General features: G+C 37.3%; 1 protein-coding gene and 3 long non-coding RNA genes across 7 annotated transcripts; 2 read left to right on the forward strand and 2 right to left on the reverse strand.

The window, feature by feature from the left end:
* Positions 1 to 5,208: 5,208 nt before the first annotated feature.
* LOC138149840 (uncharacterized) lies at positions 5,209 to 6,235 on the reverse strand. Its single transcript, XR_011165432.1, has 2 exons — positions 5,920 to 6,235; positions 5,209 to 5,886 (listed from the first exon to the last, which is right to left on the reverse strand). It is a non-coding gene; the product is annotated as an uncharacterized lncRNA (long non-coding RNA).
* Positions 6,236 to 23,363: 17,128 nt separating this feature from the next.
* GYG2 (glycogenin 2) lies at positions 23,364 to 81,660 on the reverse strand. Of its 4 annotated transcripts, none has more exons than XM_069072856.1 (11): positions 81,565 to 81,660; positions 81,045 to 81,233; positions 63,122 to 63,263; positions 58,831 to 59,005; positions 54,232 to 54,394; positions 53,188 to 53,314; positions 49,023 to 49,245; positions 45,967 to 46,113; positions 28,976 to 29,083; positions 28,545 to 28,652; positions 23,364 to 25,327 (listed from the first exon to the last, which is right to left on the reverse strand). In XM_069072856.1, the coding sequence occupies exons 2-11, from the start codon at positions 81,049 to 81,051 to the stop codon at positions 25,166 to 25,168; spliced, it is 1,362 nt and encodes a 453-aa protein (XP_068928957.1). In that variant the 5' UTR covers positions 81,052 to 81,233; positions 81,565 to 81,660; the 3' UTR covers positions 23,364 to 25,165. The 4 variants fall into 4 exon arrangements, with proteins under 4 accessions (XP_068928957.1, XP_068928958.1, XP_068928955.1 ...); XM_069072857.1 differs by having other exon boundaries at positions 28,545 to 28,649; positions 81,460 to 81,585; XM_069072854.1 differs by having other exon boundaries at positions 81,460 to 81,585.
* A 9,444-nt stretch (positions 81,661 to 91,104) lies between these two features.
* LOC138149841 (uncharacterized) lies at positions 91,105 to 97,380 on the forward strand. The gene is made up of 3 exons (XR_011165433.1): positions 91,105 to 91,379; positions 93,234 to 93,344; positions 96,965 to 97,380. It is a non-coding gene; the product is annotated as an uncharacterized lncRNA (long non-coding RNA).
* Positions 97,381 to 103,606: 6,226 nt separating this feature from the next.
* On the forward strand, positions 103,607 to 106,981 carry LOC138149843 (uncharacterized). Its single transcript, XR_011165434.1, has 3 exons — positions 103,607 to 103,769; positions 105,921 to 106,071; positions 106,837 to 106,981. It is a non-coding gene; the product is annotated as an uncharacterized lncRNA (long non-coding RNA).
* The last annotated feature ends 19,807 nt before the right edge of the window (positions 106,982 to 126,788 follow it).

The raw sequence follows: 126,788 nt of genomic DNA on the forward strand, positions 1-126,788 counted from the left end.
CTTTCTTTCTTTCTTTCTTTCTTTCTTTCTTTCTTTCTTTCTTTCTTGTTTTGTGGTTCAAGTCTTCATGTACAAAATGACTAATATGGAAATGTCCTACATAATCACACATGTATAAACTATATTGAATTGCTTACTGTCATGGGAAGAGGCAAGGGAGGGGGAACAGAGTTTAAAACTAAAAACTTTGAGGGAAATGTTTTAAAAAACTGTTTTTGACATGTAATTGGGTAAAAATAAAAAATATGAAAAAGGCGCTATTTCAGCAGAAGGTTCCTCATTCATTTGCACAATATGTTTGGACAATGGATGAACAAGAAAATGTGGAAGGTCAGCTGTTTTGTGCCTTAAGTCATATTTCATATGTAATTTATTCTAATGGATAGGTAATTGGGCTCATAAACCATAGTAAATGCACATAGCTATTTACTTACTCAGGTACTGATTCAGTTGTTTGGGGATTTTTTTGTTCCTTCTACTTCAAGAATACCTTGTTTTATTGTGTTTCACTTTAGTGCACTTTGCATATTTAATTTTTTTAAACAAATTGAAGGTTTCTGGGAACTCTGCATTTAGCAAGTCTATTAATGCCATTTTTAAACATCAAGGGCTCACATCATATCTCAGTGTCACATTTTGGTAATTCTCACAATATTTTAAACTTTTTCATTATTATTATATCTGTTATGGAGATCTGTGATCAGTGGCCTTTGATGTTACTATTGTAATTTTTGGGGAGGTGCCAAAAACCATGATTGTGCCTACAAGATGACAAACTAAGTAAGAGAACTGGTCACCCTATGACTATGCAAGTAAGTGCACATGCCCAAAGGTTCATTGTAGAAATGTCACAATTTAAACCAGAGCCAGAAAAATCAGGAGACATCCTCTTCCCGAAGTGCTTCCATATCTTTTTCTAACAATGTTGAAATACTACTTTCCTTCTTACCTTGAGGAAAGTTCTTCTTTGCCCAGTTAATATAACCCCAGGCTTTCATGAGTGGCCCATGATCCACAAAAGGTTAAAAATCCTTCATCTAAAGCTTTTACAACTGTTAACTATTCCCATCCTCTGGGTAATCTGTCTTTCCTTCTCTTCAGACACAGCACATTCTTCTGGTTTTTCTATTTCTTTAGCTACTTTCTTTTAATGATCCCTTATCTTTTCAGTGCCAATGTATGAGAGTTCCCCAAGTGATTGCCCTTGATACTTTTGTCTCTGCCTTTTCTGCTTGCTATCCCCATTGAAATATGGAACAGAGGAGAGAAGATGTGTCCTGCATTTAAGATAAAATCAGAATAGTCCTGACAGTGGTATATTAAAATATTGATCTAATACATGAACTACAAAAGTGGGTTAGCTGGTAAGAAAAAGGAAACTGACACAAGATGGAATTTGATTGATTATGTACAAGTATGGCAGAGAAATACCTAGGGTTCTAAGTAAATAGTCATAATAATAACTAACATTTGAATAACACTTACAGATTCACAAAACACTATGCAGTTATTATCTCAAGTAATCTTTACAATTCTATGAGGCAGGGGCTATTTTTATCCCCATTTTGCAAATGAGAAAATAGAAACCCAGAAAAGTTAGATGATTCTTCAGCAGTGAATATCACTGCTAATATTTGAGGTGGGATTTGAATGTTGATTTTGCAAGACTACAATCCAAAACACCATATGTAATACTAAGGCAATGAGAAAAATTATTAGCAACCAATCACTAAGATATGGGGGGAGGAAATACAGGGTTTGGTTTTATTCTCCTATTTCCTCATTTAGAGACTAGGTCAAAGCAGCCTCTAAAGGACAAGGCTGATGATGAAATTGGGTTAATATTCTCCTCAACCTTAGGTGGGATCCCATCAATTTGGGAAGTTTAGTTAGGATTAAGGGGTAAAGAGAATCTAATATCCAAAAATTCTGGCCCATTTTTCAACTACATAAGTGGTCTTGGTGAAGGATAGATCTTTTTGTATAGATTGCTGGAGGTGGAATATCTGGGTGTGGAGATATCTCATTAGACTAAACATACCTCTTGGTCTGTTGCTAAAAATGACTAGGGAAAAAGGAAAAGAACTTATATGTTTTTAAATGTTTACAGTAGCTCTCTTTTTGGTGGAAAAGAACTAGAAATTACAGGGATGCCCATCAATTGGGGGATGGCTGAATAATTTTTTTGGATATGATTCTGATGGGATACTACTGTACTATAAGAAATAAAGAGCTCAGGGCAGCCAGGTGGTGCAGTGAGTAAGAGCCCCGGTCCCAGAGTCGGGAGACCTGGGATCGATTCCGGACTCAGATACTTAAGACCCACACAAAATAACTGGCCGTGTAGCCTTGAACAAGTTACTTAACCCCAATTGCTTAAGAAAAAAAAAGAAATAAAGAGCTCACTGATTTTAGAAAAAACATGGAAAGACTTGCATGAATTAATGAAGAAATGAGCAGGACCAAGAGAACATTGTATACAGTAATAGCAATATTCTTTTAAGAATGACTTTGAATTAATAAATCATTTTATCTAGCATAAATTCCCAAATTAGCTAAAAGAACATATGAAGAAAGATGCATCCACAGAAAAAACTGATAGAAATATATATATAGAGAGAGAATAATTTTTACATATGTGTATGTACACATATCTGTGTCTAATGGTAGCCATCTCTAGGGTGCAAAGGGGGAGGGAAGAAATGAAAAAAAAGGAAATTGACATGATTTTGTTATATATTTGAAAAGATTAGCAAGTTTTACATAGTAAAATTACGGTTTCATATACCATCTCTCTTTATTGTGCTATGTTGTGGAAATGCTTCTTTTATTTCATAATTTTTAAAGAAAATTTAAAAAAGAATAAAATTAGCCCACCTCTCATTATAATATTTGTTCTCTCATTAATTGTTAACTGATGAGAGTTGATTTTTACCTGTTCAGAACACCCATTCTCCAAAGGTTTTTAAACATTCATCTGACCCCAAGATTCTCAATCAATTAAATATTTGCTAGTCATAATTAATAAGTTAATTATTAATTACCCAGAAATTATGTCTCTTGGACTTTTGAGTACTTAGCAAAGTATCTGGCACCTAATAGTTGTTTAATAATGCTTATTCCCTTCCCTTAATCAATACTTGTTTTCTACCTTCCTTTCCTTCCTTATTAAAATGTAGCAGTAGACATTGCTGGCATTTAACACATCTTGATCTGACCCACAGTCTGTTTGGTAAATGAACAAAATCATAAGACATAGAAAACAAAGGTCATAAGGGTGTGGGGCAAAGCCCTTTTCACACATGATTCTTTTACTTTTGCATATAAATGAAGCTTATTGCAGAGTCATTCAAAAGCAGGGGAAAGTATCCTATCTAGGTTTCCAAGATTCATAACTGGAAAAATCCTTCAAAGCAAAGGTTAAACCCAAGGGTGTTAGTGCCCTCCTTTCTAAAGGCTTGGTCTGAGAATCTCCTGTTTTGGCAGATAGGAAATAACTGAGCCCAGACACTGAAAAAACAAAACATGAGAGCTTTCTGCTGGTCTTAGGGTAGGATTGCTTAAAGAAGATACTAGAGCCAAGAGTTTTAACTGAGTCAGAAAGTTGAGGCAGCCAAAAGCACAATGAAACCACGTGTACAGAAATAGTTTCTGGAATTGTTCAGCAGATGCAGAAAGTTTTGTTAATAGAAGCAGCATAAGTGTAGAAGAAAGGCAACATTTTGTTTTCTCTGCAGAAGCAGAGGCTGTAACTCCATACTGGTGCCTAGACCATACATGTTCTTTACATGTGTGCTTCCTCACCTGTGTTCTTTATACGTGCTCATTCCTCTTGCTGATAATGCAAAAGTGTGTGCATATAGTAAATGTTTAACAACTACTTTAAAAAATGCAAGACATTTAAATTTGATCTCTATTATTAATATCATATACATCACTTTTTAAGGCTAGACAAACAATAAACAATAAATTAAGCTCTTGATTGAAGCCTTTGCTGATTTTTGAGGTGAAAATGATCAGCTTCCAATTGCTCCAATCTAATTTTGAAGGAGTTAGTCTCTTCAATGACTTTTTGAAATTCCTTTTCCATCTGGAAAATTTGGCTTTTTAAAGCATTCTTCTCCTCATTGGCTCTTTGGGCCTCTTTTGCCATTTGAGTTAGTCTATTTTTAAGGTGTTATTTTCTTCAGTGTATTTTTGGGTCTCCTTTAGAGGGCTGTTGACTCACTTTTCATGATTTTCTTTATCATTCTCATTTCTCTTCCCAATTTTTCCTCCACTTCTCTTACTTGATTGTCAAAATCCTTCTTGAGTTCTTCCATGGCCTGTAATGAATTCATATTTTTCTTGGAGGCTTTTGATGCAGGGCTACTGACTTAGATGTCTTCCTCTCACTCCATGCCTTGATCCTTTATGTCCTCCAAAAAGGATTCTATGGTTTGTTTGTGCTTCCTCAGCTTGCTCATATTGGCAGCCAATTGCTTGACTTTTCAGCTCTTGGCCATCATAGAACTCTGCTTCCAGAATGGAGAGAGCTATGTCCCAAATCCCTGGGGGTTTTGCAGCTGCTGAAGCTATTATATGGGTGCCATCCTTACAGCCCCTACATGCTCTGGCTTATTGGTCATACACCCCACGACCACCACCCAAGGCCACAATATAGATCCAAGCAAGAGTGCTTAGCCTCTGAATGGTCACTTGGTCCCCCTACAGTTTGCAGGACAGGAGCTCTAGAAGCAGCCACACGGAAGTGGCTGTAGCCACTACACTCTCACTCCAGGGGTAGCAGCCAGACCACACTCTTCTATCCTTCCCTGGACCAACCAAGTTCCACATTGACCTTTTACTTTGTCTTTGGCATTTGTGGATTGAGAAGTCTGGAAACCACTACAGCTGCTGGTGATTTACTGTCATGAAGTCTGCTCTAGCTGCCACTCATAGGGGCTGCTCTGGGGCTAAAACCCCCAAAGCCAACTCAGGCAGACTACTATTGGCTCCCAACATGCTTCAATGGACCCTTCCTTCCTGCCTGCTGAGCTTCCTTCAGCAGGAGATTTGTTTCTCTCTGTCACATTGTGGGTTCTATTGCTCTAAAGTTTATTTAGAGTCATTTTTTACATATATTGGAGGAGGTGGGAGCAGGAGCTGCCTGTTTCTACTCTGCCATCTTGGCTCTGCCCTTGTAATGTAATGCCAAAAGAAGGCAACTTCCCAGGTTCAAAATACCAGCATAGGTGCTCTCTATTTTATTCAGTAACAAACCCAGAACAGAGAAGATAAAAACATGACATCATTCAAAATACAGTATTTACTAAGTGTGATTAAATAATCTCCAAGTACTACCCCACCCCAGGACCTTCCAATCATTCAATCAATTACAAAGTCTCTGTTCCAAATACTTCTCCACCCCTAGGCTATACCTTAATTAAGTCCACCACAAAGCCCCTCTTCTCAAATGGAGATTAGTTTCCAAACATAAGTAAAATACATTCATTTGCTCAACCATAGAACACAAAAAGGTCAAAAGTTCCCCACCCCTGGATCACAATTGAATCTACCCCAGAGTTACATCAAGTTTAAACACAGCACTTAATACCCAAATGGAGGTCTTTTCTTCATCTTGACACGAGGCAAGTTCTCAGCAATCTTAGTTCCTGGAGAGACAAGGCTTAGCAAGGCCATAAGATACATTGCCAGTCCCTTCATGAATTTATCCTCTGTCTGTAGAACAGTCCTAGAACCCCTGAACACATTAGCAAAGCCCTCTCCCAGGATTTCTGTACACATACAACAAGAAAATCCTTCTTCAGGGCTTCTGAACCAACAGAAAGGCTCCCAGACCCCTGCAACAACAGTACTGTCCCTCACCAGTGGACAGTATTCATTCTGTCTGCAGGACAGTCTCCAGACCCCTGCAACAACAGTACTGTCCCTCACCAGTGGACAGTATTCACTCTCTGTCTGCAGGACAGTCTCAGGCCTTCTTAACCAAATGCCAGGTTCCAGGACTTCTTCAACAGGACAGTCTTTCACCAGTGGACAAATCTGGCAAAATAACATCAAAACAGACAGACAAAGTACCAGCAAAACAGCCATGTCTCCTCAGTCCTTGGCAGCTCAGGGGGCAGGTCTCAAAAGTCCAGGGCAATTCAAAGCAGCCACCAGCAATCCTCTTAGTCTCTCTCTCTCTCCACGAGGTGCTGCTTCCAAAAAAAGATCTTCTGCCTCTCTCCAGTGTCTCTCCAAATCTAGGTCACCAGCTCCTCCCAATTCAGGACTTTCTTTTCACATCAAGAAGCCCATCCCACAGGTGGGATTAACAAACTCTGGGTTTTAACACAATCAATTTGAAAACCAAGCCAATACAGGGGAATCTTTAATTGCCATTACTATCACAGCCCTCTGAGGTGAAAATTATCACACTAAAATTTAATAATTGCCAGACTCTAGCATACCTCTGAAAGGGGAAGAAAGTAAGCTCAAGGTTTATGGGAAATGTTTTGTTGCTATTTTTCTCACTATTCCCTTTCATTGATTGCCTTTGCTTTGAGCTAAATATATGTTATAAAGAGTAATTACATAGGTAGGGCCTTGTGAACTCTAGTTTTTGAGGTGTGAGCTCTTGGAGAACCTGAGATCTAGGTAACCAACCACATCTGGTTATTTGAGGGAAGTGTTTCCAGACATTTAAGATCATCCTCTCAATGTAGTCGACATTGCTCAGACTCAGGTGGACAATGAAAGGAAGTATACAACATACAGGGGAGCATAGAATAAAAAGGTGAACCAATATGATAAACCATTGATTAGACACCTATGTTATTCCAAGCAGCACTAATCAGCTTGCTATGATTCCACTGGGGTTGTGATTATAAGTTCTGTATATTAGTCCCTCCAGCTGTGAACAGTGAACTATAAGTTCACTTTAATCATAAGAAGCTAACGAGATGGCCTCTACCCTTATTTTTCCTTATTACATTGACCAAGACCAGTGTAACAGAGGAGACCCAAAGACATGGACAGTCCCCAAGTTATTTTTGTTGTTCCTCTATGCCTCATCATACCTCTATTGCCCAACGTGGGGAGATGGCCATGAACATTTGGCCAATAAATGATCCTGTTCATCAGCCTGTGGCCTGGCTCTCTACCAGCCCATTGATTGATCTAGATGTTTTGATATTTGTTTATCAGCCCAGCCATGAGTCTACTCACTGGCTCAGTAGGACCTCCTGAAAAGATAAGATAGGTCTGTCAAGGTCTGCTCACCTACTCCTTTGTCAACCAATGGGATTCTGAATTTTTTGTGGATGCTTCTAGAGGGTCAAGGGCAAGGTCTATCAACTGATGCAACTCTGCATTTTTAGTTTGCTTTGTCTAGGTATAAAACCATAAGACCTATAGGGGCCTACAGGAAGGGAGCATCTCAGATTGGGAGGAAGATCTGAGGTCTGCTTCATTAGAAGTGGGGCATGGACCCTTTAATAAAGTGCCATTGGTTCAGAGATCTGCCTCAGTTTCTTTTATTGTAGACTGGAAAATTTTGAAACCCACACCAAACAGTTGGAAAAGTAAGAGGAAAGTGAGATAGTTTGTTTTGTTTTGTTTTTTGAAAGGAGAGAGAGGCCAAATAATAATGGAAGAGGGACTTGGGAATTCAGCTTTCAAATCCCATGAATGCCTGCAATCGTATAAAAATTGGCAGCAAACACATTATGTTAAACTTAAATTATGTATTTCAGCTTACCTCAGTTTTGCATTTTACTATTTTTTTTTCTTCTTGACTCTCAAACTTTCTATTTTTCTATTCTTTAGAACAACTGGGCATAATTTCTACTTTTTGTGGGTTACTCATAGCAATTTGTGACTAAGTCAATATAAAACTCCCAGGGCTATGCTTAAAGTTCACAAAATATCTATAAAGTAATGCTGGAATTAAAGTCAATTATGATATTTTCAAATGTTATTTTTAATGCTTAATACTTAAAAAGGCCAAGCAATTTGGACTATAATTCCTTCATATAACTTGGACAGAAATTCCTTCATATTCTTCAAGTAGTATTCTCATAAATCAGCAGGTTTTTCAAATCAATTATGATGATTATAGAATAAGAGAAAGCAAATTTTAAAAAGAAAAAAAAATTACCCAATTCCAAGCTTCAAATAACAGCTTTGTGGGGGAGTAGGCGGGGGGCGGGGGGGAGGCTGAGTCAAGATGGCGGAGTAGAAACAGGACTTCCGTGTGGCACCGGCTCTCACTACCTCCAATCCATGTAAAAGGGGACTCTGAACAAACTCTGGAGGTACAGAAGCCACAAAATGATGCCGATAAGCTAACCTCCTGCCGAGGAAAGCCTGGCAGGCCAGCAGGAATCGGCCAACACAGCGCTCTGGGAGCCGAGTCCAGCCCCACACCAAGGTTTTAGCCCCAAGGCTGGCCTGATCAACCAACAGCTGGAGGGAATCCAGATCACCAGTAGCTCTGGTGGTCCAAAATTATCAACACATAGATGCTAAGGGCAAAGTGAGAGATCAGTGCAGTGTGGACTTTGGGACACAGTAGTTGAGAGTTCATTGGCATTTGCCCCTGGGATGAGAAGCTGCCGAGGGCTGCAGGGCAGCTGTAGCCACATGGCAGTTTCAGCTCCTGGCTTGCAGAGTGTAGGGGTCCAAGCCCCCAGTCTGAGGGGTAATCACCCTTGCTTTAACTTGCTTGGACCTGGATTGCAGGCTAGGGTGGAGGTCCAGGGGTGCATGAGCAGTCTGCCAGAGCATGTGGAGTCTTCAGAGAGAGCACCCAACTAATACCTCCAGCAGCTGAGAAAACCCCAGCATTTGGTATGAAGCTCCCCTATCTGGTAGCAGAGTCCTACTGTGTCAAAAAGCCCAAAAGTCAAGTAATTGAGTGGCAACATGACCAGGCAAAGGAAGCAAAGAAAACAGAAAAATCCAACATTAAATTCCTATTTTAAGGGCAAAAAGGATCAAAGCATGGAACAGGAGGAAGACAGTGAAGTCAGAACTCCTGCACCAAAAGCTTCAAAGGAAAATATGAGCTGGTTACAGGCCATAGAGGACTTTAAGAAGCAGATAAGAGAAGTGGAGGAAAAATTGGGAAGAAAAATGAGAATGATGCAACAAAATTATGAAATGAGAATCAACAGCCTGACTGAGGAAAATAACACCTTAAAAAATAGACCAACTCAAATGGCAAAAGAGGCTCAAAAAGACAATGAGGAGAAGAATGCCTTAAAAAGCTGAATTTGCCAAATGGAAAAAGAATCTCAAATGCTCACTGAGGAGAATCATTCCTTCAAAATGAGATTAGAGCAAATGGAAGCTAATGACTTTATGGGAAATCAAAATGCTGATAAACAGATCCAAACAAATGAAAGAATAGAAGGCAATGTGAAATATCTCATTGGAAAAACCACTGACCTGGATAATAAATGCAGGAGAGATAATTTAAAAGTTATTGGACTACTTGAAAGCCATGATCAAAGAAAGAACCTAGAAATCATTCTCCAAGAAATTCTCAAGGAAAACTACCCTGATATTTTAGGACCAGAGGGCAAAATAGAGATTGAAAGAATCCACCTATCACCCCCTGAAAAACATCCCCAAAAGAAAACTTCTAGGAATTTTTTAGCCAGATTCTGAAATTCCCAGATCAAGGTGAGAATATTAAAAGTATCCAGGAAGAAACAATTTGAATATTGTAGAAACACAATCAGGATGATTCAGGATCTGGCAGCTTCTACACTGAGGGATCGAAGGGCTTGGAATATGATATTCCAGAGGGCAAAGGAGCTGGGATTAAAAGCAAGAATCACCGACCCAGCAAAACTGAGTTTCATGTTTCAGGGGAAAATATGGTCATTCAGTGGAATAGAGGACTTTCTAGCATTCTTGATGAAAAAAACCAGAGTTGAATAGAAAATTTGACATTCAGATGCAAGAAGTAAGAGAAGCATGAGAAGGTAAACAGGGAAAAGAAATCATAAGGAACTTATCAAAGTTGAACTATTTACATTCCTATGTGGAAAAATGATAATTGTAACTGATGAAACTTTTCTCACTATGAAAACACTTGAAAGGAATAGAAATATATGTATGTGTGTGTGTGTGTATCGGAGGTTATATGGGTATATGAATACATATGTGAATGTGTGTATATATATTTACAGAACAGGCACACCGAAGCAACTTAGGGCGGTGGGGTGGGGGTGGGGAGCCGAGTTAAGAGATATGAGGGATGTGGGGGGATGGAAAGGTGGGATGAGATTAACTTTGAAGTCTTCTTTCTGGAATTTTAAGTCAGATTATTAACATTGCCCCTTTCAATTCAAAGCATTCCCTTCTTCATTCACTTGATCCAGGGATTTAATTATTTACTTGCATTTAGTAGGAAAAACACTGTGAAAAAGATATGCAACATCAGTTTAAAGCATTTTATGTAAAAGGGATAGATAGTCTGGTGGGGTGGAGGTGGGGATGTGGGGGATGGAAAGGTGGGCTGAGATTAATTTTGAATTTTAAATTAATTTTGAATAGAAATCATTTTCCAGGAAGAAGGACTAAAGACGCTGACAAAACAAACTTGGAGGAATGGAAAGAAGTTTCTTTAAAAAGGAAAGAATTATTCATTCTCCATACAAAGATAAATTCTGAAGGGGATAGAAGCTATCACAACTGAGAACAGTACTGGTTGGGGAAAATCAACAACTCTCAAATTGATGTTAATGATGAGCAAAGGGAAATGACTGTTCAAAGAAGCTTCTCTTTCACTCAACAGATGACAGAGAGAAAAAGAGAGAGAGAAAGGAAAGAATGAGGAAGAAGAGAAAAACATGATGATGATGACGATGACCCAAATTTGTGATCATGAAGAAAAGGTTGCATGATATTTATCATAGGGAATCTCTCTAGAAAGATGCCCGTAATTCTAGTACATTCTGAGATTTCTGAGATAGGGTGGGAGGGGAAGGATAAGGATAAAATTCAGAACTCAGAATCTTGTGAAAATGAATACTGAACACTAAGATTTTTTAAAGAAAATTCTTAAAAAACGCTTTTAGGTCAGAAGTGTCTGTGATTAGGCTAGTCCTTAGAAAAAAGATTCACTGTATTCTCAGAATTTTCTTCCATCATGGTAGCACTTGACAGTGCTTATACCCCACTGATATAAAACAGGGGAACCACCATGTTACAATGAAGTATCAGCGTGATTTCTGTGACAAATGCATTCATACTGTACTAATAAAATTAATGGAGGCTTGTCTGTCTGTGGCTGGTTCTTAATTTTTGCCTTCAGTTTCCTTTTTAATTACCAAAACCTACTCTTTCCTTCTTACCATCCCCCTCCTAGATAAGAAGATTTGTTGGCCATGTTCAAAAAAATTCTATTCCCTTTTGTACCTCAAATTCATAAAAATTTTGGTGAGGAGTTAGGTAGCATGCCTCTTCTCAGGTCACTAGAAATGTCTGGAAATGAATGTGTTGAATAGAGTTTTTTTTAAGACTTACAGAATTGTATAATGTTCCCTCTTCATGACTTATTGCTTATGGAATCAATCAGAGATTAAGTTCTGAAACATTCTTTCACACACATGTGTTGTACAGTAATTGAGAGGAACATATATACCTACACACACATGAATGTGTAATATATACATAAAATATACATACACACAAGTATTTGATTGTTTTACTGCCTTGGAGACTGCCAAACCCAGAATCCGTCCATGAACCATTGAAACTCTAAACACTTTTCACTGTACCGTGAATTTACACATATTTGATGCAGAAATCAAATGAAATTTGAAATTTTAATTAAATTTTGAGGTTTACTTAAGTATGTACAAAGGTAGTTAAATATAGCAATGAACAGAATAATCAATTTCATATGAAATATACATATAATGACATAAAAACAATAATAGAATAGTAATAGAAAAAATAATAATAAATATTAAACCATTGCCAAAACATAATGATTTTCACCCCAATTTCCCATGCAGTCACATTATGTCCACATTAGGAAGCCCGTCTTCTTCATAAGGGGTGATACACCCCCAGGTGGGGACGGTCAGGTGAGAGGGAGAGGCTCCTCAGGAATTGGGACAGCTTAGCTGAAAACGTTGGGAAGTGGAAGAACCTTCTTCTCTTTCTGCCAGGGTTCTCAGCGCTGTCTTTCCTCGAGTCCGCAGGCTTGCCGGGCCCCGTCTCAGGATGAGCAGCTGTGGGACATGTGGAGAGCTTGAGGTCATCGTCCAGACTGCACAGGTGGGTGGGCCGGAAGGGCCCCCGGGTCAGACGCCGGCTCTCCATGTCTGTTCTCAGGCACAGGTCTCAGCTAGCGCTCTCCTCGGCCTCCACCGCCTCTCCTCCAACCTTGGCACCAACTAACTGTCCCACGGCCGCACAAGAGCCTTTGTTGAGTAGCCCGTTCCGCTGCGCGGGATTGGCTGGAACGGGCGCCCCGAGACACCTGAGGCCGGTGGGGTGGGGGTGGGGAGCCGCGTGGGGAGATATGGAGGGTGTAGGGGGATGGAAAGGTGGGCTGTGATTAATTTTGAAGGCTTCTTTCTGCAGTTTGATGTCAGATTACTAACATTGCCCCTTTCAATTGCAAACGTTCCCTTCCTCATTCACTTGATCCTGGGATTTCATTATTTACTTGTATTTAGTAGCTAAAACACTGTGAAATGGATATGCAATATCAGTTTAAAGCATTTTCTGTTAAAGGGAGAGATACCATGGACTTTGGTTTCTTCCATTGATTCTCCTGTAATATTGGAAAAGCAGATGCAGCATCCTTGTTTTCCATGCTAAGGCATAGAAAGATACAGCCTTCATTTAAAGATATGTAATAGATAGAAATCATTTTCCAGGAAGAAGAACTAAAGAGGCTGACAAAACAAACTTATAGGAATGCAAAGAACTTTCTTTACAAAGGAAAGAAAGTCATTCCCAATAGAAAGCTAACTTCTGAAGGGGATAGAAGCTATCACAACTGACAACAATACTGGTTGGGAAAATAAACAACTCTCAAATTGATGTTAAGGTCGAGCAAAGGGAAATGACTGTTCAAAGAAGCTTCTCTTTCATTCACCAGATGACACAGAGACAAAAAGATGCCCGTAATTCTTGTACATTTTAAGATTTCATCACATAATGGGAAGGACATTGGAGGATTGTGATTACAGAGATGGTGTCTCTCTTTTCAAATCTAGGTGTGGAAGTTTGGCCAAATCACATATTTTCTCTGGGTCTCTGTTTTATTATCTGTGGGACAATTAGATCATGTCTGGGTTCTTTCTGAATCCTCTTAATCTGTGATTCTAAAATATGTTTATGTAGGTATTATAGTTTCTTTAAAAAGAGAAATACGACACAAGCCACTCTATTTCTTACATGAGATTGTTTAGTGGATGATTGATGGAATTGACAGAAAATTATAAAGTTGTGAACTTGGATCCTAAGGAACTGAATTAAAATCTAGCCTCAGTAACTTACTAGATATATCATTATGGGCAAATTTTTTCAGCTTCAGTTTCCTCATGTGTAAGTAGAGGATGAGAATAGTACCTACCAACAGATTTCTTATGAGAATCAAATGAATATGTGAAAAACAGTATGCAAACCTTAAGTAAAAAGGCTGGATATCATCTCAAAAGAATAAAATACATATTTCCAGAGATGAATGAAACAGTAGAACGGCAATGTGAATGCCACCTTCTCTACTAGAGCTAATATGGGTGTGTTGCCATCACAAGGATCCCACTGTCTTCACTATTTATTGCTCAACAAAGCTTGATTGCACTCCCACCCACCAATGACCTTCTTTATATGGCATTGAACTCTCAAGTTTTTTACAATCTAGCCTCCATCCAGGCACTTGAAGCAGTTGTCCATGCAAAATCCTATCACTTGATTTCCCTTCCTTAATAGAGCCACACCCTGGTCTCTTACATAATTTGGGGGCTGTGCCCATTACTGGACTCTGTCCTCTGGAGGTAATGCTACTGAGTAACAGCCTTATGTAGTGATCCATTTTAATTTCAGGGGGTCAGAATGAGTTCCACAGGATCAACAGCATGGTTATGTTATGAATTGCATCAAAGATCTAACTTCATTATCTTTCTCTTTAAAGATTCCCACCTTCCCAAATTCTTTATTACTATGAAAGGCACCATCCTTGTTCTAGTCACATAGGTTGGTAACCTCTGTGTTCCTACCTGCCTCCATTTTCCCACACTCTACCCTTCCAATTTGGGGTAAATCATATTATGGCTCCCTGCCCTCTCCAATCTCCCCCCCCCCAATCTTTTTCTTCTAATTCTGTCTATTCTAAACATCTAGACTATCAAAATGACTACTTTTTCTCTCACTAACTTGTCTTTGCCCTCTCTACGAATAAAGTATCAACAAATCTGCCAAAGTGATTTTTCTTAAAGTGCAGGTCTTATTATGTCATTCTTGTACTCAGTGAACTACAGTGGTTCCCTATTCAAATGCACCTTATGGTCATGCCACAGCTTCTGCAGTAGCATGCCCTCCACTTTAGAGTCCACTCCATCCCAGATTATGTCATTTTTGGTATCCAAGGCTAATTAGCAATAATTTTCACATAATACTTTAATATTGAAAGTAATGATTATGAAATAACCAATAGTTAAGAGTGGGAAAATGCAGGATTTTTTCCCTTCCTCTTTCCTCATTTGGAGATTAGGTCAAAGCTGTGTTTGTCTGAAAGGCCTGGCTGCTGATGAGATGAAATCTTGGGCTTTGGGCCTTAGCCAGATGGGAAAGCTCAGATGTGATCAAAAGATAAAGAGATTCTAGTTTAGGGGTATTCTGGCCCATTGTTTTCTAGTCAGATATGCTTGAGTAAAAGATAACCCCCTTTGTCTAGATTGCCCTAGATGGTGGTCTGCTTAGAGATAAGTTCCTTTGTCCAAGACTGAGGGAACAAAATCCAGTCTCCCACACCCTCATTAGAATAAGACCACCTCTCATTATAATATTCATTCTTTCATTAATCCTTCAACCCTTAGAATTGGGTGTGGTGGTGAGTGTCTGAGCCCGGGATTCAATCTCCAGGTCGTCCCAACACTGGAGCCGATGCTCTTACTCGCTGAGCCACCTGGCCGCCCCTAAGCAATTGGGGTTAAGTAACTTGCTCAAGGTTACACAGCCAGGTGTTTTTGGGTGGGTGCTGAGTGTCTGAGCCTGGGATTCGATCTCCAGGTCTTCTCAACACTGGAGCCGGTGCTCTTACTTGCTGTGCTACCTGGCCGCCCCTGTTTTTAGTATTCTTGAAAGAGATCCCAAAAGGAAAACTCCTAGGAATATTGTAGCCAAATTCCAGAGGTCCCACGTGAGGGGAAAATAATGCAAGCAGCCAAAAAGAAACAATTCCAGGATTGTGAAAATGGAACCCAAATAACTCAAGACCTAGCAGCTTTAATTAAGGGATCAAAGGGCTGGGAATAGGTTACTCTGGAGATCAGAGGACCTAGGATGAAAACCAAGAATCACCTACACAGCAAAACTGAGCCTAATACTTCAGGGGGAATAATTGTGTTCATTGAAATAGAGGACTTTCTCATAGAGGATTCTTGCTGAAAAGACCAATGCTGAATAGAACATTTCCCTTTCAAAAACAACACTCAGGATGAAAAGGTAAACACGAAAGACAAAACATAAGCAACTTCTTAAAATGCAACTGTTTATATTCCTACACAGAAAGATCATACTTGTGACTCATGAGGCTTTTCTAAGTATTAGGGTAGCTGGAGGAAAATGGTATGAGAGACAAAGAGACAAACAGAAAGACAGACAGACAGACACGTAGATAGATAGATAGATAGATAGATAGATAGATAGATAGATAGATAGATAGATAGATAGATAGATAGATAGATAGATAGATAGATGATAGATGATAGATAAATAGTGAGACAGACAGATAGATAGACAGATGGGAAAGAATGAGTTCAATATGAAGTTATGGTGTGTAAAAATAAATTTAAGGGTTGAGAGAGGAATACATTGGTAGGAGAAAGGGAGGGTGAATGGGGTAAAATTTCTCAGGAAAAAGAGGCCAGAAAAACAGTTTCACAATTTAGGGAATGTGGGGAGAGCTGAGAGGGAATGAGTGAACCTTACTCTCATCAGATTTGATTTAAGGAGGGAATAATATACACACTCAACTGGGTAACTTACCCTACAGGAGAGTAAGGTGGGAAGGAAATAAAAGGGGGAAAGACAGAAGGGAGAGCAGATTGGAAGAGGGAGTAATGCAAAGCCAACACTTTTTTTCAACAGGGACAGGGTCAAAGGAGAAAATTCAATTAAGTGTGGGGTGGGATAGGATGGAAGGAAATATAATTTTTCACCACATGGCTATTATGGAAGTGTTTTGCATAACTACATGTGTATAACCTATACTGAATTGCTTGCCTTCTCAATGAGGGTGGGTGGGGAGGGAAAAAGGGAAAGAATTTGGAACTCAACGTTTTAAAGCAAATGTAAAATATTTTTAAATGGCACTGGGAAGTGAGAAATAGAGGAAATGGAATAGAGAAATCTATCTTGCCCTTCAGGAAAATAAGGGGGAAGAGGATAAGGGTGTGGGGGGGGCATGATAGATGGGAGGGCAGATTGGAGTAAGGGGTAATCAGAATGCACTCAATTTTAGGGTGGGAGGGGAGGAATAGGGATAAAATTCAGACCTCAGAATCTTGTGAAAATGAATACTGAACACTCAGATTTATTAAAGAAAATTTTTTAAAATTCCTATTAGGTCAGAAGTGTCTGTGATTAGGCTAGTCCTTAGAAAGAAGATTCACTGTATTCTCGAATTTTCTTCCATCATGGTAGCACTTGACAGTGCTTATACCCCAATGATATAAAACAGGGGAACCACCATGTTACAATGAAGTATCAGCGTGATTTCTGTGACAAATGCATTCATACTGTACTAATAAAATTAATGGAGGCTTGTCTGTGGCTAGTTCTTAATTTTTTCCTTCAGTTTCCTTTTTAATTACCAAAACCTGCTCTTTTCTTCTTACCTTCCCCCTCCTAGATAAGAAGATTTGTTGGCCATGTTCAAAAAAATTCTATTCCCTTTTGTACCTCAAATTCATAAAAATTTTGGTGAGGAGTTAGGTAGCATGCCTCTTCTCAGGTCACTAGAAATGTCTGGTAATGAATGTGTTGAATAGAGTTTTTTTTAAGACTTACAGAATTGTATAATGTTCCCTCTTCATGACTTATTGCTTATGGAATCAATCAGAGATTAAGTTCTGAAACATTCTTTCACACACATGGGTTGTATAGAAATTGAGAGAAACCTATATACCTACACACACATGAATGTGTAATATATACATAAAATATACATACACACAAGTATTTGATTGTTTTACTGCCTTGGAGACTGCCAAACCCAGAATCCATCCATGAACCATTGAAACTCTAAACACTTTTCAGTGTACCATGAATTTACACATATTTGATGCAGAAATCAAATGAAATTTGAAATTTTAATTAATTTGAATAATTTAATGTCCCACAGATAATAAGACATAACAATTTTGTTCAATGAAATAGAGGACTTTCTAATAGAGGATTCTTGCTGAAGAGACCCAAGCTGAATAGAACATTTCACTTTCTGTGTAAATGCAAATGTTCTTAGATTCTTAGAAATAAGAAAGGGCAAAAATTCTCCAAATTTTGTCATCTCAGATTTTGAGTGTGGAAATACTTCAAAGACTCCTTAAGTACATGCAATCCTGTAAAATGCTATGACCTTAGAAGACTGACTTTCACCTAGAATTTGAATTACCTTTTATCACCATTCAATTGATGTTAGTAGTAGGCACAAGTAATAAAATAAATTATCTACATAGTTATAAGTTAATTCAATTATAATTTCTATTTTTTAATATTTTTTAGTTTAATAATTTCAAATTAGAATCTAGAGAGTAGAATTTTGAAATTAAAATTTTTTTCAGCATTTGATTTAAAATTTTCATGTTACAAGTTTAAAAGTTTAGAGCCCTTAGTAGATATTGTGATCAGAGACAAATTCCCAGAAATAATGCTATATGAAATGCAAATGTAGCAGGGAGTGAAGGGGTATAGGAAGCAGAGAAGAACTGGGCAATTTGAGACCTATTTTCAAGTATTTGCCCTTCCTAGTGGGTTAAACAGAGCATGTTCAGATATTCCCTGACTTATTTGGAATACAACATTCAAAATTTTTGAAATGTGTTTCCAGCCATGCATGACTAATGAATTGGTATTTAATGATAAGTTTTTAAAAACTCTTCTAATTGGCTGCAGAACTAAAAAGAACTTTTATATGGCTTGAGAAGGTGAATAGATGACCCAGTGCTGAACCTGGAATCAGGAAGGCTCAAGTTCAAATCTGCGTCTGACACTTTTTAGTTGGGTCACTCTAGGCAAGTCATTCATCTCTATTTGCTTCACTTACTGCACAGAGTTGTTGGTATACATAAGATAATACTTATAAGGTATTCAGCATAGCTCCTGGCATATTGTAGGTACTTAAAATAAATGCTTATTTCCTTTTCCTTAAGGAGCTGCCAAACCATAACTGAGTGTATACACAGAAGTGATGACATGCTGATCACTCACTCTCTTTTCCTTCTTGGAAATGATTAAAGCAAATACTGCTATGAGCTTACATGTCATTGGATCAGTCTCTTACCTGGCTACCATGTGTCTGTGAACACATGATGTCTCTATTTCTCTTGTATTTAATTTTTTTCTTTGCTGTGGATGCATCTAGGTGGCCTGGTGAGTTCAGGAGATAGAGAGGAACCATTAGAGATTCCACTGACCACTGTAGTTGGTAGAAGAGTCCACTGGATCCATGAGCAATAGCCAGAGGAATCAGGTAATCGAGCATCAATCTTGAGATGGACATGCCCTATAGTAGGTCTTGTGGGCATTTTAAGGTCTAGAGAGATTGCAGAGTAACCTAGCCCAAAAGTCATCACATCTAGCAAAAGCTGGCATTTACCCTTTCTCTGGAACCTCACCAGAAAGAGGGTAGGGGGAAGGGCCAGAACGGCCTCCAGAGCCGCAGCAGATGATGAGAGGATGTGCCTGCAGATGTATATGAAAAAAAGCCACCTGAGATAGCAACAGTTTCAGGGACTGTGTCCCTACATAACAAAGACAGGTGTCATCCCTTTGCTCCACACGCACCTCGCCAATACTGTACTTGAATTCTGAGCCCACTATGTCCAGGGACTTTTTGTATGCAAGGGGAGAGTGGACTCGTAGTTTGGGGGGATTGTTTTGCAAACATTTGTTCTTGCTGCACTTTTCAGTAAATCCATTTTCTAAACCCAAATGCAATTCTAATTGATAATGGGCAGCCCACCAGTGAAAGCTAATGAGCAGGACCCAGCATCTTAGATGTAGCAATTGCCCTATGAGGATCTGACCTGTCAATGCAAATGGAAATTGAAAAGAATAGCTCTAAGCAATGCTATACAAGAATGCAATCAGCAGGGGCGGCCAGGTAGCACAGCAAGTAAGAGCACCGGCTCCAGCGTGGGGATGACCTGGGGATCGAATCCCAGGCTCAGACACTTAGCACCCACCCAGAAACACCTGGCCGTGTAACCTTGAGCAAGTTACTTAACCCCAATTGCTTTTAAAAAAAGAATGCAATCAGCACTTAAAGAAGAAAACTTCTGCCTTCTCCTCTTCTATCTTCCAGGCTCTAAAAGTGAACACTTCAAAAATTCAGTCCTTATCTTTCTTCTCTTCTACCTCTCTACACTGTTACATGGAGAACCATCTAAACTTATGGATGGTTCTCCGTCCTTTACACCAATGACTCATAAACCTGCATCTTCCATTCTGACCACACAAATTTTATATCTCCACTTACTGAATATCTACATTTAAATGTCCTGCCATGACCTCAAATCCAACACCTTTATAAATTAAACTGTGTCACCCCAAAATGGATGTCCAATTCTATCAGTGCTGTCTTGATTCTCCCTATTACATAGTCCCCTAATTTCAAACATTTCTTTAAATATATGTATTGTTCCCTAAATATAGGGAACTAAGGTGAGGAAGTCACAATCACCAAGCATGGTCATTCTGTCATTCTGTCTTCAGTTTTCTTGCATTCTTGCATACATCCATCCATTCCTCCATCCATCTATCCATCCATCCACCCATCCATCCAACCATCCCTTCCTTCTACTGCTACTACTTAAGGTAAGGTCCTCCTTTACTTCATTCCAAACTGGTTTCCTTGTCTTCAGGTTCACCACATTCTAGTTCATTCTTTATACAAACACTGTATTAATCTTCCTAAAATACTTCTTATGTGATGTCTGAATGTGCTTAAAGGAGCCTGGAGTTCATAAAGCTGTTTGTTTAAAAATTACACACATATGTGTGTGATGTGTGTACATGTATACGCATGTACACACATACGTGTATATAAATATATAACTATTTCAATGTAATTTGTTTCTTATATGATCCTATGTATTTTATTTAAATATTATTCAGATAAAGGGGATCCATAGGCTTTACAGTTCACCAAAGGGATCTATGACACACACAAAAATCTGAATGATCCCAAGATCCATGCAAACAAGGAGACACCATGTAGTTGGTTTGAGGGCTACACACACACACACACACACACATGCATACACACATGCACACACACAATACATACATACACAAATACATAAACAGACAAAATAGGATAGTGATGATAATAGTGACAAATGAATTAAACAGAAGTCAACTTCTATCAAGTTAAGAACCCCTAGTCTAGTGCATTATCTCTATGCTCCTTTGCCTGCTAATCAAAGATCTCTATAATCTAGCCCCAATCATTTCCACCTCCCTCTCATATCCTAAAGGAATCCCTTGCTTCAATCATGCCTCCCTATTCATTCTTGCTCTAAAAATTACTACTGTAATATTGTCTCCATACCTTTGTATATATTGTTCCCCTTGATTGAAATGTCATTCTTTTTCTACCTATATGGAATTTCTCATATTTTGAGTCCTAGCTAAAGTCCTTAACATCTGTAAAGATTAATTATTTTATCTCCTCAGAACTTGATAGAATTTACTGTTTAATAATTTACCACTATCCTATTTTGTGTATGAATGTATGTGTGTATGTGGCCCCAAACCAGATTCATGGGGTGATGTCTCCTTGACCTACATGGGTCCTAGGATCATTAAAATTTTTTTTTCCTTTTTAAAGGTTAGAGAAACTATACACCCCAGAAACTCATGCATTTGTTATAGGACTAGCGCTACATACGTATACACATATATGTGCATATATGTGTGTATATGTGCCTTCCCAATCAACTTGTCTGCAACTTGAGTGCAGCCCTATATCCCCCACAATACCAGGATTTCAGATAGGCAAGTTGACCTTTCCTTTGAAATAAGCCAGAATACTTTAATAAAAGGTTTAATTATTGCCTCTATACAGAGGACACCCAGATCTGTATCCAGTTTTATTTTCACTCCAGAGTTCCAGCTCCTCATCTGTAATTGGATAACCAATAGGAATGTCAAACAAGATATGATCATCTTCCCCTTACTTCCTTCTACAAACTTCCCTATTTTTCTTGAGAACATACCAATGATCATACAGATTTGCAATTCCAGAATCATCTAAACTATTCTCTGTCTCTCTCTGTCTCTGTCTCTCTCTCTCTCTGTCTCTGTCTCTCTCTCTATCTCTTTCTCTCTCTCTGTCTCTGTCTCTCTCTCTCTCTCTCAGACACACACACACACACACACACACATACACACTCAGTGGACAAATCTTACTGATTCGAACTCCACGACACTTTTCATAACTGTGCCCTTCATCACACTCATTTGACCATCACCCTAGATTTTTAACTCAACCTCCTCTCTTCTAGATTATAATAGCCTCATATTTAAACCCTTGCTTTAAGTCTTTGTCCTCTACAATTTATCTTCCCCACAGTCACCACAAGAATCTCCCTAAAGCACAAGTCTGAGAACAACAAATGAGATAACATACATAAAAGTGCAAACATTAAAGTTCTATTTCAGTTAGCTTTATTCCTCCCCTGTTCAAGAATGCCAATAGCGGTGCTCTGTTTCCTCCATTACAAACTCTCCAGGATGGTATTTAAATCCCTCCATAATCTAGCCGAACCTTCCAGACTCATTCCATATGACTATCCTTAGTATGTTCTGTGTTTCAGTCACACCAGGCTACTGCCTCTTCCACAAACTTGATGTTGCATCTCTTGCCTCCATGCCTCTCTATGCAAGCCCCCATGTCTGAAAAACACTGCTTCCTTGTCTCTGTCACTTTTTAGAATGTCTAGTTTCAGTAAATTCTCAGTTCACATTCCACCTGCTGTGGGAAAACTTTTTTGGAAAAAAAAAATCTTTTCTTAGGAAAACTCTCCCCACCTTGTTATCACTCCACTCTCAAATTATTATGTATACACCTTAGCCAATAGAATGTAAAATCCTTAAGTGCAGATACTTCACTTTAATTTACCTTTGAATACTGAGTACTCAGTATATACAAGGCAATTAATAATTGCTCATTAGAGTGGTTTCCATAAAATAGGCAAGTAACAATTTATGTAGAGTTATTAGAAACTGCTCAGAGAGTTAAGTACTCAAAGTAAAAAGTAATGAGAGAAGGAAGAGCCAGGATAATTAAGAGTGACTGGCCTTCTTTCTGAAACTTCCCCACCTACTTTTTCTCTTTCCCATCCAGGAAAGGATAAGAAAGGAATAAGATAATATAAGCCATAAATAATAATCAAAGGAATAGGCTAAGATAAACAAAGGCAGCATACTGGATTACTGTCAGGATACTATAAAAGGTGGAGTAAAGATGGATACCTTCACAAACAGTGGTGGAATATCTTGCTCCTTTGGAGGAAAATGGTCATACATGTATGGTGGGCTAATTAACCTTAGAAGAGCAAAATCCTATCTTAAAATCCACCATGATAGAATGGATTTAGTAACATTATCCATTGAATCATATTTTTGTGATGTGATACATGCACAACTTCCACACAACATAGATTTCCTTATATCACTGAAATTCTATGGAATATGTACTGTCCCCAACACCAGAGTAATTCATATATCAGGGTCCTTCTGAACTTCCTTGTGTCTATACAGAGCCATTCAAAAGTATGCGTAAACATAAACATTTGAAAAACATCATTGGAAAGTTTTCTCAGGTAGTTGTCATTTGAAAAAAAAAAGCACTTTCAGATATTTATTTCTAGAAGCAGTTATGAAAAATCCATTTAATATATGTTTGTTTTTTTTTTTTATTTGGAGAACTTGAAAATACGTAATAAAACTGCTTCCCTTTAAACATAAGACATCATCCTGTGTTCCCAGGACACACATGCAAAGTACAAACTAGCAGATTACACAATGCTTAAATGGGAACAGTTCAAACGAGATGAAAAATCCTAATGCTAATAGAGAGCACAGCAAGACTGACCCGCACAGTTTAATTTGTACCAGAGGACAATTTAGCTGTCTCTGTTGACACACATTCCCAAAGACAAAAGAAGCTGAAAACAAAGCTAGTTCACTTCACACTTTTTTGTGTTCCACCTCATTTGTTAGATGTAAACCTATTACCATCCACTGTCCAATGTCATAGCACACAATATTTGCATTCCTTTCTCAGACAATTAGTACTGGTAGACTTCCAATATTAGGTCACCAGCTCTATATTCAACAACTCATGCTTTTTTAATACTAATTTTAAATAGACTTTCACTAATTGATATGCCTATAGACAGTCGTGAGCAAAAATGAAGTTTCTAAAGCCTACTTTCCTGGATAAGCTGATTTCCTAACAGAAAAAAGCCATTTCAAAGTTCATTTGGATCTCCCTGACCCAGAACAAAACAACCTTAGGGAGATCTGAAATGTTTTCAAATATATTCATTCAATGAAAACACCACAGGATACAGTGAACTTCCCAATCCCTCCAAAATATATGGCAAATTAGTCATTCATTTTTCAGTAGACTGATGATAAATAAGCCACTAAAAATCTCAAAAGTTAATTTTCCCTTTCTTTTCAATAGGGTGAATTCCCTGGTTACTATGATGAATATGCCTGGTCAGTAACAGTGGTCATAAGAAATGTAACAACATCCATTGTAGGTTCATAAAATACAGATTCTTTTGAGAACTTCTCATGGAATTGAGCAATCAGTCTCATAAAACTGAGAATTCCTTTGAATCTATTGAAAGAGTTTGTAGAGCACCATTATTAAATAAGTTAGTTAAAACTGAGGTAGTGAGTCATATATATATATATTGATAAGGGAAGGAGGGGAGAGAGACAATTTAACAGAGACTATAAATTTACTTTTCTTTAAGCAAAAGATATTTCAGGTATTGCCACAATGAGCTGGTCCATGGAAAACTGAAATAGACTGAGTTCTTCAGAAACACTATGCCAATTTCTCTGCATAACCCTAAAGAGACTCTTTTATCAGTCAGGTAAATCTCTCTCTATGTGATGTGTTCAAAATTTGAGGTCCTGGCAGAGACATAAAAAAAGTCCATGAAATCTTAAAACTGAAAGTGAAATAAAAAAGGTGAGTTACTGAAATTGAACTTAACCATATAGGAATAGATCCATCAATCTTTCTCAGATCATCAACTGCATCTCCTAGCATTATTAAAGAAAGAAGGGGCGCAAGGCTTGATGCATGATTTTCAACTACACTAAACATCTATATTTTTGCCCCTTAATAGGTCTATATTTTAGGTATCCTTCCTGTTATAATACATACTTTTACCAAAAAGTCTATGTTTATTCTGAATCATTTTGCTGGCAAGATAAAGTGAGGTACAGATCTAATAGTGAAAACTAGGAGTTATTTATCTTGGGTCAGCTAGGCATTTCAAGCTGGACTTAAATTTTCTGTACTACTTGTATTTAGGCACTCAAGTTGGCTGAAAATAAATAGAGGCACGTCATTGAAAAGGCCTTCCCCGTTAATAAGGTCTGGAAGAGACATTTCACAGAAGCATAACATGATGACAATGATAATTCCACCAGAATACAGGCATAGCTGACAATCCTACTGTAAAAATCTATCCAATTTTTCCTGAATACGAGCAAAAGCATCTTTTCCCATGTAGTCCACACGCCCTTCTTCCCACTTCCTCCTTTCATCTTCTGCACTGGGTTCCTTGACTTTCTGTTGAATGGAAAGCTCTGTTACAGAAAAGGCCAAATCAACCTAAAAGAAATAAGATGACAAAAATCAGCATTTTCTTCTGTTGATCACAACAAAGAATTGTACTCTTGAAGCATACTTATGGAGAAAGTCTTCTTGCAGGATCATATTTGTTGACTGGATTTCTTAAAGACCACTAAATTATACATTTGCCAACTTCTCTTAAGCATTTTAGTGATTTACACAGAGATAATTTTTTTCTAGAATAATTTTTTTTAGAATAGCATTTGACTTACTCTATACGATAGAGTATTAACTATACAAAAACTATACACAGAGATACATATACATATGTTGCAACTTTAAACTCATAGGAAATAACCTCAGACTTTATTGAAAAGTTTTTTTTATGTGTCCATATAAATATAAAATCCTATTATATACTCTTAGATTGCTTAATGGTAAAAATTGAATCATACTGACTCTCTTATTCTAATAATGTTGCCACTTCTTCATCAAGTTGTATGGGGGGGGGCATAGAAAAGGAAGGAGAAATACATATCTATGTCTAGCATAGGTCCTGTTGACGAAATTATTGTCCGATGACTTAAGAGTATATATACATAACGTGTAACTTAATTCCTTGGAAACTGTACATATATTCAGTTTCTTCTCTGCTTGATGCCTGTGATACCTTCATACGAATATGATATTGTTTAGAAATCTTGGTGCCTTTTATGCCTCTGCCTCTATAACTGAAAATGCTTTAGTTACAATGGAGGTGTTCAAATTCTGAAGGTCAGGGATCTTCACCACTTGTCAACTGCTGAAAAATGCAAAGTATAATTCCTGTTTTGGAGATTGTAAAAGGTCTTCCCTGATTAAAATCACCTGCAACTTCATTAAAATTAGCATATGTGCATTTAAGATGTATTTCCATGTTCCCTGATATTACTAGATTCCACAATAAACCAATACCAACTGTCACTCAACTGAATTAAATAAAGTAGGATTATTCAATCAATATTTATTAAATATCTACTAAGAGATGGGCAACAAGGCACTGGAAGAACAAAGATCAAAATAAAATGGTTCCTGCCCTCAAAGAGCTTATGCTCTACCTACCTGATTTATTAAACTACAAAATACTAACACACACACACACACACACACATACTGACAAAGATCATTTTTCAGGTCAATAACAAATGCACTGAGGATGAGAAAAGCAATATCCTTCACTTATCAAGCCCATAACTTTAAATCAAATGATGGAAATTATGCTACTAGTAATGGCTACTGATAGCTATTTCCATAGCCCTGGTATTCATAGAATCACAGATTCAGATCTAGAAAAGAACTGAAGGCATAAGAAAAATGAGAAAGCCCCAGGAGCTTAAGTGCTTGCCTAACATTACAGAGGTGATCAGTGGCAAAACCAGGATTAGAACTTTTGGAACTTGAATCTAGAACATTTTCACTTTACCATACTGCATTCCCATTACTAAGTAAAACTTCTACACCCAAAGGTTTTCATTCCTTCAGATTAGAATAATAGAACCTCACAAAAAAATCTAGAACATTTTCACTTTACCACACTGCATTCCCATTAACTAAGTAAAACTCTTACATGCCCAAAGGTTGTTCTTACTCCAGATTAGAAAGAGTGAGTTTCAAGAGGAAGAAAACCAAAAGTGACAGTAGAGGGTCAGAGAGACTAATTTGATATTCAATATATTGGCAAAGCAAATACTAATCCCTCATTTCCCAAAATAAATACAAGGGCTTGAAATATATTAATGGAACTCATAAAATTCTATTCTAAGAGTCCTAGGGAATTTGGGTGAAAAATAAAAGAAAAATTAAGACTTTCCTTACCAAAAAAACTACATCTAAGGAATATTTTTTTTAAACTTAAATGATTTTATACTTAATATTTTAGGGAGCAAATGTCTCCTTAGAATTAACCTTATCCTGGGTTCTTAACTTCATCTAGAGCACCCTGGGACCTGTGGAATGCAGTTTTGGAAGTACTAGATTGGAAATATCTTTCACAGAAGAAGTTGCTATTAAAAGATCATCTAAAGCTGCTAGGTGGCACACTGAATAGAGCACTGGCCCTGTAGTCAGGAGGACCTAAGTTCAAATCCGATCTCAGACACTTGACACACTTACTAGCTGTGTGACTTTGGGCAAGTCAGCCCCAACTGCCCTCCAAAAAGCAAAAAATAAAATAAATTAAATTTTTAAAAAATGGGGCAGCTAGGTGGCACAGTGGGTAAAGTCTGGCCCCGGAGTTAGGAGGACCCAAGTTCAGTGCTGGCCTCAGACACTTAACACCCATATAAAAAAACTAGCCTTGTAACGTTGGGCAAGTTACTTAACCCCAATTGCCTTCCAAAAGGCAAAAAATAAATTAAAAAAAAAGACCACCCTAGATTATTCTTTATAAGAAGTTCTACATCAAATTTACTTTAATCTCAACTATGAGCTCAGCTCCCAGTCTGCACTTTCTTTGTTCTTCTTCATTTAACCAAGTACCTGAGTCTATTAGAACCCCACAAAAAGAATTCTAAAAACATGGTCACCGTTCTCTGAGTAGGAACACGATTCTCAAGAATTCTTCCTTCAGAAAAAAAATATAAAATAACATACATTTCATTTGACTCTTAAAGAAGCATTCCTTTCTCTTTACCAATCTACATCTCTTCATGTCTGAAAAGCATTAGATGGGGTGGCTAGGTAGTACAGTGAATAGAGCACTGGCCCTGGAGTCAAGAGGACCTGAATTCAAATTTGGACTCAGACACTTAACACAAATACTAGCTGTGTGACCTTGGGCAAGTCACTTAACCCCAATTACCCTCCCAAAAAAAGGCAAAAAAAAATTAAAAGCATTATACTAATTTAAAATCAGCTAAATGTCCATTATTAGAAACTGAATTAATTTGAATATTTATAATATTAGAAGATACATACTGTCCCCTCCAAATAGTAATAAACCCAACCCCTGATTTTTCTTTATTTAATAAACTTTTACCACATTATTTTTAAAGTGAACATAATTATCACATGCTGAATTTTTTATATATTCAATAATTAGTCCATGCAAAAAAATCAATTACCTGAAGGGAAATCTTTACTGGGGACAGTAATCTGCTATTAAAGGGCAGACAGGCATGCTCTCAATTTAATGATGTAAGAAGAAAAAAATAACATCAGTGGTACTGATTCATCAGGTATATTAGACAAGGTGGGACATAAAGGTTGCATATATCACCTCCAAACTCTGTAGAGGAACAGGGTCACTGGTAAACTGTGCAGATGGTTCATTATTTGGCTCCAGGAAACACTCAGGAGAATTGGGCTCCTCTTTATGGACTGGCTGCTAAGAATATAACCATTTTTCCATTAGTTAACAATTTGATCTAGGATGACTAGGCATTATGCAAAACTGCAAAACTTATCAACCTACAACAATTAAGTTGGAGGTCTGTTCTGATTTTTATTTTGTCTTAGAAAAGATCAAACAAACCATATTCATCCCCTTTACCCCCTACAAAAACAAAACCTATTAAAAGGTAGATTGGCATGCTTTCATTGTAATATCAAATTTTAAAATAATGTTAATTAGTTGACCAAACATAACAATGTAGAGTTGTTTCATCAAGTGTATTAAATCAGATAGGACATAAAGGCTGAAAATATCACCTCCAAACTGTGTAGGGGAACAGGGTCACTGGTGAACTCTGCAAGTGGTTCATTATTTGGTTCCAGGAAATGCTGAGGAGAATTGAGTTCCTCTTTATGGACTGGCTGCTAAGAATATAACCATTTTTGCATTAGTTAACAATTTGCTCTTAGGTTACTAGGCACTACCAAAAACTGTAAAACACTGACCCACAGGAAATCAAGTTGGAGATCTGTTCTGATTATTATTTTTGTCTTAGAAAAGACTAAATAAAACAGCCCCATCATCTCTAACCAACCCTGAAGAAAAATCCCTCAAAACTGTTATTGAAAGGTAGATGAACAAACTTTCATTTTAGTGAGGTAAGATTAAAAATTAACTCTAATTATGAACAAACATAACATTGTAGAACTGATCATTGAGTTCATCGAGATGGGACACAAAGATTACGTACAAAACTTCCAAAGTATATAGAGGAACAAGACTACTGGTAAACTGAACAGGTTTATTATTTGGCTCCAGGAAACACTCAGGGGAATTGAGTTCCCCTTTATGGACTATTAGCTAAGAATATAGCCATTTTTTTCCATTAGTTAACAATTTGTGCACTAGTCCTGGAGTCAAGAGGACTCTAGTTCAAACCCAGCCTCAGGCACTTACTAGCTATGTTACCCTGGGCAAGTCACCTAATCTCACTTAATCCTGATTGTCTCAGAAAAAAAAGTTAAAAAAGAAAACAATTTGTTCTTGGGAGACTGGATCTTATTGAAAATTGTAAAACTTATGAGTCTAAAGAAAATTATGGGAAGATGGCAGAGTGGGTCAGAAAATTCCAAGCTCTCAAGATTTTCCCCTACAAAAGAGGTAAAATAGCACCTTACAGCAAACAAAGTGTGGATAAAAATAAATAAGAATAGTGGCATGACTGGGGGTCCTCCTGGGACAATTTGAGAAGATTAGAAGAATGGATGGAGATGAAGGGATGGAGATTTGGTCCCAGTGAAGAGTAAACACCTCCAGGCTAGGGTCTGCTTTAACAACAAGTGGCAAGCCCTGGGGTTAGTTGGTTTAAGAGGTTGCCTTGGCTCCAGCCACAGGAACTTTTACCCCCAGGATAGTGAGGGGAGTTGGGCATCTGAGCTCAGGAGGATCAAGGGACCCAGCTGTGCCACAAAGAGGAGTGGGGGTGATAAGGAAAGAACACATGCCTAGTGAGCACAGAAGCAGTGGGGCAGAAAGCCCCTGGCTCTGGGCACTTAAAGGAGGCTGGAGGTTTGGCTTTGTTTCCAGGGTTGAAAGGAAAACAGAAGATCTGGGGCAAGAAGCAACATCCCCCATAGCCCAGGGCTAGAGGTTATTACAAAAATTAAGCTATTACCACAAAAGATACACAGGCAAAGGAGAAAGAATCCAACTGTAGAGAGCTATTATGGGAAAAGAGAAGACCAGGGCTCATCCTCAGAGGATGATACTGAAGTAAAGACCCCCTCCCCAAAGAGTAATGTCAAATGGTCACCTGCCAAAAAAGAATTCAGAAAGGATCTTAAAAGAGATTTTAAAAATCAAATGACAGACATGGAAGAAAAACTAAAAATATTTTTAAAAAGAATAAGAATAATAAAAAACAAGAAGATTATGGCAAGAAAGCTAACCAATTAGAAAAGGAAATCCAAAATCTTAAGGAAGAAAATTACATCTCGAAAATTAGAATTGGGCAAGCCAGCAAAATTATAAGAGATAAAGAAATAATTAAACAGAACATGAATAATGAAAAAATAGAAGAGAAAGTGAAACATCTTATAAGAAAAATGACAGAACCAGAGAATAGATAAAAAAGAGAAAACATAAAAATAATCAGACTAAGTGAAAGCTATGACCAAAAAGATAATCTTCATACAATAAGACAAGAAATAATTAAAGAAAATTGTTCTGAAGCACTAGAACAAGGGAGGAAAGTAGAAATAGGAAAAAATCCATCAGTGACCACTTAAAAGAGATCTTATGAGGAAAACTCATAGGAATATTATAGTCAAATTCTGAAACTCCAGTTCAAGGATAAAATATGAAAAGCAATAAGAATAAAACAATTTAACTATGATGGCACCACAATAAGAATCACACAAGACCTAGTAGTAGAGACATTAGAGGACCGTGGGTCTTGAAGCACTATATATGAAAGAGCAAAAGAACTGGAGCTCCAGTCAAAAATATGATGCCCATCAAAGTTAAGCATAATCCTGAATGGAAAAAAAGGACTTTTGATCACCTGTCAGACTTTCAAGACTTTGTAAAAAAAAAACACAACTTAATAGAAGATTTGACATACAAGAGTCAAGAGAAACATAAGGTACATACCAAAAATTGACTAAAAGGGATTGGATAAGGACAAACTGTTTGCTATATATACATACATATATATATATATATATACATATATATACACACACAAAACATATGTCTAAGATTCTTATTAATAATTAGGTAGCTCATAAGAAAGGTTGGGATAAACCTGAGTATGATATAAATTCAAAAAGTAAAACCATTTGGGAACAGCTAAAAATAGTAATTATTTTATACAAATATATAAAAATATTATTTTATACAAATACTAGATCTAGATCTAGTATAAGAGGAAGAATTGATGCACAGGAATTAGATGGGGGAGGAGGGCTGCTAGTTCTGGTAATCTACTTTCATCAGAAATGGGTTTAAGAGGGAACAATACATATATATTTAGATGAGTATAAAAGTCTTCTAAATTCAGAAGAAATAAAATGGTAAGGGGATAGGGAGTGGGGAGAGGACAAGAGAGCGATCTCTAGAGGAAAAGGTAAGGGAATAGGTTATAGCAGGACATAGAAGGGTGTTTAGATTTATGAGAATGAAAGAATAGGGGAGGGATCTTTGGAGGGGGGTAGACAATTAATAGGAAGGCAAAATAGTGGGCAAAAGTAAAGTAGAAGAGGCAAGAGGGATTGGAAATGAAATATGCACTAACATAAAAACAAAGATCAGGAGTGGAAATTGGAAAAGTCTATGTCTATAGATGCAAGTATATATGTATATATCTCTAGCTGTAGAGAAATATATCTGCACTTAATTCTAACCTTCTAGGGTGAGGGGGAGAGGGGAAAAGAAGAAAGTAAAAAAGTGCACAGCAGAGAACAAAAGAAAACTTACAAAGAAGCAAAGAAAAGATGGACAGCTCTCTGTGCAGTATTTATCATACAGGCTCTCTTGAAAAGAAAATTTTTTGTTACATATTTTTAATCGCCTCTTATGTTCTGTTATACACATGATATGGTTTTTTTCTTTCTTATTTTGTATTTAAGTTCCAATATATGTTTATGATATGTTTTTGTTTCTTTTCTATTCTGCATTTGTGTCCTGCTGTTTGAGTCTAAAATAAAATTTAAAAAATAAATGCAGCCTATAAAAATCAAGATATGGGTCTGTTCTAATTGTTTTTTGATTGCAGAAAAAAAATACTAAAAAAACCTGTCCCAACTGCACCCCACCAAAAAAATTCTCCTTCATCTTGCTACTTGTATTTTCCACAATCTCAGAATTTGGTTCAAAGATCTAGATCCTGAAAGATTTGTTTATTTAATGTGCCAATAAGATGAGTCTCTATGCTCCTACCGGACTTTTTTTTCCGTGTATTATCATAAGACTCTTATCAAAGACAAGGATTTTTAGTAAAGCAAATTTACTTAAAATCTGGGGTTCGAACAAGGTTCAAATGGAAAATAAATTGCTCATCACCAAGCTCTCATTTTCTTAATTAAGTTCAACCTAATCCCTTCATCCCCAAACATTTTTTTGGATTATCAGAATCTGAATAAGACAACAGTAAGAGAATTGTCATTGGATCTCCTTCCAGCCATAGTACTGTGCATAGATTAAGAGTTAGTCGGATCTTGGGAGGGTCATTTAATTAAGATCTTTTCTTTTACAGATGAAGAAACTAAAATCCATAGAGAACAAGTGACTTCTCCAAGGTAACAAAGGTAGTAAGAGGCAAACACAGGTTTTCACTTCTTCCAACTTTAAATCTCACGCTCCTTACACTGTGCCATGCTTCCTTTTTCTCTAGCTTTTTCTTAAAGCACAAGAAAACAAAGAAATAGCAAATTCAAGTCAACAAGACTCGATTAATTTCCTGCTATGCCAAAGGATTATGACAGGAGTTGGGGGTTAAAAAAAGAAGAAAACTGAAACCTTAGTGGTCTCAGGAATTTTATATTCTATGCTAACAAGCAGAGAAAAGAAGCATGGAAAATGCAATTGTTCTTGGTAAATTAGCAAAACTAGACTATCAGCCTTAAATAATCTAGAACTAATTACCCCGTAATTAGTATGTAACTTATTAAAATGTCTAGGAATGCCAATAATCAAATTATCAATCAATTAATCATATATCTGACACCTACTTTGTACCCATCACTGATGAAAGAAGTACAAAGAATTCAACAGTCTCTACCTACAAGGAACTTCCATTAGAACGAATTCTAATGGAAATGCATTTACCAATCAAAACAAAACAAATAGAAATTCACAGTAAATGCCAAATAGAAAAAGGGTTTTGTTTTTTTTTCCTGACAGTTCAGAGCAGTGACTCATAGGCATTGCTTTGTTTGGGGAAGAAAAGAGACTAAGCTTTCATTAAGGACCTATTGTTATGCTAAGCATTTTACAAATATCACCTCACTTGATCCTTACAATATTTATCCCCATTCTACCAATAAGGAAACTGAAGCTGAGATCATGTGACTTCCCTACATTAATATAGCTGATAAGTGTCTGAGGCCAAATTTGAACTCAGTTCTAGCACCCTATTCAGCTCCATCCTGCCATTAGGAAGCAATAAGCTGGGGTAGCTAGATGGTACCGTGAATAGAGTACTGACCTAGGAGTCAGGAGGACCTGAGTTTAAATCTGGCCTCAGATACTAGCTATGTGACTCTGGACAAATCACTTAACTCTGTTTGTCTCAGTTTCCTCATCTGTAAAGAGTGCTGGAGAAGGAACTGGCAAACCACACCAATATATTTGCCAAGAACACACCAGATGGGGTCACAGAGGATTAGGCATGACTGAAAAGTGACTAAACAACAAAAATATGCTTGGCATTGGAGATCCAAATACAAAAATAGGAAATAATCCATCCTTTTAAATCATGTATACATACTTTATCAAATGTACATAAGTAGAATGATGAAAAAGAGATGATCCCTAATGTGCCCAACAGGTTCCAGCTACAGTTAAAATGAGAAATCAAGTATAGAGTCTAGAAAAAGTTAGTATACTTTGCTTGCTTTCTACTCATTTTGTTTTTCATGGATATTGGTGTTTGTGGAGGAATTCTATGAGGGCACTTTGTAAAAGATAGATTAGTGTTTATATGATTTCAGTTTAAGCCTGATTCTCAAAGTGATGAACAGTCCAGGAAAAATAAAAAAAATCCAGGTATTAGAGAGATAGGTTATAGAAAGTTTTTCAGAGAGAACAAACATAGGTAGCCCACTACAATTAATCTTTCACTCTTGTTTCACTCCTGCTTCAGAGTTAAAAGACCAAAAGGTTATTTAGTCCAACCACGGGTGGGAAATCTGCAGCCTTGAGGCCACATGAGGCCCTCTGACTGAATCCATACCATACCTGAGGACCTAGGAGGCCACATGTTCCAAGGCTGCAAGTTCCCCTCCCCTGGGACTCCAACCCCTCACTTCATGGGGGAGGAAATTAGGGCTCAGGGGGCCAAATGATCTGCCTAAGGTCAAAAAACTAGTAAGTTGTGGCCTTGGGTTCTGAAAACAGGTCTAATTCATTTTTAGAATACTTATTTATGGATATGATATGGAAGCAAGCTAGTGTTATCATAGGGGATGATGGAACTTCTGACTAGTATAATTATTTTTTTCTGTGATACAAATTTTCCAACTTCTTTAAAAAATTGTATATGATTCAGGTTTTTATTTATTTACACATTATTATAAATGAAATTAATAGTAGATAAGACATTTAGTATAAAAATGCCATTTTTGTTTTATTAAAATTAATAACTTTCTAAAATTCTTGGTTTACATAAGGTCACAAATTTTTTCTAAAGTACATTCTCACTGATGCCAAAACTCCATTAAGAAGTTTTTTCTTCCTCTACTGACCAATCTTTCTGGCCCAAAGCCACAGACTGTTTCCACTGAGAGAAACAGTGATTGCCCACCAGGGCAAATAGCTCATTAAGGAGGGTATGTTAGGTTCTGTTTTTCATTAATTCCTTGTTAAAAAAAAACTCCAAATATGGATTGTTTTCCCTTTGTATCACATTATCTTGAATATTAACATGGCGATTCTTTCTACTTTGCTTTTATCCTATACAGACCTAACAATGCCATTCTCTTCCTTTTCCAATTGACTCTTTTTGAAAGCTTATGATTTTCACAGACATAGCAATAGGGAGATTTGCACATTCAATCCATAATTCCTCTTGTTTTGTTTGATTTTTCTGTACATATTAAATCTTATTTTACACAAATATACTGAGATAATATTTATATGATTCAATCATAGAGTTATAATAGAACAGTTTAATTTAAGTACCTCAGTTATATAAATGGAATGTTTCACATTGAACAGCTGCTTCAACATGGCAGGAATAAAATATCTTTCAGGATGGTTTTTAATAAGAACAGAAACTCAAGACAATACTAAGAAGTGGATTAAATGTTGGCATATGTCAGCAAGACTAAAAGTTCAATACAAAAAGATCAGAAACTACAGATGAAAAATTGTTAAAATTGTATATGCCATGCCAACACATCTCCTCTCCCCCCTTCTTTCTAGCTCTTCTGTTGTTTAGTCTTCCTCCGTTAAAATGTAAACTACGTGAAGGTAAGGGCTGCCTTGATGGCTCCCTCAAATCTGTATCAATAATACTTATCAGAGTCCCAGGTACTGTCTTAGTGCTTAGGAGATGCTTTATCATTCATTTCATTGTCATTCAGATGTACCCGCTATTACTTTATCATGCACTGTATTCATAAATTCATTCTTCTTAACCCTCACTTTTCTCTCCCCAAGCTTAAACTTACATCTTGTATTTTTGAATAATGCTTCCAAACATTGATCCTACTGCTACTCATTCAAGGTGAAAATTATAACAATAAGCAACTTGGCATATAACAGTAATGAATTTGAGATCTGACAGATGTCTTTGAACATCTAGAAGATCTGAAACAGTTACTTGGAAAAGATCTTTTTAAAGTCCTATATTACAATTGACAATAGAGATTTATAGGGGCAGCTAGGTGGCACAGTGAGTAGAGCACTGGCCCTGGAGTCAGGAGGACCTGAGTTCAAATGCGGCCTCAAACACCTAACACAAAAACTAGCCGCGTGACTTTGGGCAAATCACTTAACCACAATTGCCCCTCCAAAAAAACAGAGAGAGAGAGGGAGGGAAGGAGGAAGGGAGGGAGGGAGGGAGAGAGGAAAAGACAGAGAGAGAGAAAAAGAGAGAGAGAGAGATTAATGACATAGAAAACTTCTCCAAAATAAAAATTCATTATTTACATTTACTGAATAACTAATATTCATAATGCAGATTTGCTGCTGTTCAGCTGTTTCAGTCACGTCTGACTCTCCATGAGCCCCATCTGGGGTTTTCTTGGCAAAGATACTAGAGTGGTTTGCTATTTCTTTCTCCAGTTCATTTTACAGATAAGGAAATTGAGGCAGACTTAAGCGACTTGCCCAAGGTCACACAGTTAGTAAGTATCTGAGGACAGATGTGAACTCAGAAGCTGAATCTTCCTGACTTCAGGCCCAACATTCAAAGCCCTGTGCCACCTAGCTGCCATATTATGCTGAAGGAAAACACAAAATTATAAACATATGATTGTCTTGCTTGTCAAAGATTTTATGACCTAGATGGGGATGCTATAAATAATGTGCATTTGTTATCATATACACAGCATGTTACTTAGAAACTAGGGTTAAAGCTAGGACCTGTGATTTCATTGTTATATTGAAATCCCCTCAAAGAACTTTCTCTACTGATATAAGTTATCACCTTATCAGCAACTTGTAGTCTTAAACCTATAGTCTTGCCTAAAGTCCTAATAGATTAAGTAACTTGAGCAGCATCACAGCTTTTATGTTCCAGAGGTGGGAATAAAACTCAGGTTTTCTCGCATTCAAGGTCAGTTTTCTAGGTTGCTCAGTGGACAAAGTAATGAACCTGGAGTCAAGAAGAACTGAGTTCAAATCTGACCCCAGTCATTTACTAGCTGTGTGACCTTGAAAATGTCACTTAACCTCTGTCTGCCTCGGTTTCTTCATCTTAAAATAAGGCTAATAACACCCCTCAGAGTAGTTATAAAGCTAAAATGAGATAATATTTGTAAAGTACTTTGCAAGCTATTGTTCCTTCTTTCCAAAAAACAAATTAACACATTTTAATTACTTGTTAATTTTTTAAAAATACATGTTACCAAGTAGTTTTGTTCAGATTGGGATTATGGGTAATTAATACATAAAATTGCATTTTATTTCTATGTCAAGTTTAACAAAACCCTGTCAACAAGGAGGCCAAATTCAATCAACACTGTCAAATAGTTAAAGGTATACTCAAGGTGTGAAGTATTGCTTAATAACAATTATATTCATGGTTATAAGAAGGTGAGCCATAAATTTTTAAATTGGTCTTTTCTGCAACAGACAGGACTTCTGTCTTTAGGTAATCTATGTAATACAGAGATAACATTAAGACAAGAATGTGAAATAATTCAATTTTATAATTCCACAGTATTTGGGTATTATTTACATACATATAGAAACAAATGATGTTAATTTAAGCTTTTTTAGACTAATATAAAACCATGGAACATCAATACTTGCACCACTGCCTAAAGTCCTGATCACTATATCTCAAGAAAGATACAGTGCCATGTGACCTTGGGCAAGTCACTTAACCCCAACTGCTCTCCAAAAAGCATTAAAAAAAGAAAGATACAGTGGCGGGGCTAGGTGGCACAGTGAATAGAGCACTGGCCCTGGAGTAAGAAGGACCTGAGTTCAATTCCGGCCTCAGGCATTTCACACACACACACACACACACACACACACACACACACACACACTAGCTGTGTGACCTTGGGCAAGTCAATTAACCCCAATTGCCCTCCAAAAAGCAAAAAAAAAAAAGATACAGTGAAGTTGGAAAAGGATTAAATAGGAACTAAAGAACTTGCATTATGAAAACAGACTTAAAAAAAAGGACTATTAAGTTGACACAAAGACTACAAAGGTATATGACCTCTATCTTATATCATGTAAGACTGACCAGGGCCTTTTTCATCATATTCTGGAATTGGAACAGTAACCCCCTTTAAAGCCTAAAAGAAATCAATGTAAGACAAATAATACAGAAATACAAGGCTTAAACTGGCACTCCTGATGGACAGTAAGTTGGTTGCAGAGCTGAATAGGAGGGACAAATAGCCCTGATACATCCTTTGAACATCAATATTTTCCTAGTGATGTTATGTGGCTATGGATCATGGAAAACTATAGAATTAAAATTGTGGGTGAGGGTGTTCAGATTTATGGGAATGGGAGGGTACGGGAGGGATCCTTGGACAGGGGTGGCAAATTAAAGGAGGCCAAGGTAGTGGGTAAAAGTGAAGTAGAAGAGTAAGGAGGGATAGGAAATAAGAGATATGCATATACACAAAAAAGATCAGGAGTAGAATTGGTTTGGGGAAGTATGTGTTTATATATGTATGTATAGGTGCATGTGTATATCTATAGCTATGGTGAAACATATGTAAGCTTCATTATAGCTTCCTGGGAGGTGGGGAGGGTGTGTGTGTATATTTATAAATATATATATATATATGTATGTATATATATTTATAGCTATAGAGAAACATCTAACCTTTATTGTGGTCTTCTGGGGAGAGGTTGGAGGGGAGGGGAAAAAAGAACAAAGTAAAAAAAGTGCACAGCAGAGAGCAAAAGAAAACTCACAGGGAAGCAAAAAAAAAAGATGGACAATTTTTAACATGAGTATTATTTATCATATAGGTTTTTTTCCAATAGTTGATAAACATTTATTAAGTATTTATAATATGCCATGCATTGTGCTTACCTCTAGGGATAGAAATAAGAAAAAAAGAAAGACAATTCCAGTCCCCAATGGGCTTACAATCTAATGGGGAGAAACGACACAAAAAAAAGGAAGCTGAAAAGCAAGGCATTCCCACACAAGGGCATGGTAGAGACGGTTCTACATTCACATTCACAGAGCCAGAGTTTAGTGATGAGGTGGGCTGCCAAAGTTGCTGAGATCTTATAGGATATGCCTACCCCTCTTTGTGTTGATTAACAACTTAAAGCAGTAAAACACAGTATAAAGATTGTGTCGTGTACAGTAACAATGTTGACAGTCTAATGTTTAAGATGAACCTAAAGTTCTTCATTTTTACCCTGTTCTTAAGAGTTGAGACTTTCTTTTATAAAGGTAATAACAATTTGGGAATATTCTATAGCACTTCTTGAGTGGAATTCTTTTGAAATTATTCTGGTATGAAAAATAATGTAAATAATAATAAACTTTATATAAAGTGGCAAATCTAAAATTTAAATAATTGTATTTTGGGACAATTTAGAAATTCACAGGAACAGAAGTATTTCACTGCCGTAAAACTTCTTATTTTACCCCATATAAATATGCATCGTTTTGCCAGCTTATGCTGAAAATATTATTTCTTCAAATATAAGCATTTGAACTTATAATCATTTTAGTGGTTTTACCAACAATAATTATAATAATAACGACTATTATTTTGTTGTTATTCTTCCCATCACACATTCGATAGAGTTCACCTAGAAATGGTTCTGGGACCAGTTGATACACTATTATCACCGTCTTATGTTAAAATTTCAGTAGCCCATTACACAGATGGATAAAATAATTTTTTTTTTTACAATTAAAGAGAACTAATATCTTGAAATGAAAATTTATTGTTACATATTTTGAATCCTCTTTTATGTTCTGCTATGCACAAGCTATGCTTTTATTTCTTTCTAACTTTGTATTTAAGCTCCAATATTTAAATTTATGACATGTTTTTGTTTTTTTTTTCTCTATTCTCTATTTGTATTCTGGTGTTTGAGTCTAAAATAAAATTTTGGAGAAAAAAAATTGTGGGTGATGAAAAAATCAGTACATATGTATATAAGTGGTGTCTACAGGTTGTAATTTAATACTAATGATTACTCACAAAATATAATAAGTAAAGCTATCACAGGTAAAGGTGATCTGGTTATACACCTAGAGCAAAGACGGATGTTGCCCAAGTGCTGCATGTATATTCACTAAATGCCAAAAGACCTAAAGTGTGGGAGAGAAGAGGCATTAGTCTGTGCTGACCTGTGAAACCTAGACAGTACACCCTAGTCATGCCAGGAAATTGAATTGTGTCCATTTGAATTGTCTTAGGACGATTCTGAAGATCATCTGGCAAGATAAAGGCCTTTATCTTTACCTTGACTGGACTCTGAAGTCCTTTCTCTAGTTGGACTGCCAAGTATTCAATCTCTACTGCAAAGAGTGCACTGGCCATGCTGTTCAAATGCCAAACATACATTTGCCTAAAAGACTGTCTTACCAAGAACTCACACAAGGCAAGCGCTCACACAGAGGTCAGCTGAAGTGATACAAGGACATTTTCAAGGTCTCTCTAAAGAACTTTGGAATGGATTCTGTGACATGGGAGACACTGGCACAGGACCACCCAGTATGGCATACCTGCATCAAAGAAGGCTCTGTGTTCTATAAACAAAGCAGAATTGCTGTAGCTCAAAAGAAATGCAAGGGGGCGGCCAGGTGCACAGTGAGTAAGAGCACCAGCTCCAGTGTTGAGAAGACGTGGAGATCAATTCCCAGGCTCAGACACTTAGCACCCACCCAGAAACACCTCGCCGTGTAACCTTGAGCAAGTTACTTAACCCCAATTGCTTAGGGGCAGCCAGGTGGCTCAGCGAGTAAGAGCACCGGCTCCAGAGTTGGGATGACCTGGATCAAATCCGGGCTCAGATACTCAGCACCACACCCAGAAATAACTGGCCATGTGACCTTGAGCAAGTTACTTAACCCCGATTGCTTAAAAAAAAAAAAAAGAAATACAAGATGCACAAATTTAGAGAAATCTCCAATCCAAATGTTCATTGGACTATTTGCGCCCAACCTATCATAGTCCTCCAAGCGCATATTGATCTGATCAACCTAGAGCCTTCCAAATTCATACTGGTCTGATCAACCACAGCTGGACACACTGTACTTTGACCCCAACTTGGTGATGTCATTTTGATCCTCTTAGAGTGCAAAGGACAGCAACTAAAAGATCTAAAGACCTCAGTAAGTACATCGGGTAAAGATTCTATTGGAGGATTTTTGAAATGCTTACAAAGCACAAAAAAATGAGATATGGGTAGATTATGTCATATCATTGGAAGTATAATGCACTATGATGAAATCAAAGACCTATTCAAGTAACTAAGTAACACACTGAAATACTGCTTTTCACAGTGGATAATAAGCTTAAGGAATTCATCAATGCAAGTGATGATATATACATAATTATTTTTGAAAAAACTTCTTAGAGCATATATACATATATGTCTGTATATACACGTATACACATACACACACATATATAATCTGTGTCTGTGTTTGTGTAGGTATGTATGTATATGGAATTCCCTCTGCCAATACAGAATGGTACCTGTTCTGTAACAAAATCTTAGAGAGTTGCCTAGGACACTCAGAGGCTAAGTGAGTTTCCCGTGGTCAGTGGTCCCAAAACCAGTCTATGACAGATGTAGGGCTTAAATCCAGGTATTCCTGACTCCAAAGCCACCTCCCCATCGTTATCTCTTGCTACTTCTGAAGAGTTGGCATAAGCCAAGTAAATAGGTTCACTAAGTTCATTTTTAAATATTAATTACAAATTCATAATGTGTTATTTTGGGAAAGTAGAAGGCATCCCCAGCTTTGGGAGGTTGGCATACAGGAGGATAAATACGCCTTCCCATAATGCCCCTCTGTACCATTGCCTGAGACAGACTACTGGACTTTGATCAAGAAAGGAAACTGTTATCTTTTTAAATCAATTTAGAAAGAAAATAATCTAGAAAAATCCACTTATTATATCATATAACTGTCAAAAGAAAAAGAATGGAAAACATCAGGAGATTAAAAATCAATAAAGGTGAGTTTTAGTTCTTATCTTTTTACTCTATGAGTTTGACTAACTCACTAGATATCTAGGAACCTTCATTCTAAATCTGTAAAATGAAAGGGCTGAATCAGAGGACCTATGAAGTCATTTTCCAGCTCAGAAATTTTATGATCCTGTCAGTGATCAGCAGGTGGCAGTCAAGCAACATGAAAAATGACTATCCAAATAGAATGAAAAATATCAAGCGCATCTTGAAAACCAAAGACCATCAAGTATTGTACTTTCCTGGGTCTGTATGTCGTTCATCTATATAATCTCTTCATACTCTCTCATGCTGTACAATTCTTAAACATGTCTTCTCCTTCCTCTGATTCTTTTAATACATGATAGGTGCTGGGGAATCACTCAGACTGGCCATTGATTACATCTTACTCTTGATACATGACCAACCCACATCTTTTAAGAGTTTATTAGTCTCTGATGATGTAATTTACACTATGTCTCACATACAAGTCATCATTGTTAATAATATGCTAACTTACTAACTTACATTACTCATTCAATTCTCTTTTGGTCATTGGGTCAACTGAAACTGTGATTCTTCTGATATTATGGTGGTTTGTGATTCACAACTATAAAGGTTTATCAAGAGAAACTTCAATTTACGACCATAGAGTTTTTTGGCAATGGGCAGTATGGGATCATTTAAAATTCTGTACAGTTTCCTCAATGGTATCTAATACATTGTTCTCCTGTTCAATTCTGGACTCAGCTCATTATCTGTCCAAACAATCTGCCTAAGCTGTATACACTGATGCACACTATTATAGATTTATCACCACACTACAATAGATTTATCATCCAAATGTACATAATAATCTGGCCAACAAGTGTTTTTCATCCACTTTATTTTATTATGTAGATGACCAGGATGGTCAAGTGTTAATAGTATAGATTAAAACTGCAGGTATTGGAGAAATGGTTTAGAGAAAAACACTTGAGAAAGTCATTATGTGTGCTAAAAATTGGCAGTAAATATTGATTTTTTAAAAAACAGAATCAATGAGTCTAGTCTCCAACTGTAGAATGGCATATGGTTTTATATGTAATTCAACAGCAAACTGATAAGTGAGTTACCTATTAACTGGGGTAAATAGCAACCAATACAGGTTTGAAACTTCTCTGAAATTTAGTCTTAGAGAGATGCCTATAGAACTGAGAGGCTGTGATTGTCTGAGGGCCCCATAACCAGCATATGTCAGAGTGCGGCTTGAATCTGGATATCCCTAGATCCAAAGTCAGCTTTCTATTTACTACAGTTGAGATTAAGGGTTAAAGTCACAAAGTGCTGTATTTCATGTTAACACCTCAATTCTGACCTTCAAAATTACATGGGGAATTTTATTTACTTTGCATATGCTGATGTGAGCTCAGCAACTCAGGAAATCCTGATTCATGAAATTAAGAATATCTTTATTTCATACATCATTGTGAAGTGTCATGTTTTCAGAAGACTCAAAATTGCAGGTGACCCAAGGAATAAAAGAAAAATGAGAGTACAATGACATGTTTGAGGGTATGATCAATAACCACATAATATAATGTATAACCTTTGTCAAATTTCTTGCCTTCTCAATGGGGGGAGGGAGCAAGAGAACTTGGAACTCAAAATTTGGAAAAAATAATGTTAAAATGGTTTTACATGTAATTGGGAAAAATATTAAAAAAGAAAAAACCTATATATTATAAGAAGACATGGATAGGACAGGTCACAATTTGTACCAGTTTCTCAAGTAATTACATAGATGACATCACGGGGCAACTGAAATTTAAGTGATACATTGAAAGTGACATAAATGATACGTGATATTAAAGGTAAGTGATGCTTTACGTGACTATTTAGATCCTTCAATGTACATTAATAGCAATAGCAATCAACTTAAAATCTTAAATCAAACATCTTCAGAGTGACATCAAGAGCTATATCAGATATAAACAAAGCATCACCAGTATTACTATGTCCAAATTCATCCTTACACAGAAAAGTAAAAGGCCTGTCAGGAAGATAAAAAGCTGAGCAATTCTTTTGAACACGTTTATTTAAAATCAGGAATCTATTATAAAATCATAGAAAACTATTCCATTTGGAGAAACAGAGTGAGTGAATCAAAATTTTTTCAAATATTTTGCCCAGCAACCTGATGCCTTATTTTTATTTTTGTTGGCAGACATAATTCATTAGGTACAACAACGGTAATCATGACTTTAGATGTCTACACAATCATTTAAAGTGTTCTCTAGACTTCTCTTGTGAATGTGCAAAGTTAACTAATAATAATATTAGTAAAAATAGCATTTAAATAACACTTTAAGGTTTACCAAGTGCTTTACAAATATCTCATTCTATCCTCACAATTACCTTGGGAGGTAGGTGCTATTATTATCCTCATTGGAAGCCAGGCACTTTGCTAAGTGCTTTATAAATAACATTTCACAACAACCCTGGAGGTAGGTGCTGCCATTTTACAATTGAGGTAACTGAGGCAGTTAAGTGACTTGTCCAGGGTCACGCAACTAGTAAGTTTCTAAGGCTGGATTTGAATTCAAATCTTCCAAACTCCAGTCCAGTGTTCTGTTCATTGCGATACCTACCTGCCTCGAACTAAAGGCACAGAGGTAGCATAGTATAATGAATAGAGAGATAGTCTTTTAGACAGGAAGATCTGGATTCATGTCCCACCTCTGACACATACTGACTATGTAACTCCAAGTAAATCATTTAACCTCTCAGTGCTACAAGAAACATTCCAAAACAATAGGTTTCAGAGAAAATGCTGACCTATACTGATAGAAGAATGTCTCATTGGGAACTTCAGATGAACTCATAGGTACAAGCATAATAAATGAATGGATAGATAAAAACAAAAAAGACAAATAAATAGATGAAAAAATAAATCAATGAATTAACCAATGAATGAATGATGACTCAATGGGTAAATAGATAGATGAACAGATAAATAAATGAACGAATAAAGAAAAATAGATAAAAATAAATCAATGAATTAACCAAAGAATGAATGAATAATGACTGAATGGGTAAATAGAAAAGTGAACAGAGAAATAAATGAATAAAGAGAAAAATAGATAAATGATAAAAAAAATCAATGAATTAATGAATGGATAAATAATGACTGGGTAAAGAGATAAATGAACAAATAAATGATTGAATGGATAGGTAGACGAATGAACAGAAACCTTCCAGTATACAATGCAAAATAGAGGCTCTATGGCTTTGAGCAAAGAGAAAGCTAGACCTGGAGTCAAGATTTCAGTTAATTTTTTGTTCTAGAGCCTATAAATCTTAAAAAAAATTATTACTGTAGTTTTTCAAAAATGCAAATAACTGCAGCAATAGTGAATTATAACAATGTTTTGAATCGAAGAAAGTATCAATTCCTGGGCAATTGGGTTGAAGTTCAGCCTATAAAGAGTCCACAGAAAGTCAAGATGTGGATGAACCAGGCACACACAACAGCTGCTATGAACCAAGTCAAAACAAAGTGGTATTCCCTGACACTTTCTGAATCTAAGCAGTGTGAGGATATGGGCTTTCCAGAAGTGGTGCACGCAAGAATGTTATTAGGTAAGAAAAAGCATTCTGGGCAGCAAACATTAGCTTCTCCCAAGGCATTCTTACATGCGCTGGGGTAGAAGCTTTTATTGGTTCTGTTTCCACCCTACTGCATAAACTAAGCTTTACTTACATCTTTCTTGATCACTTCTTCTGGACTCAAAATAGGATGAGTTATTTCCGGTGTCTGTTCCGGAAATTTCTGAACAGGGAAATATTGGCTATTATCTTGGTTTGAATTTGAACTTTCCCATGGTTCACCAGCACCATGAAGAGAACTCTAAAATAAAATAAAACAAGAAAAATTAGACAATGAAATGTCTCATTTTTACACCATAATCATTTAATTATATTTTGTATATTGCTTCCTACCTGTACTTGCTAATTCAGTGCATTTTATAATTTGTATTACATTTCCACAACTATGCATTTATTGATCAAAAGCACTTGATAAATATCACCTTTTTTTTCTTTTTCCTAGGAGAAGGGAATGAGCATTTATTAAGCACCTGTTATATACTGGGAACTGTGCTTAAGGCCTTAAAAATATCATCTCATTTAATCATCACAACCACCCCAGGAGGTAGGTGTTGTTATAAATATTCTCATTCTACAGTAGAGGAAGCTGAAGAAGACAGGTTAAGTGACTTGCCCAAGGTCACACAGCAAGTGTTTAGAGCTGCCTTTGAACTCAGATCTTCCTGATTAGTGGACATCTAGGTGGCACAGTGAATGGAGTACCACACCTGGAAGCAGAAGGACTCATCTTCCCAAGTTCAAATCTAGCCTCAGACACTTCCTAGCTGTGCAACCTGGGGCAAGTTACTTAACCCTTCTTGCCTCATCAACAGAATCACTCTACACAATAAAAGCAAGTGCTTGGTGTTTGCCTTACAAATTCATAGGTCATATTCTGCAATTGTTTAAATAGGCAACCTGATACAAGATGTTATTATAACAATTTTAGCAGTGCCTATCAGATATTAAACCAAGGAAGTAGCTGTAAAAGTCTTTCACATTTGAGAAGAATCTAGAAATTTTCTAGGATAAATAAGTCTCTCCTACTCTGATTGCTATGTTTGATATCCTTCATTACTGCTTATATTAAAGCAAAGCACCAATAATCCCAATTTATAATTTTAAGAAATTACTATGTTAAGACTATTTTCTAGGCAATAAATAGATTTCTAGATTTGAAGAAGGGAGATCTGAGTTTGAATCCTGACTCAAACATTTATGAGATATGTGACCCTACAATGAGGGGGTGGCCATTCCTTCTAGCTCTAAATTGATGATACTATAATTCTAATTACTAAATACTGTAATTCTACCAGTCCCCAGGAAAGTGGAAAGGTATGTATACATACAAACACATATAAATATAACTCCTCCAAGGGAAAGGCTGATATATAAGTATATGTATATACACATACATATACACGCATGCATATATTCACACATTAGTGTATGTGTATACATATAAATACCTTTCCTTTATATGTGCGTATATAAATATTACTTTACATATACATATATAATAGTTTATATGCACAAAGACACATAAGAGTTAACTACATCTGTATAGGACATGAAAAAATAGATGCATGTACAACACTTCTGTATTTCCACAGTCATAGAGTTTCATGATATCTTAAGATTCTTTCTTCCTTCAAAGGAATGACTATGAACTGTTCTGTTATAATTTTCTTAACCCCAGGCACCCTATATCAGATCCCAATCTAAGGACTGGAGAGATTTAAGTCAACTATGGAAATAAACACTGATTTCTTAGTACTAGAAACTAACGGTAAATTTAATTAGGACTTTTGGCTGACTGTTGTAGGCAGCTTAAAGTAATAACAACTTTTTAAAATACTGCGTAACTGTACTGCCTTGGGCCACTGATTCATTAATACTGTACCATGTTATAACACCACTGAACTTGCAAGATTGGTGAAATTTGTTTCAGAGTAAAATGTTTACATATATATGTATATGCATATATATATCTTATATATGCAATGTTTTGCAAGGCAAATTTCTTCATTGCAAATAGAATGTAGACCGGGCATGCATGATTCTACGATTTTCTTAAGTGTACGAGAGGAATCATTAAGAAAAATTATAAGTATAATTATTTTTCATAATAATGACAACTTATATTTGTATACGCTCTTGATTTTTACAAAAGCATTTCCTCCAAATTACTCTGTAAGGTAGGTAGTCTAACAATTATTGTGTTTACTTCATATTTGATAAAAAAAGGAGATTCACAGAATTGAAGTGACTTGCCCCAACACCAGACAAGTACTAAATTGAGATAGGAACCCAGATCTTCCAGATTCTAAGACCAGTGTTCTTTCCATTATTCCATGCTGCCTTCTATAAGGCAGATTTATCTAAAGATAAGAATTCACCTCTTTTGAAATGCATTTAATATTCTAGTCTTTACACAGAAAAGTAAAAACAAATCTACCCTACATGTCAATCAAAAAAGTAAAGGATTCTTCTGAAGCACTTCCTGGTTACTATTTCAATTTTGATTTGAAATGGGGGAGGGGGGCGGGAATATCTATTCATACAGAATTGTAATCAACAATGTATTCTAACCACTTTCATATCAGTGGCTCTTTTGGTGATGAAGGTCCATATTATAAAATATTAACTGCTAACTTAAATAACCTATTCTTCAGCATTAGAAATCATTCCAGCATCTCACTCTCTTAAATATTATCTTCTTTTTCTTGTCATTGAATTCTATGCAATCAGTAATTTTAAAAAAAATAATAATTTGCATCACTAGCATTCTACTGCTCAAAAACAGACTTCATGCTACAGTGCAGAAAACGAATTTGGTTTTCAACAAGTGATCCTACTGCTGGAGAAGCATGGTTATTGAATGGAAAGATGAGTAGCCTTAGAGGCAGAAGACTTGAGTTTTAATCTCAGGTGTGTGAATCTCAGCAAGAAACTTAATGGCTCTCACTCTCTATTTCCTCAACTATATATAACATGTGGATAAGGATGCCTTTTTCCTAGCAATTTTATAGCACTATTATAAGGATTAAATCAGATTACATATGTCAAAGTGCTAGACCAGAGTCAGATTCATTAAAATTCAATGTGATCGACAATTTCATTTTCAAAAAATGAGGCTGATGGTAGATAGAATCACCACAGTTTACTTACTCTTTGTTCTTGAGATTCAAGTTCTGCTACATGCTGGAGTTTATCGAAAAAAGGCACAATGCTCTCATCGTATATTTTCCACCAAAGATCAAGAAATGAGACATGATGCTGAGATCCTGAAGGTAAACTCTCCGAAATCACTGAGCCAGTCTGACGGTTATATTTGTAATGCCAAGGCTTTGATGGCCCCAAAAAATGGACGACTTTTGCATCCGAGCCAAATCTTGGAAAACAACAATAATCTATTTTTTTACTTGAGTGATGACATATCCAAGTAATTTATTCAACAATTGCAAGGTTCTTAAAAAGTGAAAGGGAACTGGGAGATACTTTCAATGCCTCGTTAATTGAAAATCACTTCACTTTTTATGAAAAATCACTTCCACTCCTATTTAAAATCAATTCACCAACTTAGATTAAAACTATTTTTCTTATCAATATGTCAAGGAACACTGATTCATCAATGTGAGACTTTCAGACCTTAAAAACTCCATCCACTGGGATAAATCAAAAACCATTTAAAACACAGAGACTTAGAAGTTTTCAGAGGGGCAGAAAGGTTAAATAAATCGACTGCAATCATGCAGTGTATATATATTACTGTCAGAGGCTGAGCCTGTTTCCAAGTCTTATTAATTTTAAGTTCAGCATTCTATTCCCTATGTCATACTCCCTTTCATTCTCAGTGAAACAGGCCTCATGCTTTAAATACCATGCATATATTTTTCATATAAATAAAAAGGCAGTTGGGTTTCATGTTTCTATATAGCCATGTTGAAAACTGCTAGGCTTGGAGTCAGAGAATATAAGTTTTAATTCTAGCCACACCACTAAATAACTATAAAATCTTGGCCAAGTCACTTAACTTCTCTGGGCCTCAATTTCTTCATTTGTCAAGTCTCTTCTAGATTTAAAATAATGATTCTACCTTTTTGAGAATCCATGTGGTATAGCTGCTTTGAAATCAAAGATACTGCATTCAAATTCTGTCTCTGATGCTTACCATGTGTTTGACCTCAAGCAAATCACTTAATTTTCCTGGACTTGAAATATTCTCACCTGTCAAGTGAGCAGGCTGGATTAGATGGTCTTCAAGGTCCCTTACAGACCTACATTTATGATTCTATGATCCAATTTCTTATAGTCACAAAATATTTAGTTTCAAATACAAACTAGAACTTATTCTTTCCATTTAAACTTTCCTCTCCTCTTAACTACCTTATTTAGGTTAAAAGAAACAAAGATGTATTAAATGCCTACTATGTGCCAGCCATTGTGCTAAGAGCTTTACAAGTATCAATTCATTTGTTCCTTACAACAACCATAGAAAGTAGATGCTATTACTACCCTCGCTTTATGTAAGAGTCAGACATAAGTTGAATGACTTGTCTAGTGGCACATCACTGCCTTTTGTTGGAGATATCACCAACCCTATAACCACCTAATTTCACAACTAAGCTGTCCTCCTTAACTCTTCACCCCACCCCTCCCTTACTGTTATGATGTCAAATAATTTGCCAAGTGTTACCAATTCCACATGCTGAGCATCTCTCCCACTGGTCCCATTCTCTTTACTCACATCACAACTTTCTAGTCTAGGCCTTCATCACTTCTCACCTGGACTAAGTTTCCCTGTATCCAGTCTCTCCCTTCTCCAAACAACCCTCCATCCAGTCGCCAAAGTGATGCTCCCAATGTGCAGATTTTGCCTGTGTGACTCCCCTGCTTCATACCCTACAGTGCTCTTCTGTCTGCCATTTAAAAGCCTTCATAGTCTGGCTGCAGACTGTCTTTCCAAAGTAGTTATCTTTTATTCTTCTGTATCTGCTCTTTGTTCCAGCAAAATCGGCCCACTTAGTGTTCCTGATAGATGACATCCCATTTAACAATTCTTAATATTATACTTTCATTTATATCAGGACGTATGTTTAGCAAAATGATGTGAACACATAGGATAACCTTGAGAGTTGCTAATAAACCCAATTTGCTGAGCAGGTTGATCCACTTCGTTAACTAATTCTAAAGGTTTTTGTTTTGTTTTGTTTTGACTTCATCTGGAGATATTTCATTCCCTAGACTGCTCACATGAGCGTGTACTGAACTAAACCTTTATCACATAATTATCCCCAAAGTTCCTACAACAAACAATGAGGAACATGATATAATGGAAAGAACTCTGGATTTAGAGACAGAGAGACATGACTTACAATACTAGCTTTGCTATTTTCTACCTCTGCGACCTTAAGCAAAATGATTTCTCTCTGTGCCTCAGTTTCCACTTCTGTAAAATAAAGAGAATGAACTAGAAAACATTTAAGGTCTTTTTCAGCTCTATATCCTATAACAAAGAATAGATAATAAGTAATGGCAGTAATTAGGAATTCCAGCACTTAGGGCAAATTCAACCAAATCTAGGATTGTAGGATAGAAGCATGAATGATTGGGGTCAAGAGAGTGCAGGGAAAGGGAGGTTAAAGTACACCGAAGACAAGGAAACTAAGGAACACATAGGAATGTTCAAAGTGGGTACTGATCGAGGTGGAGAAGACGACTGTGAGCTATGTACTGAATTAGCACTTAGCATTTAGCACACAGGAGACACTCAATAAATCGAGCTGACTGACTGATCCAGGTTTCCACAAATGACAGCAGCAAAGATCCATAACAAGATGGATCAGAATTTGAAGGGGGAAAGTATTGATCAGTGACAGTGAAATGGGGAAGATATGAACGTAGCACTGGGAACAAGGAGTCTATGTCAGCTCTACTTTCTGGTCTTGCTGTAGGCCAGGGGGTGCAAGAAAAGGCGCAGTCAACCCTGATGAGGGACAGAGATCATGCTGCACTTTAGTAAGCGCCAGAATACAAAAGGAATCTTAAAGGACAGCTACAGGATCATAGATTTAGAACTGAGAGGGACCTTGATGTTCATCTTAGGCCTATCCCTGGGTTTTTCCTGTTGCTCACAAATATGAAATTACATGCTCAAGATCACACAGAATTCACACTTAGGTTTTCTGACTCTAAATCCTGAGATCTTTCCACTGTACCATAACAGAGTAAAACACTTGGATAATACAGTGTAGGGGTTCTAAAATGTGGCCGCATGAAGTTATTGTAAAATATGTTTGAGTAACTATAGTTCAACATAATTATTTTAGTCTGAGAAGAGGCCCATAGGTTTCAGAAGACTGGCAAAGGAGAAAGAAAGAAAGAAAGAAAGGAAAGAAAGAAAGAAAGAAAGAAAGAAAGAAAGAAAGAAAGAAAGAAAGAAAGAAAGAAAGAAAGAAAGAAAGAAAGAAAGAAAGAAAGAAAGAAAGAAAGAAAGAAAAGAAAGGAAGGAAGCAAGGAAGGAAGGAAGGAAGAAAAGGAAGGAAGGAAGAAAAGGAAGGAAGGAAGGAAGAAAGAAAGAAAGAAAGAAAGAAAGAAAGAAAGAAAGAAAGAAAGAAAGAAAGAAAGAAAGAAAGAAAGAAAGAAAGAAAGAAAGAAAGAAAGAAAGGCCCTAGTATAGTATAAGGAGAAGGCAATAAAATGGAGGCTAGTAATTGCAGAAGGGCTATGGTTGAGTTTACTACAGAAGAGGATAGGTGGGGAAGGTGATAAGATGGCCAACATAGCAAGATGTGAACAGCCTTCATTACTTATGGCACCAAGTGATCCCACACTGATGCAAGATATCCAGCATGGCATGGCTCCCAGACAATGGGAGTGGTTCATATGGGAATAGAATTAATGTGATCCCTCCTAAATAGGAGGGAAGGCAACCCAGAAAAAGGGTATGGCACATTCAGGGGACCCTGAGGAAGTGGCAAACCAGGTACCTCAAAGAAGTAAATCATTTAGGGAGACAGCTGGTGCTGGGAGGGAAGGGTAGGTTGGCCAGGGAACCAGAATTAAGCCCCAATTATGGAGGGTGATCATACTTTCTGAGATGCTGGCATCTATATCCTAGTACCAATTACCCACATGTTAGCATTAGAGCTGCTCATGATTATTACTTGTAAGTCATAAATGCTGACCCATGAATAAAGCAAACAGACACTTGAAATCTATGAGTCTTTAGCTAATATGAATACAGTTTGCATTTATATTTCCAAGTCAGGCTGAGAGAAAAAGCTACTAGATTAAAGAATAGAAAAAAAAACTCAATAGCAATTCAACTTACTTATTGAAAGCAGGTTTATATGTATAGATGGTGCTACTGCTCAAGTTATAGAGAAATGGCAAATGTTTGTGAATATCTGAAGTTGCCCAGTTACTGAAGAAACTATTCAATAATCCTTGGTCAGCCCCTAAATAATTAAAAGAGAAAAACATAAAAGAGAAATGCATAAACATAACATGTAGAGATTAAGAAAATAAATACAAATGCATATTCATGATGAAGGACACTAGGAATTACTGACTTCTCTGCTTTCTGTATAATATTGTTTCATGCTGTTCCCTCTGAAAAATTTGCAACAAGTTTCTCTCACAGACAGAATCAGAAAACCAAAACAACACGACCCATTAAAATACTAGAGCAAAAGAAACTGGGTCTCATGGTACAAGAGAACAATAAGATTAATTCACATAACTACTGTCAGCTAAAACCTTATATTTATCTTCCTGGAAGTCTTGCTAATTCAAACTAAAATGTTAAGTACGTTAATTCTTTCCTAAAATTATCATCAGCACATCTTCTGATGAGAGCAAGATTTGTCAGGCTTACTTCCCATGGTGTCACTTTCAGTTTCTAATATCCTTACCTCTCTATTAAGGTAATTTCTATTTTCTAGACCGATTTTCCTCTATTATTAGGATTTAAAACAACCATGTTACTATGTTCTGCTTTAATTACCATTAGACTTTCCTTTCACTTTAACTCTGCATAGAAATAGAATAGTGGCTTAGAGTTCTAAGTCTGCCACTGAGTATCTGTGTGACCTTAGACAAGTCATTTAATCTCTCTGAGCCTGCGTTTCCTTTTCTGTAAAAGAAAGGGACTGAAAGATTTTTTTCTAGTTTTCAACAATCTATCTTCTATTTTGTCCACTTGGCTAAATATCACTTCAATGGTTCTTTATAGTTATGTCAATTTTATCCTACCTAGCCTTGCCTACTGAGTTGATTAAAAATAGAAGGTGGGGGAAAAAAAAAAAAAAGATAAAATCCAAGTGGGAATGTGCATAATTGCTAGGCAAGCAACTCTTTCCTCTCCAAGATTTACCATCAAAACTTCCATGTTCTACTGCATGCTGCATCAGAAGGCTATGGGTTTCTAGAGAAGGTCGGAAAACAAATACTCCACTGTTGAAACAATCTGGCCACCCAGAGTCCGGGGCTGCAGAGAGCTCTTCACGGTCAAATAGCTCATCAATATTGCACAGCACCTAGAGAAACAGAAGCCAGCTGAAAAATTGCATCAATATGTCTCAGGGGTCTGGCAAACAACTAACAAATGAAACGGACACTTAGGGATAGAAAAAGACAGGCACTTTTTGTTTTTGTTTTGTCTTAATGTGTCGTTTTAAATTCAGTCAGAACTGAGTGAAGTTTTCTGTATTTCTAAAGAAAAGAAAATGCTCCAGTAACTCTGCCCTTGAAATTAAAGTGATTTTTTGATGTTCTCAAGGTACTACTTTTAAATGTTTACCTGCCCTACTCTAACACAGGTGACAAGTGAAACAAAGGTAACATACGAACACAGTAAAGACCAAAGAACATGTTTAATATGCTACCTCTGAGAGTCTTATGGCAGCAGTTTCCTCAGTGACTTTTCTTTTTTTTTAATTTTTTAATGTTTTTTTTTCCTCAGTGCCTTTCTAAATGGTGTTCTAGTTGGAAAAAAAGGAAGAAAAAGTATTGAATAGTCTTTTGTTCCTGCTCCCTCGCTTATTTGCCATTTCATTCAGATACCTTTTCAAAGATACATTACAGAATAAACTAGAACCAAATAAACTATCAGCACTAATTCCACCTCAGAACATAGACTCTCTGTTGAAATTTGATCACTAACTTGAAGACTGGGTTTTCTATTTAAATCAACTCCTTGATAGTAGAAGTTTCCAAGGCTGTTGCCAGCTACCCCAAAAATCAGATGGGTAATAACTGGTTAGACATGGCAGTCATATCTGTATATATAGTAATAACACAAATATATGTAGCCCTTTAGTATTCAAAAGGTTCTTTATATACATTATTATATTTGATCCTAATAGCCCTGTGAGGGTGGAAATAGAAGTAGTATTATCCTAATTTTACAGAGAAAACCCAGGTCTCATCACGTTCAGTAGCATATCCATGGCCACATGACTGGTAAGCGTAAACATTAGGATTCAAATGTGAGTCCCCTCCAAAGTGTAGTGCATTCTACTATATAAAGATTTCTGTACTGTACTTGTTGGCCACACACACTTTGGTACTTGATTTTATTCTAATAATCCAGGGGTTCTTAATGTAGGGTTCATGAAATGTATTTTTAAAAACTTTATAAAATGTATAGCAGTTCTTTTCTGGAAGCAAAGAACTGGAAATTAAGGGGAATGCCCATCAATTGGGGAATGGCTGAATAAATCATGGTATCTGTGACAGAATACTATTGTGCTATAAGAAATGATAAGCAGGAGGCTCTCAGAAAAAGCTAGAAAGACTTGATTTGATGCAAAGTGAAACGTACTATGTACAAAGTAACTGCAATATTGCAAGATGATCAAGTTTTAACGACACAGCTATTTTCAGCAATGCAATGATCCAAGACAATTCTAAGGACTTAGGATGAAAAATGCTATCCATTCCCAGAGAAAAAAATGATAGTGTCTGAATACAGATTAAAGCATATGTTTTTTACTTTATTTTTGTGGCTGGGATTTTTTTTTTTGGTCAATGTTTTCTTTCACAGCATGACTATTATGGAAATGTTTTTCATGACTACACATGTATAACCTGTATCAAATTTCTTGCCTTCTCAATGAGGGGAGTCTGGAAGGAAAGGGGGAGAATTTGCAGCTCAAACTTTAAAAAACAAATGTTAAAAATTGCTTCTTCATGTTAAGTGGGGAAAAGTGAAATACTAAATAAAATTTTTAAAAATTCTAACTGTACTTCAATATAATTCCTTTCCTTTGCAATCCTATGTATGGTGTTTTAAAATTAAAAAAAAAAAAACATTATTCTGAGAAGGGACTCAGAGGCTTCACAGGACTGTCAAAGGGCTCTATGAGACACAAAATGGTAAAGAACTACTGTTCTAATTGTTTTATGTTATATACATTAAATATTTAGGTTGAAAACTTTGAGGTAAGAGACTATGTTTCATATTTCTTCTGTAACATGCAAAGCAATATCTAAGGATGCTGAAAAGCTCAATAAATACATGTATGTTGACTAGCTGATGTGTAAGAATGTTGCATTCTCAAGGAAATGAGAGCAGCTCAGCACAAATGAGAAACTTCTTGTGATGTGAATATATAGTTTTAAAAGGTCAGTACAAATCTTCCCACTCTAGTCCGCTATCCCCTTCTATTTTATGAGTGAGTTTATATCATTCACACTCAGTTATATTTACTAATCCTCTTGTACTTTTTCCCTTATTTTGCTCCCACCTCTTCCTTTACAATTACAGAGGTAATAAAAGATGGGATGTTTGCCCAATATCTATGCTCTTAAAAGTGAAACAACATTGCTTTTTTTCCCTCTAATGCATCTTTTACCTTACCTTTATGCTATCCCAATGCCAGATTTTATCGATCTTCCTTTCCTTTTAAACTACCTTCATATTCTTCCCACAAACATTCGTCTTTTATTGTGCTTATGACTATGCCTTTACCTATCCTGTCCTCCATCTTAGACCCCATTCTACCCATCTTCCTTTGTCCCCATCTATTTCCTTTTTGAGCTTTATGTTTTCTAAACCAAAACTTCTATGTGTCTGTATGTATTTGAGATTGTGTTCAATTTTTCTCTATCTAATTCGATTCATGAGATATTTTCCCCCTCACCTCTTTCTCCAAAATGATATATTCTTCATCTTGTGCATTTCTACTATGTAATAGTTATTTTCCTCTCCTCTTCCTCCTTTCTCCCCCAGTATAGTCCTCTGTACAAGACCATTAAAACAGAATAAAAGTACCTACCAAATCATTATAATTTTCTCTATCACCCTTAAAGGTATTAAGATTCTGATAAGATATTTGTTTTGATCCCCCATTAACATGTAAACAATTTATCTTCATATATTTCCTTTCAAATGAATAAATGTTTGCATCTCTGTTTCTCTTGGAATCTGAATTTCCTTTTCAAAATTTCTATTTAATTCTAGTCTTTTTATCAAGAATGTGTGTAAATAATCTTTAATTCTTTATAATTTAATTTTTACATTATAATTTAATTCTTTAATTTAAAATTTTAATTTATAATCTATAATTAAATTTGTTAAATTACAATTGTTTAAAGGTCCATTTTTCCCCATAACATTGTGGATTTTTTGACTGAATCTGTAAGTTATCTTTCATTGTAAAATTTTTATCTTTTCCCTTTTTGATGATTGTGTCCCAAGCTCTCGCCTTCTTTAAAGTTGTAGCTGCTAAGTCTTCTATGATGCTTATTATGGCTCATTGGTACTTGAACTATTAACTTTTTGGTGCTTACAGTATTTATTTTCTTTGACCTGAATGAAAACTTGGGATTTTGGCCATGACATGCCAGAGTCTTCATTCTGGGGTATCTCTGGGGGGATAACAAGTGGATTCTTTATAATTTCACTTTACCCTCTGGTTCTAAGAGAGCTGAGTTTTTATGAATAAGTTCTTGAAATGTGATATCCAAGCTTTTTTCTGATCATAGTTTTCGGAGAGTTTGATAATACTAATATTTTCTTTCATCTTGTTTTCCAGGCCAGTTGTTTTTAATATTAAATTTCTTACATTTCCTTCTGGGGTTTTTTTTTTTTTTTTTGCTAATAGCATTTTCTGTTTTGGTCATTATAACTTTTATTTCTTGAGGACAGTTTTCAATCATCAGTTCTCAAATGTCAATTTTCCCTGAAATTTGTCCATCCCTGGGTTTTAATTTCTCTATCTCTTGTGTACTTTCTTCCAAATAATTCTTCAGTTCTTGTGATCCTGAGATTTTGTTTCTCCAAGGCTTTATCTAGACTTGTAGGATCACAATCCTCCTGAGAGTCTACACCCTTTACATATCGCAAATGATAGTATTATCTCATACTTTTCTTTCATTTGCTCATCTTATCTACCTCAGGATCTAGGTTAGAGAGATAGAACTCTGGTCAGTCTTCACAACTGAATAGCTTGTGCAGTACTTACCTCATCTGAAAGATAGAGTAGCCCCCTACAAGGGACTCCAAGATTCCTCTGGTGCTGGGTTATCCCTGGGGAAACCCTCTTGTCACAGAGTTCTGGGAACTTCCTTTGCTGTAGGCTTTGCCTGGACTTCTATCACCCTACTTCTGTGTTCAGGGGCTATACCTGTGCTGCATTTTCCTAGGCCACTAATATCTCACTGAACCCTCCCAGAATGCCCAGAAACTTTCCAATTGGACTTTTGCAATCATAAACTTTAGGGAAAACTTGGGCTAAGTGTGGGCAGGGGATGTGCTAATGGACCCATCCAGAACACCCTGATTTTGCTCTGGATTTGCTGGATTCCTGTAGCCACAGTTTCTGGAAAAGAATCAAGCAGGGTTGAGGCATTTCTTGATTTGGGGGCTTGGGCAGGGATTCCTGGAGTGCTATTTCCCTACAACCATTATAAGGGTTTTTTTAGCTTTATAACATAATAACTGATCTTCACCATATCCTATTATACTCACCAATGTATCAGCATCCATAAAAACACATTTGCTATAATGAATAAGAGTCCAACAGTGAAGTTTGGTGAATGTTACACCAAGTTCTGGTCTCTTCAGCAAAGCCAAGTGGATATAGTCATCACTGTCTTCCAAATTCACTTCAATTACTTCATCAAAAACTTTGTAGAGAACATCCCTAAGGAAGGAAAAAACAACATATACATATACATATGTATACGCATATATGTGTGTGTGTCTGTGTGTACATGTATATATACAAGTGTGTCTATATATGTATGTATATATACATGCATGTGTGTATATACACACATATATACATACTCATTCCAATATTTTATCAGGAATGCTTAGAAATAATCTTTAATTCATTAAATGATAATTTAATTAACTTATAATATATAATTTAGTTCTTTAAATTATAAGTGTTTAAAGGTCCATTTTTCCCCTATAACATTATATTTCTTTTTGCTGGATTTGGAAGTTATTCTTGGTTGTAAACTTTTTTCTCTTCTCTAAGAACATATCCCAAATTCTCACCTTTAAAGCTGCAGCTGCTAGTCTTATGTGATATCCATCTATCTATCTAATCTATCTATCCACACACATGTGCATGTATACATACAAACATATATCTACACATACACATACATAAATTTATATATAATATCAAAGCAAAGAGTGAACATTTTAAAACAGTACAACATTCCTCTTTAAGAGACTGGCCTATTGTACTATTAAATCATAGATCACTGAATAAATTTATGTTTAGAAGCTAAAGTGTAGCAAGCAAAATAAATATATTGGCATATGGTATGCTACAACATAAACTGCTCTCAAAATTTCCAAGTACTATTTCCCTGGAGAAAGCTTTAAAAAGATAGAAATATTCATCCTGCTGGATACAAAGAAAGGAATAGAGTGATGTAGTGAAATTCACATACAGGAAAAAAATCAGATTTCTGTGCCACACATCATATTTATGCAGTAGAGTACAATTTCTCTACAGTAAAGAAACCTCAAGTTCAACCTAGAAAAAAATTCCCTTATATGACTGCTTTGTTCTATCCAAATAATTTTCAACTGCATCCAAATATGTCTTTCCTTTATTGTCCCCATTCTTTTCTTTACATTATTCCCTCTTTTGTGGAATGCCCTACTTCTGCCAGACCCCAGAGAAACACCACAACCATAATTCAAAATCCAGATCAAATTGGACCCCAATTCCTCAACACTGTGAAATAATGTAACTATTCTCCTCATTTCCCAGAAGAAGAAACTGAGGCTGCTTTATCATTATATAGGTAGTAAACAATAGAGATGGGATCCTAATAAAGTTCTTCTGTGCCAAAGTAATGGACCTTATGCACTATGCCTCTGTATGTGTATGTGTAAGGTCCTTGAGGGCAGGCACTGAATTTCTTCTTTACCCCTTCCTTGATCTAAATAATGTTTTCTACATAAGATGTCCTCAAATCAGTACTTAATTATTGGTTCATAGAAACATATACCTATTTGCAAATGGCTAAAAACTGGTCATGACCAAAGATGAAAAATCAATCACAGCCAAAGCTCTAATGAGGGTGGGCCACCAGAGTTTTGCCAAACAAGCACTGGAGTTTCCAGGACAAACAAATTTAAAATAATCATTTGAAAGTACTGCGTACTTTGTTCCCAAGGTACTTTTTGATTCTTATGCAAATTAAACTGTGGGGACAACAGATAGACATGAAGCAAGACTCCAAAAGCACGCCTATGAAATGTCAGTGAAAAGCAACCATTTCCATCTACCTGGATTCTCATGCAAGTTTTCCCAAATGAGGATCAAATGAGAGAATTTATGTGAAGCACATTGCTAACCCTAAGAGATACCTAAATAAATAGCAAAGCAGTATATGATGCATGCCAAACCAGTGATACAGAAGGGGAGAGTTTGTATCCATTTGGAATGGTTAAAGCAGATTTCACTTAGGGGGCCATCGAAGGGAATAACAACCCTTGTGGACATTCTATCTATGCACCACCAACACCAATGCCAACCAACGGCGAACGGAGCATAAGACAGCCCCATGAACAGCAGCACTTTCCCAGACATCACTTCTGCTTCCACTCTAGTCCTTACACCCATTGGCCAGGACAGCAACACTGGTAGAGGTGTGGATGCTGAAGCCTCTACCTCCAAACAACCACTGCCACTGAAAACCTAGAAAAGACAGGTCTCAGCACCAAAGTCCCTGACGCTAACAAATGGTTCAATATCAGAAATCCATGCTTTTATTAATGGAAATGACAGCAAAGTACAGACATTACTATCCACTTGGGTTCTTTCCATCTGACTTGCAGTCACAACCTTCTATGTGTGCTGTCTTCTTCCATGATAAAGTGAGCTCTTTGAGAGTGGGGGTATGCTGTTTTGTTTTGTCTTTTAATTTAAATCCCCAGAGCATAGCACAGTACTCTGCACATAATGAACGCTTAATAAATGCTTTTTTTTATTCATTAACTAATTCACTAATTTTTCTTTGTTACAAGGGAAGTTTAATGAAAGGGTGGCTAATTGCAAAAACACTGTAATGAAGAACTAACAGGCATTTCTGGTAAACCACACTTAGCCATTCGGTGAGTATTATATTATCAACATGAGCATAAACAGAAATAATAAAAGAAACACCATAGCATATCTACCTATAAACAGGCACATCTGTACACTTAGCACATGCCATATTCTAAAATATTCAAATGCAAACCAGGAATCTATACCCATAGACTAACATACAGAATAGAACCACTTTACAAAATGATATATATTTTGATATGGCACGAATAAGTTCAAGCGCCCTGAAATAATGATGTATCGGTCTTTTACCCTGTACTGAGCCTAAAATACTCAGCTCACCAAGTATTGATCAAGCATCTGCTAAATGCAAGGCACTTTCTAGGCAGCAGGGATGCAAAGAACAACATATAATAGTCTATCCTTTCAAGGAACTTACATTCTGTTGGGAATGCGGGGGATAGGGAAATGAATATCAGCACTAGTCCTGTCCAAATATTATGTGTATAGAACATAGACAGACAGATAGATAGTGTGTGTATCTGTGTACATATATGTATATATGCATACATACACACACATATACACACAGACACATAGATATAGAAATAAATACTGGACTGACTAGAGGATGAAGGTACAGTCCTAGAGTCAGGAAGACCTCAGTTCAAGTTCTGCCTCTTCCACATACTAACTCTGCGACCTTAGTCAAGTTATATAACCTCTTAAAGCCCTCAGCAACTCTGAAAAAGTATGTGTAAAGGGAATGTAAATTTGTAAGATCTTCCCTGCCCCTAGGCTAAAGTGCACCTGGAGCCTGGGGTGGGAGGCTTGTTTTTCAGTAGATACTTTGTGATTGGCCAGTGAGTCAATAAGGTTGTTACATTCTCTGAGTCAGGAGAAGGCTATATAAGCCCTGATGTGTAGCTTTGTTTTGGGGCTCACTTTGAGAAGTGTTTTGTGGTTTGATCAGATGAAACTCTGGGAAGCTGTTGTTAAGAGTCCCCCGGCTTTGAAAAACCCAGATGTTGATTTGGTATGGATGTAATGGTTGGACAGTTTGGAAACTGTCTACTTGATCTGTTTCTCTGTCTTGATGATTCTGTCTGTATATTCTGAAGTTCAGCGTGCTGACCTTTTTCCCCTGAAGGAGGTAAAGGATACATATTTGACTGATTAAAGTAAGCTTGTTAACCCATTTTGAGTTGCTTTTCTTTATCAAAGCAGATCCAAGAACCCGTGTTGGCAAGGACCCTGGGGATGCTGGGGTGCTTGCTGCTACAGTATAGATAAGTTGCATAGATGGAGTAAGTATATACCCTGGGAATTCTTCAAATGAATTAAATAAGTAAATCACATATCCAGACTAGCTAGCTAGCTGGAATCACACACATACACATAGAGATCTGTGTAATACGTAATCTACAGGCATACGTACATATATATACATATCTAGATTCTCTCTCCAAATATGCACATTATATATACATACTTATATAATAGCTACAAATTATTAATAGTTCATTGTCAACATATGAATTTATATAAATTTTACTGTCTAATTTTCTAGATTTTCTATAAATGCCTTTTTTTTCGAAAAGTAAAGTTTGTCTAGAGATAGTAAGCAAAGTTGAGATATTTATATAAGCTTAGATCCATAATATGAAAAGGAATTAGAACATTAGTTCAAAATTAAACAAAAATGTCCAAATACATACAACTGGCTTTTATGCAACTCACCTTAACAGACCGGAGACCTGGGATGTAATCAGTATCACCAGTTTTCTTGTTAACCTGTGATTTTTCAAGGACTGTCCAAGAACGAGAGCTCCCTGGCAGTAAACATCATTGGTAGCAAGTGTCACAAATGCCTGATCTGTAACTAAAGATTTAGAAGAAAATTCACTTTTCTTTTCAACTGACAGAATGGCAGACGCATTGCAACCACTCTTTCTCTCAAACTTTCGTGCTTGGCACATAGACCATAACATAAAGGCATGACTTCATGTATGTGGGTATATATCTATTCAGGAAGGATCAGGTGTCACAGTGGATAGAGACCTGGACTTTGAGTTAGGGTGACCTAAGCTCAAATCTGGCCTTAGACACTTACTAGCTGTGTGACCCTGGGCAAGTCACTTAACCTTTGTCTGTTTCTTCAACTTTAAAATGAAGATCATAATAGCACCTACCTCTCAGAATTGTTGTGAGGATCTAAAACGATACCTACTAAAAACATTTAACAAAGTTCCTAGTACATGGTAGGCATTATATAAATGCTTATTTCCTCCTTCTGTCATCATACAAATGCAACCACAATTCCCACCCCATCCACCAACTCAGGAGCTTATTTAATGAGTTGCTGGTTTCCTTCCTTTTCCTTTCACCTGCTCCCTACATGCATACATGTGAACACACACATGTACACACACACAAATTTGCATGAGTACATGGACACATATAGGGGAGATGGTCTTTGATCAATCCTAAAAACACTAATCTAATCACAAGGTGTTTAACTATAAGATATGGCTATTCCAAGTGTTAACTTTATGAAGTATAAGCAAGTTATTTAACTCAATTAAAAAGAAAACACGGGCCACTTTCTGAAAATGATTGGTCATACCTCTGAGTAAATTTACAAAACAGTTGAGTCAAAAATGAGTTGGCTTCTACTAGTCTATTACAAAAGAAGCTATATGAAAGAGACAACCACACTTATAACAGAGGGTGGAAAGAGGGGAAATTGCCTCTGTTCTCACTGAGCACAAAGGCTAGAGCCACGGCTACTAGCAGTAGCAAATACCACATTCATCAGGTCAAGAGAGTTGGAAGCATAGTTTCAGGAATAGATGCACACCTTCCAGAAGGACAAGTATGTAGAGAAGAAGTGACCTGAAACAAAAGGTTGCTTTAAAAAGTGTGACCTCTGGCAGCAGAGAAGACAGCTGACTATGAATTCAACTGAGAAATAACCCTGACAATCCAGAGTGGAATTCTAGAGACCCTGAGAACCTAACTCAGAAACTGACTGCCCAAGGGTAGATCATCATAAGGACTACATCAGGAAATAATGAAGTACCTTGAGGCCCTACAGCCCAATGCATGAGCTTCCTTAGCCACTGAGTTTCTTGAATGCATGCCTCACTATCATAATACTCAACTCTTCTATGGATGCTTTTGCATATTTGTAGGCAAGTGTTACTTGGTTTTGTGGTGGAAATGTGTTTTAGTCTATCTCTTAAGTATGCTGTCTTCGTAAATGCTTCTACTTTAAGCTAATTGTGTCTTCTAGCTGACTCTCAAGGACAATTGCATGGTGGATATACATTACTGTTAGTTTTAGAAGTTCAGTTAGGTCAAGATGGTGGAGTAGAAACAGGACTTCGGCACAGCTCCAGCTCCCACCTCCTCCAATCCATGTAAAAAATTACTCTAGACAAACTTTAGAGCTACAGAACCCACAAAATGACACAGAGAATCTAACCTCCCACTGAGAAAAGCCCAGCAGGCCATCAGGAAGCAGCCAGAGCTGCGGAAGCTGAGCCCAACCCTACTCAAGCCTGAGGTTTTAGCCTCAGGGCAGGCCTGACCAGCCGCTGGCTGGAGGGACTTCAGATCAGCAGCAGCTGTGGTGGTTTTCAGAATTATCAACACATAGATGCAAAGGATAAAGTGATAGGTCAGTGCAGTGTGGACTTTGGGACCTGGGAATTCAGAGTGCAATCTGGCCTTTGCCCCCTAGGTGAGAAGCGGGCCATGTAGCCACTGCCTCATGGTGGCTTTAGAGTTCTTGGTCTGCAGATTATAGGGGGCCCAAATGACCATCTGAGGGGAAACTGTTCTTGCTTTAACCTGCTTGGATCTGGATTGCTGTCTAGGGTGGAGGTCCTGGGGTGCGTGAGCAGTCTGCCAAAGGGTGTGGAGGTTTCAGAGAGGGCACCCAACTACTACCTCCAGTAGCTGTGAAAACCTCAGCATTATGCATAAAGCTCCCATTTCTAGTAGCAGAGTTCTACAGTGGCAAAAGGCTCAAAAGTCAAGTAATTGAGTGGAAACATGAGCAAGCAAAGGAAGCAAAGTAAACAGAGCAATCCAACTTTACATTCCTATTTTGGGGACAAAAAGTATTAAAGCATGGAACAGGAGGAAGACAATGAAGTCAGAATTCCTGCACCAAAAGCTTCCAAGAAAAATACGAGCTGGTTACAGGCCATAGAGGGCCTTAAAAAGGATTTTGAAAATGAAATAAGAGAAGTGGAGGAAAAATTGGGAAGAGAAATGAGAACAAGGCAAGAAAATAATGAAATGAGAGTCAACAACCTGACTGAAGAAAATAACTCCTTAAAAAATAGATTAACTCAGATGGCAAAAGAGGGTCAAAAAGGCAATGAGGAGAAGAATGCCTTAAAAAGCCAAATTCGCCAGACAGAATCTCAAAAGCTCACTGAAGAAAATCATTCCTTCAAAATTAGATTGGAGAAAATGGAAGCTAGTGACTTTATGAGAAATCAAGATACTATTAAAGAGATCCAAACAAATGAAAAAAGAGAAGGCAATGTGAAATATCTCATTGGGAAAACCACTGACCTGGAAAATAGATCCAGGAGAGATAATTTAAAAATCAATGGACTACCTGGAAGCCATGATCAAAAAAAGAACCTAGAAATCATCCTTCAAGAAATTCTCAAGGAAAATTGCCCCGATGTTTTAGAAAAAGAGGGCAAAATAGAGGTTCAAAGAATCCACCAATCACCTCCTGAAAAAGATCCCAAAAAGAAAACTCCTAGGAATATTATAGCCAGGCTCTGGAATTACAAGATCAAGGAGAAAATATTACAAGCAGCCAGGAAGAAACAATTTGAATATTGTGGAAACACAATCAGGATAACTCAGGACCTGACAGCTTCTACACTGAGGGATTGAAGGGCTTGGAATATGATATTCTGGAAGTCAAAGGAGCTGGGATTAAAACCAAGAATCACATCCCTAGCAAAACTGAGTATCATGTTCCAGGGGAAAATGTGGTCATTCAGTGGAATCAAGGACTTTCAAGCAATCTTGATGAAAAAAACAGAGTTGAATATAAAATTTTACATTTAGATACCAGAAGCAAGAGAAGCTTGAGAAGGTAGACAGGGAAAAGCAATCATAAGGAACTTATCAAAGTTGAACTACTTATATTCCTACATGGAAAAACGATAATTGTAACTTATGAAACTTTTCTCCGTATGAGAATAGTTGAAGGGAATATAAATGTTTATATCTGTGTGTGTTTGTGTGTATATATGTATGTATGTGTATGTATATGTGTATACATACATATATATCTATATAGGAGGGTATATGGGCATATGAATATATGTGAGTGTGTGTGTATATATATATATATATATATATATTTACAGGTATGCATAGACAGAGGGTACAAGACCAATTTAATAGGAAGAAATGATACTTAAAAGGTGAAATTAAGAGGTGAGAGAGGAATATAATGAGAGGAGAAGGGGAGATGCACAATGGGGTAAATTATCTCATAGAGAAGAGGCAAGGGAAAATTATTGCAACGGAGGGGAAGAACAGGAAGGCAAAAGGGAATGAGTCAACTTTATTCTCATTGAATTTGGCTTAGGGAGGGGATGACATACACTCTAAATAGGGTATCTCACCCTACAAGAGAGTAGAGGAGAAGGGGAAGAGAGGGGTGATAATGGAAGGGAAAACAGGCTGGGAGGGAAGGAAGTTGGAAGCACCCACTTTTGAAAAGGGACAGGATCAAACTAGAGAATAGAACAAGTGGGGGGGTTGGATAGGAGGGAGGGAAATATAGTCAGTCTTTCACAATATATTCACTATGGAAATGTTTTGCATAGCTACACATGTACAACCTATATTGAAATGCTTATCTTCCCAGTGAGAGTGGGATGACAAGGGAGGAAGGGAAAGAATCTGGAAATCAAAGTTTTAAAATCAAATGTTTAAAAATATATATACATATTATTATTATTTTGCATGTAACTGAGAAATGAGATATACAGGCACTGGGTCATAGAAATCCATAGTGCCCTACTGGAAAGTCAAGGGGGAATGGGGAGAGATATGGGAGGGAGCAGATTGGGGGAGGGGATATTCAGTGGGAATGCTATTTTGGGGTGGTGGATAAGGAAGATTGGGGAGAAAATTTGCAACTCAGAATCTTGTGGAAATGAATGATGTAAAAGCTAAAAAACTTTTAAAAAGAGAAAAAAAAGAAGTTCAGTTAGAAGGGGGGTATTTTTATTTTATTTAATATTCCAAAATTTCCTAAAGTATCTCTTTTGACTAAGAGGTAATTTCTAGTTAATCGTTCCCAATATTGGGTTTTTTTCCTTTTCATCTTTTTTATTTCATAAGATTGTTGAAAACACACACACCCAAAAAAGACGGGTCACATCTAGGTCACACTGACAGTTGAGGCAATTATTTTGGAATATCAAGCAAAAGTGAAGCTATTTAGATGAGGCCCAGAGACCTCTATGGGATCAAAATGCTTTGCCATATAAAACTATTTTCATAATAATGATGATTTTAAACTTTGTCATTTTAACAATACAACTTTTAGCTAGCTTTATTCTCTTCATATAATAGGCAGAGTCTGTATATCATAGTGGCTAGAGTCAGTATGAAGACAGGAAAGCCTGGGTTCAAGTCCACTTGACCCTGGGAAAGACACCTAACTTTTCAGAGCTCCAGACAATTCTCTAAATCTAAATTGCAGAGAAGTGCCTGACTTACATTAGTAAAGGGAGATTTCTCATCTGGGAGAGTTTTCTATACCAATGAAATTTTAAGTCTAGAGACTATGCCTATGTAATAGTCAGGGACCATTCCTGGCACATGTTTTGTGAATACCATAAATTTAAGTGATTTGTCAAGTTGTGGCAGAAACCACAAATGTTAGTAGAGAGAGATAAAAGATTTTCATATCAAGCTTCTTATGGCAATCTAGACCTAATAATTTCAAGTGTTTGTTTATTAAAGAATATGCATGCTAAATGTCTTTTTTCAGTGATTTGTAATATGTATTTTATCACTAGCAAAGTTTTTGTATAACATACTCTAGTAAATGTTTTGATTTATTTTTTAAGCAGAAGGATGTGCATTTCTTGCCAAGATAACTGTGTCTAGGCACAGTCTAGTCATAATCAAAATCCCTACCTGCTTCAAAGATCTGATTAACAGAACACTTCAATTGTAAGAGTGAAGGTGGAGAGGGAGGTGATAGTGTTTCATTAAGAGAATGGCTCTCTCTCACCATAACTTCTCACTAGGGATACAAGAAATAGTTTGTTATCTGACCCAGTTTACAGCACAACAACGAAGTTCACATACATACCACTATTTTGCACTTCTATAGCAACTTTCAAACAAGTTTGTCTCTCAGGCCCCTGAGAGCTTGGTTGCCAAGATAAAGACAATAGTTCTATGAGGAAAAGAGACACACTGAGAAATCCTGAGCCTTGCCCAAGGCCTCTGCATTGTCTTGAGAAATTGGAATTCCTAGCATGAAGCCCTGTGCCCAGACCACACAGTATCTTAGGTTCCCACAAAGCAGACTACAGTAATTCCTGAGGTTTGTAAGCCTCCAATAGCACCGAAAATCATATAAGTACTAAATTAAATCATGAAAATGAAAACTTTAGAGCTCGATTTCACATAATAGTTTCTTTGTTACTAACATTCCAAAGGGAAAAAATATATAATAGGCCCTCTAAATACTCTCCATACTCTCCCTCAACTGACCCTGAGCACTGTTAGGCCAAGGATGAATATTCCACTTTTTTTCATAGTAATAATGCTGGAGGCAAGGGATATTATTTGTTTGGTTGTTATTTTTTGGTTGCTTGTTTTAATTTTTTTTAGGTTTCAACTTTCACTTTTACAAGATTTTGAATTGCAGAGTTTTTATCCTTCCCTCCCTCCCCTCCCCCTTCCCCAAAACAGTATGCAATCTGATATAGGCTAACATGTACAGTCAAATTAAACATATTCCCACATTAGTCATGTTGTGAAAGAAGAAACAGAACAAAAGGGAAAAACCATGAGAAAGAGAAAAAAGAGAAAATAGTGTGTGCTTTGATCTGCATTCAGACTCCACAGTTCTTTCTCTGGATGCTGATAGCATATTCTATTCTGAGTCTTTTAGAATTGTCTTACATAATTATATTGTTGAGAAGAGCTAAGTCTATCAGAATTGGTCATCTAACAGCATTGCTGCTAACTGTGTACAATGTTCTCCTGGTTTTGTTCACTTCACTCAGCTTTCCAGGTTTTTCTTAAATCTGCCCGATCATCATTTCTTATAGAATAATAGTATTCTATTACATTCACATACCACCACCTGTTCAGTCATTCCCTAATTGATGGGCATGCCCTAAATTTCCAATTCTTTGCTACCACAAAAAGAGCTGCTATAAATATTTTTGTACATATGGGTCACAAGGAAAGTACTTGTTAACTTTCAGGTGATATGCTTGAGTTAAAAAAAAAAAAAGCACAATTCACATTTATCTAGTGCCTAAGATTTACAAAGTACTTTCCTCACAACAACCTTGTAAGGAAGTTATAAGTATTATTAGCCCCATTTTGCAGATGGGAGAATTGAAGCTTCAAGATTTTAAGTGATTTGCCCATGAATGCATATCTAAAAAGCGTCTGAGCCTTGATTCAAAACCAGCTTTCCCGAATTAAAGTTCAATACTTTTTACATTAAGTCTTGACTCTTTCCTCACTATAATTTGAAATCTGTACTGAAGTGACTGTTGTCATAAACCTATTTTGGAAGGTAATTTGAGTACAAGACAGAAGTGTAGTCTATTAAGACCTAGAATGGCTGAATGTGCTGAATTTCAGTATTGATGTTCCAAAAACTTTGGATACTGACTTAAGCCACTATTCACCCTTTAATAAGCAAAATTGGCTTTCTTTATCAAGTTGCTGTTATACAAAACTCATAAGGAGAAATGAGTGGTCAAAGGAGGTTAGGGTCAGAGGCTGTCCTAAGAATAGGTAATGAAAAAACAAATTCATGGCATGATTCACTTAAGCACATAATTCGGATTATCCAGATAGCCTACTTTCTAGAACTTTTAAGTTGTGGATCATTATTGCCATTCCTACATTCTAGAATCTTGAAAGATCTGACTAGATGCATCCCTTGGATTCTGTTATTTTGGAGGAAATGTCAGACAAGTTGAAATTTTTGGCATTTTGATATAAATGTCTGGAACATTTATGGGTTTTATATTTTAAATGCCTGAAGCGTTAGGATCAGCAGCCTTCTTAACATTTCCTCTACCAGTAGAGCTTTTATTTAGGAGGCTGTATTATTTTTAAAACTTGGAGCATATGGCATAATAAAATAAGGTTGAATTTTTTTAAGTACATTAGGAGAAAAGGAAACTGTAAACATAGAAACCTATACAAGCATTCATAATGGTCTCTCCCTCTACTAACCTCACCATAAGAGTCACTGAAATTCCTCAACCTCAAAAATCACATTATCTCCATTTCAGTTGTATAGCAGCATGAGAACACCATGAAATTAACCAGCTCTTAGAATCTCACCATCTCTAAGATCTAGAATTTTGAAATTCTACTCTCCAACCACAACTTTCTGTAGTTCTATCTTATCCCATACTGTCATATAATAAACCTACTCTTCATTTTTATGATGACATCTCAACCTCTGATTCATTCTTGTTCTCTCAAATTATCTCACCCACTCTGGCTTCCCTTGTTTCTGTATTCAGTTTTGACCTCATGGTTGACTAAAGTTTTATAAGCTATAAACCTAGAAGACCTTGTTTGTCTGATGTTCCATCATTTCAGATTTGTGGGTCATCATCAATGGGTATGAGTCCTTTTCTTTGGCTAATTCCCAACATCCCATAACGCCATTGTTACTAAGACTACTGAACATCACTGAAGATTATCAATCAATTGGGCTGATTTTAATCTTCATTCCAATTCATTCTACACTGCGATTATTCTTCCTAAAGCATACAATAGTATCACCTTGGAGTTCCAAAATATCAGCGACTTGCCCAAGCCTACCAACTTACATCTAATTTGAAGTCTTGTAAATCAAGGCCCTCTCCATCACATGTGCCCCTAATTTTTCTTGCCAGATCAATCTCCTACTATTCCCTATCTATCTACCTATCTGACAAATAGATAGAGTCACATATTATATATGAATACATTATATATAAATGAATGTATATATACATATATAATATATATTATGCATACACACATATATAATACTCTATATATGTAGTATTATATATAATATTATATATAGTCTAATGAGTAATCCATTTTCCCAGGAATGTGGGATAGATATTTCAAAGCTAAACATTTATAGAGATATATCTCCCTGGAAAATTACCTTATTCATTGTTCACTCCAAGATACCTCGAACTTTCCTGCCTCCACACTTTTGATCATGCTGTCTACTTTACCTGAGACAAATTTTCATCTCCTCTCCAAACTCACCTCCAATTCCTTTCCCTCCTTTATATATCAAGTCTACTATAACCTCATTCATGAAATCTTTCCCCATCTTCCCAAATGGATGGAATTTCTTATTCCTTTAATATCTGCAGCATTTTGCTTGTATTTCTATTATATTTATCTCATTCGACTTCATGTTGCAGCTACTCATTTAGTCAACAATTCACTAAAAAATAATATTGATTAAGTGTTCACTATGTACAAAGTATCATGCTAGGCATAAGGAAAATAAAAGATTAAAAAAGGCAATGTTCCTGAGCTCACAGAGCTTATATACCCAGGTCCTGATTAGTATCAACAATAAATCCCCCAAAACAGTTACATGGATTTGAATTCACATTATTAAAAATTGTAATTATGTTTAAAAATGGTAATTAATTCTAGTCCAATGAAAATATACAGTACAAATTTTAATAACACAACCACTTCAGAAAATTCATTATTAGGGGCGGCCAGGTGGCTCAGTGAGTAAGAGCACTGGCCCGAGAGTCGGGATGACCTGGGATCTAATCCGGGCTCAGATACTTAGCACCACAACCAGAAATAACTGGCCCTGTAACCTTGAGCAAGTTACTTAACCCCAATTGCTTTAAAAAAATTCATTATTCATACTATTTTGGATCTGGCTGTATTCTGGAAGGGTGACATGATAGATATACAGATATACAATGAACTATAATGCAAAATAATATTTAAATATATAATCACATTTCTACCAAAGTGCTATGTGAAGTGCTAAGAAGAACAATAATTATAATTAGGAGGAAAATATGAAGGGGAAATCAGGGAAGGCTTCATGAACAAAGGGACATTTACATAAAAATGTAAAGGATGGATAAGATTTCAACGAGTTGGGGTGGAGTGGTGAAGGAACATAAGGAATACTACAAATAAAGGCAATAATGTGACATAGGCAAAGAACCTTTATGGTAGGTAATAGGTAATCTAATTTGGCTAGAGTGTAAAGTACATGAAAGCAAACCTGGGACAAAGTAAGGTATTCAAAATCATTAAATACAAAAGAAAGATTAATATTGAAGGAATATAAGGTTTGAGAAAAGACTATTGGATATTATGGTGGTAAGAAATTCACTAGTATCTCTTGAGGGAAGTTTCAGATCAAAGATGTTCTTATTGTTAATTCACTATAAGGTTATTTAACATAAATTGATTTGGTAAAAGTCAAAATTGTTATCTAGGTGTTTCAATAGATTCATGAAGATTTCATGGAAATATGATCACTTTATAAGACACTCCATGGTTATAAAACAAAAAAAAAATTAAGAAAACTTAAATTTCACAACTAAAAGACACAGCAGTTTCGTTCACTTAGACATCTGGACTCCTTAGAACATGAGGAAGAGGGCCTCCTTACATCATTAGTCTTCTGGAATGATTCTGAATTGCCCTGATTTAGGGATACCCATGTTTTTGCTGCTTAGACCGCCAAATTGGAGATTAAATGCATTCAAAGCAAGAACATTAATTCCTGTCAGTGTTTCCTTTCCCTTCTCTCCTTCAGAACTCTGCTGCTTCCAAACTTACGGCTACCTGCTAGATATCTGAAGTTGTATAAGATATTGGAACAACATTAGTCTTTTCCCCAAACCTGCAAAAGTTACCTTTGATTAAAAAATGGAGTATAGAAAATGAAATACGCATACACTCTCCTTCTCCCCCTCCCTCTCCTTCTCTCCAAAGGAAGGTAAATTATGATGGCCAGATGCTGGCTACTGAAGTTGGGGTTTACGGACTAGATTCCTTGATTCCTTCCTTCCTTCCTTCCTTCCTTCCTTCCTTCCTTTCTTCCTTCCTTCCTTCCTTCCTTCCTTCCTTCCTTCCTTCCTTCCTTCCTTCCTTCCTTCCTTCCTTCCGTCCTTCCTTCCGTCCTTCCTCCCTCCCTCCCTTCCTTCCTTTTCTTTCTTCTTCCACAAAACCTTAAACCCAGTTCACTCTGAAGCTCATAGATTAGAACTCAACAGGTCCCTGAACAAGCTCTACTTAATGGCAGTATTTTGGATCCTCCTGCCTTTGAATGAATGTCAATGGTAACGGTTTCTCTTTGGAACAGGAACCATGAGGGTCTCCCCACCCCCATCCCCCCAATTTGATTTTGTTTTCTTTTATTGGCCCCTAATTAAAGGGGCAATCCCTTGGCTCACTTCTTAAAGAGGCCTATTCACTGAATAGGCATCACCTCATTCTAAGTGAGGGCATGAAAGGGCCTTAGCCTATACTAGGGTCTCCCTTTTCATCCTAGGTCATCTCCAGTCATCCTAATGAATATCTGGTCACTGGATCCAGATGGTTCTGGAGGAGAAAGTGAGGCTGGTGACCTTACACAGCCCTCCCTCACTCAAATCTAAGTCAATTGCAAGTTATGTCATCATTTCCCTGATGCCATGTTCTCTTCAAAAATGAAGGACAAACAGAATGTGTGTGTGTGTGTGTGTGTGTGTGTGTATGTGTAGTTCAAGTTCAAAGATAGCCCTTTAATTTTTTTCTTTAAGCAATCGGGGTTGAGTAATTTGCCCAAGGTTACATAGCTAATTTTTTTGTGTGGGTATTAAGTATCTGAGGCCGGAACCGAACTTGGGTCCTCCTGACTCCTAGGCCGGTGCTCTTACTCCCTGAGCTACATAGCCGCCCTAATAGCCCTTTAATTTTAATAAGGAAATTTAATTTATACTGATATTTGCTGATAAAGAGTAAAGTATGTGGACATAACTTCAGTGCTAAAGCAAATTAGAGCTACCCATATGGGATAAAAAAGGAGAATTATTCAAAAGATTTACTTAATAATAGCTTGCATTTATATAGTGCTTTAAAATTTGCACAGCATTTTGTATACACCATTAGATCCTCAAAACATCTCTACAGGGTAGCTATTGGCAGGACTATCCCTATTTATAGATGAAGAAACAGAAGCCCAGAAAGTTAAGTGACTGCCTACAGTCATGTCAGAGGCAGAATTAGAACCCAGTTCTTTCAAACTACAAGTGGGCTATTTCAATCATGCCACACTGCCTCTCAAGTCACTGATTTATATCCTTCCCCTTTTTTGATATTAGATATAATCTCTTCCATGAAGTCTTTCCTTACCAGGTTAAGTAATCTCCCTTGCTCCTTGAATTTTTCAGGCCACTCTGATCTTCTCTAGCTACTTAATCATTTTTAACATAATACAGGTATTTGATTATACATGTTTATATCTCATCATATATTATGAGTCCCTTGAGGGCAGGGTCTGTATTATTTTCATCATGTTATCCTCAGCATCTAACACAATGCCTCATTTGGGGGTCTGATACATGTTTGTTGAATTTAATTACACGATCACATTCCTATGACATTTTTCAAATTACTACACTCTAGCCTCCTGGGACCCAAGTCTACCTCTAGCAAATGAAAGATGACATTTGGAGGTTGAATTTCTCAAGTTCACCACCTCCATCTTGTAAAGGAGATAGATTCCACCCAGGATAAAGTGCTAAGGTCAAAGACGATTTTGTCAAGAGGACCAAAATAATGTAGGCTGAAATAGAAGGATGAAGAAGTAGAAGAGAATGATGCTATGCTCTATGCAAGGTAACAGCATGTCTTAAAAAAAAACAAACAAACATGTTCTCATGCAATTAAATTTGACCAAGTACAGAATTAAGCATTAAATGGTAAGTCAGTAAGACCAGTACCTATCTATAACTGCCCTATCCTTCAAAAATAATTCAGATCAGCCAGAGAAGGGCTGGTTCTTTTTTTTGCATGTGTATAAATAGTTGGTGCTTACATAAAGTCTGAATTGCAAATTTCAATGCTGATTAAAATAAATTTTAAATGGTTATTTTAAATGGTTTTCAAATTAGAGAAATCCAAACAAGCAAACTATACAGACATTTTTCTGCTGCTCTACAGGAGGAATTCTGTGGTATATGCTCTCTTAAAAGCAGTATTCTTTTTGCAACCTAGAATATATATTGACCATTCTCCTTTCTTGGACAGGAGGGATGAAAGGATAAACAGCACGGTAATTAGCCATAATTTTCTGATTTCTAAAAACAACCTACTAAAATAATCATCCAACAAGATATCAGATATTCATTTTTACTAACATATCAAACAAGTAGACCTTTAAAATAAAATAATGATGGTATGAAGTTGACTTAGTGAGATCTACATAGTTCAAAAGATTGCTGTGATAGATACTATATATAAAAGGTGTTTAAATCTTAAACCACCATATAATCATCAGCAATTATTGTTATTCCTCTGCAAAAGTCTATTATGAAATCTCATTGTGCCGGGGAGATGACCCTGGATTCTCAAAGACTCTGTCAATGGAGCATAAGCTCTGGAAAGTACTGTATCAAAATGTCTTATAGTCCCAGAAATCAAGTGAGTACAGCCTTTCTGAGGACGGCACAGCTAAGAATGACAGGCATATCATCAATAAGTTAGCTACTGTGATAAATGATGGCAACAATTTAAGTTTGGCATTGGCAACAACTCATGATCCAAGGAAAAACATTAACTGTTCCCTGTCCTGTGTATCCTCTGTCTTCAGAAGAGAAAATGAAGAGATGGCAGAAGAGGAAGTTTTTAGATCATCTATGCCTACTAAGGGGGTATTGTAAACATGAGATCTTTGTTCAATGGCCAACTAATTGTTAAACTAATAGAAAAGAACCATCTTGACATCAATATACATGAAATTAAACACCATAAGACAAAAGGAAAGTGAAACTAAATGAAAGGATGATTCATGAGTCTTCCTCGGAAAGGAAAGGAGTTACTGGAATTGCTTTCATCATGTGCATAAAGGCAGCAAGAAGCATCATTTGATGGTACTCTGCCATCTTGTTATGCAGTGTTCATGATGAGAATAAGGAAAAAAATTACTACAGTGAAGATAACTGCAATTTGTGCACCGATATCTGTTGCAGAGGATAAAAAGGGAGAAAAATTCTAGCAAGAAAATAACAAGATTCTTCCAATCCAAGTCAACATATATTTTGATATTTAATCAGTCTGCTGCAAGGGATGGTGATAATATCATACATTCATATATATTTTATATATATATATATACAAACATGGCATATGCATTCTCTTTTATATATAGTCATATATATTTTCTATACTCATATGTATGATATGTTGTAATTATGATGGCCTTTAGAAATGAAAGTCTCAAGAGTGTAATTCTTGAAGTCTGCGCATATTTTCAATTACTCAGAAATTATCACCTATCTATCCATCTATACACACATACACACATCTATACATATGTGTATCTTTATATATAGATGTGTGTATCATGCGTGTATGAAATTAATACTTTGATACAAAAGATTAAGAATGTGATAGAAGTCGCAGTAGTATCACCTTTTCCAAAACAATTGCTTAAAATTAGAATTGTCTTTTTAATGTGAAATGCACACATATCAAAAACAATTTTACAAAAGTTCAACATGAGACTCTAAGTAGTCACATCGTGCTAAGATCATTGATGGACAAAACTGACAGGAAAATAATAAACGAAACTTGGAGTTAATGTGTTAGCACTGCTATAAAAATAAATCTGTATCAGTGGTAACAAAGCAACTACATCAATTAGAGACTGATACTTTAGTCCTCGATGTATAATAAAAATAAGCAGAAATGAACTTATGAAGAAGAAATTGGGGGAAAAAACCTCAACCAAAGTATATACTAATGAAACTAACATATTCTTTTTTTTTTTTTAAAGCAATAGGGGTTAAGTAACTTGCTCAAGGTTACACGACCAGTTATTTCTGGGTGTGGTGCTGAGTGTCTGAGCCCGGGATTCGATCTCCAGGTCGTCCCAACACTGGAGCCTGTGCTCTTACTCGCTGAGCCACCTGGCCGCCCCTGAAACTAACATATTCTTGAAAGCATTGCAAGACCACCTCACAAAATATCTCAGAAGATAACCAAAAGAATGGGAAAATTATAACAAAAGAGCAAATAAATAATACCTGTGCCTATTTTCTCATCTTCACAAAGTATTTATGAGAATAATCTCCATGTACACAGAGATAATGTACATAAAGGGTGTTTAAATCTTAAATCATCATATAACCATCAGTAATTATTGTCATTCCTCCACAAAATTCTACTCTGATACCTCATTGTGCTGGGGAGATGACCCTGGATTCTCAAAGACTCTGTCAATGGAGCATACACTCTGAAAATCACTGCATCAAAATGTGGATAAAACTTTGGTTAAAATTGTGAGATATAATTAGAGAGCTCTCTTAATAATTCTCTGTAGCACATCACAACTTTACAAGCATATAATGACCAAAAGGTGCATCAAACAAAAGCTTATGCAGAGTTTATTGCTTGTTGCCTGAAAAAAAAAAGTAGCATTTGACTTAAGGCACAATGCAGCTCTCTTCAAAAATGAGTCTTTCATACAAATTTTAAGACCGATATGGAACTTTCATAAATGAAATCTCAGAAATAACTTTTTTTAAGGAACTTCTTATTATTAAAAACAAGCAAAGAATGAATCAGGGAGAAGTATACTGGCCAAAAGTGTTCGCTTCTTTCATGGATAATGTCTCACACAGGATGAAAATGGATTAAGCTACAGATGACAAAATCTCTAAAATTCTCCTACATGTAGATACTATGAGGTGGGATATTTTATTTTTATTGGTACCTTTTGTTTTCACATCACATTCCTTTCCACATGTGTCCCTCCACCCCCATTCAGCAATCCATTGTAATAAAAACTTTAAAGGAAATAGTTCAGCAAAACCAACATTTTTTTTTCTTTGCTTTTTGGAGGGCAATTGGGGTTAAGTAACTTGCCCAAGGTTACACGGCTAGTTATTTTGTGTGGGTGTTAAGTGTCTGAAGCCAGAACCGAACTCGGGTCCTCCTGACTCTGGGCCAGCGCTTTACTCACTGCACCACATAGCCCCCCAAAACCAACACTTTCAACATATCTGTCATGGTATTGCTATCCCACACCAACAGTCCATCAGTTCTTGCAGGTAATATTAGGCTTACTCCAGTACCAGAATATTCAGTACATTTTTAATGATTTACAAAATTATTCAAAAGAAATAAGCCTAAAATGCATACCAGAAAAAAAAAACTAAATAGAAGAAAAATACCTTGTCAAGACTATGATAAGCAGTTGGGATCCCAAGACCACTGAGTTAGTATATAAGTACATATATTTGGTACTATTCTTGTTCCTTATCCTTCATTCTCAAAGAGGACCATGGCATCAGGAAGGTGATGCCATGACTTGCAAGTGAATTGGATTTAAGTGAGGGAGGGCTGTGCAAAGTCACCAGTCTCACTTTCTCCTCTGGAGCCGTCTGGGTCCAATGGCAAGTTATAGATCAGGACACCTGGAGATGGCCCCTATTTGGTACTGACAATATAGATAAATCATGAGTTGGACCCAGAAAGAGTGATTTGGATGTCATTTAGTCAAGTATGTGTCATTCATTGGATGCATTGTGGTCCCAAATTAACAAAAGCAGAATTCTAATGATAATCCATGTTTGAGAAGAGGAATAATAAAATGTTTGATGGGAAAAGGAAGTAGACCAGCAATGAGGTTTGAACAAACAATAACAGATGAGACTACATACTGGAATCCACAAAATGTGAAAAGAACTAGAAGAAAGCCACTAGCATGTTAAGTAGAGATTCTGCAGAACAAAGACAAGAATCACTAAGGATGAAAACATAGATGAATGATGGTCTAAACCCATAGAATCTATAACAATGAAATATTTAGGTATTATCCTTTAATCCAACCTATTTACCTTATAGATTAGAGAACTGAGGTAAAGAAAGGATAAGCACTACATTCATGGTCACACAGCTATGAGATATCTTTTTTCCTATAACAGTGCATCTAAATGTCATTGTTTTGGGTTTCTAAAATCAGCTCTTCATTTTTGTATGTCCATTATGATTAAAGGTGAGGAAATGAGTTAACTCACTTTCTGATGCTTAGCTCTGACCCAACTTGGATTTACCAGTCATAAAATGTCTAAACTAACTACTCAGGGATATTTTTACAGTGAGAGTTGTTTAAATAAATCTACTTAATGTTCCCTAAATTTTGGAAAATCTTATTTAGATAATCTCATTGGCTATCTCTATTTATCTATCTATCTATTCATATATACATACACATATATATAGTCTATATATATACATATATATTTCTGTGACAGCACTATTTATTCAGTGATTAAAAACTATATAGCTTTTAAAATACTTCTGAAGCACATGCACATTCATTAAGGATATAAAGATTCTGGTTAAAATTTTGAAATGGTTTTGCTGAAAAAAAATGAACTCTAAGAAAATTACTACAAATAAAAAGTGGTGATTGTTTATCACTTTATGGTTTATAAAAATATATATGATGTGAATATATAGCATTTATTACATATTATATGCTACATGTGGATTTTGTGCATGTGTATATATACATGTTATGTGTATGTGTATGTGTATGTGTGTATATATATATATGCATACACACTCTCTCTCTCTTTTAATCTTTCCAATGCTGAAATCTAGGTAAACAGGTGACATTGTCCTTTTAGTTATTACACAGGAAGAAACTGAAGATCATAGAGTTTTCCTGGAGACCCACATGTATAAAGTTGGGGGGGGGGGGGGGGGGGAGTACAAAATCTTCCGGCTCCAAGTCCAGAAGTGCCATGCTTCCACTGTGCCATGCTTCATAGTATTCTACAGATATACTACAAAGAACTAACACATGGGAAGATATATTCTCATTGCTATAGGAAGCCCAAAGATAAGAGAGAAGTCCAATTCCTATCATCCCCCTGGCCAGATGGCAGAATTTCTAACGTCTGGGCTATTTATGACAAAGCTTCCTGGCTGCAGTAAATAACTGAGAATGGTTTTCCTTGCACTGCTCCCCAACAAGGGCAATCCGGGGGAAAAGTTAACATGAAATATATACCCACAGCAGAAGCAATCACAGGAACTGCACACTTACCACTGAATGAGATTCTCAAAATAAATGGCATGTTTACCACCCCCAGGGTTGAAAAGGGAAGAAAACACACCTACTTACCAGACATCCTCTAAAGTCAGCAGGATAAGGGGATGCGAAGCGGGGGCGTGTATGGATGGCTATCTGCACTCCAGCCCCAGAGAAGAGGCAACTACAGATCCTCGCTAGCTCTCAGAAAGGGCCCAGGATGAGCAGATGAGGTTCCTCCAGGGGAGCGCCGTGGGGTCGGGAACGGATGAAAAATCTTGCCTGATTTTGCAAAAGAGAATAAATTCATTTCCCTCGATCTGCTCACAGCTGCAAATGTCCCCTCCCCCTCCAAGGCAGCAGACGCAGACACAGGCATGCCCCAGTCACTGAGCGTCCACGTTCACCCGCAAAGGCTCTGGCTGGCTCGCCTCCCCCTCCACACCCGCGCGGGGTTCACCCTCCTTTCCCCCCCACTCCAACTGCGCCCCATCGCGGGCCCCGAAACCTGTTGGGTGCTGAATAGGGGTGCGCTCAAACCCTCTCCGGCCCGGAGCAGCCCTGCACCCCGCTCGAGTCCCTCCCGCCCCACCCCAGCGGAATCTGGGGGTACCTCCTCCCCCCCCAGCACTAGGACAGCCTCTGGAGTCCAGGTCTGGAGAGCTGGGAGTCCCCAAAGCCTTCTGCCCGCCGGGATTGGTCGCTCGCTGGAAGCCGGCCCCGCCCCTGCTTCTGTGAAGCCGCCCCCAACCCTAGTCCAAGGGACAATCTTCGACTCCCGAGCCCTGCCAGTCGCCCCTTACCCCGGGGCCACAAGGGGCACAGGGGTACACCCCGTTATGTATTGGAAGAAGACGGAGGGAAGGAGCTGAGCGCGCCCCTTTCCGGTCCTCTAAATTCAGTGACTTCTGTGCATGGACATTTAACCTTTAACCCACCATCCCCAAAGTCAATGTTTACAGTGGCCTCCGGGGAAATGGGCAAAAGGCCAGAATTCTGTGCTCTGTGTTGAAATCCATCCATCCTAGTAAAAGGAGAATGATATTGTAAAACTTTGCCGATTGAAAATCAAACTTCCTCCTGGTAGAAGGAGAAGACAAGTTGTCCCAGACCCATAGGTGGACTAGGTGAGTGGTAGGAGACGGAAGATCTCCAGGTTTCCCAGGAGAAGGGCCAGGTCTACCCAAGGAGGAACAGAGCAAGAGGAGCCAACTGTCCGGGCTGTGGGGCCATGTGTCAGCGATGAACATTTGACTTTATCGCATAGTGGGTAACCATGAGCAAACAGGAGGCACCAGTGACCAGTACTAGGGACATATGGACAATGAGTAAACAGACTGCCCTTCACTAGCTTACCATCTTACACTAGACACAAGAATGAACTCAGGAACACTGTAATCAGTGATGGACTTAAATGGTGGAATGCACAAGAGCTGAGTGCTACACACAATGAGGTAAAGGAGAAATCAAACTAGAGAAAATTTATCTGGGAATGAATGCACCAAGAAGCAGGTGGACAGTTGAGCTGGGCCTTCCAAGAACTGTGAAAATTCAATTAATAGAGGAGGAAAAGGCCTTTCAAAGGCAACTATCACCTGGGACAAGCAATAGACAGGTCTTATTTGCTGCTATGGGTTATGGGCACTCCAGAGACAGTTATTGGCAAACAAGTACTGCATCTCCAGTGAATTGCTCTGCTAATAAAATTGTTTGCTGTGTACTTAGGGTGTATGGCTAATTGCACTGGGGAGGATTGGACTACTTCCACAAAGCAAACTAAGCCAAGGCCCATGATGGCAGGTCATCAGGCAATTTGTAGAGGTAACAGGCTGCTGCTTTTTTTCTTCTTCAGGCTTTCACTTATATACCACATCCCCTGAGTCATCCTAAAGAAGAAAATAACCATGCAAGGACTGTTTTGTGTGTTTTGCACAAAAAGTGGGGGGAATAAGACTGCCTTACTCAGCATCAGTGAGAACTTTCATCAAGTCTCAGAACAATGGGAGGAGAGACTGTCAAAACTCTGAGGACATACAAAGCTGGAGGATAGCCTGTCCCTATATGGAAAAGGCAGTAGAAGAACAAAGAGAACACCTTTCCCCACTACTTTGCATAGGTGGATTTTGGACACTTAGGGGCAGTATTTTTTTCCTATCATACCCTAAGCTGTTGCTGCCAGCACAGGAAAAAAAAACAGATTTTTAGTCATTTCAATCCCAACTTCCCAATTATTTGTCTGTTTGCCTGTGCAGTCACACACACACACATCTACACATATATTATATGCATTGTGTATTATGAATGTGTACTTGTACATATATTCTTGATACAGCTGTGTGTGTGAATGCACATGGTTGTTGTAATGGGAATGTAAATTTGAAGGTCTTCCCTGGCCCTAGGCTAAAGTGCACCTGGAGCCTGGGGTGGGAGGCTTGTTTTTTCAGTAGATACTTTGTGATTGGCCAGTGGGTCAAGAAGGTTGTTACATTCTCTGAGCCAGGAGAAAGCTATATAAGCCCTGATGTGTAACTTTGTTTTGGGGCTCACTTTGAGAAGTGTTCTGTGATTTGATCAGATGAGATTATGGGAAGCCGTTGTTGAGAGTCCCCCGGCTTTGAAAAACCCAGATGTTGAAACCCAGATGTTGATTTGGTATGGATGTAATGGTTGGACAGTTTGGAAACTGTCTACTTGATCTGTTTCTCTGTCTTGATAATTCTGTCTGTATATTCTGAAGTTCGGGGTGCTGACCTTTTTCCCCTGAACTAGGTAAACGATACATATTTGACTGATTAAAGTAAGCTTGTTAACCCATTTTGAGTTGCTTTCCTTTATCTAAGCAGATCCAAGAACCTGTGTTGGCAGACACCCTGGGGATGCTAGGGTGCTTGCTGCTACACTTGTGTATGTCTTTGAGTGGTATGAATCATTGTGTATATATCCACTTCCTGTTCCCAGTTCACAAAGGTAAAGCTTTCTAAGGAGAGGGAGGCAGGATGAGGAAAGGATGGTCAGTGGGGATATTTTACTTACTGGAGAGAAGTAGGTACTGGACTGACCTCTGAAATTATGCAACTCATTCACAAGGAAATAGGTGCCTCTGGAGCATGATGCCATTAAATCAATCAATTAACATTTATTAAGCTCCCGCCATATGCCGGGATTGTGCAAAGCCAACCAATCAAATTTGGTTATTTCAATAGATTAATTCTATTTCTCTGCCCTGTCACTATTCACTGACCTTTTATATGCTTAGATCCTTTCCCTACTGCCTTTGATAAAAGGAAAAGGTTCAAAAGAAAAAGTTTTGAAAATGTTATTTTGAATGGAAAGGCATACCAGTCTGCATATTGCAGGGAGAGGGTAGTACATATAGGTTTGATGAAACTATCTTCTACTGAGTGTAAGAAATGTCAAACGTTACCTTCTTCAAGAACATAACTATTTCAGAATAATGGTCAGGTGTAGTGTTTAATAAACTATAGATGCTTTGGAATCCATAGTGTGACACGGGTGTTCATCTCCATGCTCAAATTTCCGGTATTCTAATGGCAGGAGGAGAATGTGGGATAGATAAACATTTCCTAATCTGTAGGACTTCTGATTTTATTGTAGGCTTTCATGTACACATAAAAGGCTAGAGATTAGAAGACCACTCTCTTAGCTCACCTTTTGTGCTTTCTTAGATACATTTTTCTGGCAAGATTCACACAAGATTTGGGGAGCAGAGGGAAACTTTAAGTTTCTTAGATCAATATAGGCCTGTGGGGTTTTTTGCAATGCAACCTCTTGAAATAGATTGAGTGGAAATGCAGATTGACAATTCCAGATTCATTCCTTTCCTCCCTTGTCACCCACCCTTACTGGGAAGATAAGCAATTCAGTATAGGTTGTACACGTATAGCTAATGCAAAACATTACCATAGTAGATATATCGTAAAAGACTGACTATATTTCTCCTCCCACTTCTTCTATTCTCTACTTTGATCCCGTTCCTTTTCAAAAGTGGGTCCAACTTCCCTCCCCCCCAGCCTGCCTTCCCTTCCATCATTCCCCCTCTCATCCCCTCCCCCCCCACTCTCCTGTAGGGTGAGATACCCTATTTAGTGTGTATCTCATTCCCTACCTGAGCCAAATTCAATGAGAATAAGGTTGACCCATTCCTTTTTGCCTTCCTATTGTTCCCCTCCATTGTAACCATTTTCCCTTGCCTCTTCTATATGAGATAGTTTATTCCATTCTGTCTCTCCCCATCTCCTCTCATTATATTCCTCTCTCACCTCTTAATTTCACCTTTTAAGTATCATTCCTTCCTATTAAATTGGTCCTGTGCCCTCTATCTATGTATACCTGTAAACATATATACACACGTTCACATGTGTATTCATATGCCCATATACCCTCCAATATAGACATATACATTTACATATATATGTATATGTGTGTGTATATATATACATACATATATATATATTTCTATTCCCTTCAACTATTTTCATATTGAGAAAAGTTTCACTAGTTACAATTATCGTTTTTCCATGTAGGAATGTTAATAGTTCAACTTTGATAAGTTCCTTATGATTTCTTTTCCCTGTTTACCTTCTCATGCTTCTCTTGCTTCTTGTATCTGAATGTCAAATTTTCTATTCAACTCTGGTTTTTTCAGCAAGAATGCTTGAAAGTTCTCTATTCCACTGAATGACCATATTTTCCCCTGAAACATGATGCCCAGTTTTGTTGGGTAGGTGATTTTTGGTTTTAATCCCAGCTCCTTTAACCTCCAGAATATCACATTCCAAGCCCTTCGATCCCTCAGTGTAGAAGCTGCCAGATCCTGAGTTACCCTGATTGTGTTTCCACAATATTCAAATTATTTCTTCCTGGCTGCTTATAATATTCTCTCTTTGATCTGGGAATTTCAGAACCTGGCTACAATATTCCTAGGAGTTTTCTTTTTGGGATCTTTTTCAGGGGGTGATTGGCGGATTCTTCCAACCTCTATTTTGCCCTCTGGTTTTAAAACATCAGGGCAGTTTTCCTTGAGAATTTCTTGGAGGAAGATTTCTAAGTTCTTTCTTTGATCATGGCTTTCAGGTAGTCCATTGATTTTTAAATTCTCTCTCCTGGATCTATTTTCCAGGTCAGTGGTTTTTCCCAAGAGATATTTCACATTGCCTTCTATTCTTTCATTTGTTTGGATTTGTTTAACAGCATCTTGATTTCTCATAAAGTCATTATTTTCCATTTGCTCCAATCTAATTCTGAAACAATGATTCTCCTCAGTGAGCTTTTGAGATTCTTTTACCATCTGGCAAATTCAGCTTTTTAAGGCATTCTTCTCCTCATTGCCTTTTTGAGCCTCTTTTGCCATTTGAGTTAGTCTATTTTTTAAGGTGTTGTTTTCCTCAATCAGGCTGTTGATTCTCATTTCATAATTTACTTGCATCATTCTCATTTCTCTTCCTAATTTTTCCTCCACTTCTCTTATCTGCTTCTTAAGGTCCTCTATGGCTTGTAACCAGCTCATGTTATTCTTGGAAGCTTTTGGTGCAGGAGTTCTGACTTCACTATCTTCTTCCTGTTCCATGCTTTGATCCTTTTTGTCCCCAAAATAAGAGTCTAATGTTGGATTGTTTTTCCTTGTTTTGCTTCTTTTGCCTGCTCATTTTGCCACTCAATTACTTGACTTTTGGGCTTTTTGCCACAGTAGGACTCTGCCACCAGACAGGGGAGCTTTGTTCCAAATGCTGGGGTTTTCTCAGTTGCCAGAGGTATTAGTTGAAGTATGAAGCTTCCACATGCTCTGGCAAGCTGGTCACACATCCTGGGACCTCCACCCTAGACTGCAATCCAGATCCAAGCAGGTTAAAGCAAGAGTGATTACCCCTCAGACTGGTCGCTTGGCCCCCCTACATTCTGCAGGCCAGGAGCTGAAGCTGCCACATGGCAGTGGCTGTGCTGTAGCCCTCAGTGGCTTCTCACCCTGGGGGCAAAAGCCAATGCACTCCCAACTACTGGATCCCAAAGTCCACACTGCACTATCCTCTCACTTTGTCCTTAGTATCTATGTGTTGATAATTCTGGATCGCCACAGATGCTGGTGATCTGGAGTCCCTCCTGTCCGTGGCTGGTCAGGCCCTCCCTGGGGCTAAAACCTCCTGTGGGGCTGGGGTGGGTTCCCAGACCACTGCACTGGCTGATTCCTGTCAGACTGCGAGGCTGTACTCAGCAGGAAGTTAGCTTGTCTGTGTCATTTTGTGGGTTCAGTAGCTCCAAAGTTTGTTTAGAGGTCCCCTTTTACATGAATTGGAGGTGGTGGGAGCCGGAGCCTCAGAGATCCTGTTTCTTCTCTGCCATCTTGACTCTGCCCCCTATTTTCCTCTTTTAATCAAACTTTCAGTTTGACAATAGTCATATAGTTATATAGCTATGTATGTATGTATGTGTATATATATGTATATATATAGTTATATCGTTATGTAGCATTGGATTGAATCTAATTAGCAAGGAATTCAAAAGGAATAGATGTACAAAACAAACACCCTGACAGATACAACATGGGAAAGGCATAATTTGGTGGCAGTTGTTTTTAAAATGATCTGGGAATTTTAGCGGACTGAAAACTCATTATGAATCAGTAGTGTGATGTGGCAGTAAAAAAAAAAAAAGCTAAGGTGATTTAGGGCTGTATCTTGAGGCATAGCTTTCAGAAATAAAACAGGTGATAGTTCAATTGCATTCTGCCATCATGTAATGGTAATGGGAATTTGAAGATCTTCCCTACCCCTAAATAGGTCTAAGGGAATTTGAAGACCTTATGATCACATGGAGCCTGTGGTGAATGGAGCTTGCTGAAGGGTGGAACAGAGTCCACAGGAAGCTGGGAGTCTGAGCAGTTAGAGCTGGAGGGAGGAGAGGATGCACCAAAGGAAAAAAAAACTACGCTTATGAGTGTTTGTTTGCTCCTGCTGTGACAGCTAGGCTTGTGAGTGTTTGTGGGAAGGTTAAAGGATGGTGTGGCTCTCTGCTGTGTTATAGTGTATTAACTTCTTTGTTGCTATGACGGATTCAGTTTCCTGGTGTTGGGATTTGGCTTTCTGGTGTCTGAATAAATGTTTTGCTTCTGTCTTCTCTATGGAGTGTCTCTTAAATTTTGTGATTGATAACTATGCCGGCATATCCATAGTCACCGTTGGCGCTGTGAATATTGTATTGATGCTACATTACATCAGATCTCATCTGAAGCATTGCATGCAGTTCTTGGTGCCATACTTTAAGGACATCAATATGCTAAAAAAAAAAAATCCAGTGAAGGACAACCAGTATGGTGGTAGGAATTAAATCTGTTTCCTATGAGAATTGGTTGGAGGACCTGGAAATGCTTAGCCTAGAAAATATGAGTCAGTGGGGTCATGAGAGCTGTCTTCAAATATTTGAAAGACTCTCATGTGGAAAGGAGGAAGTAGAGGATATAGCTTCCCAAGGTAGTGGGTTCCTCTTTCCTTCAAGCTCTTCAAGCAATGGTTGAATGATCACTTGTCATGTTATATTAGGAGTTACATTCATATATAGGTTGGGCTAGATATCTGCTGTCCCAGGGATTGTATGGGCCTGGAATAGCTTTTCAAGGAGTTTAAGAACAAGGCAGGCTACTGGTGTTTCACCTATGTAAGGTCATGTTAAGATCTAGCCAATCTGCTTTTGTCCCTCACCTAAATACAGAAGGAGTGTGACCTAGTTGCCAAAGTGATGTGAAGATATTTCTTTGGATCATTCCATTGCACATTTTAATGCATTTACAAACACTGCCAGCCTCTTATATAAGAGTTGAGTATCCAGGAACTAAGAAATACATTATTTCCTGATGTGTTGCACTATTACTATTCATCATTACCGTTTTTACTGTGGTTGTTCACCATGAATATTTTATTTTCAAGTCTATATTTGACTCTAGAAAGAAAAATGAATGTACATGGTAACTAGAGTTCATTTCATTCAAGCAATAATGGGCTCCTGAAAATTCCCAGAGTTTCCAAGGAAAGAGAATACACATTTGGGGGAGGGGAGGAAGGGGAGATGCTGTTTGCTCTAATATTTACCAAATATTTCAACAGTCTACTGTGTTACAGAATAAATCAATTTCAATCCTTTGGTTCACCCATTCCTCTTCCTCTGTCTCCCTATCTCTCCAACTTGGAATAACTATTTTACTTTAATATTATATATTACATAAAGAAACATTTCTTTTTAGAGAGAATAATTAATAATGCGTACAGTGAAAAGGAGAAGCAATTAGCCATAGCAGATAAAGGGCTGGCCTTAGAGTCAGAGTAACATGGGTTTAAGTCTCCCCTCTTACAGACTGTGTGATCTTAAGCATGTCAATTCACCTTTTGGCGCTCTAGTCAAATTATAACAGAAGACATAGAACAGCTATAGCTCTGCCAACTTTTCACAACAACAACTTATTATAAAATGAAAGGTCTAGAAAGCTAAAAAACTCAAAACAGTGAAAAGACTCTTGACTTTGTAGTCAGAGGACCTCTGTTGAAGCCTTATAATGCTACCTGTTATCTAAGTGATCTCAGAAAAGTCACATAAGTATCCTGGGCCTCACTTTCTTCATCTGTAAAATGGGAAGATTCAATTATATGATCTCCAAGGTATCTTCTAGTACTTAATTTAAGTTCCTAATAAAAATATCAATTTATGTTTCTTTTCAACAAGAATATAATTTAAAAACAATAAGCAGCAGATGAGAGGCAGGAGATGATTCTTGTGGTTTTTGAAAGTGAAAGACTACTTTAGGTTTGAATTCTCCCCAGGATCAGAAATTGCCCTACAGCAATGGAAAGTTTTCTAGATATAAAAGAACCTGTAACTTCTTCAGTCCCCAAATCCTGCAGGTCCCTTAGCAGAGAAATGGACCTTCACTTTTTCATACTTCCTAGGTTTCTACATAATTTTTGCCCAGGAGACTTATAGTTGACAGAAAACTAACTTAGAAAACCATTTTAAAATCACAGTAAAATATTCTTACAGAAACATTTAAAAAGGAGACTATATGAACTTTTTGATGAGGGGGATAAAGAGAGACATTTTCCTTACTTAAGACTGATTTCACTTTTCCCTACTTAATATATTTTCTCTTTCCAAGCCGAGCAAAAGTTTCTAAGCCTCTTGCCACATATAACTCTGAACTGGACATTCTTACAGAGGCCAAATAACATATCAAATTCCAGACCATACTTGGCTTTCACTTCTTGGAGTGCAAAATATGTGACAGAGGGCTCCCCATCAAGGGATGAAGCTGAAGGATGAAGTCAGTTTAACTGACAAGATGACTAATTACATTCCCTCACTTGCATGAAGTGCCTTCTTAAATTTTGCATTTTATTTTCTTTTCAAGACTGAATAGTGAGCTCATTCTAGGTATGGAAAGAATAACTTAGAATCTATATATCAGATATAGTTTTACAGAACAAATCCTTTTATTAAGGGCATTTCTTCTGTGAAGTTTGGATTCAAAGGGTCACACTTGAGCACCTAGAGGGCCACATGTGTCCTAAAGGCCGCAGGTTCCCCACCCCTGAGAGCCAAGATTAAAAAAGTCAAGAAATTCAAACTGGAACTCCTGTTCCAAAGACACGAGGATATTGATAAGTCCAGATTAGTGCAAATAATGAATCCAGTGAAGTGGTCACATTATTCAAATTTGTGCTTTTTGAGATTTTAATTAGATGTTAAATATGATCATTGGTTTCAGCCCAGTATAAACTGCAAATTTGAATAATTCCACCACTAAATGGGACTCATTGTGCTAATCAAGACTTATCTCTGTAACACTAGAAGCTCTATAAGTTGTGAAAAATAAAATAATTTTGAGAGAAAAAGTTTTGAGGTAAATTATAATATTTTTTATCAATCACAGCCAGCAAATGCTTAACAAAAAGGGTTCCTTTTCCTTTCCGTGATCAGAGAAGTAGCATGGCCACTTCCTGAGGCTTACATGCCCTTGGATGAGAAGTGTTCCAGCAGAGGGCAATCAACCCTGATTGGTTAACAATTAATGAGAGGTGGACTTTACAAAGAGAAGGGAGCTCACTCCAATGAGGGGCTGAGAGTGAGATTCCGTCATTCTTGGACAGAGTGACTATCCCCACACTAATAAAACCTCCAGCCTTGGGCAATCTTCACAAAAGCATCTATCTCCACCCAAGCTTGATTGAGAGGAATTCACCTTAGATTGTAAGGGTCAGGTAGAGCTGAAAGTTAACTCAACCTTCAGAGACTAAGATTTTGCAATGAGGATAATAGAAAAAAAAAGGGGAACTGATCTCATTGGATCATTAGTTATTACTAATCATTTCTCTCAAAGAAAAGAAAAATCCTCTCTAAACTGTACATAACAGTTTCTCCAGCTTCTAGGTAAGTGCTCTACAAGCAGTAAGTGCTTAATAAATGTTTGTTTAAAAGAATTGAATGAGGTCTGGCATATAGAGTGTTCTTATGATTTGAGCAGATGAGACTCTGGGTAGCCATTAAGGAGAACCCGACTTTGAAAAACCCAGATGTGGGTGCTTCTCCCTTTGGTAACTATGTATGTATTGCCTGGGTCAGGCAGTTGGATCTGTCTGTTGATCAGTGTTAATTTCTCAGATAGTTAGAAGTCCTGTCTGTTGGTCTTTGTTTCTCTGCTTGTATTTTCTCTCTTTTCTTTGTTTGAATTTTCTCTGAAGTTCAGGGTGATGATTTTTCCTCTGAACTAATGAATATAATTTAAAAAGATCTTTGAGCCCTTGAAGAACTATCTTTCCTATCAAAGTAGATCTACAAACCTGTGCTAGTAGCCATCCTGGGTATGCCAGTGTAATTGCCACTACACTACAGTTGTGTGTGTTCATGTGTGTATGTGTGTTCATGTATGTGTGAATGTGTGTATGCACCTGTTAAGACCCTTTATATTCATCTTGCATATCCAACTCAATGGATATTGATAATATATATATATAATATAGAATGACTCAGTGGACAGGATGTGGGACTTGGAGTCAGGAAAACCTGTGTTCAAATCCTCATCAGACATTTACTAGCTATGTGATCCTAGGCAAATCACTTAATCTGTGGGCCTCCGTTTCCTCATCTCTAAAACAGGTATAGTAATAGTACTTACTTCTCAAGATTGTTTTGAGGATCAAATGAGTTAAAAATAAATAAAGCAATTTCCAAACCTTAATGCGCTACATAAATGTGAGCTAATGTTCCATGTTGTAAAGTATTGGTTTGATTCTACTTTTTGTCCAAGTTTTCCTATTTTCCCAGAAGTTCTTGTTAAAATGAGGAGAAGAGGGAGATTTCCTCCATAATTGATATACTTGAGTTTATCAAACAATGACTTACCCTTTTCTCTTCTTCTATTCCTTGCTTATTTAGTTTGTTCCACTGAGCAAGGTTTCTGTTTTGTTTTTTTACTAGGATCAAGTGGTTTCAATGACTACAGCTTTATAGTACTATTTACACTCTACCATTTGTACTTTACTCAGTTATTGTCCTTGAAATTCTAGAACATTTGTCTTTTCAAATGAATTTTGCTACTATTTTATCTACTTCTAAAAAGTATCCTTTTAGTAATTTTATTGCTATATTGATAATGACTACATTAACTTCAGAAATATATCGATTATTTTTATATTGGCATAATCTGACATGAGTAGAATAGCTTTCCAATTATTTGTCTTTTTTTAAAATTTCTGTATATAATTATGACTGGTATTTACATAACTAAAAGATTAGCTCGCTACTATTTTATGCATTTTATAATTATGGTCAGTGGGATTATGTTAAATTATGTTAATGGATTTCTCTTAAATTTCCTATTTTAAAGACTGTATGGAAATGCTGATGATTTTATGAATTTCCTTTATATTCTGAACCTTTGCTTTAGCTATTAATCATCTTACCTTTTATTTTGCATAACTCTCCTTTTATTTCTGGAATCTTTTTTATCATATTTATGTAAATCATACATGTATCTTGGTAGGTTAACTTCCTGCAATTTTATATATTTTGTCATTATTTTAAATGGAAATTCTCTCATCATTTTTACTTGTTTTTGTATTAAGAAAACTTACTGTAACTATTAATCATTTCAATTAATTTCTTCTCTGATTTTCTGGGGTTATCTAAAAACATTACCATGTCTTTTGTAAAAAGGGCAAATTTTTTCCTGCTTTTCACCTATGTTCATATCTTTGATTTTGTTCTTTTGTCTTATTTATACAGCTAAAATTTCTAGAACTAAGTCACGTGATAATGGGGAGAATGAATATAGGATCATAGATCCAGAGCTGGATCCCTGAAATCTCTAGATAAGAAAATTGAGACCCAGGAAGGGTAAGATACTTAGTAGCTTTGTTTCCCTAGGCAAATCACTTTAACCTCTGCCTCAGTTTACTTATCTGTAACATGGGCTGTTATGGGGATAAAATGAGATAATATTTGTAAAGTGCTTTGCAAATATTAAAATGCCATTTAAATGGCATTATTATTACCCAAGGTCAGAGGTATTAAATGTCAGAGGAAAAATATGTACCCAGATCCTATGGCTCTAAAACCAGTATTCTTTCCATTATATTACACTGCCTTTCAAAGGGAATTTTTACTTTTACTCCTGTATTTAATAGGAAAGCTTTTATTGTCTCTCCATTGTAAACAATGCTAATTCTTGGTTTTAAATATATGCTTTTGATGTACTAAAGGATGATCTTTCCATACCAAAGCTCTTTAGTTTTTTTTTAATACAAATTGGTACTGAATTTGAATAAAAAACATTTTTGTATTTATTAAAATAATTATGTAATTTATGCTATCGCCATTGTTTATATGATTAATTATATCTCATGATGTTAAACTGTTCTTTCATCCTGGTATTATTCTGATTTGGTCATAGTGAATTACTGAGACTTTTGTGATGATACTCTAAAAAATGTCACATTAAATAATGCAGAATATGGTATTAAGATGATACTGGTGCCTAAGGCAACATTAAATTAAAATCTAGAAAGGGTTATGATGTCTCAAAAGCAACCATGATTTCTGCCTTTTATTAAAAAAATTAAAAAGTCCTAAAAACCAGCGGAATGCAGAGAATGAAAATTCAAAATTGTTGCCCAGTGGATTGTTTTCGCACTTTGCATTTATAATCTCAACTCAAAGAAAAACTGATTAATGGGGTATCCAGGCTGCCAGTGTTGAGGTTAAGTAATCCTAAGACAGTTTTCAAAAAATTCAGATTGAAATACATAAAAACTGTATCATTTTGGGACACTTTCCTAATGAAACTATCTTTTGTATGGGCTGTCTCCTCCATATTATTATTTCCGAATATAAATATATCATGAGATATGAAAGCTATTCTTTAATTTTCCCTCCCTGCTTGATATCAACTTTGAAGCTTGAGTGCATTCTATAGCCAAATAAGTATTCTAGAATAATAAGAATGTATATTCTATTATGAACAGTTGTAAAAAAAAAATAGGACTAGCTAGGTTTGGTAGTATGCTCCATAACCTCTGCTCCTGGGGAGACTGAGGCTGGTAGATCACTTGAGCTCAGGGTTTTCTGAGCTACTGTAGGGCTAAAGATATTCAGGTGTCTACAGTAAGTCTGATACGAATATGGTAAATTCCCAAGATCTGGGTGGCAACCAGGCTGCCTAAGGGAGGGGTGAACCAACCCAGTTCAGAAACAGAGCTGATCAGAGCTTTTGTGATGGTCAGCAGTGGGATTAGGTCCTGGAGGGAATGCTGCACATCCAGCCTCCAAAAAAGGCAAAACCCAAAAAGTAGGGATAAAGTCAGTTAGTTTCTAGATTAGTGATATTCCTCCTGGATCAGAAAATATTAACGTACTGGGTACAAGTGATCCAGAATACTGAGAATTAAATGATAAATAATCAGTTATTTTGAGAGAAGAAAAATTTTAGAAGTTAGTGGATAGCCTGATTTGTTGTGTTAGAAACCACTTTTCTATTCTGTTAATAATTAATATCTTGTTCATGTTCACCGCCAAAGTCATCAGTAATCTCTGCCATTCTCAGACATCTTTGGCTCTGACAAAGATGTAGAAGAAAATGTCATATATAGAATAAATTCTACTAGTCAAACTTTAAAACGTTCTCTTTTACCAATTACCATGTGTTGTTTTTTTTAGCAACTTAGATGTGTAATAGCAAAGATAATGTATGCTTACACACATAGCTCAGGTTTGTAGTTCTTTTTTTATTTCTTTTTTTTGCTTTTTGGAGGAGGGGAAAGTATGGCAATTAGGATTAGGTGACTTTCCCAAAGTCACAGGGCTAGTAAGTGTTAAGTGCCTGAGTCTGGATTTGAACTCAGGTCTTCTTGACTCAGGGCCAGTGCTCTATTCACTGTACCACCTAGTTGCCCCAGTTTGATTTCAATAAGCATTTATTAAACACTACTATATACAAGGCACTGTGGTAGGTATTACGAACACAATGACCAAAACCAGAATAGGCTTTGTCCTCAAGAACTTTACATTGTATTTACATTGTATCAACATGTAGATAGATTTATATACATATATAAATATATGTGTGTATGCATATATTTGTGTGTGTATACACACATGTTACATACATGCACATATAATATATGTATGTATTAGATAATCAGAGAAGGGAAAGAGCAGAAATGAGTAAGGAGATCAGAAAAATCTTCCTATAGGAGGTGGAGCCTGACCTAGTCCTTGAAGAAAGCCAAGGATTCTAAGAGACCGAGGTGAAGAGAGAGTTCATTCTGGCATAAGGGCTGAGGTATGAAGATGGAATTCTGAGTTCAGTCACAACTAGTAGGCCGGTTTTTTCTGGAATACTTAATGATCGATTGATTGGAATGTGCAAAGGAGAGTAATGTAAATTAAATCTGGAAAGATGGAATGAAATCAGATTATGAAGGTTTTAAAATGATGAAATAAAAAGGTTGTATTTTTACTAGGGGCAGGTAAAATGATGAAATAAAAAGGTTGTATTTTTACTAGGGGCAGGTAGGTGGCACAATGAATAGAGTCCTGTGTCTGGAGTCAGGAAGACTCCCCTTCCTGAGTTCAAATCTGGCCTCAGGTGTGACCCTGGACAAGTCACTTAACCCTGTTCACCTCAGTTTCCTCATCTGTAGAATGAGTTGGGAGAAGTAAATGGTAAACCACTCCACCATCTTTGCCAAGAAAACCCCAAATGACATCATGAAGTGTCAGACACAACTCAATGACAAGTTGTTATTGTGTTTGTGTTTGTGCTTCATTTTCAAAGAGGATGATGGCATCAGGGAAATGATGATGTGACTTGCAGTTGACTTTGATTTGAGTGAGGGAGGGCTGTGCAAGGTCACCACCCTTACTTTCTCCTCCACAGCTAGTGACCAGATATATTCATGAGGATGACTGGAGATGGCCCAGGATGCAGTGGGAGACCCTGTCCCTTTCAGGCTAAAGTCTTTTCATGTACTCACTTAGAGTGAGGAAACCTCCATTCAGGGAATAGGCCTGTTTAAGAAGTTAGTCAAGGGATGGCCCCTTTAATTAGAAAAAAAGAAAAAATAATCAAGCTGGGAGAGGGAGACCCTCAGGGTTGCTGTTCCAAAGAGAAACAGTTACCACAGAAATTCACTGTAAGGCAGGAGGGCCCAAAATACAGCCATTAAGTGGAGCTTGGCCAGGGTCCTATTGTGGTGCAATCTATGAATTTCAGAGTGAAGTGGAAGGAAGGAAGGAAGGAAGGAAGGAAGGAAGGAAGGAAGGAAGGAAGGAAGGAAGGAAGGAAGGAAGGAAAGAGGGAAGAATTTAGCCAGTAAATCTGAAGTTAATTGGACAACTTCTGGTCATCAAAATTTACCATCCTTTGGAGAGAAGAAGGAGAGAGAGGGAGAGGGAGAGGATGAGTTGAGGTACTCAACTAGCTGGGTCCCCATTCAGGCATCTCTGCCTACTTACAGGTTGAAGATGTCCTTCGTTTTTGAAGAAGACCACGACATCAGGGAAATGATGACGTGACTTGCAGTTGACTTTGATTCTAGTGACGGAAGGCTGTGCAAGGTCACCAGCCTTACTTTCTCCTCCAGAGCCATCTGGATCCAGTAACCAGATATTCATCAAGACATCTGATTCTATCCTAGAGGCAGGAGGAAGCTACCAAAGTTTCTTGTGCAAGAGAGTGATATTGTCAGAGTACTTTATAATTTGAAAAGGACTTTTCTCATACCACCCTATAGCATATGAAATGCAGGCATTATTATCTTCATTTTATAGATGTAGAAGTTTAATAAGATCACTCAGCCAGTGCTGAATGTACCTGGGACTAAACCCATGTCTCAGATTCAAGCCAATAAAATTCCCATTCTTCCATGCTATATAATATTAATGCAAAAATAAATACACTGCTGATGTGGTTGTATGGAGAGCCTCAAGTTGTCCCTCACTGCTGGTCTATCTTTTTTTTTATCTATTTCCTATGTCATTTTCTGCAGCAAACCTTCAAATCTTCCTCTCTCCTCAAGCTCTGACCTTCATCCCTGCCTTGGACACTAAGAGCTGATGACTTGGTTTCCTGCTTCTCTTGGAAAATTGAGCCCATGCCTCAAAACTTCTCAGTATTCTGGTAACGAAAACAAACAAAGCCCCAGGTATTCCTGTTCTCCACTAAGGTTAAGCGCTGTACGTTTGACCTTGCTCCCTTTCTGGTCTCATCCAGGCATTTTCTCTGGCTGTACTCTATACCTGGAATGCTCTTGCTCCTGACCTCCACCTACTGATCTCTCTGGCTTCCTTAAGTCCCAACCCTTCTTAATTCTAGTGCCTTCTCTCTTTTAAGTGTTTCTTATTTATCTTGTTTGTACTCATTTGTTTGCTTTTTGCCTCCCACATTAGATGGTGAGCTCCTGTAGGGCAGGGACTATCTCTTACTTCTGTTCTACACCCTGCACTTAGCAGGGTGCCTGGTACATAGTGAGACTTAATAAATAAATGTTTACTGACTATCAGAGTCACACCAGTAATTCTCTCTCTCAAACCTCCAATTTCAACTGATTCCTTCTCACTTGCCTATAAAAATGTGAGGCTCTTTCTAAACTTAAAAAAGCCTGCTCATGACTCTACTACCACATCCAATTATCGTACTGTTTCTTTCACCATCTTCCCTGACAAACTTTTGCTCCAAATTTCATTCCTCTTTACTGCCACTCCTTCCTTAAGACTAACTCCCTTCTCAGTCACTTTTGTAACTATGATATGATATAAAACATTACTGAAACCATTTTCTCAGCAAAAAAAGGGAGAAGACGATTTTGACTGCGCTGAAGAGGACAGGAACGAGAGTAACGGATGACGTTGTTGTTTGCCCTTTGTTCTTAAAGAGGACCAATGACTTCATGAGGGTGATGTCTTCATTTGTATGTGGATTGGATCAAAGAGGGCAGAACTTCTCAAAGTCATCAGCCCCACTCTCTCCTCCAGCATCATTGAAGTGCAGTGGCAAGACATAAGTCAATTTAGAATGCATAATGAGGTTGGGAAGGTAGGTTGGAGGCAGGTTGTAAAAGCTTTTAGAAGACAATTGGGGGCAGCCAGGTAGCACATCGAGTAAGAGCACTGGCTCCAGTGTTGGGATGACTTGGGGATCAAATCTGGGCTCAGATACTCAGCACCACACCCAGAAATAACTGGCCATGTAACCTTAAGCAAGTTACTTAACCCTGATTGCTTAAAAAAAAAAAGGCAATTGGAGGACCTTGGAGTCATTGGAGTTTTAACAGAACATCAACTTGGTCCAACTTTCACTAATTCATCAGGGACCTTCAGCTTTCAAAGGATTTCCACTGGGCCTCACAATTTATTAGATCTGGAAAAATTGATTCAAAGAGATTCAATCAGGAAAGATGCATAGGACTGCAAATGCCTTGGGGGGAGGGAAGCAAAATTTAGTGTTAAAATGTCTTCATTCTATTACAATGTGAATTTTAAGGACTGGGAAATTTTTTACCATTTTTCATATCCCAAGCTCTTGATTTAGTTCTGGATACATAGTAAGCACTTAACATATGACTCTTGGTTTGATTTTTACCATTGTTATGCTAAGACCATGTATGTTACCTACAAGAATACCAAGAAAGGGTTATTCAGTAATTTGGAGAAACTAGATAAGAGAGAAGATTGTATCTCTAACTATAGGAAAACTGGGTGCTGAGGGACCTTAAGTAAGAGGAATGAAATTGGCAAGGGAAGCAAAGAGGTAAGATGCCCAAGGTCTTTGGTGAAAGACTAGGACTCATGGGGTGCCTCACTGTACCTCAAGAACTAACATGAAGCTATAGGCATGTTATCTGTAACAGTGGGGTCCATTTAAAAAATACAATTCTATTATTTTTTTTCAAAATGAGTGTGTTTATATTTGCTTATCAAGTAATTAGGGGTGCAGTGGATAAAGCAACAGAGCACACGAAGGGAGTCAGGAAGACTCATCTTCCTAAGTTCAAATTCAACTTCAGATTCTTACCAGCTGTGTGACCTTGGGCAAGTCACTCAACTCTGCCTCGATTCTTCATCTGTAAAATGAGCTGGAGAAGGAAATGGCAAACCACTTCAGTATATTTGCCAAGAAAACCTCAAATGGGGTTGATACAGTTTAGGGGTGTCGACATGGTGTAGGAGTGCTGAGATCCCTGAAATGTCATGGTATGGGGTGGTTGTTGCCTGGAATGTATTCATGCACTCATGCCATCCTCCAGTCAAATAGTAAAATGTATTGTGAAGCCAACTGAAGCTGGTGAAGTTCTCCCATGAGGCTGAGGATGAAGTTTATATACAAAAGAGACAGTGAAAGGAATGTCAAGTAGGCTAATTAGGAGATATGGGTGGGATTGAGGAGCCCTCAAGTATATGCTAGTAGTCTGAGGTGGGCCAGGTGCCTGGGGCTAGGCTCCAGCGGTCTGGAAGATTTGGGAAAATTCACGAAGTCAACAGAGAAAGCATTGTTAAAGGGTCAAAATAGGTCCCTTTGCTGAAAGCCTTTGAAAGAAGCTGGAATTAGAGACAAAGTCCCTGGGCCAGCACCTTACACCAATAGCCTTTATCAGAGGAACTGCAGGATCAGGCTTGTATTGTGACTGGGTTGCTTCCAGAGATGTGGTCTTTGCCTTTTGAGGTTCAGGTCCCATTACCAAATCAGGTTATAAAGAGTTGGATACAAATGACCAATGACAAGAACAAAGTATTAACTCATAAATTATATACATGCACTACTTTGCTAAAATTATAGCCATCACAAAACTGAGACAAGAATAGAAATTTTAAAAGGATAACAAAATGAAATAAAATTTGATCCTTAGATCAATAATGAGCTACTGGAGTTTATTGAAGAGGGGAACAACATTGTTTGACTTACTCTTAAGGAAACTCACTCTCAGCTTCATGGAAGATGATGGCAAGAGTCAGGGAGACCAATTAGGATATGTGGAGGAAATGTATAAAATCTGTGTGTTATGAGTTTTAGGAAAACAGCTCCCTAAAAGTAGAGGTGAAAGAATGTAGCACAAAGGGTTGTGTAACTAAAAACAGGGAGTCAGTCTGATGATTGGGGCAGCTAGGTGGGTCAGTGGATAGAATGCCAGGCATAGAGCCAATAAGACCTGAGTTCAAATCCAGCCTCAGACACTTACTACCTGTGTGACCCTGGGCAAGTCACCTAACCCTTTTCATCTCAGTTTCTTTATCTTTAAAATGAGCTAGTAAAAGAAATGGCAAGCCACTCCAGTATCTTTGCCAAGAAAACCCCAAATGGGGCCACAAAGTGTCAGATATGACTGAAACATAGTCTGATTGCCTCTCTAAGGAAGGCAGAGCCAAGATGGCAGAGAAAAGGCAGGGACTCACCTGAGCTCTCCCAAATTTCCCCTCCAAACAAAGCCTGGAGTGGTAGAACCCACAGAAGGACAGAGTGAAGCAATTTTCCAGCCTAAGACAACCTACAAGGTAGGCAGGAAAGGTCTGTCACACTGGGGTGAGAATGGAGCACGGTCCAGTATAGGCTAAGCCAACACAGACCAGATCCCAGCAAACCCACAGTGGGTCTTGCTACTAAATCAGCAGCAGCAGCTGCTTCTGGAGCTCTCAGCTCCACAGTCAACTGGTCGGAAGGAGATTTCAGGGGTCCCTTTGCTGGTGCTGGGGGCAAGATTCTGTTGCATTGTCCATACTCAGATCAAGCTTGCAGTCCTGTGTGGCAGTCCAGTGATGAAAAGGAACACTAACACATCAGAACTTGTGGCCACAAGGGAGCAGGGACCTTGGTCCCAGTTCCAGGGCAGAAAGGGGTGAATGCTGTCACTCACAGACCAGAGCACAGGCCAGGAAAGTAGTAAATATACTTCTGTTGAGATCATACAACCTGGGAAGAAATGAAAAGTTACAGGTCCCTAGAATCATCTCTGAAAACAGCTGCGCAAAACCCCTGAAGCTTGGGACGGTGTGCCTTGCACCCTGGAAGCAGAGGCCCACTTTAGCATAGAGTTAAAAATCAAGAAGCAGGATGGAAAAATAAGGAAACAAGAGGAAAAAAAACTGACTTTAGAAAGCTGTTGTGATGACAAGGAAGATCAAAACACACACTCAGAAGAAAAAAACAAAGTCAAACTGCTACATTCAAAACCTCAAAGACAAATATAAATTAGTCTCAGGCCATGGGGTTCAAAAAGGATTTTAAAAATCAAATAAGAGAAGCAGAGGAAAAATTGGGAAGAGAAATGAGAGTGATACAAGAAAATCATGAAAAAAGTGGAAGGCTTCCACAATCTTAGACCTCTTGGTCTCATTTAGATGTTCTCATGAGATTAGCTAAAGACCTCATCCCCCACCGAGATGGTCTCATGAGATTAAATATAGGGAAATATATCTATTGGGTGACATCAAAGTTACTTCAAAATTAAAACATCTCTCTTGTGCCATTTTCCAAATCACCTAACCTGTTCCTATTACTCAACCTCAAAAATAAGGAAAGTGGCTGAGCAACTTCACCTGACAGTTTCCTTTTGCTGCCTGCCCTAAAGCTGTGTAAAACCCTATAAATGTGGCTATCTTCTGCTTCTTGATTTATTGAACTCCAATCAAATCCACTTACGGGAGTGGAATTACCCTCCTTGAGGATCCTAAGATTTCTGGGGCTAGGAAATTCCCCAATTGAGGCTAATATAAAAGTCCAAGTGAGAAGGTATCAAGGATGATATGTGGAGTGAAGGCAGAGTGAAGAATTGAGAATTTCCTTGAGGTTGTAAACCTTAGCAACTGGAAGAATGGATAATAGTGTCTTTGACAGTATTAGGGAAGTCCAGGGGAGGGATGGGTTTGGATGGAAAATAATGAGAGGAGCTGATGCCTCTCATCCCATGCAGTTCATTCTATTTCACCAAAAATAAAATAATGGGGCACAGGCAATTATTGAGGATCCCTGGGTCAAAATTAAGTAATAACTACCCTAAGAGGCCAATATCTCCGGGGCTAGTGGTGAGAGGTAGCAAAGTTGGGAACTACAGAACGGTAATGAATGAAGGGGCTCATGGTATAATTGTGTTGACTACAATCCAAATAATCCAGCCTTGGCTATCAGGCACTCATCACTTCCTGAAGCAGCTGTATCCTGTAATCAAAGGCAGCCATGCCAAGTGTGCAGTTTATGGTAATAGAAAAATTAGAGGAGAAAAAAAGACTATAATAGCTCCTCTCCACCCCACATAGCACAGTAGCAATAAACATTGCTAAAAGTATTTTTGACTGATGCATAGGCCCCAAGAATGTTCAGCTGTTGCCAAGAAAACCCTTTTTCATGACTTCAAATGCTTTTAAGAATCTATATAGGTGTGTACATTTTACTCAAGTAAACAAAGACTAGCTCTTTTGTTGTGATACCTTTTAAATTTCCTACTTAGAGTAATTTATGGTTCTCAATCAAAATATAAAAGTGCATGCCTGGCACTTGTCACAGTGTCTGACACATAAAAAGCATATTTAAATTCTTGTTGATTGACGATCGATTAATTACAAGGAAGTATCTGAAGCATGTTCATAATCGCCTTTGAAGAAGTGTGTCCCTAACAAGAGAAGTCTCATTTTCTCAAACACTGGATGAAAGCTCACATTTATTCATCAGTTTTCTGCCATTTTATTTGGAATGTTCTCTAAAGCTTTTTCTTAATGTTGCATGAAAATGAATTAAAATCAGAAAATGCCTGTCTCTCTTCCTTAATTTCTCCTAGTTAAGGATGTTATTCCCCTCAGAATTCACATAACACTTAAAAAAAACTTTTTTTAAAAAAATCAATCAAATACATTTATTGTGAATCAGAGGCCAAAACTAAGAATAAAGAATATAAGTAGAAAGAGGAAAAAGCAAATTCATGCATAATATCTGAAAAAAAAATCTTCCTAATAGTCAGAATTTTCCCAAAATAAAATGGATCACCTTGGGAAGTAATGAATTCCCTCTTAATAGATCGTCAAGCAATTTTTTGGATGACTTTTTGTCGGGAATGTTATACAGTAGTGGAGAACTGGGAAGGGGGTATTTGGATTGGACAACGTAGCTACTGGGATACCATCCAACTCTGAAATTCTAGAATTCTGTAATATTAGATATCCTTTATATCTCTGTTATCATCGGATCCCGTCATGAAACTATAAGCTCCTCGGGGTCAGGGACAATGTGCTCCCTACATTTTGTGTCTCCTCATCCTCCTCCATGGTCATCTGCACATGGTAAGTGCTTACCAAATGTTTCTTGGATTTGGGTTTGGATTAATAGTGAGCATAAAGAATAAGAAAATATGGAAATCAGCTGGTCAAGTGATTCAAAACTTTAGTAATATATGACTATATATTTAATATCAATTATTCAAATTATTAATATATTATATATTTAGAGTGTATGGGCACATAAACATATAGTGTCTGGACACTCTCAAGTCTGGACACATAGGCAATCTCATTAACTATGCATATTTTCAAGAAATAAAATAAATGAAATTTTCAACAATATTTTATTTAGATAGGAAATCTCATTAATTAATTAAATTAAATTAATCTTATTAACATGGAAAATAGCTCCCAATAGCTAATGAAAGCTTTTATTCCTTATAAAATTGTCATGACTAAAATTTATGCTAATTAAATAAAATGTTATTGGAAATTTCATTCATTTCAGTTTTTGAAAATATACATAGTTTATGAGATTGTCTATGTGTCCAGACTTTAGGGACACCCTGTATATGTCAATCTCACTGAAATAATGTCTTTAAAATAAAAAAGCTAGTAGCTTTTAGTTTAGTTTAGTTTTTTAAATAAGATTTCATTTTAACCCAAGAAAAAGATGGAACAAGAGAACCTGCTTTTGTCCCACTTTTCCAAGAACATTAAGGAGTGATAAAGCCACTAATTTCACACGCTTTTTATAACAAAGATCTGAAAAATTCTCAAAAAATGTTAGGACTGCTGTATATAATAGGAAAGAACTGGAATCAAGGTGAGTGGCTGAGAAAAAATATTGCACATGCATGTAGTAGAATAAGATGATAAATGTAGTAGAATAAGATGATAAATAAGAATTTAATAATGATAACTGGCAACAATGATGAATTCAAAGAAACCTGGAGATATTTGTAAATTGATATGGTCAACAACTGCCTTTTGTCTCTTTTTGTATTACCAAATACTTTTTGTATTAGCGTAGCACCCAGTGCTTAATAAATGTTTATTGATGAATTGATTACATAAACAAGGTTAAAAAATACAGATACAACAATGTAAATTTAAGATATCACTAAAATGAAACTAATCAAACCAAAGAAAAAATAAACAATGAAAGTCCTTGGAGTAGATAATGAAACATATCTCTCTTTTCATGAAAGAGAGGTAAAAGGCATAAGTTTGTGCTTTTGGGGGGAGAAGTCACAAGGGAAGGTTGAATTTGGAGAGTGTAGAGGGCAGAGATTTTTTCCAACCAGAAATGACTACAGTTATCCCTTCCACATCCTGACTTTCCTCATCATACCTTCAATGTATCCCAGGTAGGCATAATAAATTAAACGGGGGGCAGCTAGATGGTGCAGTGAGTAAAGCGCTGGCCCCGGAGTCAGGAGGACCTGAGTTCAGTTCCAGCCTCAGACACAACACCCACACAAAAAAAACTAGCCGTGTAACCTTGGGCAAGTTACTTAACCCCAACTGCCTTCCAAAAAGAAAAAAAAAGAAATTAAATGGGAATTTGGGGTGAGTTTTGCACAGGCTGTGGACCACAAATGAAGGTCAGCAGATGACACAAAGCTTTTGATCAAATACTTAACCCAAATTTTACAATGAGGTACTGTGAACACTCCCATTAAAAAAAGAAGAAGAAAATCAGACTTCTCTGGTTCGAATGGAGGACCAAAAAATTTTACATGGATTTTATTGACCAGTGTTGCTGTCCTAACCCCCATGATGTGGAAGTGTAATGGTAATGTAATTTGACCCCTTTGTATTGACAAGTAAATAATCAAGCCTCTGTGAAAGAAACAGAAGGTATGAACCCCTGTTCCTGATGTAACAGGAAGGGGTTGGTTGAAACAGAAAGTAGCTAATACTGTATATATAAGAAAAGATCCAGAGAGGCACAGTCAGAATTTCTTGAGACCAGCATCTGGAGGCAGAAGAGCTACAGAAGAGAGAATCAAGAACTGAGGCAGAATTTCCTGAGAACTTGTCGGGGTGGAACTTCTGAACAGAAGCCCCGGAGCCCAGAGCCCAGAACCCAGAGCTAGGAGTGCAGGAGCCCCCTCCCCCCAGACTGTTTAAGGTGATTCTGATTTTCTGAACACACTGCAGAAGACTGAGGAAGCATGACCAGGATGCAGGGACTTTGTTTGTTTGCAGCTTGGCTGAGCCTTGAATTCCCTGGAGCAGAAATGGTGAAGGATCTGACATGGACCAGACCCTGAGAACTTCAGTGTGGAGCAGGACCTGCCCAGAGAGCTGATCAAGAATCTGGGAGCTGTCTGCCAGTGAACCAGTCTGGTGAACCCAGGTAGAATCTGGGACCATGGAAGGGGATCCAGGGAATCTGAGAACCGGCCCCAAGTCAACATGAAAAGACCTCTCCCTGGGTCCTGAGTAATTATGGAATTATAGTTTAGTAGTGACCTAGGGGTGGAGGGTTTGTGTATTTTCTAATGATTGTACTTAGTGATTAATGATACCTAGTAATTGATTGCTGAATAAGTGACTGATTGAGTTAATTTAGTGTGCCCCAAGAGTGAAAGACTTTGAGTATTGTACTTTGAGATAATTGTTCTTTGTTCTAAATATTGTGACCACTTTGGTGAAAACTATGTGGCCATTTTAATGATAAGCTGTTGTGAATACTATATTGTGATTTTCTGTGATAAGTTGTAACATTGTGAATGCTGTACCTTGATTTTCTGTGAATATTTTGCTTTGATTTGTTATGGAATAGAGTGTTCACTATACTGTGTAATCAGAATCTTAAGAGCTGTTCACATTAGCATTCTTCTGGAAAGCTGCTTGTGCATGGCATTACAGGAAGGGATAACTGTATACCATAAATAGCACCTAGCATCCAGTGCTGTGAGAAATAAATGATATAACATATGTAAAGCACTTTGCAAACTTAAAAGTACTATAGAAAATATCAACTATTATTATTACTATATTAATGTTAATTACATTAGCATAACTTACATTTCTATAGCATTTTAAGATTTTTAAAATATTTTCTTCACAACACTGTTATGAGGTGGTTACTATAATATGACTGTATCCATTTTTACAGAAGAAGAAATTGAGGATCAATGATAAGAAGTGACTTGTCCAAGGTCACACAGCTATTAAGGGCCACAACTGAAATTCAGACCCATGTCTCCTGACTAAAGCTCCAGGACTCTTTTCCACACAATAGAAAAACCATTAGGATAACTTTACATTATAAAAAAATAAATCTAAATAAATAAAGGTATCTATTGTTTGAAGCCTTTATTAACAGACTTATGACACAAAACATCTTCACAGTCTAATTAAACTTCTGATAAATCCTTAAAATTTATAGGGTTAAACTTTAGTGATACTCTTACCTTGAAAAAAATTTTCATATTTTCAATGACCAAGAAGTATATATCCAGTTATAGCCAACATAGAAACAATGGTGATTAGGCAATTCTACAAATGTTAGCTATCATTTTAATCTAGATTTGATCCAAAGAATGGATTTAATTCATTATCACTTCAGTTGAGATTCTACACTTCTAAATTATATTTCTGGGGTGGCTAGGTGGCGCAGTAAGTAAAGCACTGGCCCTGGAGTCAGGAGGACCTGAGTTCGGATCCGGCCTCAGACACAACACAAAAAAACTAGCCATGTAAACTTGGTCAAGTGTATCAGCAATGCAATATTCACAATTCCTAGGGCAACTATAAATATGCTAATGTAGTTATTAATCACAAAATATACCAGGCTCTCTATGTGGGGAATAAAGCTAGAACATTTATTAAAATACCAAATAACTGAGTCCCCAAACCAGAAAATCAAAGCCATAACAGTAGTTATGAAGTTGGCACACTAGTTAATGTAGTAAGCACCCACGTTCTCAAGCCTTTAAAAGAGAACAGGCTACCTTAGGCAAAGGTCCTCCTCTCCCCACTCACAGCAACTACTCAGTGTCCAGGAAGCATGCTCCCAGCAGTTCCTCCCCTCCCCCCCCCCACAATTTCGGTCCTTGGTAGTCCTCAGCAGGAGTCCTTAGCAGAAATTCTGACTGACTCAAAAAAAGGGGTTCGTGCCTCCACCTCCAACTTGACCACTACTGCTACCGCTGCTGCTGCCACCAGTCACCTCACACACTCTAGCTTGGCTTTCGCTTCCTCTTGCTCCACCCCTTCCTGCTACTTCAGCAAGTCCAAGGGGGCATGGAAGATCTTTAAATCCTATAACCTCTACATTTGGCCCCAAGATCTTTCATGTCCCTTACTTGGCAAAAATACATTATGAATAACTGGTGTCAACAGAATTTTAGAACAGCATAATAAGGATAGCACACAATAAATACAGAAAACAATATTTTAGGGTGGGGCTTGAGCACAAGCTCCCCATTATTCCCTCCCCCTGAACAAATGGGGACCCGTGATGTAATGCCAAGCAAATGCAACTCTCCAAGTTTCAAAATACCAGCATAGCTGGTCTCCATTTTATTCAGAGACAAATTAAGAACAGAGAAAATCAAAATACAACATAATTCAAAATATAGCATTCACCGAGTGTAATTCAACCAAGTACTACTCCACCCCTGGAAAGTACATTCATTTAGTCAATCACAAAGCCCCTCTTCTCAAATGGAGATTACTTTCCGATCATAAACAAAGTACATTCATTTGGTCAGTCACAGAGCACACACAAAAAAAGTCAAAAGTTCCACACCCCTGGATCACAACTGAAGAGGCCATCTACTCCAGAGTTATAACAAGCTTAAGATATTGTCACAGCATTTAATACCCAAAGATAGGTCTTTTCTTCATCTTGACCCAAGGCAAGTTCTCAGCAATCTCTGTTCCTGGGGAAACAAAGCTTAGCTAGGCCACAAGATACATTGTCAGTGTCCTCATTAATTCATTCTCTGTCTGCAGAACAGTCCTAGGACCCCTGAAAATATCAGCAATACCCTCTTCCAGGATTTCTGTAAACATACAACAAGAAAATCTTTCTTCAGGGCTTCAGAACCAACAGCAAGGTTCCAGAACCTCTGCAACAACAGACTGTCCTCCACCAACAGATGAATCTGGCAAAACAACATCAAAACAGACAGACTAAGTACCGGCATCACAACCATGTCTCTTCAGTCCTTGGCAGCTCTGGGTGGTAGCTCGAACTGGCCCTCAGCAATCCTCTCCATCTCTCTGCCCCCACGATGCTGCTTCCAAAAAATTCTTCTGCCACTCTCTCTCTTCTTGTGCCTCTCTAAATCCATGTCACCAGCTCCTCCCAGTACAGCCCTCTCTTTTCACATCAACAAGTCCATCCCACAAGTGGGATTCATAAGCTCTGGGTTTTAACACTCAACCAAGCCAATACAGGGGATCTTTAAATTCCATTTCCATTACAACAAGTTACTTAGCCCTCCAAAAGGCAAAATAAAAAAATTATATTTCTAACTAAACAACTGATTTGCACGCCCACATACATACACACACACACACACATACACTGGCACCATTCACCTTCTAAAAACTTTTCTGAGGGGGGAAGATTTTACACATATATATGTATGTATGTATGTATGTGTATGTATATAAGTGTGTGTGAATTCTACCACACCTAGACAAAAATGTCTTAAAAGTGAAAGCTCTTGCCTCCAAAACAAATCCATTCCAATAGCCAATAAACCAACAAATATTTAAGTATCTTAGGTATGTCAGGCACTGTGCCAAGTGCTAGAGATAAAAATAGATTGAAGCAAACTCCTAATATTAAGAAACATGCATTCTAATGGGGGAAAGTATGTGTATGTACATACACATCATAGATAGATACATTGATACATAGATATTGAGAGAAATTATTATTAATAACCAATTGTTTGGGGAGATCCAGAGTTCCTCTTTTTTTTCTAAAGTTTTTATTTCAAAGTTTATTCTCAGATGGTTGAACTTCCTCCTCACTGTGGTCAGATCCCACCCAACCTTACAAGGAATCTTATCCAATCTGCCCAAGTGTTCCACTCAAGCAAGAAGTCTGGGTTTTGATAGATCCTTTGTCTAGGTTGCCCAAGGCTGGGGGTGGTCTGGGTGTAGAGATAGTTTCTTTGTTCAAGAGTAACAGGAAGGCACTCTCTCAGCCTCTCATTGGGATGAGCCCACTTCTCATTGTAATATTCATTCTTTCATTGTTAACCAGTCATAGTTGATTGCCATCCTCTTCCAAGGGTATTTAAGTTGTGAGCTCACCTCCATTTGGGGTCTTTGGCATTCAAGAGTGCTAGTGACCTCTTTTATTAATAAAATGCTAGCATTGTTAATAAAATGATTAATTACCCAGAAATCATGTCACCCAAACTTTTTAAACACGTGTGTGTTTCCTTCTTGTTTATTATAAATTCTGATTTTAGCCCTCAGTGATAACTATTATGTCTATAATATATTGTCTTATTAGTTAAAATGTAATTCATTTCATTTTTTGTGATATTTAGTGATTGCTATTTCCAGTGCCTACTATTTATTTGTATGTGTCCATGACAATGAGGAATGAGATTTCTGTATCATCTGAAAGCTTTTGACTTCTCTTAGTTTTTTGCTTTTTTTTTTTTTTGGAGGGGGAAGGCATGACAACTGGGGTTAAGTGACTTGCCCAAGATCACACAGCTAGTTAAATGTTAAGTGTCTGAAGCCAGATTTGAACTCAGGTCCTCCTGACTCCAGGGCTGGTACTCTATTCACCACACCACCTAGCCATCCCATGTCTTAGTTTTTTCTCCTGTTGTATTCTTTCTATTTCTCTCCATCCAGGAATCAGAAGTTATGTTAACTGATATGAAGTCTTAGCAATTTTTTTTATAGAACTTCTCTATCACTCTGTTCTCAGTAACTGATGTTGGTGCTTAAGCTCCTATTTTTTTAAGGTAGTCTTTTTGTAAATGGGTAATAAGCAAATGTCACAATAAATATTTGTTGTAAGCAGCTAAGCAGCACAGTGGATAGAGTGCCTGGTATGAAGCCAGGAAGACTGAGTTCAAATCTGGCTTCATCAACTTAACTAGCTGTGTGACTTTGAGCAAGTCACTTACTTCTGTTTGCCTCAGTTTCCTTATCTGTAAAATACAGCTAATAATAGCACCTACCTCCCAGGGTGGTTGTGAAGATTAAATAAGATAGTATTTGCAAAGCACTCAGAACAGTACCTGCACATAGTAAATGCTATATAAACGGTAGCTATTTATAGCTTTTATTATTGTAGCTTTTTAATATTAAAAACAAAAAACAAAATATATCCTGCCAACAAGTGAGTACACCTTAGCCATCCTTCCATTTAGCTACAGCTTCCTTCTTTCTCCTGGTTCCATTTATAGCAAAAATGTCAAGACTGATGTGTATGATTCAGTGTATTCTTCCAAGTGATTTCAGTGATTTGTGTTTTCTTCCCCAAAACACATCCATTTGTTGGTCATTTAAAAGGATTTTACATTTAGAGTACCATCGGTCAAATCAAATTTTGTCAACAGTGTACACTGTGTGAGCATGCTGCCCTCTGGCACCACAACATCACCATTACTGCAGGAACAAGAGGGGGTCACTTTGTTTTCTGTTTCATGAGTTATTGTTGCTGTTCAGTTGTTTCATTCATGTCTGATTCTTCTTGACTCTATTTGGGGTTGTATTGGTAGAGACACTGGAGTGGTTTGCCATTTCCTTCTCCAGCTTATTTTACAGATGAGGAAACTGAGGCAAACAGGGTTACGTGACAAAGAGGAATGAGATTTCTGTATCATCTGCAAGCTTTTGACTTCTCTTGGCTTTTTGAAGGGGAAAGGCAGGGCAATTGGAGTTAAGTGACTTGCCCAGGGTCACACATTTAGAAAGTGTCTGAGGCCAAATTTTAACTCAGAAAGATGAGTTCTCCTGACTCCATGCCCTGTGCCACCTAGCTGCCCAAAGTCCCCCAAGTAAAGAATGGCATAGATGAGATCTGAACCCAGGTTCTCCCGATCTAGATACTCTTCACTGTCACATCACTCCTGGGTAACCTGGTCAGAGAAAGATTATACCACTTAATGGAGGATGGCTCTGACCCAAGCAGCCATTTCTACATTCTCAAATTAATTTTAGAAGAAAATACTCCAGGAGTTCTACTTTTTTCTTGTAAATGAGAAATTTAGCCTATCACTACTACAATCAGCTGGCAGAAGTGGTGATTGAAGCGGGAATCAGGAGATGTGGGGTTTTATCCTGGTTCTTTCCCAACCAACCATATGCCATTAGACAAGTTACAATCTCAGTTTTTTATCTATAAAATCAGGGCTTTGTTCTAGATCTAAAGTTTCTCTAAGGTCTCTCCTTGCTTGGACATTCTGTTTCTATAAAGAATCAGCAGGTGGCAGTCAAGCTGCATAATTAACTATGTAACCTTCACATGGAACACACAATATTGTGGTGGCATAGTCTAGAAACTAAAGAATGCCAACTACAATTACATCAAATAAATTTGATTGTGTTGAAATTGCTTTGGGGAAATACTTGAGGGAGTCATTTTTGTGTGATAGTTATACATGCCAACCAATGATTTAAACAAGCCAACAAATAACAACAGCCTGGGGATCAGTAATTCTTTAGTTCCAGTTTCCCCTTTGATACTATCTGTGGGACCCTGGGCAAGTTAATTAGCGTTTCAGCACCCTGGGTACTTCCTAAGGATCTGAGATGCAGAGGAGACGGTGACCTTCATTACTGGAGAGAATTCCACCATCCTGGGATGAACTTTCCTATACCAATGTAATCATAGGTGCTGTCTACTCCCTATCTTTAACATCAAATTCTCTAACTCTTAAATAATTCATCAGCAAACAGACAAGTTGATTCTTCCCAATCTAATCTAAAAAAAAAAAACAAACAGACAGGCTTTATTTCACTCATGCGAGTGATATTCCACAGGCCAACTTCAAATCTTTATCCTTTTAGCAGAGAAGGAATTAAAGTCCCTAAATATTCCACTTCACCTCAGTCTTCACTTTCAAATCTAGAATGATATTTACTCTGTATATCCCTGTGAGATCTAAGCAATCTGGGAAGTGCTGCTGCAGGAAGTTTCCTATATTTTTATTTTCTTTATTTTTAAAATAAAATTTCCAATTTTCCACATAGAAATATGTACTAATACTACAACATCTATTGATTACAACTTGAACCCTTTAAAGTCAAACATTTCAGGGTCATTCAAAAAGCTGTTAGATGCAAATAAAATGATTACTTCTTTTAACCTTCTCACTCCCAAGTTCATCCCTACATGTACAACTGAAAGGTATGACAGGGAAATTGCTGCTGTTGTTGGGTTTGTACTTCATTTTTGAAGAGAGTCATGGCATCAGGGAAATGATGATATGACTTACAGTTAACCCTGATTTGAATGAGGGAGGGCTGTTCAAAGAAAGTCACCAGCCTCACTTTCTCCTCCAGAGCCATCTGGGTCCAGTGACCAGAAATTCATCAGGATGGCTGGAGATGACCCTGGATGACAGGGAGACAAGAAGCAAATCAATAATTTTACAATGTGGTTATTGAAAATTAGGTATCAAAATCATTCCATTTGGGGGCAACAGAATTATAAAATACACAAACCATGACTTTAATATAATTTATTTTGAAACAAAAGAATACCTTGTTTTTCTTGCTTGCATATAAATTTAAATCAATTCACTTGCTTACATGTACAATTCACAATCAATAAAGTAAATTATTAATATATGTGACATTAGGTGTATTTCATTTTAAGTAAAATTCTTTATAGAAGTGTCCTCTGAATGGGATATTTTTTGAAACATAATTGAAGGCATAATGGCATAAAGAAATGTATCATCCATATTATACAGTATAATTAGGCACTGTGCCATTTCAATTCACTGCACGGTGAACAGGGCTGTGTTCACTGAATAATTTAAAAGTATCTTGTAAACTAACATGCCATGATTACTGTTGAACAATATTTTTTTAAATGCCAGCTTATGTGCATGATACAGTTGGCGAATGGTTCTATAGAAGAGTGTAGTGTAGAATTTAACCACCAGGTGGCAATACTTTCATGCCTCCAGCCGAATGGTTTCATCAGTGTTCTTGTGCTGACCTTCTTCAAAGTTTTCAGCATTTCCACCAATTGCCAGAGGGCATACAGCCTACAAAGGCTTAGATTACTCCACCTGCCACCATCCTGAGTTTATAAGGCTCTACTTGGTGACAGGAACAGTGGCTCTGATTCAGTACCAACCTCCAAAATATTGGATGTTACTCTGTTATGAATATTATGGATCCAAAATATTGAATATTACTCTATAGCATCAAAAATTATGAAACTCACTATGACTTTTACGGTCATTCTAACCCCATTACACATTTGACAGAACTTCTATCAACCAATATCATTCATAAGACTCAGAAAAATGACTTTTTAGTGGCCACATGATTTGTTAAACAGTAAAATAACTGTAATTGAACTGTCACATAGCAAAATTATGAAAGAACCATTTCATCCTATCATCCCTTTTTCAAAAACCTCTCAGTCAGTGGATAGGGAAGAATAAAGAAGTATTTGGCATCTTTGGAACCTGCCAATCATCTTTATGTAAACAATAATAGAAAATGTTGAGGAACAGGCACAGAGCAGGGTTAGAATTAGCTTCTTGGCCTGATCTCACCAATATAAGTTTTCAAGTCGCTGACATAATCTCTCCCAGCGCTCATCCCTTGTAGCAAAAGTGTTACAACTGATCTATCCTGCTGGTTACTTTCCATGGATCAGTAATCCATAAACATGTATTAAGTACCTACTATGGGTCAGTCCCTGCGCTAATGACTGGAGACACACATTTGAAAAAAAAATAGTCTCTGCTCTCAAAGGGACCAAGCCAATACAGGGGAATCTTTAAATGCCATTACTATCACAAAGGGCTTACAATCTCAGGAGAGAAGATAATACACAGTAGATAACCCAAAAGAGGGAGGTGAAGTATTTGGCCCAGGGGCATAGGGGATAAGTCAAAGAATTACAAAATGAGTACAGCTAACCGGGAAATGAGATGTCCTTCCTTTTTCTCCTCCTTCAATGGGGATTGAAGAGTTTGTAGGTACACCCCATCAAATGAGATAATATTTGTAGAATACTGCCAGGCACCACATAAATGCAGTTGGTGGGGCCAGTGGCCCTGATGAGGTGCTGATTGGATTTTGGAGGATAGTGAGATTTCCCAATGATGAAATTCCTGGGGGGACAACAGAGAATAAGTGGAAGAAGTCTAAAACAGATCAGCTGAGACTGGTTCCATCTCTGTTCAAAGTCTTCACCTTTCATAGTTTAGTTCACTAGGATATAGTCAAGCTCATCTTTCACGTGCACAACTTACACTGTAGCTACAGTCATAGACACAGCAAGTAAAAAAGCAGCTGACAGAAGGCATCCAGACAGCTGCCTTTCCTGACGGTCGCATGGAAAGAATAGCCTGGGAATCTGGTAGGACAAAGGGAAAAGGAAACTCGAGGATGTTGGAAAATGTACTGCAGTGTATATTTTCTGCCTCTTTCATTATCTTGCTAATATAAATCACCTCAGTCACCATTTGGGAGGCATTATACACACCTGCTACAAGTACTAATAATATAAAACCAAAGTTTTAAAAATTGTGCCTTTCTAAAATTAAAGCGTTTTCATATTTCTTCTTTAATGCTGGTATGTGCCCTGACAGGTGATAATGAGATCTCAGTTAATTCTCTGCTGTGGGGCCTAGAAACCTAAACCAGATTGCAAGGATAGGCCTGCAGAGAGGCAAAGAAAGCTAATTTTCAAGTCTGGGGCACCTTCTGTCTTTGGGGAATTGAGTTGGGATGTGAGTTTCAGAGAATATGGAGAAGAGAGAGATGGTGAAGATCAAGAAGATTGTTTAAACCATCATATCAGATGTCCAAACGTCGTATCAATGCAAAAGCAAGGGGATTCTCAAACATGTGATGTTTCCCTTTAGTCACGCTCCCCTAAACAGCATCTTTTCCTTCTTCTGTACTGCATAAAATGACATCTTCTATATTTGATTTTTCTGGGAAGGGAGCAGGATAAACCATTACCAGTGTTCATTCGGAAAGCATCTGAACAGGGAAAAACTAATTAGCATTTCCAATGAATTACCAGTGCCAATAAAACATCACAAAAACAAACAAGAATAAACTCCACAGAACTCAGACAGTGAAACTTCATACTTAACATTGTGACAATTTTATGATCTTTTCAGAGGAGCATTTCTTACATTGCTAAGTTCTGAAAGTTGCATTGTTTCTACCATTATGGATCATAAGTGCTTAATGAACATCACTTTTTCCCCCCTATTAGGGGCATCTATTCAATGGATAGAGCACTGGGCATCAGAAAGACCTGAGTTCACATCCTTTCTCAGACATCTCTTGCTATGCGACCCTGGGCAAGTCACTTAACCCCAATTGATCACAATTTACTCATTTATAAAATGGGGATTAATATTAGTTTCTTTCAGAAGTATAGTGAGGATAAAATATTTGTAAAAATGCTTTGCAAACCCTAAGATGCCATATAACACTAGCTATTCTCATCATCATCATCATCTATTTATATTTGTAATTGTTGTTATAATTATTATACTAGGCTTAAAGAGAACAAAATGTTTATCCAGCTAGTAGCAAAGACTAAGCATCTTCTTCAGAGACTCAATCTACATGCCTTAGTTGCTTATTACATGCCAAACACTGGGCTAAGCACTTGAAATTCAAAGAAACGTAAAAACACAGTCCCATCCCCCAAGAAGTTCACATTCTAACGGAGGAGCTCACATTCTAAGATTTAAAGTGCCCCCTGAAAAGGACCCCTATGTACAAAAATATTTATAGCAGCCCTTTTTGTGGTGGCAAAGAATTGGAAATCAAGGGAAAGCCCTTCAATTGGGGAATGGATAAACAAGCTGTGGTATCTGAATGTAATGGAATACTATTGTGCTATAAGAAACGAAGAGCAGACAGACTTCATAGTAACCTGGAGAAACGTATATAAACTGATGCTGAGTGAGGGGAGCAGAACCAAGAGAACCCTGTATACAATTACAGATACATTATATCTGTGATGACGAACTTTAGCAGCCTGGGTTCCTCTCAGCAATACAAGGTTAGAACACATCTCCAAGGGACTTGTGATGGAGAGGGTTATCCATATGTAATGGGAATATAATTTGTAAGATCTTCCCTGCCCCTAGGCTAAAATGCACCTGGAGCCTGGGGTAGGAGGCTTGTTTTTCAGTAGATACTTTTTGATTGGCCAGTGGGTCCAGAAGGTTGTTACATTCTCTGAGCCAGGAGAAGGCTATATAAGCCCTGATGTGTAGCTTTGTTTTGGGACTCACTTTGAGAAGTGTTCTGTGATTTGATCAGATGAGACTCTGGGAAGCGGTTGTTGAGAGTCCCCAGGCTTTGAAAAACTCAGATGTTGATTTGGTATGGATGTAATGGTTGGACAGTTTGGAAATCTGTCTACTTGATCTGTTTCTCTGTCTTGATAATTCTGTCTGTGTACTCTGAAGTTCGGGGTGCTGACCTTTTCCCCCTGAACTAGGTAATTGATATATGTTTGACTGATTAAAGTAAGCTTGTTGACCCATTTTGAGTTGCTTTCCTTTAACAAAGCAGATCTAAGAACCTGTGTTGGCAGCCACCCTGGAGATGCTTGGGGTGCTTGCCGCTATACCATATCCAGAGAAAGACAGAGTCTGAATGCAGATTCTCTCTCCTTTTTGTTTTGTTTTGTTCCTTCTTTCTCATTGTTCATTCCATTGGTTATAATATTCTTTACAACTTGACTAATATTTAGTGTGAAGGCATTTGTAAAACCTATATTATATGGTATGCCGCCATAGGAGAGAGAGGGGGGAGGAGAAGGAAAGGGAGGAAATTTGGAACTCAAGGGGTTGTAGAACCAAATGTTATAAACTAAAAGTAAATAAACAAAATTTTAAAAATAAAGTGCCCCTCCTGCAATCTTGAAAAAAGTTTGTTGACAAGTACTTAAACCATCTATCTAAGGAGAGACCTGTCATACTCTGCTCCTTTCACCAAGAGTATTGGTTGCCTGGAATAGGAAGTGAAATGAGAGCTTCTCTGGTTTGGGAAGGGTGATATAGTGGAAAGAAACATCCATTTTTAAGTAAGAAGATATTGATTTGAATCCTAGCTCTGAAGTTTGCTGGCTATGTGACTTTGGACAAGTCTTTTGATGTCTCTGAGCGTCAATTTTCTCATCCATAATATGGAGAAAATAGACAATAAATGTTTATTGATTGATCCATTTCATAAGATTGGGAAGTAAGCGCTTTTGTAACCCTTAAAGCATTAAGTAAATATAAATTATAATTATTAACTATTATTATTAGCTCAGTATGCTCAATATTCAATTCTCTCAGTGGCTTTCTGATCCTATCTCTGTGAATGTTCCCTCCAACTAATCCATTCATGGTGATCATTACTGGAATTCTCTTAAAAGTCTATCTCATTCTGTAAGTTCCTCACAGGGGGGTCACTGACCACATTATGGTCTTTGCTCACTTTTTCCTGAAGATATTGAAGGAACACACATTCTATCCACATACTATATCCTGGTCCTTGCTTATGTGAACAGTTTATCTTCTTTTTCTTTTTTTCTTTCTTTATTTTTTTAAAGCAATCGGGGGTTAAGTAACTTGCTCAAGCTTACACGGCCAGGTGTTTCTGGGTGGGTGCTAAGTGTCTGAGCCCAGATTCAATCCCCAGGTCATCCTGACACTGGAGCCAGTGCTCTTACTCGCTGTGCTACCTGGCCTCCCCCTTCTTTTTCAATTATATAATTCTTTTATAATATATATTTACTCAAGGCCCTCTTTAGTTTCTTATTTGTTATATGTTGTAATCTGCCCAGACATACCATGTACCTCTCTCCATTATTTCTGAATGATACTTATTTTTTAATTTGGGGGGAATTTGAGGTGTTCCATGACTCTCCATCATACAATAGCCCTGATAAAATACTGTATTAAATACATATGAATTAAACAAAATCTTGTATTAAATAATAAAATATTGTATTAAAAAGGAGGGTCATTGTATCTACTCAATAACTTTCATTAATATTTGTCCCTGGCACATAGTAGGCACTTAATACTTATTGATTGACAATCTCTATAGCTTGTCAATTCTGTTTTGTGAAATGTATATTTTTTTCACTACTTGTAAAATTTGCACCAGTACCAGTCAAAGTGTAAAGGAAGATTGTGAATGTATTCAGAGTTAAACAGATTCATCTGAAAGACCTCTGTGCCTCCATGTGTGCCTATGAAAAATAGATGCTTATGAGATATATCTTCTCTGTCCTCAAAGTCAAATAATTTTTTAATATTCTCTTAATAATCTACCTTCAAAGCAATAACTAACCTTTTAATTTTTTAAACAAACAGAGCTACCCCACATCAGATACCTGCCTAATGATTGGAATAATCAGTTATGAACTGAATAGTAGCTTCTAAGTTCCAGAAAGTAAAAGCAAATTAACATTTGACTGATTGCTTTGAACAAGTAAAAATTATAACACATTCTAAAATATTGATTATAATTTTCCAGTTAAGTTACCTCAGGCTTCAGAGTTTATTAAAATATTATATCATGGTGTTACTAATATTCTAGAAAATGTTGGTGAAAAGTTGTGTGAGACAGTAAAAAAAAGTTCATGTGTGTGTGTGTGTGTGTGTGTGTAGGTATAGATAGTATTCTGTCATGCACAGGGCAGATTTATCTATTTTAAATACACCAAAGAGACTTTGCTATTTTTAAACACATTTATTATAGTCATTAAATAGAAAAGAAAAAAATCAAATCTAGACTGGGTGTCAATCAAAAAATTAAATAATCTTCCTGTGGCACTTTCTCCCATTTCTACTTCAAATCTGACATAAAATGCAAAAAAAAAACCCTACTTAAATTAAATGGTAATCAGCAATCGACGTTAGCCACTTCTCTTAGTGGCTCTTTCTTTGATGAGAGAGCTTGATAGGAATATTAGCTGCCAATTTAAATAACTCAGCTGTGCTTCAATATCTGGTATCATAACAGCACCAATCCTACCTTTTCTGTAATTGGACCCTCTATCTTTATAGTCATTTTTTTATCAGTATTTGCCTCATGATAATATTATTCTATTCAAAATGAGCAGTCAGCATAATGTTATCTTTGCAGAAAATGAATGAATTATTCAATATTTACAAAGTGAATTATAGAGCTATAGTTCAAGGAGCACTGGACTTGGAGTTGGGAGAGATGAGTTTTAATTCTAGCTCTGTCATTTACATCATTTGACTTTGGCCAATTCATTGTATTTCCATGAACTTCAACTTCCTCTTTTGTAAAATGGGAATGACAATGCTTGTCACACCTACTTTACTAAATCATTATATAGATCAAATAAGGTCACATGTGTTAAAGTGCTGTACCAATTATTATAATATATAATCATATTATATTATTATATGTAATATATATGTAATTACTATTCCATGTGATCAACTTCATTAAAATAGTTGGGTTTGTCATTTTTTTTTTTTTAGCAAAGCCAACAACTGTTTTGTCTTGAGATTTAAGTTCTTCTATGTACTAGAGACAATTTTTTTAAAGAAAAGGAAATATGTTAACATTATATGTGTTTGATGGGATATTAAAATTCTTAATAAAACATGATGGACAAGAACTGCTGGGAAAACTGAAAAGTCACTGGGCAGAAAATAATTTTAAATAAATATTAGATAATACCTATCTTTGCCTGGCATTTCAGATTCGAGATTAAAACAAATTAAGATGGTTATTCAATCATTAACAAAAGGAGGTTTATTTAGCAATTATATGGAAAGGATACTTAGTAAAGATATAGCACTGACAAAAATAAATATGGCCCTCAGTCTCTGAGATGTATGCTGAGTCTTAAGAAGGCTGACTCCTTGGGAGTCAGTTTCCTTTATGCCTTAGAGGAACAGAAAGCCTCATCAAGGGCTCAATCCATAGTACCCTGGTCCAGTTAAAGTGTTTGGAAGACTTTTCTCATCTTTTAGAGAAAACTAACCTATGTGCATGGTGAGAAAACTTCATGGATATTGCTTCTACCATAGGACTTTGGGGCACCAAAATTGGTTGAGGGCATCCCACTTCTGAGATATAACACTTATCTTTTCACTTCAAGATCTGTGCCTCAGTGTTCATTACTGTTGGGCAAGGGGCTAAAAGTGGGGCTGATTAACTTCATGATTTGCCTCAAAAGCTATACATGTTGAACGCCTGCCTGCATGATCTTGAAGGTATGATAGGCAAACTAGAAAGTATTACAAAATCATATTTGTATATATACACATATATGTATATATACATATAAATGTGTATGTGCTACTAAATGTGCAAGCAAATATACTTTACATGTATCATATACATACATACATAGATATGTAATTGCTAATACAAATCGCTCTATATACTTGAAATACCCTATATGAGTTACACTATCAATCAATCAATTGAAAAGCATTTATTAAATACCTACTGAGGGAAGTGAGGGACTTAGAACAGCAAGTGGTTAATTGTGGGAATTAAATGAACCACACTGATTCCATCTTGTGACTCAATTCTGGAGATAGCTTAGTTTCTATTCAGTTATGGGTCTAGTTCAATTCTGTCTTGTGACAAAAGTTTATTCAATTGTGGGAACTGGGAGAAAATCTTATTGCATTGTTTGAATCTAACCCTGCATGGCTAGGAGGCTGGAGCACCTTCCCCTGTTGCTTACAGACTCTTAACTAAGGACCTTGGTTGTGTTGACCAGAAATTCAGCCAGATCCAAAGACTGGTGCAAGGAGCTTTCTCATGATTAGAACACATCTCACAATATACTTCACACAACCCATGTATCTTATCTGAAAACTGACCTCTTTTTTGGACTGATCAATTATCTATTGTTTCCATGTTCCCTTGACTGTTTACAGATACTTGGGGAGTGGGACACCTCTTTTTTGATTCAGGGAATTGTATCTGGTTCACTCTCCCCTGTCCCAACTTGGAAAGTCCATAATCTTTCCTTCAATTAGAACTCAGATTACCTAATGTTGCATTGTTTCATTTTTAACTGGTTTTATTTGATTGTTGTTGTTTTTTTTTAAAGCAATTGGGTTAAGTAACTTGCCCAAGGTTACACAGCCAGTTATTTTGTGTGGGTGTTAAGTATCTCACGGCAGAACCAATCCTGGGGCCTCCCAACTCCGAGGCTGGCACTCTTACTCACTGTGTCACCTAGCCCCCTCCCCCCCATTATTTGATTGTTTTTTAATGTAAAAGTTTATCTCCTCTTGTTTTCCTGGTCTAGGTCTAATCTAAGAAGGTCTGGTCCCTCTTTATTAAGTAATTGGCATTCATCGCTTAATAAATCAATATACTTAGAAGAACAAACCTTTGTTTTCTTCAGTCATTTCATCTTTCACCCTTCGCAAAGTTATGTTCTAGGCATTGTGCTATGATAGGTTACAAAACAGGCAAAAGATAACCCTTGCCCATCTCATGGGGAATGCAACATACAAATAAATGCTTACAAATCCAGATATATACAGGATAAATAGGAAACGACTGACAAAGGGAAGGCACTGGATTTAAGAGAGGTTAAGGAAGGCTTCTGTAAAGGTGAATTTTAGTTGGGACTTAAAGGAAGGCAGGGATGTCCAAAAGCATAGTAAAATCCCCTTGTGAGACTATAATTTGTACCTTCTCTCTCCCCCAATCATACAAAGATAAACACATAATTTTCCATATATACATGAACCATCCTTTTGTTATTACATTCTAAATTTTGTCAGAAACCAAGGTCAAACTCAATGGTACATAGTGCGAAGAAGTATTCATCAAAACCATCCTCAACTCCCCTTTCCCTCAACCCCCAAATCCAGTCAGCTTCCAAATCTTGCCAATTCTATCTCAACAATGTTTCTTGCATTGGTCCCTTTCTTTTCACTCACATAGCCAACAGCCTAGGTCAAGTCCTAATCATCTCTTACTTGGATATAATAGCCTCCTAATTTGTCTCTCTGCCTAAAGGCTCTCCCCTCTCCAATCCACGATAAAGGGATATTCCTAGAGAAGAGACCTGACCATGTCACTCCCCTACTTTATAAACTCTAATAACTCCTTATTACCTCTAAAATAGAATATAAACACCTCTCTTTGAAGCTCTTCACAACCAGGCTTCAGACAACCTTTTAAACCTTATTACTTACCACTCTTCTTCCTACACTTCTAAGTCAAGCCCAAATGAACTTCACGATATTCCTCACATGTGAAACTCCCATCTCCCATTTCTGTGCTTTTTATATTCTACCTCCTCTGCCTGGAATGTACTTCCTCTTAACACCATCTCCAAAAGTCCTCATTTCCTTCAAACCCCAAACACCTTCTCTTGTGGCCTTTTTCCATCCTCCTCAGCTGCTCATGCCCCAACCCTAAATGCATGCAACATTCCACACTCATGGACTTCTTTGCAAAGGAGTAGAGTGGGAACACTTTCTCAGATGTCTTCTTTTTTTTATGTTAAGCAATCGGGGTTAAGTAACTTGCTCAAGGTTACACGGCCAGTTATTTCTGGGTGTGGTGCTAAGTATCTGAGCCCAGATTTGATCCAGGTCATCCCGACACTGGAGCCGGTGCTCTTACTCACTGAGCCACCTGGCCGCCCCTAAGCAATTGGGGTTAAGTAACTTTCTCAGGGTTACACGGACAGGTGTTTCTGGGTGAGTGCTGAGTGTCTGAGCCTGGATTCGATCCCCAGGTCATCCCAACACTGGAGCCGGTGCTCTTACTCACTGAGCCACCTGGCCGCCCCTAAGCAATTGGGGTTAAGTAACTTTCTCAGGGTTACACGGACAGGTGTTTCTGGGTGGGTGCTGAGTGTCTGAGCCTGGATTTGATCCCCAGGTCATCCTTATACTGGAGCCGGTGCTACTTACTCGCTGTGCTACCTGACTGCCCCTCAGATGTCTTCTTTAGGTCCATGTTTGTTCTTTGCAATTTTGCTGACATTCATTTATGATTGTTTTATCTTTCTGTTTACATTGTTGTCACTGTGTATATTATTTTCTTGGCTCTCCTCCTTTTACTATGCACCATTTCAGGTAAGTCTTTCCATGCTTCTCTGTATTAGTCATATTCATAGCTTCTTGCAGCGCAATAATCTTACATTACATTCATATACCACAATTTGCTTAGCCGTCATTCCCCAATCCATAGATATCTACTTTGTTTCAAATTCTTTACCATTATATAAAAAACAAAACAAAATTTGTGCTGTGAGCATGTTTTATGGATATGGGGACTTTCTTCTTATCAACAACCAGTAGAGGAATCTCTAGGTCAAAGGATATGGACAATGCATAATTCCAGAAATAATTGCTTTCTAAAATGACTGTTCTGACACACAGATCCTCCAACAATGCACTAGTGTACCATCTTCCCACAACCTCTCCAATAGTGACTGTTCCAATCTTGTATCTTCTTTGCCAATTGTGAAGAGTTTGAGGCTTAACCTCAAGGTAGTTAGGATTTGCATTTCTTTCATAAGTAGTGGTTTGGAGTATTCTTTTTTTTTCTTTTTGGAGGGGGAAAAGTAAGGCAATTGGAATTAAGTGACTTGCCTAAGGTCACATGGCTAGTCTTTTGTGTTAAGTGTCTGAGTCCGGATTTGAACTCAAGTCCTCCTGACTCCAGGGCCAGTGCTGGAGCATTCTTTAATGTAGTTATTAACGATTTGAGATTCTGAGAATTTTGTTCATATACTTTGATACTTACATATTGGGAAATCCCCCCATTCTTTCAAAGTAGACTTAATTACCCTCTTCTTAAAGTGAAGAATGTGAAAATACTCTTTATATCCTTCAACTTTTTTATATGGAAAAACCGGATGTGCATATGTCTGTGTGTATGTATGTATGTGTATATGTATATATATATGTACACATACACACATGTATCTGTTATTTGACACTAGTATATTTAAACACACACATACAAATACACACTCACACAAATCATACTGTCTGCATGTCACTGCAAAATTTCACAATTTCTAGATGTCATTTTGTTGATACTCCTTATGGTCAAGTCCTAGGTCCAGTTTACCTACCACTCCTATTAGTAATGCTTAGGTATAAGATCCTTAATTGAAATATATTTACAGAAGAGTTTCCTGCCCTCTCTCAGACTATGATGCTAGCCCTTCTCAGCTCCCTTTGATCAGTAATTAGAAAATTCCTGAAAGCCCTACTACAAACAGAAGATTCTATGAGCCATTGTCTTTGAGAATGTTTCAAGTAAAAATTCAGCCTCCAGAAACTTCTCAATTTATCCTACCTCTTTCTTCTTCCTATTGATCAGACTTTATACAACTAATCCCATCCTGGCCCCTAGGAGACGCTTAATAAATGCTTGTTGATTGATTACCATTTTTCTTATGGAATGTTCTCTATCCCACTGGTAAAATCAATTTTGCACTTACTAATGAGGACACATCCAGAGAATGTATTAAAACTTGAAAAATGCCCAGAAGTTGGAATTCCTTACTTTCAGTGACTTTGGATATTGAAAAACCATTTAGTTCCTCAGTTATTAACCTCAGCTTAGATTAAGACTACTTTTATTATAGCAAAGGGAAAAATCAAGAATTGTCATATTTCACATCCCAACATGCAGACAGAGAATTATGGGACTGGGGTTTGAACCTGGGTTGTATATCTAACTAGATATAGAAGCTGAGGAAACTGATTTAACTTCTCTACAACAAAATACCATCATCTCTACGGTTTCTTCCATCTTTTAAATTCTATGAGACAATTCTTTTCCCCAGGCTAGTCTCATAGGCAGCATGAGCTATTCTAAATCTTTGTCACATAAATATGTCCAAAATTTCAGAAACAATCACTCTCGTTAGGGCAAAACTTCTGGCCTGTGGCTTAGAGAATGAAGCACTTCCACTCAACAATGCTTGAGATCTGTATGAATTTATTTAGGGTTTAAACATCAGAGACTGACTAGCCACAACAAAAAGAGGGAAAAGCATCTGGATGCTCATAAAATGGAAATAACCCATCTGTAATAAAGCTTATATTTTGCAAGCAGGGCTATAAGCATATGTTGTGGTACTGTACCGGTTGTGGATAAACAGTAAAGGCGAATATTTTAAATAAATTATTTTGTATTAACTTCATACATGCTTTGTTCAAAATAATTCAAAATTCCTTGGAAGGTAGAACAGAAGGAAGGGGGGTGGGAATCCTGTTCAGTAGTCCTCTGATCAAGCAAGGCATAAAACATGGAGATTTGTATCAGGCAGGCCAAAAGTATTTATTGCTCCCATGGAGGAGATCCAGTAAAGAATTCAGATCCAAGAAGGATTCACTGTTGGAAAATGGGGTCTTCCATATGTTTCTGTTTGCTTGTGACATTGTGCTAATTGGCTCAAGTCCCCAGATTGCAAAGTCTCCTGGAAAAGATCAGTAATTACTCAAAATAGTTTGACCTTTTCATTCAAAAAAGGAAAGACTAAGTGGGTGAACAGTGTTGACAAGATTTCAACATTCATTTGGATGGACACCTTATAGAACTTCTCTAATAGTATCTATATGTGGAACAGATAGTAAATTAGACAGCAAATTGGGCCCAATATTGCAAAGATTGAAGACAATAGGCTGGATTACTTTCAGAAAACTAAAAATCTCCTTTACTTACCCCAAACTTCCATAAAAGCAAAGATTTAGCTTTTCAATATGAACATTCTACCAGGGTTGTTATATGACAGAAAACAAACAAAAGCAAAAACATGGAATACAACTATCTCCAAAGAAGAACGAGAGAGAGAAAGAGAGAGAGAGAGAGAGAGAGAGAGAGAGAGAGAGAGAGAGAGAGAGAGAGAGAGAGAGAGAGAGAGAGAGA

Source organism: Petaurus breviceps, unplaced genomic scaffold (assembly GCF_028583685.1).
Source record: "Petaurus breviceps papuanus isolate PSGF00001 unplaced genomic scaffold, PetGlider_PUasm1.0 90849, whole genome shotgun sequence".
Classification (NCBI taxonomy): domain Eukaryota; kingdom Metazoa; phylum Chordata; class Mammalia; order Diprotodontia; family Petauridae; genus Petaurus; species Petaurus breviceps.

Excerpts from the sequence above, each read along its gene's own strand:
- GYG2 (XM_069072856.1), bottom strand. Across the intron at positions 53,315-54,231 it reads AGAACATGGAAGTTTTGATG|GGGCTGACCAAGGATTATTG; the intron begins GTAAATCTTGGA and ends TTAATTATTTAG. Across the intron at positions 29,084-45,966 it reads AAGAAGTGATCAAGAAAGAT|CAGCCAGTCCATAAAGAGGA; the intron begins GTAAGTAAAGCT and ends TTATATTCTTAG.